The sequence below is a fragment of the Brachypodium distachyon genome, chromosome 4, assembly GCF_000005505.3.
Source record: "Brachypodium distachyon strain Bd21 chromosome 4, Brachypodium_distachyon_v3.0, whole genome shotgun sequence".
NCBI lineage: Eukaryota > Viridiplantae > Streptophyta > Magnoliopsida > Poales > Poaceae > Brachypodium > Brachypodium distachyon.
Window position 1 is genome coordinate 14,545,069 of NC_016134.3, and position 104,759 is coordinate 14,649,827.

Below are 104,759 nucleotides of genomic sequence, written 5' to 3' on the forward strand. Positions count from 1 at the left end.
CGTCGATTAGCAAATCAGCCGTTCTTGCGATTTGTAAACACGGCAGCTGCAGTTGCTAAAAATATGAGGCGGTGGTCTTTCCTTCCGGTGCTTCGATTGAGGCCTATATAAGCCTGCCAATGCTTCCATCGAGGGGAGAAGGGCAGAAGCGCTGAAGCCGCTTGGGCGTCGACCAGAGGTAAAAGGAGCACGTATACTCTCACATCCAGAATACAAACACCAAATTACATTCATGTACAAGATTAAGAACAAGCAGCAGCCGGACAGGGACTTGATCAAGGACAACAATGACGGCGTCTTTCTCCAATGGTGAGGAAGATGGTTGATCTCCCTTCTCCTCTCTTTTTTTTCTTTTTTTTTTCTTTTTGCCCGTACTGTGCATCTTCGCATGCGGCGAGTCGCTTGGTCACGGGCAGTTTGCCCAGGCTGCCGCCGTGCGCTTTGTCGGCCTACTTCCGGAGCCTCATCCAGATGGTGGCCGTTGGGCCGCTGGGACTCGCCGGCTCCGACGTTGGGAGATCGTCGACACCTGCAGCTGAAGAAGACGACGCCGTGCATCTGCTTAACGCGCGCTACGATGGCAGAGGTGCCGTTGCTGCTCTGACATCGCCATGTCATGTTCGTCGGCGCTCGGCCGATGTGCCCGCCCGACGAAGATGACGTTTTGGCGGGCTCTCCACTGAGAACATCACCGACGCCTGGCCACTTTGCCCGGCTGCGAGGACGCCTCCTCAGGCGGCCCTCCTACCTCATGAGCTACGACGCCGACGCCGGGGCTGCTAGTAGGCAGTCTTCCGGTGCGTTTTTCAGCTAGCACACCCATGGGACTTGGTAAATCCCTGGTGTGCAGCAACCTCTTTGCTATCAAGCAACTCCTGCCGGTAAGACTTTGGTGGATGCTCTACGGGGGTCCCCCTCGACCATCTCGACGATGCCACCGAGACGTCTCGACGTCAATGCCAAGCCCTGCCAGGCGACTTCGATGACATCGACATCGTTCGGCCAACAAAGCCGGACGGTAAGGGCGAGCATGGCCGAAACAAGGGTCACGCTATCGACGGCGCGTGCATGTTCAAGTGCATGGACCCTGCCGTCGTCCACACGTCACCACCATGCATGCAGAACGCGACATGAAGATGAAGACGACGATCCAGCAGCTTAATCGGAGGTGTCCGGCGGCTCGAGCCGCAGGAATAATTAACCGGAAGCCTCCCAAAGCCTCGGGAACCAGAAGACCATGATCGCAATGTCATGTTAGCCGAGCTAGTAGGCTACGGAGCGCGCACTACACCCGGAAATAAACGCTTATTTTTCGTTATGATTAATAATGTGTAATTTTCATATTATTTTTTCTTCGTGTATTTAGTACACTGGCACGTCCGTGTTTTAATTTTCCCTGGTGCGAGAAAAATACTTTTTTTTCTTTCCTTTAAGTATTTTTCGTGTCAAGCACCATGTGGCGGAGCATATGCATCTATATTAATTCTCCTTTGGATCGATAGGATTACTATGCTTAGGTGACCGGAAAATAAGGGGCGAGCTAGCCGCTAGTCGTCGGACGATGGATGCTAGAAAGTCTTTCGATCGGCCGGTTCGACCACCGTCCCGTTGTTTGATTGGCGCCGTTTGATTTATGTGCCATGATCATCTCTCCACATTGTAACGTGCATGAATTTATTGATGATGCCATCGTGCATGCAGGGCGGCAGGTACGTGAAACGTTTTTTGGAACAAAATTTTAGAATGATTTTTGTTATAAACTACCTATCCAAAACAGAATCCGGCCTCTCTTGGATGGACCAGTATATTGTTGCCAACATAAAATCCTTCTGTGAAGTGAAGACATCGGAAGCATCCGATCGTCGCAACATAATCTCTTGCCCATGCAGCTGGATTTCTACGATGCAACATTGTCTCGGTTTGCACAAGGCGTTGCAAAAATTTAAGGCCCACACGCTAGCCGTATCTGCCGGCTGATCAGATACCAGATCGGCCCCCTCTCGCGTCGTAGGATCGTGGCGTGTGGGTTACGTGGATCTTTTGGATTTAGCCGGCGCAGCGGGACTGCGCGTCACGAAAAATCACCGCTTCTGACCTGCCGCAAAGAGCCGGAACTTGATTCCGTCGAAAAAGAAAAAACGTAGGCGCAGGTCGATTTCCATTATTTGCAGCATCACCGCACCCACCTCACACGTACGTTGGAGGGACTCGCCCGCCGTGTTACGCATGTCCCAAAACTGCACCCACCTCACACGTACGTTGGCTAAATCGAACCCAAAAAATGGTGTTTTTAGAAGAAAAAATTAAAAGTTTGGTGGCCACGTTATACAAGTGGCGCAAATGTGTTTTTTTTTGTAATTTACTCAGTAAATTATCTCCTTTTTTTTACTTTGTTAATGCTAGTTTGGAGGTCATGTTATACAAGTGGCTCAAATGTGGTGTTTTTTTAATTAAAAGAGTTTTTTTTTCATAAATGTGTTTAAGTCATTAGTGGTTCCACATTTCATCTGTCGATATGTCCGTTTGTTTGGGTTATCGGCTACCTCCCTCCAACAACAGTGACACATTAGATTTACTTTGTTCAATGCTTTGGTCAAGAATGGCTCTATTAATATAAATTTATATATGACATAAAAGTAATATCGTTGTATTCGTATTCAAACCTAATTGTGTATGGTTATGATTTAGATCATATTGATCACCTATCACATATAAATGAAGTAATACTTGATCAAATCCTTGTTCAACTGAAGCCTAATGTAGTACTCCCTCCGTTTCTAAATACTTTTTGGCACGCTCAATATCATTTTCTACGAAAACAAACGCCACCGTCCACTAAACGAGTCCATTCACCCAAACCTTCTTATTTAGCCGTTCAATAAAAATAGCCAACGTATTGGCCACAATTTTAATAGGACGGCCTGTATAGGATCAACTTGATGTCTGCCATCCAAAAATCATATGGACCTTTTCGCATATGTAAATAGTGTACAATGTCGCTATTAACACGGCTACGGCGACGCTCCTGCCCGATAGAACTCTATCCATGAGGCATCGAAACTGTGGAGGTGTGAGGCTTTTCATACGAAGAGTCCAAGGGAGAAAACACTATTATTTTCCTAAATCAATTTTAAAATTGTCCCGCGCGTGAAGTAGGGCCACCTCTCCTTGGGGGTGTTAGATCTTCCTCCGGGCATCATCCAGAGTTTCTGAAAAAAGATCATCCCAAATTTGCCTTTTTGCAATTTCAATTATATTATTATTTTTCTTACTAAAGTTGCAGGTTTTCATCTAAAGAAAGTTGTAGGTTTTTTCTTTCTTTCTAGATGGTTAATTTACACCGGGCCGGTCACTGTAGGTTGACTGGACAGGGAATCCCCTTTCTGTCGGAGCATTTAATACTTGAGTGTGCTTCACTCCTTGTCCTGACGAATCCTGCGCACGGGGAGCCCGCCGAGCGGCCACGTGGCGTTGCTGTCCTGCCCACTCGGTCCCGCGCCCGGTAACGCCATTCCCGGGAAGCGCCCAGGCGGGATTTCTCTTGCTGCGCTTCAGGACAACCCCCGCAGCCCAGCTAGCTCTGCCGTGCTGGTGACTTGCCAGGCAGCTCGCGGGGTGCTGCCCGGGATGCGATCCTCCCAGGGAGCAAGCGAGGTGGCCCACGCATCATGCAGCGGTGGTAACCCGGGTGCCACTGGTGCGACAAGGAGGATACATTCATGGCTGAGAAACGGAAGAGGGGACCAGCCGTGGCTGCGCCTGGGAGATAGAGGGGACGGCCGTGGCTTCGATTCCTTGCCCGATCGGGTCTTATCTTCCGACTCCCGTAGTGTTTCGGCGAAGCGATATTTTTCTTGTCAGATTCGGAGTTGTTGCCCGACTCTCGTAATGATCACGCTAGCGATGGATTCCCTTGCGGAGTTCTAATCCAATTCGGTACAGTTAACGGGCCAGCCGGCTTAGTAGGTCTAATATACATGCAATTTTCGGGGCCCATAATTTTTTTGGAAAGTTTGACAGACGACGGTGAAAGGATCGGTCCGTATTTTTTAGATGGACCCATAATTTTTTTTTGAAAGTTTGAAGGTATCCGTATTTTTTAATAAGTATAGAAGTGTGTCGTAGTGCCCTCACCCACGTGACACGTGTACGGTCGTGGTTGTGCGCGAATCCTAGCACGCATCCGTTCCGACTTTGGAGGGCCACACGCCCGGCAGGTTGGTGGTGCTGACGGACCCATGTCGTCGTCTTCTTCCTATGAATCTCGGCCACAAGAGTTTTCCTTCACAGACGGCTGGCTCGTGTCGGAAATTAAACTCGTCTCCTTCGCTTCACACGACAATGACAAATGAACCGATTAACTGAGATCCACACATACGGCAACACAACTGACAGACAACAACGAGAACTGCTTACTGGCTTAATAGGAACTTAGGAAGTATTTTATAGCTAGACTAGATTATTTTAGATAACATAAATCGTCAGAGAATGCTGAGATACCTAGATTAGGAAACTTAACATAGCCTAGCTACTTTAACACAGATTTCATGTTTAGCAACTAGCCAGAGAGCAAGATATATAATAAGTAGGTCCGACTTGGTACAACTTTGTAGTAACTATGTGCTAAATCTGAACACTTATTATGGATTGGAGTGAGTATATCGTATTGTTTTGGCAAGGTGATAAATGGTTTATTGAACTTTGAAAATAAAACTCGAGAGTAAATTGTGTCGGGTTCGTTAAATAATAGGTTAAGACCTTAATTAAAGGTGTCAAATGGCTAGTTAAATAAAACAAACGTTTTATACCAAATTTCTATATTTTATTTTACACAGAGCTCAAAACTTGAACTTATTATCTACAACCAGGTGGATAAATGTTCTTCACTTCTTGAAAACCATTGGAAAATCCTTACAAATAACAAAGCTAGACTTTCCACAACAAAACAAAGAAAAGTAATCTGAATAACGAAAACAGGCAATAATAATAAACAATTAGAATTTGAACTTCTCCTCACCCCAAAAAATCACTCCCAAAATTTGATGCATTTCTTCCTCTCCCTTTTCCTTCCTCACCCATACACTTGCCCTCTCTCGGGTTTGTGTGGTCTCTCTCCCTCCACCCAAAACCAGAGGGAGAAGAGCAGAGGACCCCAGGAACTCTCCCCATGGCGGCCACCATGGACATCCTCTCCGCGAAGCTCCTCCGCTCCTCCCTCCACCTCCCTTCCCCCTTTCTCCCCTCCCCGTCCCTCCCCTCCCGCCGCCACCGCCGCCCCTCCCCAATCCACTGCCGCCTCACCACCTCCTCCTCACCCTCCACCACCACCACTTCCGAGGGGGACGCGGACCAGGACCTCTCCTCCCTCCTCTCCGACGACTCTTCCTACGCGGGCATCGCGGGGTCCAGGAGGAAGCGGTCCAACAGCGGCGCGTCGAGCATCCCGTCCGGGGTGCGGCTGGAGGGCATCTCCAAGTCGTACAAGGGCGTGACCGTCCTCAAGGACGTGTCCTGGGAGGTGCAGCGCGGGGAGAAGGTGGGGCTCGTCGGCGTCAACGGCGCCGGCAAGACCACGCAGCTCCGCATCATCGCCGGCCTCGAGGAGCCCGACGGCGGCAACGTCGTCAAGGCCAAGGACAACATGAAGATCGCCTTCCTCAGCCAGGAGTTCGAGGTCTGCGCCTCCCGGACCGTCAGGGAGGAGTTCCTCAGCGCCTTCCAGGAGGAGATGGGCGTCAAGAGCCGACTCGACCAGGTGCAGGCGGCGCTCGAGCGCGCCACCGAGGACATGGACCTCATGGGGAGGCTCCTCGACGAGCTCGACCTGCTGCAGCGCCAGTCGCAGGACGTCGACCTCGGCATGGTGGAGGTCAAGATTCAGAAGCTCATGCCCGAGCTCGGCTTCGTGCCGGAGGATGCTGACCGCCTTGTTGCATCGTTCAGTGGCGGCTGGAAGATGAGGATGTCATTGGGGAAGATACTTCTTCAGGTACAGACAGAACAATAGCTTTACATGCAGGGACTAGGGAGTAATGCTGACACTTGACAAATGGCATAAAGGTTCAGCTTTTTGTTTGAACCAAGAATTGAGAGGAAATGGAATGGCATTGCGGTGAAATTGGCTATGAATTTAGATAGGATTGTCGGGTTGTTTAATGGCAATTTGTTTTAGATTTAGCTTGCGAAGTGTAAACTGTAAAGTTCCATTTTGTTTATATTGACATTGTATTCCTGATTATGTGCAGGATCCTGATTTGCTGTTACTTGATGAGCCCACAAATCATGTCGATTTGGACACCATCGAGTGGCTAGAGAGCTACCTTAAGATGCAGGATGTGCCAATGGTCATCATATCTCATGACAGGGCTTTCCTTGATCAGTGCTGTACAAAGATTGTGGAGACCGAATTTGGCGTGTCCAAAACATATAAGGGTAACTATTCGGAATATATTCTAGCAAAGGCAATATGGGTGGAAACTCAGCGTGCTGCATGGGAAAAGCAGCAGAAGGAGATTGAGCACACAAGGGAACTGATAAGTAGGCTTGGGGCTGGAGCTAGCTCAGGGCGTGCTTCAAGTGAACAAAAGGTAACTACTTGAATTGCAGCTTGCCGGTTGCATCAAATCAATGCGATCAATGTCCTATTTTCAACTACTGTTTGTGTAACTAGTTGAAAGTGTTTAAAAATAAATTAATGACTTCATAAATATTCATATAGTCTAATCTATGTTTCAGGATATTTGAATAAATATAAAGTGCATATTAATAAATATATAGAAGACATCTGGTAATACCAATTAACACACCCATATATGTAATCCATTATTTTCTAGGCGCAGCGCCACAAATATTCGTTAGATCCCACCATGTCTAAAACTAAAAGGACTGTCCAGCTCATGATCACCACATTTTCAACATTTTTTTCTTATCCAACTCATGTCAATAAAACTGATTGTTCTTTCAAATTCTCTTGCATGATCACTAAAAAGAAGTTTAGAGAAATAAAACAAAAGCATGCTCACTATACACAAAAATTACTGTCTACAAATCATAAATAAACCACGATCTTGTACTGCATCACACATTCTTCACTGCTTCAGCGTTCATAGACAAACTGCACCACTAATTTTATGCATGTATATTGGTCCTCCCACTGTACAGAATTTCATAGACAATTTAAGATTTTCTTTGCCCCCTGTTTATTAGAGAGATTGACTAAATAAGTAAAGCAGTCAAAGTCTAATAAACTATCTATTACATTGACAAATATACCACACTTGGCACAAACTTACATATCTAGAAATATGAAGAAACATGTTTATTCTTCACATAACCTCTGGTGAGTAAGCTATACAGAAGAGCATAAAAATGAGGTTCATCCATCAAGTATCAATTTAATTTGGTCTCTGTTGCTTGCATGTGTACAACTGTACATCCATTTATATTGTAGTACCAGTAGTACATATTAACTGAACTCTATCTTTTCTAGAATACCTAACTGCACCATATTACAATGGTACTGCACTAAACACCAGCACCTTACCTTACAATTTCTGTACTCATACCTAATAGTTTAGCATGCTATATTGTGATGAGTAGATGAATTTTTTAAGTTACACGCTTTATTATGTCTCTAGCCCTTGCTTATTACTGAAAGCATAATATATTTCTTACCCCTCCTGTGATTTGTCTTGTTTGAAACACTAGAAATTGGAAAAGCTTGAGAAAGAAGGGTTGATTGAGAAACCTTTCCAAAGGAAGCAGTTAAAGATCAGATTTCCTGAGCGTGGGAGAAGTGGTAGAACTGTGTTAGCAATAAATAATCTCAAATTTGGATTTGGGGATAAGGTCAGCATTATTCTACGCCAAGCTCTTTCAGGACTTCTCTCTTTTCACAACAAAGTGTGGTACTCTGTACCCCAACTCTCTGTAGATACATCCTTATTGTTTTGATAATGTATTCAGGTATTGTTCAACAATGCTAATCTCATAGTTGAGAGAGGCGAAAAGATAGCCATTATTGGTCCCAATGGATGTGGGAAGAGTACACTATTGAAACTTGCTTTGGGGATGGAAAAGCCACAAGAAGGTGAAGTGCTTCTTGGGGAGCATAATGTGCTGCCAAACTATTTCGAGCAGAATCAGGTACACCAAATTTCCCAAATGGATATTTTGTTCTTCTATGATGACTGTCTAGTGTTTATATGGTCTTTATTGCGATGACTATATGGTTTCTAAGTTGATTCAAGTAAGATCTAGCTAGGTAGTTGGTCACAATCCTATCTAGTAGTAGTAAACTGCAACACCCACCAGCCCTTCATTATTTTAGAAGTAAACATTCATGGGTACGTTTTTTTACCAGGCAGAAGCTCTTGATTTGGAGAAAACTGTGCTTGACACTGTAGCTGAAGCTGCAGAGGATTGGAAAATTGATGATATTAAAGGTCTCCTCGGTCGTTGTAATTTTAGGGATGACATGCTGGATAGAAAGGTTCAATTTCTAAGTGGCGGAGAGAAGGTAATGTGCATTTTTAGTGTATTTCTGATTTGCATACAGCAGTGCTAGCGATTTTGTGTATTTACTCATTTTTTTATTTGTTGTTTCTCAGGCAAGGCTTTCCTTTTGCAAGTTCATGGTGACCCCATCTACTTTACTGATCTTGGATGAACCAACAAATCACCTTGATATTCCATCAAAAGAAATGCTTGAGGTTGGATGCAGTTTTCAATGTTTGGAAAATCAAATCATTTTTGTTTATTTTTTATGGTCATCTGTTTCTTGAATATCTGTTGGTATTCCTTGAGCATGATGTTCTAATAAATGATTTTGCATGCATGACAGGAGGCAATATCTGAATACACAGGCACCGTCATAGCAGTTTCTCACGATAGGTATTTTGTAAAACAAATAGTTAACAGAGTCATCGAAGTTAAAGACCAGACTGTCCAGGATTATCAAGGAGATTATAATGTAAGTTGCCCAATGACATTTGCTTCAATTTTCTGATTGCATTGGAATGAGATATGTTGAGCTCTTTCCTGCTTATGTAATTTCACGAAGTACAGCTGCTCATGGCACGAAGTAGTATGTCAGCAACTTAAGCAATTGTAATGGTATTAGTCAAGATATAGATCATACGCAATGTCTCATCGACAGGCACACGCATTGAAACATAATGAGTCAGAAGTTCGCTTTTTGACTATGAAATGAACTTCTTGGCAACAAAATCATATTGCCAATGATGGTTATTCCCTATTCAGTGATAAACTGATAACATTAGCGACAAGCTTAAGAGTTTTTATCCCAGGATATTTTTAAACCCAGTAGTGCTGAAATCTTCTTCTTATCCTTGCAGTATTACCTCGAAAGGAACCTTGAGGCCAGAGAGAGGGAGCTTGCACGTGCGGAAGAGCTTGAGGAGAAAGCCCCAAAAGTAAAAGCCAAATCAAAAATGTCGAAGGTGAATAATTGACATGTCTTTTCAATGCAACCTTTGTCTGAACATATATTTACTAAGGTTTAGTTTGGCAAACTAACTCAAATTTCACTTTCCTTAACCGCAACATAGGCGGAGAAAATTGCAAGGAAGAAACAGAAGGTGCAGGCCTTCCAACAAAGCAAGCAGAAATCGAAATCGATGAAAAACTCAAAGAGGTGGAACTGAGGTGTCATGGTCCCTGATTGACAGTGCCATTCACAGCACCATACGCATCTGTGCAGCGTGATGCTGGTTCCAACCAGGCAGGCCCCTGGTGTGCTGTAAAGATATATCCCGTCTATCAATGTCAGCAACGGCATGCATACGTCAGCAACCGCCAAGGCGAAAATCCTAGTATAGCATATTATAGAAGACCAAATGATGTTACTTAGGAGGAATGTGATTTGTAACCTTGTACATAACACAGGCAGTTTCTGATCAAGGAATGCTTCATTTTGTAACGATTGACAAATGGCATCATTTGTGTTCTTCCAGCTGTGCCACTCCAACTGAAAAACCACACATTGTAGTACAATGCCACTGCTATTGAGCAGTTCTATCCCCATATGAAAATCATCTGTACTACCACTAATTTGTACTTGCTGACGATCAATGATACAGAGCAGGATGGTTCATGTTTGTTTATGCTGCAGAATAAGACTAGAACCACATTTGTCAGAAGGTGATGTAGGCATCTATCTACAGAATACCGCGAAGAGCTTTACAAGACTGCCAGAAAATACAACAACCCCATGGGCATCACGTTTTACAGCTACAATTTCGCGTTATCATCCGAGAACTTCATCAGGTGACTACGCCCAGCATTGCCCATTTCCTCCCGGAGGAGGACAGGTGAAGAAGATGGCGGCTTGTACGGCCCAAGCAGCCCTGCACCACCACTTGGTCCAGCACAAGGCTTTACCGGCAGTGGCGCCACCTCGAGGGAAGATACAGGACTGAGGCCAGCAACAGCTGCCGGGCTCTGCGTTCCAGCCGTTGCCGTTGCCGTTGCCGTTGCCGGAGTCGGCACGATTCCAGCAGACGCCAATACAGAGCTCAGCGCAGCGGCGGCGAGAACCGGGTTCTGCCCCAGCAACGCCGCGGCCTGGGCGGGGTTCCGCGCGCACATCGCGAGGTCCCCTGCGCCGGTTGCGGCCACGACGGCGTCGAGAACCGGGCGAAGCGCCGCATAAGACGGTGGCGCCGGCACAGGCGGCTCATTGTTCGTGTCCTCGTTCTTCTTCTTCCACGCCGTGAGGCCGACGTCGGCGGCGAGCTGGCAGCGCAGGGTGCGGCCCTCGAAGACGCGGTACGGCTGCTCCACCGCCTTCCGGGCGCCCTCCGCCTCACGGTACACGAACAGCGAGTACCGTTGGGAGCGCGGCCTCCCCGTCTCGGCCTCGCCGTCCACGTCGAGCCCGAACGGCCCGCCCTCGAGCTCCCCGAACCCCGCGAAGAACGTGCGCAGCCTCTCCACGCTCGCGTCCGGCCCGACGTTGGCCACGTACACCCTCCTCCCAACGGCGGAGGCGCCGGAACGGTCCGGGCCGGCAGAGGCGAACTGCGCGGAGACTGGGAATCCAGCGACACATACGCACGGGGCGCGGACGGCGCGGCGAGCGGCGGCGTGGGATTTGAACGTGAGGAAGCCGTAGCCCTTGCAGCGGCCAGCCGCGACGACGTGGCAGTCGGCGAGGGGCCCGAACGCGGAGAAGGCGGCTTCGAGGGCGGGCCCGTCGGCGCGCGGGGGAAGGCCGTGGACGAAGACCCTGCGGTGGGAGAGGGACGCGTCGGCGGCGGCGCGGATGCGGGCCAGCAGCGCGGGGTCGGCGGAGGCGGCGGACGCGAGGAGCGCGGCGAGGCGGGGCTTGGGGTAGGGATCCAGAAGGCGGCGCGCGGTGGGGGACGGCGAGGATGGGGGCGAGCAGTCGGAGCCGGAGTCCGAGCCGGGGGCTGGGTCACGGGGTTTCCGGCGCTTGCGCTTGCGGGTGGGAGTGGAGGAGGGGTGGGATTTTGGCGTGTGGCGGTCCTTCTCGCGGGGCTTCTTGGATCTCTTCTTCCCCATGGCCGGTCGGGTAGGGCAATGGCGGCGACGGCGGAATTGGTGGCAACGGCAGCGTGGCACGAATCGGCGACCTCACATAAGTAGTCTCGAGTCTCAATTCTCACGACCCAATGACATGGCATGAAGAGTATAGAAGAATAATCCTTCTAATGGAGTAACTATAAGATTGTCTGGGTGGTGTAGTTGGTTATCACGTTAGTCTCACACACTAAAGGTCCCCAGTTCGAACCTGGGCTCAGACATTTCGTTTTTACTTTTATCTTTTTTTTGCATTAGGAGTTGTACTGTATTATTGCCATTGGCACGGAGACCGGGCATTCTAATTGGAAAATGTCCAAATGTATCTTTAGAATTCTTCATTCGGCCTATACTGCATACAACCTCTTCACGTATGGAGACCGGGGCATTTTCGTAGAAACAACACCATCCAATGCAACATGAGAACACGACACGCTGATCACGAGCTAAAAAGTTGACCACACCAAGTGTGGGTGCATTTTTTTTTTTCCCCAGATGGTACAAAAGTAGTCCACCCCGTCTCAGGCTTTCAGCTGCTTTTCGGTTGATGTAATGCAATACTGCAAATATGTCGAGCGACAAAGGATAGAAAAGAATAGCACGAGCATCAGGACACCTAGCCTGGCTGAAAATTAGGCACATGCATTTGGGTATTTGGCCCTCTAGAGCATAATCTGCGTCGTGGAGTGCCACAAGAAAAAGCAATAAACGGTAGAGTAATATTTATGTAAAGCGGCAGAAAATATGAGGGCTTAAATGGAAAGCGCCAACAGAAGAAACCGTTGGAAAAGGATCGTTTTGTAAGCATAGGGAAAGACTCAAGGGTGCGAGTAGAAAGCTGCAGAGCAAATACGAGAAGAAAAATGACAGGCAGGTAAAGTCTCAAAAGACCCAAGGATGCAAAAAGAAAGCACTAGGCGTACATCTGCAAAGGAAAAAGGACCGGCGCGAGAAATCTTAAAAAAATTTGGACCATTTCTCGATTTGTGCGTGTCATCCTTGCGCAGGGGCCATGCTAATCTTCTCTGTATCGTTCCAATTTTATCGGATGTCCCCGAAGGGACGAGATAGGTGGCAGCGCGAGTGGTTATAAGTCGCTTCATCTATTCATTGCTGGCCGAGGTGGGACTAAACAAAGGTTATTGCGCCCCGCGCTCCCAGCCGGAAGCCCGGAAGAGAAGAAATAGCCATCGGATTCCCGGGCCGATGGTGGGCTAGATCTTCGCTGCGGCCCAACTCGATCTTCATGGAAACGACCAGCAAGCCTCGTCGTTGCTTCCCTTTTTTTTGCCAGATCTCATCGCTACTTCTAAAAAAAAATCATCTAATCGTTGCTTCCCGTGCTGTGGATGTGAGCTGTTAAAAGAAAAAACAAAGAAATGGTCTAAAAATTGACAAAAATTCCGTACATAATCAAAGCTAATCGACTGAGTTCCATCTTTCAGCTGAATTTTTTTTCTCTTTCGAAGAGGAGAAACATCTTTGAGTTTATGACCGCCCAATTCATTCAGAAGGTAAAGAGCAACCTCTTTCTTGAACTTTGAAAAGAGCTAGCCGATGTCAAGGGGTCCATTTTTCCTTCAAAGATGCTGTGAAAACTCTGAAGCCCGGCACCTCGTTTTGAAAAATGTTTGCAGTTGGTTAGGATGGCAGAGGGTGTGAGGAAACGGTCTGTAATAACAAGTCATTGTTCAGTCATAAGGTGAACTATGCTGGATCTTACCTAAAAAAAACTATGCTGGAACTAGCAGTTTCTGGAAATGGCAACCCATGTACTACCAATATCTGGCAAAAACATGCCATGATGTTCAGATCTGAATATGTTTCTCAAGATACAGTGTATGTGAAGTACCGATGTTCTATGTCTGTAATCAGCTCGGTAGCAAATGCAGTCCTGCAGGATATTTGTGATTTGTACTATCAGGCAGCAGCTGTACCATTTTCAGTTGCTGGATTGTAATGCTATGTACCCATAATGTTTAATCAACAAATCAATCTGTTTTTCAACATAAACAGCAAGAGCTCTCACGAAAACAAAAACAAATCCATCACCTTCTATATTTCTTCGAATACTAAACAACATTTTTTCCAAATGGCTTATTTCATAGAATTTCGAGAGCATGGCAAGATTTTACAAGCAAACAAACACAGGCGTGCAGTATAGCCTTGCAGGACCGCAAGCATTATGACTTGAGTCATAATCTGGGGAAAGAGTCTTCAATTTGTAGTATATATGACCAAAGTAATTTGCAATGCAAGGTTCTGGAGACAAACATAGGCGTGCAGTATAGCGACCGCAAGCAATATGACTTGAGTCATAATCCTGAGAAAGAGTAAAAAGTACAGCTTGTTCATTTTGTGTTCAATAATGACCAGAACATCAATCATTATAAGAATGGCTGAAATCAAACCGACACAGCTTCATCTTCGAGAACCATTCTAAGTTCAGACTGTACTAATGTATTCAACAGGCTATAGTATAGCTTCACTTCAGTTCTGAGGGAAGAGCCAGGTCGCAAACCCCATGCCACGCTTCCACGAGCCCGTTGGCAGAGGGGAAGAGAACGTGCCGTCTCTAATGTTGTAGGCACTGCAAGAACTCAAACTCTTCTCACCGTATAAGGAACGATCATGATCATCAAGCTCCAAGAAGAAGATATGATTTCCTGGCATATCGTATTGAGACACAGACATAGCTCTGGAGCATCGCCGCCCTAGAAACAAGGACTGGTCATCACCTATGGTCTTCACCTCAGCCCACCGTAACTGCCTTAAGTCAGCCTCGAATACCTTGAAATCATTCCGTTCAACCACAATCCCCTTGTCTTTCAGTGCAAGAGCAGACGGCCTCCTACATCTGCAGAAAAGCGTCCTGCGAACCATCAGCAGTGTGTCACGCGATTCAACAAGGTAGAGCATCCTAATGCTGAGCCTGCCGTTTCGTGATGCTGTGAATGTAGATGACAATCCATTAGGGCCCTTGATAACCTGACCTAAATGAGATACCCATGGACTACTGGTGATGTCATCCTTGGTGATATTGACAGCAAAGAGATCTTCATTACATGTAAGGGTGTAGAGGTTTCCCTTGTGAAATGACATCTGACTGAAGTCCCAACCAAAATGTTTCTCTGTGAGTATCGACCACGATGAGCTCCCCGGACGGCATAGAGCAATGTGACTGGACCAGTGGACGTTGAAGATTGCTGCTACAAGGTGTGGTGAGAACAAAATTTGCTTCGATTCCTTGATCATCATATGTGTGATGCCCATCTGATACGCAAAGTAAGATTCCCCGAATGGCCGACGGATGCTAGCCAGAGCAGGAAATGTCACGGTGGCCTTGGAGAAAGGGTCCATCAGGAAGCAGCCGCTGTCGTCACGTGAAAACACAAGCCACTTCCCACAGGCGCTGCCGTAGCCTGCGCAGCCAGAGACGTGGAAAGACTTACTCCGGGGGAGGCTGTGCAACGTGCCATCCGGAAGCAAGAGCAGCGGGAGCGGCGGCTGCATGGGGAGCTGCCGCGCTGCACGGCACCACTGGACGCACACGGCGCTGAAGCGGACGCGGTCGACGTGGGAAGGGAGGAGGTCGAGCACCATGCCGGCCAGGTCAAGCGGGAGGTCCGACCACGACAAGGGTGAGCAAGGTGGTGGTGCCCCTGCCATCGGACAACCTTGCAAACAAGAACAAACAGCACCATTAGTGAGTCGGCCCTGCTTTGTCGTAACAAATGTACCGAGAAACCAGAGAACAGGAAGTAACGATGCGAAACAGATGCAGAGGCGATGTGTCGAACACCTCGCGTGCACGCGCGACGTGGGTAGGGGGAGGAGTGCGAGCAAGAAGAGCGTCGACGAGGGGAGAGCAGCGGAGGGAGGTAGAAGGGTGGCGTGGTGTGGCGTGGAGGGAGAGCCGCGTACCGGAGCTTGATCGCCGGCGGCTGGCCTGGCTGCAGTTGATCGCGCTAGCAGCGGCGAGGCTAGCCGGGCTCCTCGCCTCCTCGGCTCCTCCAGGTCTTCCTGATGTTGGGGCACGACCGCACGAGGGAAATGCAGGGCAGATCTCGTTCGGTGTGGCCGTGTGGGTTGGGATTTGGCGAAGGAACTCGTGCGGTGGTAATTGCTTATTTCAGTTAATCAGATAGTACTGTTCTATCTTTCCTCTTTGCGCACAAATGCACAATTAAAGCTGCAAAATTGTGACCTCAGATACCCTTTGATCCTTCTTAGTTCAACCAAATCTGTACCTGATAATAAAAGTAATAGTGTTTCCGTCATTGGTTTTCGTCCGTCGTCCTCCCGCACGCGTTTTCCTCTTCCTTGTTCCTTCGTCCGCCCGCACGCACTAGAAGCCGCTACGCTGCGCTCCACCCACACGTTGCCGCCTTCCCATGTCCTGCCCAGCGCCGCCCCCTCCTGGCCTCCTCCGGTACTCAACGCCCCTTCCGCTCCTTTCATTTTTCCAAGACCCAGCCCGCAGTCCAAATCCTCCGGGCCCCTCCTATCTCTTCCCCACGCGAGGATGGGCCGCCACCTTCTTCCTCTCTTCTCCTCTCCAACCCTCTCTTCCCCACGCACACACCGCCACCCCAACCTCCTCCTCTCCTTCACGCCGCCGCCTCTGCTTGCCAGCGCGTCGTCCTCCCTGGCGGTGACCCAATGAGTTTTTTCCTTTTTTATTTTTCTGCAAATAAATTATAAAAGCTAAAAAATTCGAAAATAAAAAGGCTGGAAAAAAAATAAAAAGTCATAAAAATTGAAAGATTGAAAAACTAAAAAGTTTGCCAATAAAGAAAAAAAAATCCAACAGCCCCTAATTCGTCCGCCAGAATCTGGGCGGAGCTTGGCCAAATAGCCCAGAACAGGCCGAGAGGCAGAGTCAAATACTCACCCCGTTTCATAATTTTTGTCTCAAATTTGCTCAAAATGGATGTATTTATTTCTAAAAAGCGTCTGGATACATGTACGACAAGAATTATGAAACGAAGAGAGTAGATAAATCGCAGAGTTATCCCCTTCCATAATCACGGGATCATCGCGCGGCCGGCCGAGCCAACATCGTATCGCATCGCGCGTTACCCCCTAATCTCATGGGATGGATTGCCGTACATACGTTGGTTTAATTGTTCCCATGAATGCATGAATATCATCTTTATCCTGATTCGGTTGTAAGTACCTACCACGCGTGATAGCAGCAGGGCAGGATTCCCCCAGAAAGCACATAGGAAAACCAAGGCGGGCGGACGCACGCACGCAGGTCATCGTCATGTGCGCCGCGCCATGGCAGAGCTCGTCGGCCATTCGGGCATGGGGCCGCTGGCCCTCGAGCAACTCGTTCGTATACAAGATCAACTGGGACACCCTCCGGACGAAAGGGCGCAGACACCTCAAAGAGTTCGTCCATGGCGGCTACCTGTGGCGCGTAAAGATCAGGATCATCCACTTCAACGGGAGGCACTCCTCCGAAGCCGCCGGCTGGGTCTCCGTCTACCTGCAGCACACCGACGACGTCGACATGGCCGACGGCGAGACGGCCATGGCAGAGTACACCTTCAGCTTGATCGACCAAGACTAAGAGCTGCTGCATCCTCCCGTCACCAGATCCACCTCCAAGATCGTGCCTTTGGCTTCCAAAGAACAGTCCGGGTTCCGCCGGTTCGTCGCCCAAGATGCCCTGGAGGCCGGGCCGTACCTGACGGACGACGGCTGTTTCAGACTCAGGTGCGACATGGAAGTACACCACGTCTACGCGAGGCCTTCCCCCGCCCTGCGTCGTCCCGTCGCCCTGCCGCCGTCCGACCTGCACCGGCACCTCCTCGACCTCCTGCAGAGCGGACAGGGATGCGACGTGGCGTTCAAGGTCGGCGGGGAGGTGCTCACGGCGCACAGGTTCATGCTCACCACCCGGTCGCCGGTGTTCATGGCGGAGCTCTTGGGCCCCATGGCTGAGATCAACAAGACCGTGCGGGTCGATGACATGGAGGCGAGAGTCTTCAAGGCAATGCTCGAGTTCATCTACACCGACTCGCCGCCGTCCGAGACCCGGTGAAGGCGAGTTGACGGAGTCGGTGGAGATGGCACAGCACCTGCTGGTGGCGGCAGACAGGTACGGCCTAGAGAGGCTAAAGCTGATGTGCGAGGACACGCTGATCGGCAGGATCGACACGGCCAACGTGGCGGCCACGCTGACACTGGCCGAGCAGCACGGCTGCCGTGGGCTCAAGAACGCGTGCCTGAGCTTCCTCACCGGGGCTCCGGGCAACCTCCAGGCGGTCATGGCCAGCGACGACTACAAGCACCTGGCGGTCAGCTGCCCCTCGCTCCACGAGGCCATCGCCAGCGACCTCTCCGCTGTCTTGTCCGGATCACACGTCCTCAGGATCGAAGGCTACACTAAAACTACCGAACTGCTCAGCAACGGAGAAGGCCTCGCGTCCGTGGCGTTCGCCGTTGGCGGCCGACGCTGGTGCCTGGAGTACTACCCTGACGGCGATGACCCGGAGAACGCCGGTTGGGTGTCTCTCATCCTCAGGCTCCATCGCACCGACGCCGCTGTCGACGTCCGAGCTAGCTTCGAGATCAGCTTGCTCGGTCTTGACGGGAACCCAGTGCCGTCCAGCAACTTGGCTAGTGGTAGCACGTGCGAGTTGTCTGGCGGAGAAGGATGGGGCGGTGGTCTCGTGGAGACCGAGGTCTTGAAGTTGGAGGGATCGGGATACCTAAAGGACGATGCTTTCAGCATCAGGTGTGATATCACCGTAGTAAAGTAGTTTCAGGACTTCTTTGAGTGGTGGCCGGACAATGGCTAGCAAATACTTTTGCACAATCTAGTTGATCTTGCCGTGCATTTTTTTACTGTTGAGTCATTAGCGAGTGGTGGCCAGAGAATGGAGAACAAACGACACCATTAGCTTGTCGGTCCTGCTTGGCGGTTCATCATAACAAATACAGAGAAACCAAGGAACAGGAGGTAATAACGACGCGAAACAAATGCAGAGGCAATGTGTCGAACACCTTGCCTGCACGCACAGCGTCGGTGGGAGAAGTAGCGTGAGCAAGAAGAGCGTCGATGAGAGGAGAGCAGCGGCAGCGGCAGCGGGGGTAGCCGTCGGTGAATGGGTAGGAGGATGGCGTGGAGAGGGAGCCGCGTACCGGAGCTTGCTCACCGGCCGCTGGCCGGAGTTGATCGCTAGCGCCTAGCAGCGGCGATAGCCGTGCTCCTCTCCTCCGGGTCCTGATGTTGGGGCAGGATAGAGTCAGAGAGATGATGCAGGGACTCCGATGTGCGCCCGCGAGGCCGCATCAATCGGTCCGTTTGTTTTGACTTTTGACTCACCGGAAAGTTAGTACCGCCTCGCTAATTTACGCAACGGCCGACTCGTTTAAAATAGCGGTCCGTGGAACAGAGTTGTCTCCGGCACGGAGACGCAGCATCCTACGAAAGTGTACATGTAAAATAATTGTAAAAATGTACATGTAAAAATACATGTACAGTTGTACATTAAAATTGTATAGACCGGAACGGAACGAGCGTGCTATTCATTAGCACCAAGCATTTTAATTTTTAATTGATATAAAACTAATCAATACAAGAAGTAGAATGTACGCCTGATCCTATAATTATTGAGGTGTGTCAATTGGTACTGCTATAAAATAAAATTTGGAGAGTAAAATTCACAAAACCACATATTCCGGGGCAATCTTCTCACGCAAGTATCACTTTTGCTAATTTAACCGAAAACCACACATTTTAAGTCGCAATGTAACAACAAGCTCGAAATAACGTGTTTAGCGAATTTGACAGTATTCCTTACAAGTCGGGCCCACCTGTCAGGTGACACGTCGGCCGAACCCGACCCAACCCGATAGCTCGCTATGCCTGAATCTTAGACCATTTCTCTTTCACGAGGCCTCCACCACCCGCCACCTCCATCCATGGCCGGCAATGGCTTCGCTTAGACCTCTAGACTACGTCACGGTAACCACCTAGACATGCCGCACCTTAGATCCACAAGCCAAACCTCCTCCCATTCCGTGTGCTTCACGGAATGTGAGCGGCGTGCCTGTATGTCCAGGGCGCGCTCGCGCCGCCGCGGCCAAGGCCCTCCCTGAGCTAGCCGCTCCACCTTGCCCCCGAGCTCCACCGTGTCTCTATTTGTCTCCTAGATGAAGGAATCGACCGGAGGGGCAAGGAATCGACGCAGGCGGGATCGTCTTTCTCAACTCTGACCATGCGCCGTCGCTGCGTCGATCTCCTTCACCAGTGAGCCGCCGACTCAAGTGCCAGCTTCCCTAGCTTCGAGACGACGTCATGAGGCCTATGGTTCTCCCCCTCGACACTCCTGGGGCTCGAGCCGCCCCCGCCTCGAAGCTTTGTTCCGGCCGCCGGCCATTGCCGACGAGCACCACGCGCCCCCGCTCCTTTGCCACCGCGCGTTCTGCTCTTGGCGCTCGGCATTGCCGCTGTTTCCCGGGACGACATGGAATTCTCGTATTTTAGCCTTGATTTCCTCGATCTTGTCGTGACCGTGGACTCGGTGCATCTTGCGGTGCACATCGTCGGCGTTGAGCCCCTGGAGCGTGTCGTCAACGTGTTGCTCGACGGGGTCGGAGGAGAGCAAAAGGTGGTGGAGCCGAGGGGGTGGTGGAGGGCCATGGAGAAGGCCATGGTCGCCGTGGCCATGGATGGAGGATTGGAGGTGACAATTCGGGCATAACGGGCTATCGGGTCGGGTCTGGTTCGTCCAACGTGTCACCTGACAAGTGGGCCCGACCTGTAAGGAATACTGTCAAATTTGCTAAACACGTCATTTCGGACTTGTTCTTACATTGCGACTGAAAATGTGTGGATTTCCGGACAAATTAGCAAAAGTGGTACCTGCGTGAGAAGACGGACCCGAAATCTGTGGTTTTGCAAAATTTACTCAAATTTAGATCTTACTCAATTTAATTAGCACCGAGCATTTTAACTTTTTATTAATATAAAACTAATTAATACAAAACGTAAAATGTACGCATGATCCCGTAATTATCGAGGTATGTCAACTTTGTACGACTTATATAATACTGCACATTTGGATCTTATTCAATTTAAATTAAAATCACTGGCCCTAAACGCGACATGGCGGTGGAAGTGACGCCGGAGTAACACCATGGGGATTAGCGAGAGAGTATAGATATGAGATGTTTATAAAAGCCTGTTTACACTTGTCCACAAAAAATGAACGGCGGGAAATCTCTAAAAGCGCACTCTGTCCGGTCAACGGCTAGTCAAAAACCTCACATTCGGCATGAATATACTTCTTAGGAAAAAAAATCATGTGACAGGTATATACGATAACAAGATTTTTTTTTCATGATCTGCTAGTTTTATATTTAGATACCTAGGGCCTAATATTACATCTGGGTATCCTCATGTACAGCCCAGGATAGATACGGGAGCTCTCCGGCCGGCGGCGACGATTAGGACGTCGGCAGTTGCAGTTGTGTAATCTTGAGAGTAGATTTGAAATGCTTGTCCATTAATTTATTTGGCTTTGCATTTGAAAGACACAAGTGAAACATTTTCTTTATGCTTCAAATTACTCATAATTTTATTCCGGAAAACTGATTACTCTCTACGTCCAACAAAACATGTCTCAAGTTTGTCAAAATTTGAATCTATGTAAACATGACTTAGTATATATGTACATTCAAATTTAGTTAAAGTTGAGACATATTTTGTTGAACGGAGAAAGTAGAAAATCTAGAGAACTTAACGAAAAACGGAGGCATCACAGAATATTCTGGAAACTAAAAATCCCGGTCACTGGGGACGCGCTCAATATTGCTAAAGCCATCTGCAGATAATTAATATGGTCCCATGTCCCATGGAACGCACAAGCTCAGGCCATTTGCAATTGCATGTCGCTCCAGCCGAAGATCAAATGGAGAAGGCGATCGCATACGGCTTGACGGACTGGTGCGGCGATAATTCACGGCACGCATGGTCAGGCCACAGCCTACGAGTACAACTTTTAATTAAAAGTTTAAGTAGACATTTTGCCTTGCCAATGAAAGTATCGAGCTCAGCTAACGCTCGGCTCCGTCGTGTACGACTTGAGCACAGTTAGTAAGCAAAGTGTATGCATCAGAATGAATGGCTAATGCTGTAATGCATTCAACCTACTGTGCAGTGTGCACACAATCAATAAGAGTGCAGTTTTTCAACCTCTCCATCGACCCATTCATGATCTGCATTCCATAACCTACAAGGTCATTGTTGTGAGAAATAAAGAGTTGTAAATTGTAACAAAAGTTCAGGTACCTATTTGTAGGAAATTAGAGAGACAAAGGGCACAGTTGCAATATCAAATAACTGGTGACACTGCCACGCTCGTGCAACTAAAAAAATACCAAGATGAGAAATGGACCAATTTTTAGATGAGAAATCGACCTTGTTGTAAGAGCAGAAAAGAGGCGATGGCAAAAAAAAGGCTTCTGGGGTATATCTGCGGCGAGTGTAGAATGTCAAATAGCGCAGAGTATAATAGCAGGAAGGTAAAAGGACATTACTGCAAAAACATGAGACATACTGTACAAGAGTAGAAAAGAAAGCAGTGTGGGCTTATCTGTGAGGAAAGAGGGCCTTTCTCTAAGAACAGAAGATGTGAAAGGTCCGAAAAGAAAGCACCAGGGATGTATTTGTAAAGGAAAAAGGACCGGCGCGCAAAATCTCAAAAAAAATTTGGACCATTTCTCGATTTGTGCGTGTCATCCTTGCGCAGGGGCCATGCTAATCTTCTCTGTATCGTTCCAATTTTATCGGATGTCCCCGAAGGGACGAGATGGAGAGCAGCAGGTCGGGTTATATGTCGGTCAGATTCTACTTCGTTAGGCGAGGTGGGACTAAGAAGAGGTCTATTGCCCCTCGTGTCTGCGGGTTCCAACCAGCACAAGGCCGTGAGGCGGGCCGTCACTGGGCTTGTTGCTGCGGCCCAACTTTGTCGATCTTTGTCGCCTGCTCTTGTGGTGCTGTTGACGTGGGCTGCTTACTTCGGAGTGGATACAGTTCCAGGTGAAGAGTTCGCTGGAAAAAAAAAACTTAGAAGGTGAAGAACAAAGGACACGATTATTCAGCGACGTGCCCAGCGTAGCTTATCGTACGGCGTCCTCTCCGCGAGCGCGAGCGATTCGGCAACCGCCCAGTGCATCCGGTTCCGCGTTCCTGCGCGTGTGATTTGCAGCTGGCTTGGGCCGGCCGGCCCATCTCCTCTTTTTTTTTTCCCTTTAACTAGTCTAATTCTTAACGCATCACAAAATCGCTAATTAGGCTGATTGACAACACAACATAAATGTATAAAAATCGATCCATTTGACTTCTGGCCCACGCTGCTTGTACCTTTTTCTTCCAAAACAACAATTATTTTGCACAGGAGTATAGAACAACCAATTATGTGCATACCTACGAGCTTGTCCATACAGCTTAACCGTGCCTATTCACCAAGTTAACCGTGTCTGCTTATCAAGTTACACATACCTACTTACCATACTTATGAGGTTAATCGTGGCTACTTATCAGGTTAATTGTGTCAACTTAACAAGTTAATGAAGCATCCTTACCAGATTAATTAAGCACCCTTACCAGGTTAATTAAGCATCATTACCAGGTCCGTGCCTACTTATCAGGTTACCCGTAATTACTTACCATACTTATTAGGTTAACCATGGCTACTTACCAGGTTAATCGTGTCAACTTAAACATCCTTATCGGACTAATTAAGCATCCTTACCAGGTTAATTAACCACCCTTACCAGGTTAATTAAGCGTCCTTACCAGGTCCGTGCCTACTTATTAGGTTACCCGTACTTACTTACCATAGTTATCAGGTTAACCATGGTTACTTACCAGGTTAATCGTGTCAACTTACCATGTTAATTAAGCATCCATACCAGGTCAGCCGTGCCTAATTATCAGGTTAATTGTGTGTATTTATCAGGCTAACTAAACATGCTTACCGGGTTAATTGTGCCTATTTACTGGGTAAACCGTGCCAATTTACCAGGTAACAACATGGCTGTGGAATAAATTGAGTAAAAATATGGCAATTGTGTGAAAAAAATAATAACATGGACATGGCAACTAGGTATTAAGGTTTAGAGTTTAGGGTTGCAGATAGAGAGCCACGGACTCGAGACATCCGACCACACGAAAAGAACGGGACAAACGACTCGACACAACAAAACAATGTCGAGTCACTCCGCGTCCTCTCTAGCACCCTTGGCAGCGAGGACCCTAGACTTGATCCTATCCATATTTCCATCACCGTCGCCGGAGAAGAAGCAACCCAAGCCGCCGCCGATCTTCCTCCATCCTTCCTCCGTCTAGTATGCCCCCGGTTGCTGCACGGGCAACGGCGACGCTGATGTCGCACCCTGCCCCGTCGCCGTGCAACCAACTCAGGTTCAAAACTACCGCGACTGCCAGCTCCATGCGTCTGCTCCTCCTCGCCGCCGCGGCCTAGTCCGACACCACCGCAGAGACCTGCTGCCGCTCTGCGGGATCAAGGTCGACAAGGGCCTCGTCCTCGGTCATGGGCTCCAACGACGAGTCGGGATGCCACGACGGGCTGGTGCCACCAGCAAGGCGCCGGGTTCTCCAAGTCGGATCTCACCGTCAAGGATGCTGCCTCGCCGCCACCCGGCACCCCTACTGGCCGCAGACATGCACGTGCCCCGCCGCCGCGGCCGCACCCCTAAGCGCCGCCGCAGCCTAGTCCGGCCGCCGCCCCCTGTCCCGTCGGGCAGCCGCGCCCTGCGTCGGGCCGTCGCCGCCGCGCCCTGTCCCGTCCGGCCGCCGCGCCCTGCTGCGTCGGGCCGCCGCCGCCGCGCGTTGCTGCTCCGACCGCCGCGCCCAGCCCCGTCGGGCCGCCGCTCCCTGCTTCGCCTCGGCCTTCTCCGGCGCTGCGGTCTGCTCCAGCGCCTGGGTGCTCGGGGTTGGGGGAGGAGAAGCAGAGAGGAACCGTTGGAGGAGAGACAGAAGCAGAAGCGTAGGTGAGAGGGGAGGAGGATCGAACGGTCAGAGAGAGGCGCCGCACGATAAGACTGGGTGGGCACGTTACCCAATCAGATTGTCCGAAGAACAAATGGTAGCCAATCTACAACCCAAGAGGCGAAGATGACGCCTTCAACCATGCCGCGAGAGTTGTGCAGCGCAGCACCACATTTTGAAAAATGTTTGCACTGTATTCAAACAAAACACCAGCCATTGTACGTAAGCCAATCATCCTCAGGATTAATATGTCGTCATGTACTTCATTAACAAATTGTCTGGGTGGTGTAGTTGGTTATCACGTTAGTCTCACACACTAAAGGTCCCCAGTTCGAACCTGGGCTTAGACATGTAATAATAATTTATTTGTTGAACAAATTTCCTTCCTTAATTTTTTTTTTGGCATACGAAATTAAGTGTACCGATACTAGTAGATTATCCAATTTTGGCATACGAGTATAAATGGATTGCCCAATCACACTGTTCAACTTAGTGTGGTCTGCAGCTAGACAACCAAAGGCAGGCAGAAATATCCCAAAATATATTTGGCAATATCAATTGTCTAGCCTACGAGACAAGTTACACACAGAGCATACGATGTTCGACGCCTACACCTTGGTCGTATGACCTACAAATAAATCATCTTAGATTTCGCCAAAGCGGTTGGGATGACAAACATTTGAGATCAACCCAACAAGTACAGGTGCACCCAACACAAGATCTGCTTTTGGGATGTGTTTGCTCTCTAAAATCAGTTCTTGCCGGTGTTTCCATAGCTTGAGAGGGAGTACAACAATATCTGACATGCCAACTAGCAAGCGACGAATGTCATCCTGACTCTAGAAAACACACGTACAGCTAATGCTCTCTTCACCTCTCAAAAAAAAACCGAAATGATTTGATACTCCTTCCGATCCTAAATTGTTGTGGTTGTTTTAGTTCAAAATTGTAATAAAACAACGACAAGAATTTAGGATCAGAGAAATAGCAATTAGAGATATGTAATTTATACGCATAGAAAAAATATTGTCAAAGAGGAGTGATGTTAATTGTTAGGCAACTAAACCCTTGCACGTGGACGATGCCGCCACCAATAACTGCCGAAGAAATCTATGTCACACCGGTTCCCGCGCCAGAGATAACCACCTTGATTTCCGTTAGAGAAGCCCCGGCATAATTAAGTATCGTCATAGATCGATCAAGCGTGCGCTCGAAATCAGGAGAGCACTTCGAGACACAAGGTAACACCACACACAAATGGATGATTCCAACGTTAGGAAAAGACATGGATAACGACCACAAGGAGCAACACGTACGAGAAGAAGGGGTCGCCATTCGCAAACAACATTTCCTTGGTACTCACCTTACATGGAATAGCATTTCATTAAATCTTGCGCAAATGATTTATTTGTTGGTATCAGAATATTGTTTGAGCCTCCCTGCAAAAAAAAAAGAATATTGTTTGAGCCCATACAAACAGTATAGTGCCGTGAAACAGCACACTACCTGCTTTTTATGGGTGCTTTCCAAAGTAATCACTCATTCAACTCAAACAATTTCAAGGTCCTCCCTCGACGTTCCGGCAAGTCAAAATAACATCTTTTTGCAAAAAAGAGAGAGTCAGAATAACATCTTATAAATGAGAACAACACAGGCAATGATCAAAATCAAACAACGGTTAACACCTCTAGTCTAGATAAAAAACACCCTCCTGCTAAACCACCAGCAGCCAATTCGGAAGCTCCCGGGTCAATTCCCACCTGCACCGCACGACCCACGGACCCCCACCGCGCAGCCCTCTTCATGAGGCCCCACGCGTCATCGACCGGCGTACCCCCGCGGTCACGTCGCAAAAGTTTTCCGGGCCCCACATATACCTCGCTTCGGCGCTTCGCTTCGCCCCGAGTTAACTCTAGTCTAGTCTATTCCCCACCCACACCTAACGACTCTCCTCCAACCTCCCTGCCCTCCTCCTCCGTCCTCGCCCCCGTCGAATCGATCGAGGCGAGGGGAACGAGGAGGGGCTGTCTGTCGCTAGGGTTCCGGCGCGCGGATGGGAAGGTTCTAGGAAGGAACCAGGAGCGTTTGGTTTGTGGGAAGGGGCGGACGGTTCGGTGAGGTGGGAGGGGGGGATGGAGGAGGAGAAGGCGAGGGGGGTGGCGTCGCCGCTGATCCCGCCGCCGTCGGAGATCGACCTCGAGGCCGGCGGCAACGGGGACCAGCTCCAGTGCCGGATCTGCCTCGAGACCGACGGTACGTGCCTGCTGGGTGGATCCGTGCGCGAGAGCTGCTGCTGTTGCTGTTGATCGTTTTGGTTTTGGCAGGAGGGTTTGATTGCTTGTGTCGGTGCTGTTGTCCGTGTGTAGGGAGGGACTTCATCGCGCCGTGCAAGTGCAAGGGGACGTCCAAGTACGTGCACCGCGACTGCCTCGACCACTGGAGGGCCGTCAAGGTAGGCGCTTTCGCCCTTTCTGTAGATGGCCGTGGAGCTGCTCCAGCCGTTGTCCGGGAGCTATGACATGATGTAATTGTGCGGTGGATCCACCGAGGGTTGCATCAGTGGCTTGATCGTGGAATTTTGTAGGTGTGATTTGGTTTGCATTGTAGTGTTAAGCCAATTCATGGATCATCTAGAGTTCTAGAGTAGTAGAATAATATATGGGAGGCTCAGTAAATTTCTCTTCCACATGTAGGGCTATTTGCAGGGGTTGAATTACCTCTTGACTTCTTGTTGGAGTCAATCTTAGTATGTTACTATCCTTGGTCACCATTGTTCATCTAGTGATGTGTCGTGTGTAGTACGTAGAAGTAGAAAATGAGAGATCCATTACGCTTCCCTTTCATAATGTAGGCCTATTTACTGCGGCTGAATCAGCAATTGACATGCTAGTGGAGTCAATCCGAAAACGTTTCTATATTTGCTCCGTGTTTGTGGAAGCTCCGAGCTTTCTTTTCATTCCTATCAGGATTGTCGGGAGGGAAATTTATGTAATTTGCTGAAAATTTATTTAACCTAGCTTGCTTTTCTTTTCTTTCTTTGTTGAAAATGTCCTTTGATCATTGATGTTTTGTGTGAAAACCTTGTTTTCTGTGTATATGCTATGCCATTTATGACCATGATTGTAGAGGCTAGAGAGCAACTTCATATTGGTTAGTTGGCTCAACTTTTTGGGAAAATTGAACAGTGGGATATTTATGAGTTGTAAAAAAATTGCAGCATTAATGCATCTTGTTGATGAACAGTTGAAAACTAGATAATTGAATTTTGTTGTAACCACGAATTCAGTAACAAAAATATAAAACAAAAACTTGCACAGTCCGATAGACCAACAATTGACATGGCATTGCTTCAGTTGGCCGAAACAGACATGTTTTTGAAGTTACATTTGTGAAGTCTCCCGTATTGCCTGTAAATACCACATGTTAGTACCCATCTTCATTTAATATAACGGAACATCCGTACATGGGAAAGTTCTGTATTGCCTGAGCAGTCTGCATGCCCACTCCCGCGTTTCCTTGAAATTTCTCCTTTTAAGATTCAGGGTTAGGTCAGATTTCTTTCCTTGGATACCAATGTACTCTTCATTTGGAAATTTTATAAAATGGGTGTTGCAGCTTGTTAGGCAGATGCTCCCAGGTCCATTTGTGTAGGCTGGTAGTTAATATTGGAAAGTCTTCTTTCTGTTAGTGTTAGGATGTTGGGATGTCTACATCAAAGAAATCGTGTTGTTTGGTAAGAGCAGACGGAGGTTGAGTTGGTGATGGAGGTTGGAGGTCTAGATTATGACAGATACCATGTTGCTTCTGTGGGATGGATCCAATAGTTTTGAGTAGACATGATAGTTAGATATGCATTTTCTCTTTCAACTCACAAATATGAGAATTTTTTATTTGAACAGAAAATAAAATGTGAACTTTTTCCTGTCGCAAATGTAAAAGCATTCAGTGGTCCGATCCTTTGCATTTTATTGTCTGAGCTATTTGAAGCTTGCCTAGTAATGAAAATGTATCTTTATTGCAAGAAACTAATAGTGCTTGATGTTTTGTCATATACAGGAGGGGTTCGCATTTTCTCATTGCACCACCTGCAAGGCCCCTTATTACCTGAGGGTTCATGTCCACACTGACAGGAAATGGCGAACACTGAAGTTCCGTTTCTTTGTTACTAGAGATATATTATTCATCTTTGCTCTTGTCCAGTTTGTAAGTTTCTTGAGAATCCGTGTCACTTTTCGTTTGTCTACATTATATTTTGTGTTAAAGAGTATTTCTTGTTTGTTCAGGTCATCTCTGCATTGGCCTATTTGGTACATTTTATTGATGGGTACCAGCAATATTGGTTGAGGACGGCCTGGGGTTTCGATAACGAAGTTAGTTTTTATTATATATGTGGTAAACTACTTCATCATTTGCATATTTTTATTATCACATGTACTTGTTTTTGCATTGCTCCTTGATGATGAATTTATAATACCCTATGCCCTTGTCTGGATGTGTGGAGTTGGGTCTAACCTTTGTATGCAAACAAACACTAACTGTGGAAATTTTCTGGATAATGGTTAACCGTTTATCCTTAGCACCCAACTACATGGGAGCTCTACATTTTACGAAGTGGAACATGCAGTTACTGTATATTCTGCCTGGCGACTCACATAAGAGTTCGGAAAGAAACACGAGGAATAAGATGTTTTTCCTTTTCTTTTTGAATGACTAGAGGAATAAGATGTTTGTGAAATAGGAAATAGCAAGCCGTCTTTCCCCATTTACATGCATATCAATGATTATAGCTCCTTTCTTCCTACCAGATGCATTCATTAAGTTGTAATGCTTTATACTTGTGTTGTGATCAATTTTATTAATTTAATTCCATTCCGGCCGGAAATGGACGGAACGTCCTGTTTTGGCATCCCAAATGGTACATAACAAATCTCATCCCGTATCGGCCAAAATTCTGGCCATTCTGGTCGTGCGGTTGCATTCCGGCCAAGAATCTCAATCTGGCCTCCTGGGTCTGCTAGTGATATGGTATTATTCCCCGTGTCGCTGTACGGCTGCAAGCTTAGTATTTTTGGCCAACATTGTTGGGGGAGGGTGAGCATGCAAAATGTGCCAGCATTATTACTATGTAGTAGGCCTTGTTTCAGTCGTGCCAAGGCTTCTAGGCCTGTTAATTATTCTGCAGAAGTGATGTCCTCCACGAGGGTTGAAATGGGTCTTCTTGGCTCCGTCGATCTGTCCATCTTTTTCTTCTTTCCTTATTTCCTTTTGGTAATGTGCTATTTAAGATATACTAAAGTCTGGAACAGAACACAGAAGTGGTCCGGTACCATAATGTTCCATTTCAAACACCAAAGGAATGATGAGCCAAATGTAATCAATAAGTATGGTTCTGAGAGACTAATACTAGGGTATTGTGTTAGGATCTCTTATGTAGTCACTAAAATGTTGCTGAGATTTATGATGCACCTTATGTTGCGCATTAGGTTTAATTCTGAACTGAATCGAGCATCTTTATTCTTGTTACAGGAGCTTTATTGTTTTTTGCTTTACTCGGGTTATCGGGATGCTTCATAACATGTTATGACCGAAGAGTACGGAGTGACTTGGCTCAACCTTGTCGAGAACTATGTCTCTGTTGCTGCCAGCCAGGGTATGCTTCAATTAATTCATTGACTATTCATTACGCCGTTATCGATACATGCTTGATTCACTTGTATGTTGTTCAACTCACTCTTTTGTTTCATTTCAGGATGTGTGCAGATTGCCATCTTCCTGGTACGCTTTGCATGTGGACTGACTGCACCACATGCTTTGAAGGCTGTGCAACTACAGCTGGGGAGTGTGGTGGTTGCCTGGGAGGTGCAGGGGAGGCAGGGTTACCACTACTCCTCATCATGGGAGTCATTGTGCTCGGGCTGTTCACGGTTGTCGGCATCTTCTACAGTGTTCTGGTGGCGACGATGGTAGGCCAGCGGATCTGGCAACGACACTATCACATCCTTGCCAAGCGAATGCTAACTAAGGTGAGTATTGCTCATTACTCATCCCTCTTTATATTTTATATCAATATAGTTTTACCTCCTGTGCTTAACTCCACTCTGGTGTTCTCCAGGAATACGTGGTGGAAGATGTCGATGGCGAGCATGCAGATTGGTCTCCACCACCTCTCCCCGCAGAGCACATCCAGCAGCTCAAGTCCCTGGGACTGCTATAGCCGATGCCATCAGGTCGATGGCCGTTGACGATGATAACCTTAAGTTTAGGACCAGCGCGGCACTACCCCCAGCTGTACAGGAGGCAAATGCAAAGCTGATGGCAGGGCGTTTCTTGTATCTGCAGCCCATTGTGGCGATACAATATCATCAGTCTTATTTTGTACATTGTAACAGGGAAATGACAACACCTTGATTTTTATACCAAATATGAGTGGTTTACCCCGCTGAAGCTCAGCTCGTTCCTGCAATGTGTTTCCTGCTTTTTGTTTGTTTACTGGTCTCCTGTTGGTGTTCTTTGTGCTGCAATTCTCAGACATTTATCCATTTGATATTTCAAGTAATCCAGTACATAAAATTATCAATTCTGCTTTCAGGATATTCTGCCTTTTCCTATATTTACAATTCATTCAACAATAATTTCATTCCTACTTCGTTTTTTCTTTGTATATGCTTTTCTGTAGCTAATTTTCAAGTCAGCCTTACTGTTTATCTTTCCCTTTTGTATTTCCCCTTTCTTCAACGTATTTGCGCATGCCTTTTCTTTGTGTATCACCCAACCGCTGCATTTTCTTCCGTTTTACATCCTGAAGGAAAAATAAATCAATGGCAATTACCTCTCAAAAAAAAATCAGTGGCAATTACTTTTGGGAAAGAAATACTAGAGAATAAAAGCAGCCAGTGAAAAGAAAGTCTCAAAGGAGCCCAAATTCTACAGGCCCAAGATTAGCAGAAGGCTTTACCGGGCCAAATTTTGCTGAGGACAGTATAATGCTGCTGCTGCCGAGGCTGCCCTGCAAGTCTGCAACAGAACACTCCAAAGGTCGCCTGCACCGAACCGGGCGTACCCGAACCGGAGCAAATCTTCGGCGAAGTCGAGCCGAAGCGGTCGCGGCGGAGGAGGGAGGCGCCAGCGATAGTAGGAAGGAAGGGGGGAGTAGAAGATGGATCCGGATGAGGTGAAGTCGAAGCTCCAGGGCCTGGCCTTCGGCAACGTCCTGGCCGCCGCCGCCCGCGACTACAAGAAGGTGACTCTCGCTCGCCCTTCCCCCTTCTCCCCTCCCCTCTAAGATTCCACGCCTTGCCGGTCGGCGCGGTCTCCGTTCCCGGTCTGATCCGGCGAGCGGATCGCGGGATCGGCTGAGGCGGAGGCTGGCGCCATGGATCTCGGAACAACTTCCTTTTTCTTGTCGTGGTTATGACTCCTCGGCTGGGTAGCTGCAGCTCTTCGCCTCTAGGATCGAATGACTGATGCTAAGATTATTTCGTGCGAATCCATTGGTTTTGGGACAGGCGAGCAGGACTGTTGTGGGATTATCGCAAAATGGTTACATTGCCTCCTACTATTCTGTAATACTAGGGGAGTTGGGAGATGTTTATTTCGAATGCATTTCTTCGGCCTAGATGGCTAGATTGCTAGTATACTTCATCCCGAATACGAGGTCTGCACATTCTGTGAATTGTGAGGCTTTGTGATACAGGAGGAGCTCACGCTGAACCAATAAACATGGCTAGATGCTTAAAAATGGCAAGTTTGGGACCGTCAGGCTATCGGCCACACAAGGACTGTGGATTGTGTAATTTTTAAGTTATGCTGTATTTATCAAGATAACTTTTTCGTAGACTCACAGCAACACACTGTTGGCATTGGAATAATTATTGCTCATTCTTGAATTTTTACTCTTTGTAATGCGACGGGTAAGCTGATGTTGTCTCTTTTTGCTTGTGCCATCCATGGTTTTCCGTTATCACAATGGTAAATGTTTACTTTTCATGAATTTCATGCTATAAGCTGGTGGCCTCTATGTTGGATGGCTGTGAATCTGTGCGTTTATTAAATCTGCCGTTGGAGCAACAATAACAACATTCTCTGTTCCACCCTTCCCGTTGCTTTTTGCGATACTGACACAGACACCATGTTAGGAAGTTATAGCTAAAGAGAAGGCTCAAGCAACACCTGCAATCCATGATGAAGTTGATCTTGACGAGTTATTGGATGTGAGTTGAACTTTGCACCATCTCTTAATGTTTTTCTTATGTTCGTAGAGCATCAAATATTTGGTATCTGTCTCACTATCATTATATTGTGGAACTGCTGTGTAGGACCCAGAGCTTGAGAAATTGCATGCAGAAAGAATTGCTGCTCTGAAGGTACTGATCTTGATCTGCATCTCACACTTATGAAGCTCGTGTAAAAATGTAAGTGCCATGTTAAGTATCTCAATTTTCTCTATGCAACAGAAAGAGGTTGAGAAGCGTGAAGTGCTAAAGAGGCAAGGTCATGGTGAATACAGGGAGATAACTGAAGGAGACTTCCTAGCAGAGGTCACTCGTGGTGACAAAGTTATCTGTCATTTCTACCATCGTGAATTTTACCGCTGCAAGTACGCCATAACCCCTTTTTACATAACCTGCTTTACTCTTGCACCTGATGATTCACTGAAGAATAGCTATGTAAATCTTTGGTAGGATCATGGATAAGCATTTGAAGGCCCTTGCACCTGTCTACTTGGGGACAAAATTCGTCAAGCTTGATGCCGAAGTTCGTATGCTATCACTGTTAGCTTTAATTTACTTTGGTTTTTAGTACAAGGACGGATTCTGATTTGTTGATAACTAATGCAGAATGCTCCCTTCTTCGTGGCAAAGCTGGCAATCAAAATGTTGCCCTGTGTTATATTGTTCAAGTAAGTGCATAAATTGTTCATGACTTCTACCTATTTCATGAGTGGGTAATGTGCCTTTTGACTGTTTTGTGTTCCTCACTGTTCCTATTTCACCATGCAAATGCTAATGTGAGGATCGAAATGCATTCTGATGTTTTGCTTTTGCGGCCCAATTGACACTTTTGTACTTCAGGAAGGGTATTGCTATTGATCGGTTAGTCGGGTTTGATGACCTTGGAAGCAAAGATGATTTTTCTACCAGGGCATTGGAAAACGTACTCAAGAGGAAAGGTAGAAATAGCACTGTAACTTATCCATACACATTCCTTCACAATTTTTAAATAGGAAATATGCTTAACATCGGCAAAATGTAGGTATTATCGAGGAAAAGAAGAAAGACGAGGACGATGAAGATGATGAGACCGACATGTCAAAAAACAGGAGGGTTAGATCTTCAACCGCTCACGATTCGGATTCAGATTGAGTATGAAGCCGAGGATCATATCTTCTGTAACATTAAGTTTGTCCGTTTTGTACTCTAGATCTCAAATGCTCTTTACGATTTATGTTGTTCTGTATTGTATCAAACAACAGAACTGGATACGCGGTGGCTGGATGTACAAGTGATTTGCTAGTAGCTCTAGTTTTGTGTGAGGTGGGATATAGTTCATCAACTAGTAACCGTGTAACGAATAATTCCAAATTAACACAATTCCAAGTAACCCCCACTGGGGACTTTACAAATTAGTCTTGGTATAATGTGCATGTCAATGGGTGAATTTGAAATGTGTTAGATTGTGCGAGTGATTGAGTTTGTCTCGATCCCGCCCCATCGTGCTTTTTACAGTAGTGGTGATGATAAATTATTTGCTAGTAATAGAGTAATTAATTATTGGTCAAAGATTGTCTTAACAAAACAAAATACTTCCTCCGTTCTGACGTGGATTTATAAAAGATTCCATGGAGGAAGTAGGTCTTTTATATGTACTACTACTACTAAAAGCTCATCGTGGATCCAAAAGATCTTAGCATCTAACCGGCTAAATCGAACGTGCCACGTCAGTTTTTATAATATAACATGCACAATGAGTTTTAGTTACACATGAATGACACGAGTATACCCTTTACCATGTCAACACAAACCCAATTGTGTACAAATCCATACGATTAATTCCACGTCCACGACTAATTCGAAAAGCTTTCTGAAACAATTATAAAACCTTCAATGAATTACCAAGTATTGTTTTCAACAAAAAAAAAATGACACGTGCGTTGCCGGTACTATAAAGTGGGATTGACCCTCGATTCTTATTTCTCCAAACAGAATGGTAGAGTTGATGGTACTAGGGGATGGGTTTTTGTGATTCAAGACTCTGATGAAGATGTGGTCAGATGTGGTGCAGGTCCTATATATGGCTCACATCCAGGATGCTCTTCGTGTCGAGGCTATTGCTTGTTTGCAAAGTATCTCATACTTTTTTCGTCTCATATCAAGTGACTTTCTATTACATTATCTAGACGCTTTTTAGTCACACACATATATATATATATATATATATATATTTATATTTAGACAAATTTGAGTCACTTAGGATGTGTTTGGTTCAGGGGGTCAGGCCGCCCCGTGCAGTGCCATCTGGCCCAAAACATTTTTAGCTCGTGTTTGGTTGAGGGACGTGGCTAGGTTGGACCAAAAAATAGGCCCAAAACACCGGTTGGGGGTCTGTTTGCTTTTAGAGCAAAATCAGTTATATAGCCTAGCTTAGCTAGGTTTGTTGTTTGGTATCTAAAATAATTTTGCTTTTGAGAGAGATTGCCGCTATGTGCAAGGAAAAGCTTGCTCCTGAGGGAGAGCCAAATTGACTCGCTCTCGACGGCAAGATTGGAAAGAAACTTCACCAAGCCATCCGCAGCCCAGGATCTCCATGAACTCTTACTGGCAAAGCACATCGAACCAAACACATAGCTAACCAGAGCATGGCCCATGCGAGCTGACCAGCCGGGCTAGCCCAGCTATAGCTTTGTTGGGAGATGGAACCAAACGCGCCCCAATTCTCCCGACCCAGTTGCCTCCCGCGTTTCCCACCTCGCTCATTTTCCCACCCGCGCAGTCTCTCGCGATTTAGCGCGAAACCTAGAGAAGCAGCGGCGGCGGCGGCGACGAGTGCGGCCACCGGCTACTCCGCGATCTGCCAAGGTATCACCTGCACCCCTGTTCTTCTTCCTCCTTCCTCCTCCTTCGTCCTTCCTCTCTGCTCCCTCCCTCTTCTTTCTCGTCCGATCGGCCATGGAAGCAACCGCCGCCGTTCTTGTCCGATCGGCCATGGCGGCGACTGCTGGTGGCGGCGACCGGCCCCTCCCTCAGTCTCTCTTCTCCCTCTGCCCCTTCCTCTTCTCCCTCTTGCTCAGTCCCTCTTCCCCCTCTGCCCCTCCCTCTTCTGTTCTCTCCCGGCTCCATCTCTCTTTTTTCTTTTTTCCTCCATCTGCTATCTCCCGGCCACTGCTCTCCTCTTTCTTCCCCATCTCTGCTCTCTCTCCCGGCCACTCTTCTTCTTTCTTTTTCTTTTTTCCCCATCTGCTCTCTCCTGCCACTTATTCCTCTTCTTGTTCTTGCCTCTGTCCCCGCCACTGCCCACTGCTTCCTCTTCGTCCTCTTCTTTCCCATCGATTGACTTATGGCATGTAAAATTTGTTGGTATGTGTATTCATATTTTCAGCTATGTTTTATGTGTGTGCAATTGATGTAATTTTGTAGATGGTAAATCGAACAAATTTGTTTATTTGGGCGGCGGCGGCTTACATGTGGATGTTCATGGCTGTGCTTGCTGTTGAGTCTAGAAAAAAAAAAAGAAGAGAAAGAGAACCAATTAGCTATGGACCCATTGATGAAAGAGATAGGATGCGCATGGAGTATCTCGAAAACAAAATTTGGAGGGATGACACAACTTGCAAAAACATGCTTAGGCTTGGTAGAGGTGCATTCTTTCGGTTTTGTAATGTGTTTCGGGAACGTGGACTACTTCAAGATACTATACATATGTCCATTGAGCAGCAAGTTGCTATGTTCCTCAACACAATTGGGCACTATCTAAGAAATATGTTAGTTGTCACAAATTTTGATAGGTCAATTGAAACCACTAGCCGATATTTCAACCTAGTATTACATGCTATTGGTGAGCTGCGAAATGAGTATATCAAGCCACCTCCCGTTGCTATTTCACCTGTAATTGAAGGCAACCATCGTTGGGATCCATTTTTTAAGGTAAGATGGGTAGGAAGTTGTTGCAATTTTTGGAACCCCTAGAATTGCATGGTGTCTAATAGTATTGTTGATATATTAGGATTGCATTGGAGCAATAGATGGTACCCATGTGAGGTGTTCTGTTGCTAAGTCCATGGTACTACACAAAATGTCTTGGCCGCGGTAGATTTTTCTGGGAGGTTCACTTATGTGCTGGCCGGTTGGGAGGGCACAGCTCATGATGCAACTGTCTTAAAAGATGCATTAGAAAGACCCAATGGCCTTATACCAACGGGTACAACTAATAATAAGTTGTAACATTTTGTTATGTGTGGATGATATTGAAATACTTATCTAATGCTATGTTCACTATAATAGGTAAATACTACTTAGTTGATGCCGGCTATGGGGCTAAGCCTGGATTCCTCCCTCCCTTCTGCAGTACAAGATACCACCTCAATGAATGGGGACACCATCCAGTTGAAAATGCAGAGGAATTATTTAATCTTGGGCACTCTTCCCTTCGCATGAAAGTAGAGTGTGCATTTGGGTCCCTCAAGAGAAGATTCAAAGTCCTAGATGATATTAAGCCTTTTTTTCCCATACCTGACTCAAGTTGATATAGTTCAAGCATGTTGCATCATACGTAATTGGATGTTGAGTGATGGGGCAGATGATTTTTTTATGGAAGCACAAACTGAGCCACCTCAAGAAACAACATTTCATGTCCATGCTACAACTACAAGAGAACAAGCTAGGGAACATCAAGCCATTGTTACTCGTAGGAATAATATAGCAAATGCAATGTGGGCAGCCCGTGCAGAATACTTGGCAAACCAGGGTGCTTAGATTGTTTCTTATGCAATATTGATGTTATATTTTCTATCGGATATTCATGTAATGAGGTGACACAATTTGTGTACCATTCGTGGGTGAAAATATGCATTTATTATGAACTTATTTACAATTTCCAGTGATATTGCTATTTGAATAAAGTATTGCATCTCCATACTGAATAAATGTTGCTTTGCATGTTGAATATAGTGTTGCAGGAATGGAGAACGATGTTGGTGTGGTTGGTGATGGTCGGGCTGTGGTGACATGGACCTCTGCCATGTCAACTTTTATGCTGAAGCACATGGCTGCACTTGTGGAAAGTGGTGCAAGGACATCTTCAGGCTTCAAGATGATGCAGTACAATGGTTGTGCAAGGGTATTGAATGAGCATTTTCACCAAGTCTTGACTGGAACACAGATGAGCAACCATTACATGACTATTAAGAAGAAATTTCAGAAAATCAAGAAGATCAAGGATGATTGTAGTGGGGCTCTGTAGGATGACAAAACTTGCACTCTAAGGATGGAGCATGGCATGGCTTTGGGGTACATTGAGGTATATTTCATATTTGAAGTTCTGGACTGCTCTAAATATATTTTATCTTTGTCTGTGTCATCATAATAATGGCCACAAAGGGAGTATGTCTGTGGCGGGGCCAGCCGGGTGGCCGGGTGGCCGTGTGGCCGTGTGGGTCATGGAATTTGGTCTAATGGAAGTTCTGTTCCAGGCTTCCAGCTACCGCAAGCCATACGGCTGTGCCGCCTGCGTCGTAATGGATGTTCTGTTCCAGGCTTCCAGCTAAAAAAATCTTTATTTCGTTGTTGGATATCTACCTACAATATTGGCAGCTGCATCCAAAAGAAACGGGACTGTTTATAATGGAAGTTCCATTTCAGGTAAAAAACAATCTTCATTTATTGGATACCTGCATAAAAAGCGGCGCATTCCAAAAGAAACAAGACTTGTTTTTCGTGTCGTGCGCCCTACGTACGTGCTTAATCATGTTTCGTGTCGAACCCAGTAATATATACTCCACGCACCGGCCATACTAATATCTCGTTTCATTACGTGACGTCGATGGAGAAGCGGATCAAGAGGGCGCGCGTGGGCGAGGCCGCCGCCGTCGTCGACTCCTCCTCCGGCGGCCTGTCGGCGTTCGCGCTCCGGTTGTCCAAGGAGCTCGCCGAGCGCGAGTCCAACGAGAACGTCGCGTTCTCGCCGCTGTCCGTCTACGCAGCGCTGGGCCTGGCCGCGGCCGGCGCCCGCGGCACCACCCTCGACGAGCTCCTCGCCCTGCTCGGCGCCGCCTCGCGCGACGAGCTCGCGGGGCTCATGCGCGCCATGGCGGACCACGCCCTTCCCGCCGCCGCCGCCGATGGCGCCGCCGACCCTGTCGTCACCTTCGCGTGCGGCGTCTGGTGCCAGAAGGACCTGGAGTTGAAACCGGCCTTCCGCCAGGCCGCCGCCCAGTCCTACAAGGCTGAGGCACGCGCCGTCGATTTCGTCTCCAAGGTCCGTCAACGCCTTCGCCAAGCCAATCGATCTTAATTCCATGGCTTTTTTTGAAATTTGAACTAATCTCTCTCTTTCTCGTCTCTCGGTCTCTTCCCATCGGTTTCTTCTTGCAGGCGGAGGATGCGAGGGAGGAGATAAACGGCTGGGTGGCGGAGGCGACGAGGAAGCTCATCCCCTCCGTGCTGCCGCCGAGATCGGTGCACGCCGACACGAGGCTAGTCCTCGCCAGCGCCGTCTACTTCAACGGCAAGTGGAAGAAGCAGGACGCCTTCCGCAAGAGCCGCACCAAGGACCGCCGGTTCCACCGCCTCGACGGCACCGCCGTCCGCGTGCCCTTCATGTCCGCCGAGCCGCAGGCGGAGCACTTCGTCGCCTGCCATGACGGCTTCAAGGTGCTCAAGCTCCCCTACATGTCGGCGGCGGCGGCGGCGAGGTACTCGATGTGCGTGTTCCTCCCGGACGCGCGCGACGGCCTGCGCGGGCTTGTCGATTCAATGGCGGCAGGTGGCGCGGGCTACCTGTTCGGCAGATTGCCCAGGTGGCGGGAGGAGGTGCGCAAGCTCCGGCTGCCCAGGTTCAAGCTCTCCTTCTCCTGCCGCATGAAGGATGCGCTCACAAGCCTGGGGCTCCGGGAGGCGTTTGGCTCGGGGGCCGATTTCGGTGACATGGTTGAGGAGAAGAAGGCAAAGGCGGCGAAGGAGGACTCCGGCGGTGCTGGGCTGTGGGTGGAGGAGGTGTTCCACAAGGCGGTGGTGGAGGTGGACGAGGAAGGCACCGTGGCGGCGGCCTCCACGGGCCTCACCATGACCTTGCAGTGCGGCAGAGATCCAGGGCCGCCCGTGGATTTCATCGCCGACCATCCCTTCGCGTTCTTCGTCGTGGAGGAGGGGTCCGGCGCCGTGCTGTTCACCGGCCACGTTCTTGACCCTTCCAACAACTCGGGGGAATAGCAGCCCTAATTTTGTTTACTCCCCCCGTTCCGAATTAACTGGCTAGCACGTCAGTTAATTTAGCAAAGATGGAGTATATAATTATAATTCACACGGGAGTTCCAGGCACAGATCATTGTTGCTACCTCACTGGCACTCATGTGCAAGGAAATTGATGCGGTTGTTTCTTCTTCTTGTAGCTTCTAGCTTGTTCTTCTTCTATTAGCTTTGCCAAATGAAACTACTGACATTACAAACTGCAAATCTGGGTTGAAATATTCAAGGTGCAAAATGTGAGAAATGAGAAAGTTGACACTTGCTCATACTTGCAGTATTCCTTCAGAGAATCCACGGTGATTCACTGAGCAGTTTCATTTCTGCAATATAACTGCCCTTCTGAGAATCCATGATAGCATGTCCCTTAAGGTTGTCTATAAGGTTATTAGCAAAAGACAAATACTACAACTGTTTCTCAGTTTAGTGTACAAAAAACATTTCTTAGTTATCATATTATCCAAAAAAATGTTCCCCACTTCAAAATAAGAGAGGAAAATACTCTTACATATCTATTTCAACTTTTTCTCTTGCAATACTCAAATATATTGTGATAGAGTAATTTAAGCCAGTCAAGAGAAGAAATTTACCGTACAGACACCACATAGGACTCCTTGAATTTCTCCTGGATGCCCCTGTAATTTTCCTAACAAGGTATATTCAAACAAGAGTCACATACTTAATAAGAACATGCCAATATCGATTAGTTCGCTAACATTTAAAGCAATCGTTTCCAATCACTTGGCAGAGATATATGGCCATGGTGATCACAAAGATCAGACACAAGATTCATCAGATGAAAAATTGAATGAAATAAATCAGATGATAAGATCAACTAATATTTAAGAACGAAGTTCTTTGGTCTTGAACTTTCCGTCCCCATTCATTTTACAATAGCTCAGGGACCGGGCGTTGCTATGGTGTGCTAGATGTTTGAAACTATCTTTGGTACTCATAGAGTCATATTAAATTTGAAGCGACCTTGCAAGAATATCCTCCAAATGGCATATGGAGAGATATGGTACTGTTGAATTTAAAAGTTAGAATATAGGCTGCTGCTAATATTTCTAGCTGTAACCAATATTCAAGCGAACTATAGTAAAATGAAGACAGAATAGTACTGATAAATGAAGAGTTTGATGAAAAGGCAGTAAACAATTCTGACATTAGCACCTTGAAAAACATAGAAACTCAAGAGAGGTCCAAACTGGAATTGACGATAAACAATTCTCCTTGAGTTTCCGAATCAGGATAAGTAACTTCTACATGATGACTTCATCCCCACCAAGGGACAAGCATAGTCATCCATTCAAAATTGATTCAAGATATATATCCTGATGAAACAACCAGAAAATTTTCATCTACTGAGTAATTCTCCAGATTCTATCGTCTCAGGTATTTGTGATGCATCATCGGTAAGTCCACCGAGGGTTGTTGACCTCCAGGAGACGGCCAAAAGTTGCTATTGCATCATAATATTTACGGATCCTGAGATACCCCCTTATTGCAGAAATATCAGACTCTCTAAAGTTTGCCTTCTCAACAATTAGTTCAATAGCTCTTATCAGGTAATCATCCATACCCAGGTTCAGTAGACCTTCAGCTAGCATACGGAATGATGAAAACTCTGGTATGAAACCATTATCTGCCATCTCTACCAAGAAATCAAAAGCTTCTTTAATAGGCCCTCCACCACGGCAGAGACCACGGAAAACAATCTTATATGTGAAAGCATCAGGAGGTCCGCCAACTTCTGTCATCTCCCTAAAAAGACTCAGCGCATCTCTGCCATTATTCCCTCTAAATAGAGACTGAATCACAGGGTTGTAAGCTTTTGGAGTTGGCTTCATCCCTTTCATTCGCATACCTCTAAGAAGCTTCAAAGCAGCTTGAGTCCGACGAGCCTTGCATAGACCATTAATGAGTGTTGCATATGTAACAACATCAACCTCAAATCCATTTGCAGTCATAGTTTGTAAAATATCAGCAGCTTTACTTATGTTTCCTTGCTTGCAGTAATGAGTAAGAATAGAATTGTAGGTGACATTATTAGGTTGCAACCCTTCACTTATCATTTGGTCAACAAGCTCTGCTGCATCATCAATCCTTTCGGCGTTGCACAAGCCATCAATTAGTGTGTTGAATGTGATCGCATTCCTTCCAATGCCTGTTACATCCATTTGATCAAAAACTTCTTCTGCTTCTTCTATTCTCCTTCTCTTGCATAAACCATCAATTATAGTGTTATATGTCACTGTACTCTGAGGACAGCCACTAACTTCCATCTCCTTCAACAAATCCAAAGCTTTTGCAAGCTTCCCCGATGAGCAAAGGTTGTCAATCAATATATTGTATGTAACTTCATCAGGGGTGCATCCACTGCTCTTCATCTCTTCAAACAATCGGACAGCAAGATGAGGATCTCCAACCTTGCAAAGGGCATTTATCAAAATATTGAAAGTATATACATTTGGAGATAGGCCCTTCACTGTTAGCTCACGTGCGAGGTCCAAGGCTTCCTCAAGTTGATTCTCTGTGCATAAGGCAACAATGAGAGTATTGAAGGTGGTAGTGTCAGGCAAACAACCGCTATCCACCATCTGATTAACAATCCCTTTAGCCTCTTCAAGTTCTCCATTATTACACAGGCAGTTTATAACAGTACTGTAGGTGTAAACATCTGGTTCACAGCCCTCCTGGAGCATCAAACCCAAGACTTTCAGGGCATGATCGACATGACCGTTTTGGCAAAGACCATTAACAAAAGTACTAAACGTGACCCGGTCAGGTTCGAAACCATCTGCAATCTCTTGCTGTATATAGCCGAGAGCATCTCCCACTCTTCCCAGCTTGCAGTACCCATTAATCAAAACATTGACAGTCACACTTGTTGGTGAACAACCCATTTCTGACATTCGTGCTTTCAGCCTCAGAGCAGCCTCAATGCTCCCCTCCTCAACAAACCCTTCCATCAACGTAGTGAATGTGGTCTCGTCAGGCGCCACATCACAGCTAGACATCTCCTCTAGCATCAAAACCGCGGTCCTAGCCTGACGAGCTCGACACAGAGCGTCGATCACTGTGTTGAAAGTGACAACGTCAGGTTCGATCCCCTGACTGCTCATCTCAGTATACGCCGACTCAAGGAGCTTTATCTTGCTCCCCTCGGCAAGAACAGTGAGAAGGTGATTGTACACCTCTGTGTTCGCCTGCACACCAAACATGTCAAGCTGGTTGGACACCAAATCGAAGGCATCATCAAACAGCTGCAGACGCGCATAGCTCCCTATGAAGGACTGCACCAGGCCCAGGCCAACCTCGTGCCCTTCCCGCCGCATCTCCCCGACGAGCACCTTCATGAGGTCGAAAGCGCCGGCCGTCCCGAGCTTCCGGATGATCTCCTCGTAGACGTCGCGGCTCGGGGTGAGACCGTCGTCCCGCGCGAGCGCCGAGTTGAGCATCCGGAGCGCCGCCTCCGGGTCCGCCTGCTCGCGCAGGGCGGTGACGAGCCGTTCCTGCTCGGAGCCGGCGGCGAACTTCAGCTGGAAACGGGCGCGTCGCTGCCACCACGGTCCCCGCGCTGCCGCTGGTAGACCGGCATTCGACGGGCAAGCAGTCACCTGCGGCAGCGGCGACGCGGCGCGGGGGTAGGAGGATGATGCTAGGTGCATCGCGAAGGCCATTGCGGCAATGTCACGAGCATTTGGTGGGCGCAACGCAAGGAAGCTAGGACGGGGCAACAGCAAGCGAGGAGGCAATTAATCGAACAGGTGGTGTGCTGGGAGCCCTTTGGGTTTGGGAGACGCAGAGGAGAAATCGAACTGAGGCGAAGAGGAGTTGCCGGCTTGCAGCGGCGCACGGAGAAAGAAACGAGGGGATAGCAGTGTGACCGCGAACAGGGGATAGGGGAGGGAGAGAAGTTAACCTCATCCTGTACTTCCTGAGCTGTAGTACCGTCTTCCCAGTAGATCTGAACCATTTGATTTGGATCCAGTGGCAAGGAATTTGAAGTGAATGTTTTTTTTTAAAAAAAAGCCCAATGTCTAACAAATGCAGCTGCACTTTTATTCTTCAGCGAGCGCACGCTTGAACTGGCCGGTCTGACCGCCAAAACAGAGGACACATGCGGTTTTCTCTGTCGTTTAACTTAATAGAGCATGCAATCCCTTGCATTTATTTCCGATTTGAAATATTCAAAAAGTCATAACTTTCTACTCGAGCATCGGAATATTAATCCGTTTTCATGGTTGCGTTTCTCGCGATGAGCTCTTCGAAACAAGATACATATGAATATGTTTTGACGAAGTTTTTTCGAAAAGCAACTTTCTATAAAAATAAAGCAACTTCTCATTCATAAGTTGACTACCTTTGTTGTTAACTTGCTTGTGATACTGTTTTTGTACTATAAGATATGAATATGCCTTAAACGTGGATAACTTTCTCACATTTGCCTACCCCGTCGACGTTAGACGGCGTTGACATGATTAGCGAGTGAGGAGACGAGTGGTCACGTGTATGTGAGTGAAAGTTCCCGGCATATATATAAGCCAAAAATGCTAGTATTAGAGTCAAAGTTGCCAGCATAAACACACTGAGGCACTCTAGATTTGTTGGTGATGGAGGTAAAGTTGCTAGAGTATAGTGAAAGTTGGTAGAGTAGAGAAAAAATGGTACCACGTGGGAGCCAAAGTTGCTAGTATGAGAATCAAAGTTGCTAATATAAGAGTCAAAACTATCATTATAAGAGCTAAAGTTGCTAATACGTGAGTCAAAGTTGTAAGTATATGAGTCAAAGTTGCTAGCGCAAGAGTGAAAGATGTCGGTATAGCAGGCACATTTGCTATTATGTGAGTGAAAGTTGTCAGTATAGCAGCCAAAGTTGCTAATATGTGAGTCAAAGATGTCGGTGTAGCACAAAAGTTGCTAGTATGTGAGTCAAAGTCACGGTATAGCAGCCAAAGTTGCTAGTATGTGAGTCCAAGTTGCCGATATAGGTTCCAAAGTTTCTAGTATGTAGTGCAAGTTGCCGACATAGCAGCCAAAGTTGCTAGTATATGTGAGTGAAAGTTGCCAATAGAACATACAAAGTTGATAACATGTCAGTGAAAGTTGCCAGCATATATAGAAGCCAAAGTTCCTAGTATGATAGTTAAATTTGCCGATATATGAGCCAAAGTTGCTATTATGTGAGTGAAAATTACCCGTATAGAAATTAAAGTTGCTACTACGTGAGTGAAAAGTTGCATGTATAGAAGCTATAGTTGATAGTACGCTAGTCAAACTTGCCGACATAGTAACCAAAGTTGCATGTATCGTTAAAATTGCTGGTGATAGCCAAAGTTACTGATATAGAAACAAAAGTCGATAGTACGCGAGTCAAACTTACCAGTATAGCAACCAAAGATTGCTAGTATGTGAAAAGTTGTCGGCACAATGTAACAGCCCTGACAAAGTTGCAAAAAAAGTACGAGAAAGTTGCATTGTTTAACAAAAAGGTTGCTTTTCGAAAAATATTTGTCAAAATATATCCAATTGGGATCTAGTTTTGAAAATCTCGTGGCGATAAAGCCAACGGTGAAAACGGATTATAATTTGGACGCTCGGTTTGGAAATTTTGGCGTTTTGAAAAAAGAACAAGCTGAATTAAATAACTACTGACGCAGGAAACTGGAACAGCGATCCGCGCGGGATTAAAAGCTTTCCTTATAGGTTTAACCTAATTAAAAATGAATTGGAAACTGCCTGATTTGGACCGTTGGCTGGCCGGCGTTAACTAACCAACGGCGTTCCCTAGTCATGTCCAAAAAAAAAAGACAAAAGCCCATATGACAAGCCTTATTCGGAATGTTGAATTTTATAGGAGCTGTTTTTTTAGTTTAACTCACCCAAAAATTGAACTAAATACTAGTCTTGCTACTACTAAAAATACAAGCTATTGAAGTGGTCGTCTATGTTTTGCCCCTCCCACGTTCATCTCAGTTTTGACTTTAATCTGGGGAAGCCCAGATGCCCCTTCCACATTCATCTCTTGAAGTACAGACAATCATGAAAGCACTTGTACATTTTTTTATTTTGATGGCTAGTTCTGCATTGTTGTAGTAAAATAATATTCTTATATGGGCCGGACCGAAAATCTTATGTGGCGACAATTAAATCAACATTTCCCAAACATGAGTCCAGACGCCCACGTGGCGCGGTCAATCCTACGTGGCAAAGGAAGACAAGTCAACAAGTCAAGTCTCTCATGCCATGGTCAAAGGGTGGAATGAGGAGTAGGGGACTATAAAGGTGTGGGATGAGGCTTTTGGTCCACAGTGGACCATGGACCAACCCTCACTTTTCTTTTCATGGTGCACACAAATGCTATGGACCAAGGAACCACTTTTACCATTTTGCCCCTACTTTTTTCTCTCACTCAAGGGTAGCCTTTTGTCATGTACTCCTAGGCTATAAATACCCCCCATGGGGCATGTATCATTCACTCTCACTTGAATAAACTCAAGGGGAGAGGGGTAGAGTGCTCCCTCTAAGGTTCGCTCTTGCGCGTCGCTCTCGACGGAAAGTCGATCGGCCTCGAGAAAGCCTTCTAGGAGACTCTAGTTTCGAGGCTCCGAGCTAACATTGGTTGGCACGAACTCAAAGGAGAAGGGGTTGGGTTAGAGTTCCGAGGGTATCCTAACCTTGATACTTGGAAAAACGCGTTCGGTCCAAGTACGAGGCGGCCCCAACGAATCTCTCGCTAAAAGGTGCCTTGAGAAGATCCGCTCGGCCCAAGCCTTTGGCTAACAACCCCCTCGAAGCCTTTCCTAACATAGGATTAAGTCGCACCAGCAGAATCGACCGAACCTATTCAAAAAATATCAACGTGTCAACTTGTCTAAGCGTACGGCGACCTTCGCTATAAGACCGGCGTACACTCCCTACCTTCATACCCGCACTTGTGCCATCGAGCATTGGCATCCCTTACTCTAATTGTTGTCTGAGAGCAACAACATGCATAATGGTTCAATCTATGGTTCGTCAGACATTGTTACTTGCAGAGTTTCTGAAGTTTGAGAACACAAGTGAGGAAGAGCTTTATTCACAGCACTCTGCCAGAACCAGAACACAATCTGACAAAAAATTATTCACAACGTGACCACTCATAAACTACCTCTCGTCTATTATTTACCTTATTATACACTTCCATTTTTTACTTACAACATTAGCTGTACGGCAGAAGTTTGTATTGCGCAACTTGCACCGACTGTCCGAACTTGGTAGTGGAATTGTATTCGTAAGTATGTGTTGGTTGACTGCCTAGAAGCCGACAAACTGTGTATACTGGGCATAGGCCTCTGATTGCATGCCGATCGGCGCGCGGATGATCTGGTCAGGAAGATCGAAGGCGTCGACAAGTTCTCGTGCCACAAGCCTCACTTGGTAACTGAGGTAGTCTACCAGTTTATGGATAGCCTACAGAAACAAAGGGGAGCATCAGGTGCTGGTTCTGGTCCGAAGCTAAGGACTGAAATTGCAGATGGAGGTGACAAGCAAAAGAACGAACCTTGGCTTTGTTTGGCGCTACGTAGTCTACATTGCGATATGTCCCGATGTCATTCCAAATCCTGTCGAGGGCGTAGAGGTCGCACACCAGCTTCAGCACTTCACGTGTTTTCTCGTCAGGGCAGCTGCATAGATGAACCATAGTCAATAAGTTGCTGTCACACTAACTGTACTGGGTACGAGTCAAGAGGGATTTCTGAATCCTCTCACGCTCGTGTTTCTGATACACAGAGGGCTCAGTGCTATCTGCTAGACAGTGATTTTGTGGCTTGGCGAAGAGAGAATTATACCTTTTCACTGCTTCTATAAACCTTGCAAGGATGATAGACTCAATGTGTGACTCTGCAAGTGTGAGCAGATGGTTTAAACATCTGTTCCACGCACCAAAACCTCCAAGTGTCTTCATATGCTTCTGGAGTCGAGCAGCAACACTATGCAGTAACCGAGATGTTCGGTACTAAGAACAGAATTTATCCAATCAGCACAGGAATTTTATCCAATTGGTACTAAGATTATTATGAAGCTAGGACTTACCCTGAATGCATCCAGCTGGAAGTTGGGATCTCGTAGATGATCTTCCCCTTCCCATCGAGCCGTAACGGGATTAGGCTGGGACAAGTAGGTGCTCATGGATTCCCTCAAGTAGCTCCAGGTGACTGAGATTGTTCCCCCCTTAAATTTTTGTTGGTATTGCTTCAGGAGATCTCCAGCAACCTACAATAGAATCATGATAAGAGGTACGCTATTTGAAGGATAAGTAACTTTACATCAAATTTAGTGACTCATCCAAACTTCATTTATACTGCCCCTTTGACTATCAGAAAACCTGCCCGTCAAATATTACATAGCAGACATTGAAAAGGATGATGATTGGTACCTGCTGCAAAAGAACTGTATTGTCTCCTTCGAATGTTTGGAATATATCATGGTCATTGCGCAGACCACCAAAACGATTAACAGCAGCATACCCATGGCCACCACACGACTCCCGGCATATGCTAATAGATTTTGCTGTGTATGAAGTTATGTAAGATTTCAACCCAGATGAAAGTACATGGACATCAGCGCTAAGATCCTCATCATTAGTTTTCTTCATTTCCGAGTACTTATCCACCAAATATCCTCTGGCAAAGTGAAATGCGTATGCCGATGCCAGCATAGGCATTAGTTTGTGCTGGTGAGATTGGTAATCCAGCACACTGATTTCAGGCTGCTTAGGTGGACCAAACTGCTGACGCAATAAAGCATATCTAACAGCAATGGTTACTGCAACTTTGAGTACCCCCACAGAGCTATATGCAAGACCAACTCGTCCCCCAACAAGCTCACCAAGAGTTGCTGCAAACCTTTTGTTAATTGTGGGGAGACTGCTTGTGTATTTTCCATCTCTTGCAACATCACCAAATCGGTTCAGAAGATTATCCCGGGGTATCCTAACTGAACGGAACCTCAGTGCACCATTATCTACACCATTTAGGCCTATCTTGTGCCCACAATCATTGATCTCAATTCCTGGAAGAACCACATGTGTTTCAAGGTCCCGTATCGGGACAATGAAAGCATGAATGCCCATGTCAGCAGGTTCCCCTCCTTTTCCCTGAAGGGGTAAAATCAACCTTGCAAAAACAGTGGCGAATTTTCCATGGAGAGCTGCATTGCCGATCCACCACTTAATGGCTCCATCATTTGGGGTATCAATAATGAACTCATCATTAACAGGATCAAATGTAGCAGTAGTCTGCAGGGCTTGAACATTGGATCCTGTCAAAAAGCAACACACAAAAACAAAGAGAATCTTTCAAATTATTGTAAACAGTGTTTTAGGTGCTCGGTACAAGTCCCTCTGCCCATTCAATGGAAACAGACAAACACTGACTGTAGACTATTAAGTTGCAAATCATCCAATGTATGAAACAACATATCAGCAATACTGATGAAATAAGTAAATGGATAATCTAACCATGATGCAGTTCTGTCATGGCAAAGCAGCCTGGATACTCCAAATTGTCGATCTTGTCGAAGAACTTCTCTTTATGCTTCTTTGTTCCTAGATTTATTATAGAACCACCCCATAGACTGCATTAATAAGCAGACAAGTTAGTGGGTTTCCAACAATGGACATACAAAGAAAAGGCAGTATGTAAAACCAGGAATAGTTACAGATATCGTGTTATTGTCCTGCTAAGGTCACCATACTACATAATATTCAAAAAATCGTTTGGCACAATCCAATGAGGACATTTACCATGAATTCAAGCATATTTGGTATAAAACCGAGAAGATATCACTGCAGTGCTTGAGGTTGTATGAACCACTAAACAAATCCCAGATGCATGTGTATCCTAAAAAATCCCCAAAGACTCAAAAAGAATTTTAAAATGACTCTGAAAATAAACGTTTTACATGTAATCATGTGTCAAGGCAATCAAATGGTTCGCTAACTAACCATCACCAACGTTGTGTTCCAACCAACAACCCCCTTAATCAACAATTAATGAGGCTTGCTTTATCACATCAATTAATTAACTAGGACCACACTGTTGCATAGAAAGGCCATCATCTATTAGAAAGACACCACAAAAGATAAACCTACGTGCAGTCGTGCTGAACCTCTATTTTCACGGTCCGTGCCGCTCATGAGTCATAAGTACTTGTCCTCAGAAGTCAGAACAGAAAGCATGCAATTCTAATTCAGCTATCAACAGGTCCAAGCCCCAGCCTCACAGTTAGCGTACCATCTTAGAATCCTCATAAATGTGATAACCTGATCCTCTGCTTTCACAGTCACAGTCATAAGTACATGTCCCCACAAAAGGAGTGCAATTCTAATTCAGCTATCAGCAGATCCAAGCCCCACCCTCACTCTTAGAATCCCCATGAATATGCTAACCAATGTGGTGAAGAACCATAGATGGCACCTACTTCTCATGCTTCATGTTACTCACATTCAGAAGAGTAAACAGTAAAAGATCTGGTTGAAAGGAAAAAACAGATTTTACAATTAGAGTGCAGACATGTAGTTAGCCATACTTATACTGGAAACTATTAATCCATTAATTAAAATTGCAGTATCTAACTAACTTAGTTAATTAATAGTAATACACTAATACTGATGTCGAGAACGATGCCCAATTCCCAATTGATCCATAGATGAAGTAGCTCGCGGTTCCCCTCGTGACATCAAACAATTACTGGTGTAAAACGCTCTCGGCTAGCCAACAAACCCCATGTGGAACATATGGAACCATCAACATCATCACGAGTGGTCTTACTCACGAGTTAGATCGCGCGGAAACTATACTCAATTCGCAGCTAAATACGAGGTGCCGTGCCGTAAAAGGCGCACCAACCGACGCACCGTACCTGTACTGGACGCCGACCTTGATGGCGAGGGAGATGTCGAGCCCGCCGACGGCCTCCATGACGGCGAAGTACTCGGCGGGGTCGGCCGCCATGAGGCTGAGCGGGCGCACCCCGGCGTCCCGCACCAGCGCGGCCATCTGGCGGAAGCAGAGCTCCCGGTGCGCCGCCGTGGGGAGCTCCACGGGGGTCTGCAGCTCCGGCCGCGCCACGTAGAACTCGTACACCCGCGCCTGCATCGCGCGGTGCCGGCCCCTCATGTACGCCGCCAGCGCCGCCGCGTCCGCCTCCAGGCGCCGCCTCGCCGCGCACGCCGCGGGGGCTAGGTGGGAGGAAGCGGGGCCCTCGGGCTGGAGGAGGTGGAGGGAGAGGCGGCGGAGTCGGCGCATGGCTGGTGTAGAGTCGTCGTCGTCGGAGCCGGGGTTGGAGTTGGAGCGGGACGACGTGGTGGCCATGGCGGCGAGGTGTTCGACGGAAACGTGTGCGGGGTGCGGCGGGAGTGGGAAAGCGAAGAAGAGGTTAGTTGGTGCCGTTACGTTAGGACGTTGCTTTTAATGGCAGCCGGACGGGCCCGTCGGGTGGGGCATCTTACAATTGGGACCCTGTAGTTCATGAGATATTTTTGCTTCTCTGCCTCTCGATCGAGTCCATATTTCACAAGTTCACAAAATCACTTTTTTTTAAAGGAAGATGGGCGTTCCGTTACCGCACCTGCACATCCACACGAGCGTGCGATATATTTCTTGATGCGATCACAAATTGGAACTGACAAGAACCGGGGACGCTGATCTTGATATATTTCTACCGAGAGGACCAATTGAACATTTGTAATTTATCCCAAGTTTAAAACATTGAGAGAGTCTTTAAAGGCAACTAAGAATCTCAAAAAAATAAATCATGAATCTTATAACTTTAAGATAAATTTTCACGTCTAAGCTTGGCCTCACACATTTGAGTAGAAGTTATATGGCCTCTCGGATGGCCTCCGTCTCTTTTGTTTGTTTCCTATAGGCATTAGCGTATAAGCAGACTCTACTTTTGCTTCATGTACCAATTTGTGTTATCGGGGGAAAAACAAAGTTGCGTGATGAAGAATCAAGCAGCTTTGACTTTGGATCCCACATGCAACAGAGTCATACAGTCCAAGCAGCTGAAAAGTTGCATTGGAATGAAAATGTATGTGCTTCCAATTTATGGAAACATAGCTACGGATAGTTGCATTGGTCAGAGGTTTCGAAGAACACATTGAAATTGTAGAAACATTTTTTTCTCCAAAGGCTATATATATGCTGTCTCCACAACTCTAATACCTCACCAAAATGCGGTTCTCGCCTGTTCGTGGTATATGGGATTTATCATCTAAATTTATATATGGGATTTATCATCTAAATTTCGCTACCGCGTGCAGTGTCCCGCGAAGAGAAATACACGATATGTTTGATGTGGTTTCCATTAAAAAACTTGATGGCTACCTTGAATTTTCATGGCATAATTCACACCGTACCGTTAACGTTAGTAGACGGACTCAGAAACTTGTGAGTGCACACCTCCTAGAGATCACGCATCAAGTAGACGGTTGATTTTTTTACGTAATTCTATTTGCGCACACAAGTAGACGGTTGATGATCTAGGAATGTAAAGAAAGGGAACACATCGTCGTCGGTTTGGTTTGATGGTTTCTACTACTTTCTAGATGTCTCATTGGCATGGTAACGACAAGGAGCGCCTTTGCTCGCGAATCAACTTATCGTTGTCCTCGAATTGAACTGTGGTACGTCGTCGCTAACAAAATTATTTCTGGAATCAGTTGATTCCCGGCAAACGATAAGGCCCCGCTTGGGAGGACTGAAAACTTACTCAGGTGTAATCAAATACTCTAGTAAAATACCGTGCACAAGAAAACTGCCTAATAATACAAGTGTTGTTTGGGTAGGTGGATGAGGGAACCAGAGAAGTTGCTGAGAGTTAACACCACGCCGGCGACCTACTCAAGAGCTGCAAGTGGCTCCTCTCCCGAAGCTCACTCTCCCATGGATTCGTGCTCCTCGCCGGCGATCTGGACTCGCTTTCAAGAAGCACCGCGGTTCCAATTCTCCTGTCGCCCCGCTGCTGCCGATTGAGTTCCCATCGTCCGCCGCCGTCTCGCCGGACTCCGCTCCAGTTGCCGAAGCCTCGCGCCGCCAAATCCGCTCCGGAAAGCGCCACGAACCCCTCTCCGGGCGGCCGCTGCTTTCTAGGGTTCTCCGTGGGCGCGGTCGCCTCTCTCCCGTAGTCCCGTTCTTTGCTCTTCCTCGTTTTTCTTTTCGGATCTCCTGAGCTCCTTAACGGTTTACGGGTGGAATGGCATCAAACGAGCGGAAAGAAAAACGGAAAACGACGAACCAATCGCCGTTCTGGGCCTTCGTCGGAAATTTTTCGGGCTCGGTATATTACACCTGTATTTGGCCCAAAAACGACGAACCAAACGGCCCTAACTATTTCTGCAACGTACAATAATGGCATGCATGTGACGAGAGAGTGATGTAACATCCACCCGTGTGCACTTCTAGCAGTATCGTGTACTCCGTAGCTTTTACATTTGGTGCTTCCACAGGGGCTGGAACGCGATTTTTCTGTATCAAGGTCGTCGTGACACGGGACCGCGCACGTCGGGCGAAGCCGGGGAGGCAAAGGAAAGCGAGGAGGAGATATACGCGGTGACGTGTAAGCGAAGGCGAAGCCACACGGTGATGTGGAGATAAGGTTTCGGTTCTCCTTGTCACTGACAGGTGTGGTCATCGACGTCGGCACAGTTCTCGGGCCCAGCTGTCGGTGAGTGTTACCAGATTGGGTTGAGAGATGGTCCTAGCTAGTGCGTCACGTCCCGTTTGGAGACTTTTCGTTGCACGCTTTCTGATGCGGAGAGAGGAGGAGATGAGGATGGTGACGCGGGAACGGGATTCCGTTCCGTTCCGTTGCATGCAGATCGCACATATATTATTGTTAAGTAGAGTTTGTGCACTGCTCCACGTAGTTCCCACGCCCGGTGTCCGCATTTCGAACGTGCAGATCGGTTTTCATACCACACTTGTTAGCTGATAAAACGTGGTTGAATATGGTTAGGTTCATTCCGATCGAATCTAAAGAACTGAGAGTGGATGCGAGCATTTTTAATGCAACCCAAAAGGTTGGTTGGCGATGCGAAATTGTGGAGCGTTTACTGTTTTCTCGGACGCCGTAGTATCAATTTTTTTATTTTTTGTGAATCCACCCGTACCTCTAGATGATCTCTTGGTTCCATATCCATCCATCTACTCGTCGTATTTGTATTTTGTACTTGTATATACTGGACATGGCCCATCACGTGCATCTTGGATGGATACGGCGAGAACAAGCCACGATTCACAAGGGAACAAAAAAAGAAGAGACGTGTTTTTTTTTTGTGAGGGGAAAAAGAAGAGACGTGCTGGACCAAATTGATACTACGTGCGAAAATGGGCCGTATTCATTCCAGGCCTCTATTTCCCCCTGTGTAGGCCAGGCTCGGCCCAGTAGCCGTGGTTAATACAGCCGCGAAACCGCCCTCTCTTTCCACGCAAAGTCCCACTCGCAGGTCGCAGCTAGGGTTTTTCGCTTGCGCCGCCACGCACGATCCAGATCCCTACCTCACAGCCACCCCCCAAACCCTACTCCCCCAGTTTGCGGCGGCGCCCAGCGGCGGAGAGAAGCAGCCGGCGGCGAGATGAGGCCGATCCTGATGAAAGGGCACGAGCGCCCGCTCACGTTCCTCAAGTACAACCGTGACGGCGACCTGCTCTTCTCCTGCGCCAAGGACCACGCCCCCAACGTCTGGTACGCCGACAACGGCGAGCGCCTCGGCACCTACAAGGGCCACAACGGCGCCGTCTGGTCCTGCGACGTCTCGCGCCACTCCACACGCCTCCTCACGGGGAGCGCCGACCAGACTGCCAAGCTCTGGGACGTCAAGACAGGGAAGGAGCTATTCACCTTCCGGTTCGACGCACCCGCCCGCTCCGTCGACTTCGCCATCGGCGACCGCCTCGCCGTCATCACCACCGACAGCTTCATGGGCAACCAACCCACCGCCCAGGTCAAGCGCATCGCCGAGGACATCGAAGACCGTACGGTTTCATTGCTCCCTACTCGTCATCTGTTCGTTTGGAAGTGTCAGGATGTCATGTGAGTTTTGATGTGTATGCGTGTGTGTGTTCTTGGTTTCCAGAGACGGAGGACTCGGCTCTCGTGATCTCCGGCATCACGGGGAGGATCAACAGGGCCGTTTGGGGGCCGGGCAACCGGACCATCATCACCGCTGGGGAGGATGCCACCATCCGCATCTGGGACTCTGAGGTTAGCACACCTATGATTGCACATTGTTCTGTCAGTTCAGCTGACCACTGTTATACTAGCCTATCAAGGTGCAATTTGCTTGTTGATATGGAACTCTAGAACAATTGTTCAATGGTGAAAAATGTTGCTGGATATGATCCAAAAATCATTACTTGTTATATTTCACACATGATCCCAATTACCTTTTGTTACGTGGTCTGATTTCCTAAGTTTCTCATTGCCAATAGTATCTTGAATTAATACAAATGATACTATCTACAAAGCTCTCCACAATATTCTTTGGAGACTGCTGGCCAGGATGTAGTTATTCATTTCAATTCAATGCTTCATGTTCTTCCACTAGAAAGAAAGAAGGAACTGAAAGGATATCCCCTGCAAACTTCAAACGAAGCTAACTATACGCAGTGTATTCAGCTTGTCGTTGTCACTTTACATCTCTGCTGTCTATGTTGGCCATTTAATTCAATGAATAAATTCATGTTCCATTCACATTTTGTTTATCACACAATGCATTTAACACCTATTTTGTTTATGCTTGTAGACTGGAAAACTGCTGAATGAGTCAGACAAGGAAGTTGGACATCAGAAGGCAATTAGTTCACTGTCAAAATCTTTAGATTGGTCTCATTTCCTTACAGGTTCCTTGGATAAGTCTGCTAAGGTGACATTCTTTTCTTATGGAATTGCTGCGGTAATAGCATGCCAAGCTCTATCTTGTGATTGTATGGAATTTTCTAACATGTGTTATGTGGCTAGCTATGGGATGCAAGAACTCTGACCCTGATCAAGACATATGTCACAGAGCGACCTGTTAATGCTGTTGACATATCTCCTACTCTTGATCATGTATGCTCCTTTACCAGTCTCTTTTCATATCTATGCCAATGTTCATAAGTTGGTGTGAGCACATGATTATCTTCTTTGTCTTTTTACGAGCTAAAAACATGTGTCCTGTGTGCAATTATGAAGTTTGGAATGACTATGATTTTATCATTTTATGTCATAGTGTACTTTGCAATCTGCCCTCTGTAATGCTTGAAGTTGGATGGGATCCTCTGCACGTATGTGCTATGGTCTCGTGTGCGACATTTTTTCTTTCCTGCCTGCCGGTTTTTTCTCAGTTCCAAACCTTTATTTCTTTCTGTCATTAGTGAGTACTTTTTTTTTAACAATGGTAAACAACAATTCTTTTGTATGTATGTAATCTTGCACATAAGTTTCTAACTAGAAGCTTTGTATCCTCTACTATGGATTTTCATTTGTCTACGGGTTAAGGCTATGGTACTTAATGATGAGGACGTGCTGTCTGCTGCATGAAACATGTACTGATACTAACACTAGGGCAAATATTTCTTACTCCGTACTACATTTTAAACACTTCTTAGTTATATGTTGTGTTTATTGCTTATCTGATGCATGAATGTTGGTGAACTAGGTAGTACAACAACCATCATTATGGTGGATATAGTTAATTGTAGTCAACTCATTTGTATTCGACTTTCTAAACTCATTTCTTTTTCTGATAGGTGGTTATTGGAGGTGGACAAGATGCTATGAACGTGACTATGACAGACCGCCGTGCCGGTAAATTTGAAGCTAAATTTTTCCACAAGGTGAAATATGCCTATGCCTCTTAAGCTTTTTTATGGGAAGTTACATTGTGCATGCATATTATATTCTGAGTTGTTGTAACAAAAATTGCTATTTCTTTTAGATCTTACAAGAGGAAATTGGTGGTGTGAAAGGACATTTTGGACCAATCAATGCATTGGCATTTAATCCTGATGGTCGGAGGTATGTTCTGATTCTAATGGTGTGTGTGTGTATTATATCATATGTTTACATATTCTTACTGTGCGCTTTTAGTCCTGGATATGCCTCTGTTTCACTGCCTGTGATCTGCTTAATGATTTAGCCATGCAGATTCATGGCAATATACGCTATTCTGAGTCACTAGGATGCCATTAAACATTATGAGAGCAGATCTTGATATTGCATTTTACTATGGTTTAAGTATACCCATTTATTTTTTTCAATATGTAGCTCAGTGATTGGAGCCAATTATTGGCAATATACGCTATACTGACCTTATTTGATGAGAAGTTGGATATGAGAGCTACATGTGAAGTAATACTAGGTCACCATTTTATTGTCTTCCTTCTTAAGTCTTGGCCCATCTTCTCTATTGAATTTTATTGAGGCATTAGGTTTTTGTAAAACATCACTGATCTTTTTCATCTCTTAACTGACTTGTTGTCTCTTTTGTGTTCTGATGCCTTATCTTTCTACCTTTTATCTTGTTAAATTGCTGTCTCTTTTGTCATGTTTGTTAATAATTAGCTCAGTGATTAGAGCCAATTATTGGCAATATACGCTATACTGACCCTGTTTGATGAAAAGTTCGATATGAGAGCTATATGTGAAGTAATACTTGGTCACCATTTTATCGTCTTCTTAAGTCTTGGCACATCCTCTGTATCTTGAATTTTATTCAGGCATGTACCTTCATAACACATGGTTGATCTTTTTCATCTCTTTACTAATATGTTGTCTCCTTTGTGTTTTGATGCCTTCTCTTTCTACATTTTATCTTGTTTAATTCTCCTCTTTTGTCACGTTTGTTGATATTTAGCTCAGTGATTAGAGCCAATTATTGGCAATATACGCTATACTGAGAACTTATTTGATGAGAAGTTGGATATGAGAGCTACATGTGAAGTAATCCTGAGTCACCATTTTATTATTTTCAATCGCAAGTCTTAGCCCATCCTCTCGATCTTGAATTCTGTTCAGACTCTGACTTTTGGATTTTTTGTAATGGATCACTCAATTTTTTCATCACCTTGCAGCATGTGTTCTCATTATTGTTTTCTTGCACCTTTTCTTTCTAACTTGTATTTTGTTTGCCGTCTCTTTGATCATGTTTGTTAAGATGTTACTCAGTGATTAGAGCCAATTACATTGGCAATATACGACACGGACCTTATTTGGTTGAAAAGTTCGATAGGAGAGTTTTATTGTATTCTTCATGTATCTGATGGCTTTGGTAGTCAGTGATTTCAACCAATTACCCATGGGTTATATATGCAATTCTGAATGTGTTGTTGAAAAATAAAATCTACCAAAGCCTCCAATCCTTGTGTTGTGATAAATTTCTAAATTTCTTTGTTGATGTCAAACTTGGGTTCTTTCCAAATGCTTGCAAGGCGTTTCAGCTCCTGAACTTCCATTCTTCATCTCATGCCTTTTATGAATACCAGTTTTGACGACCCTTGTTTTTCCATGTATTGTTCACAGCTTTTCAAGTGGAGGTGAGGATGGATATGTAAGGCTACACCATTTTGATCCTGACTACTTCAACATCAAGATGTAAGCCTGTGAATTTCTCAGAGGTAAGACTGTTTTCTGTTCTTGATCAATCGCGGTATCATCTTATGTCTTGTTACGAAATCTCTTTAGCTTCAATGCCTTCGCTTACAAGGTTGTTTCTGAACCTGTTTTCCAGTCTGCAGTTGAGAGAGACCTTCTCCCCCTTCACCTGGAGAGAAGAACATAGTTTTTTTTGTATTGTTTTTGTCTCAGTTTATGTAAGAACTTAACTTAGCTGTATGGTCTACAATGTAATTGCGCCTTTTTTACAATTGGCAATGAAGATCCCCTACTGCTTAAATTCTCTTGTGTTCCTGTTCCATTCGGTGCTGTCGTTCACATAAGAGATTTCAACCATATGTCCTTTATTCGTTGGTTTGCTTTTCACGAACAAGTTAATCCCGAGCGTAAGCATATAGCCTCTACTGTTTTACACCATTTCTTAATGGTAAACAGGAAATCTCCTTGGAGAACTTGCTGTAGCTGTTTCCACATCGCATCACCCATTTGTAACAGATACATTGGTTAAACCAAGGGGGAGGAAGCTGGAGCTGCAGGAACGGTGCAGCACCACTGCACCATGACAGATGACACCACCCGCTGGAAAGCTGCAGTGGCGGGGGGGGGGGGGGTGGGGGGGGTGGGGGGATGTGCTGAAGCACTGCTCTGCATCAAAGTATGACCTTGTGTAAGAGAACTGCTGTTAAACTAGATGCAACATTTTTTTGTTGTTGACCAATTAAACTAGAGGCAGCATAGTGCTAGCTACCTGGATTCCTTTGCGTTGTCATGGTGGCTGGACGCTAGCTGTCACTCTTCCTCTTCAATTTCGCTGTGACGACTTGTGCTGGCCCTCGCTACAACCTCTTCTTCAACTGCCTGGACATACTCCTCCTGGTCTTCGATGCCGTTAATGAAGAGGTGGATCGGCATACGATGCTCGGCGACTCCTTTCCTCACTGCGTCGACTGTCATCTTCACGCTGGGGCTGTTTGTGTAATTTGGATGGTAACGGATGGCAACATCTGACAGGAGCCTGAGGTTGCTGATACCTGAAGGCACGCTCTCTCGACTTGGTGGGCTTCCAGCAATTTTCAGTTCAAGATATGTGAGCGATGGCATAGCTCCTTTGCTAAAATTAAGCCATGGAACACGGCAGGTGAAGGACAATCTGTCAAGCTTCGCGAACCCCTCCCCGTCAATCACTATCTCTACCTCTGGAATGAAGTGCAGGCCTAGCACAAGACACTCCAATTCGGGCAAGTTGGCCAGGATACCAAGATCACCAGGCAGTAGCGTGCAGACCGTGATTTCTATGAAGGTCAGTCTGTCGAGACGATGGCACCATTGGGGTAGCCTGGTAAATCTTCCACCTGTCAGCTTAAATTTCTGGAGATTATAAGGCAGATAGTCTAAGAAGTCCATGTAACAGCCGAGTCCACAGTGAATTGTCAGAGACTCGAGCTTTTTCCATTCGTGCACGGACGAACGTAGAGCTTGCTGGAATCTCCCGTCGGTGCACTGATGAAAAGACCATCTTACTGCCAACACTTCCAGCGTGCTGATTCGACCAATATCTTCGACAAGGCTTGCAGAGCGTTTGCTTAAATCAACAGTTGCTAGTGTGCTTAGTGATTCGAGACGTCCCAATGGTCCCATCTCTTCCGGTATTACTATTGCTGCTTCGTAGTGATTTACTCCGTCGCCACCAACGAGCAGATGGTTCAGCGAATGGATCTTCCAAATTTGCTCTGGCAGCTGACTTGTGTGCTTCTTAGATCCAGCTTGCACAACTCTTTTAGCTCACAAACTTGCGACGGGAGCTCACTTATCTGTGTGTGACTTACATCCAGCGTACGAAGGTGTCGCAGCTCCTTGATCTCAGGTGGGAGTTTGGTGACCCCCGTGGTTTTCCTCAGGATCAGATGCTGGAGGAAGAACATTTTGCATATCAGCAACATGTCTTTGTCCTTGAAGCACTGCCAACCTTCAAGGTCTAGCGACAACAAATGACTAAACTTGTCAAGAGGGATTCCGTCCACTTTACCAGAGATAGCCAGTGCACGGGTGTGCGATAAATCCATTTTCCGCAGCTGCGCTGGGAGCACCGGATCAGGCTGGTGGAGGGACAGACGCCGTAATGTCTCCCTTCCTTGTGTTCCTTCCGAGGTGAGCGTGCCACTGGTAAAAGACAGTCCTTTCTCAGCTGCTTTGGAGGCAAGGAACTGTTGCATGAAATAATTGACTTGCCAATGGCAGTTCTCCTCCACGACATGATTACATTTGTTGGTTGATACTCTGGTGATGACATTCCTGTTGGTGAGCATGGAAAAACACTCCTCTGCTTTTTCCAGACGTTCATCCAAAACGGAGAGATGGTCATCAACTTTTGGAATAAATAGCCCATGATCGATCCATCTCCTTATAAGACCATCCTTGTCAAACATATAACCTACAGGAAACATATTCATGTGTAACAACAAGAATTTCGACAGACAGGGAAGATCATCATAGGTTGGAGATACACTTGGTTCGAATTGTTTCAGCAATTGAGGGATATATTCTGGACTATTGATAGAGATGTGATGCACCTCCTGTTGTCGCTCTCGCAACCAGTCAGCCATACCAGTTATGAACAACGGTATACCTCCAGATCTCCTCAAAATTTCATCACATACCTGCTTCCAATTTTCTGGTGGGCAACCATCCTCGAAGCCAAAGGCTTTTTTTGCAAAGAAGCTGTTCTGAATCTACCTCATTCAGAGGCTTAACCTCGTACACAAGACCATCTGAACAATACGAGCAACACTGCTGAGCTAGGCTTCTGATCTGTGTTGTGATCACTATCGGACTGCCCGAACTATTACGAGGAAAAGCCTCCTTGAGAATATCCTAATCCAATTCTTTCCATATGTCATCAATTACAACAAGGTACCTGTTAGCGAAGAATAAAAAAGCAGATAAGTAAACATACTCTCGAAACTGCATATGATTTTTATTTTTTTGCGGGCAATCGAAACTGCATATGATGATCACCAGATTACTCGATATGGATACAAAGTGCAGACTGGCCAGCCAAAAACCGGAGTCTGGTTTATAAAGGGCAAAAATCACATAAAACCAATGGTGTTGTCCCACCAATCTCTTACACTCTAATTCCCCCTTTGTACTCTCTCCGTCACATATTAAGTGATTTTTTAGAACATGTATCTTTGATTAATATGTGACGAGGGAGTATAAGACAGCATGAAGATTAGTTGAATAAGGAGTCAGGGAGGCAATATAACAAATCATCGGAATGGTGTACACCCTATTCTTCAGAACTAACGTCATCACACGACGTAGGCAAGGTCGGCCTACTGTGCCCTTCACTCTACTACAGAACTCGTCATTCCTGCACGAACACCACTAATGCACACAGACAAAGCGTTAGCCATAACAGTCACCGCTCACGAGCCATATGCGGCGGCAGTGGTGGAGTCGTATTTCGGCGCGGTGGAGATCTTCCGGCAGTGGCGGTGGTGGAGTCGGAGTTCGCCGCGGTGGTGGAAACCGGCCCTGGCATCCTTTACGACCATGCTTGACACGAACATGTTCTGGCGGCGATGGTGGTGGAGTCAGTGGTGAAAGACTGGCGTCGGCCTTTACGACCACGCTTCACACCAGACCGGTGCCGCGTCATCTTCCTCATCTCTGCACGAATGTACTCATCTTCCCATGACGTGGATCCCGTTCTCATTCTCTTCGAAATTGGGCTTTCTTTGTCGAGCTCCCTCTGATCCGCCTCGATGGAGGAGCACTCGTAGGAGTTACCCGACCATGTTGCCATATCTTTGGTACAGGATGCACAAGAATGATCTCATGGAATATATGGGCATAGAGTTGCGTGTGAACACGAAACAATATGGAAACCCAAATGGCGCGCGTGAACAGTGTATATTCAAACACGAAATAGAAAACCTCTCACGATTCTTACTCCTAAAACGTAAGAAGTGACAAGCACATTACTGACGTTTACTCGCAAGAACCGTCAGAGAACCGTGTCCCAGGTGTATCAAGTGGGCCCATAACTCTCTGACCCTTCATGCGGAAAAAGCGTCAGAAGGGATGCATTGGAATCTATAAGGTTTCACGGGCGCCACACAAATACGAATCGTGTTCACCGTGTTCACATTTTAATGGGGTAGAGGAGGAGGTGCAGAGCTATGGCGAAGCCTCTTTATCCGGTCCATCGCCTCCTCAGTTCCATCCCCACCCATGCCTCGGCTATAAGAGCCGCCGGATGGAGGCACATCCGCACATCTCCATGGTTTGTGAGCTGCGCTGCCGGCAACTCTTGTGCATCCGCTTTCTCCGCTGGTAAAGATGCAACCTCCACTTGCTCCAACTAGTGTGCCACCTACAACGCACCGTTGGCTTGGCCCCGAGCGTCTGCGACGCCTTTGGCCCAACAAGCTGCCGCTGTCGTCGTCATTTCGTCCGACGAAGAAATGCTGGAGAAGCTGCATCACCGGATTTGGAGTCGTCGCAAGCCTCACGAGAAGGAAGAATGACAGAATGCCGACCACTATCGATGATGCCGTCCGCCTCTGCACCGCCTCCGAAGCCACCCACCGGCAATTGAGAAGGTAGAATGCCGGCCACCGCTGCTATGTCCTCAGCGTGTCCTCCTTCTCCTCCACCGCCTTAACCAGCGTTGCCTGGACTCCATTATTGCAACGAACGACATAGCATGATGTTCACCGTGCCGTCGAGGTCTACTTTATGCTAAATAAAGTTAGTTTCATTAGATTTTGCTTGGGTGCAATGCAATGTATGCTAGATCTTGAATGGAACATGTATGGTCGATGTTAATTGGAAACATGTAATGCATGTTCGATCTTGTATTTCAATCTTTCTGTGTAATTAATCCAATTGATATTTTGAGTGAATTCCATTTTTACCCTATATTTTCTGGTTTGTGACACAAATTATTCCATTTAGTGAAATTTCCGCAATTTTAACCCATTTAGTAAAACTTGTGCCACTGTTTACCCTATTTATTTATTTTTCCATTTTTTTTGCAAGGAATAGGGGTGTTTTATTTTTCAAGAATGCAAGAAATAGGGTTGTTTTATTAGATAGGAATAATGTTCTTACAATCCAGAGGGAGGAGCTCGTCAATGATCGGAGGAGACTCCAGCTGCAAAACCGCTGCGTCTACACCTCCTTTTGTTATTCACTAATGACAAACGAGAATTAAGCACAATCTACCGGGGTGGACCGCGATGTGGAGCGGCGACTGCTTCTTTGTTGTGAACGCGTGGTCACGGCTGCCGGCTGGGCTTGGCTGCGAGCAGCTTGAGCGCCATGGTGGTCCTGCCGTGCCGCACAGTCTCATGCAAAGCACCCTCTAGCTGCACGTAATAGCCGCATGTACAAGGTCAAACAAATCAATTTCAAATTCTGGAATGGAAGCAAGGAAGCCGCTCTGTCCAGTGTCTGGCACCACTTCTCTCTTTAACCTTCTTCCGCTTGATCGATCTGTGAAGGCGCTCCTCTATTCCTCTCCATGATAAAGGTATAAGAGCCCAGCGTTGCACAAGGAGGCTACACCCCACTGCACCTGGTGGCACGTGGTGGCAAGGTGGACACAACGAAGCTCCTCATCGGCCGCGCCAGCGTCTGGTGGCGGCGTATCACCGCGCCCACTGCGCCTAAGGGCAACTCCACCAGGCCGACCCAGATGGGCCGGATCGGTCCGTTCGGACTGAAACGGACGAAACGCGCACCTAGCGGGGCGACACATTTGCGCCCCCGCCCGTTTTTCGGTCTGTTGAGACGCATTAGTGCCCAAATCTGGTCCGGTTGGTCCGCGCAGTCAAACCCCCTCGCTTCCTTGTCCACACCCGTCAGCCACGTAGCGGCCCTTGTCGCGGTCATATGAAATGGGGACCGCGTCGTCCCTATCGGTCCCCATTCCCCACTCCACGCCCCACTCGACGCCACTTCACCGAAACCCTAAGTCTCATCAATGGCGCCCAAGCCCTTCTGGAGGAAGACGAAGAATGACGCCGAGGCGTCGTCCTCTGTATTGCCGGCTGCGCCGTGCCCGAGTGCACCGCCAGCAGTGCGCTTCCACGACCTGGGCGGCGCTACATCAACGTCGCCATGGTGCAGGACTACTGGGAGCGGGCCATTGGCGCCGCTCACCGGCCACGCGGGTGGCACCTGAGCTCGGAACGGGTTCCGGTGCCACCGACGCCGCTCACCGGCCACGCTCGCGTCGCGAAAATCATGCGGCGGCGATCGATGCTGACGGCCGAGGAGCGGCACCTCGACATGTACATGCCGGAGTCGCTGTACGGGGACCAATGTTTCCGGTGCGAGCACGAGCTCCGATGTGACGGAGTCAACATCGGCGAGGCGCCTCTCGCTGCCGTCAAGCAGGAGAGGAGGTGGTGGAGGAGATGGTGCGAAAGACGTAGGAGGACCCCGTCCTCGACAAGCTAGCCCTATGTCCAGAGCTCGGGCTGGCGCTGCATTTCAGCGCCCGAGATGCCCCTCCCTCCGCTCTCGCCGGCGCTCCCGACGCCGCTCTGCACCATCGTGGGTGCATGTGAAGGAGGAGGACGAGGACGAGGACGACAACGTGTGTGAGTGGGAGGACGAGTCCTGGTCGCCGTGGCAAGGGCAGGAGCAGCCGGAGGAGGATGCCGAGATAGCGGACCAGGACTGGTCTCCTCCGCCGGAGTGCTGGACGACGTTGCCGCCCCCAGTGATTGTCCGAGACTCCGAATTGGAGTAGTGTAGATCGTAGTATAGCAGTACTACTTTAAATATTTTGTGCATTAGTTTTAGATTTGCATATATAAACTTTCATCTATGAATGCAAATCTTGTATTTTTTCTAACTAATTTTGCGTCGGCCCGTTGGGCGCACTGCCCGACCCAAGGTCGAATGCCGGACAAGGCCCATTTTCTGTCCAGTTGGTGATCCAAAAGGACCGAAACGGACACAAATTTTGGGTCGCGACGCTGGAGTTGCCCACCAGCTCTCCCAAGAGCGTCACGCAGAGCCCTTTGTTTTTTACAGTAGCAGAGGGCCTCTGTTTTGTGCCCAAAAGGCCGGGCAGTGCAGCATGGCAGGAAATTAGATGAGATAAAAAGTGGCAATAGTTTCATTAAATAGGGTAAAATTGTGAAAAATTCGTTAAATAGAGTAAGTTGCGTCACAAACCAGAAAGTTAGGGGTAAGAAAAAAAGAATTTACTCTAATATTTTTCATGTTTTACCATGATCACCACTTTGTCACAACAGTCAGCGGTGACAAATTTTTTGGACCGCAAGCTTACACCTCTGATGCGTCCTAGCGAAGAAAGAGTCAAGAGAACCGCACGTGTCGTAGCAAAAGTCACGTTTGACACTTCTTATGGCACAACGTGTAAGAAGTAACCTATGTTCTCTGGCTCGGATATCGTTCCTCTGATGCTTCGTGGCTGAGTCAGGGCATGCACAAGGTTGATAAAGGCAGTTTTTTTTACGTGTTCCACGTCTCATTTAGAGAAGACAAGAAAATATATTGTACAATAAGTCATTTTTTATTGACTTATCTTATAATTATTGGTTAGATAAATTAAATTAAATAAATAAATGTTAAGAAAAAGTGAAATCTAGTACAATAAAAAATTTGTTTTTTTTTGCCTTATCATTCTTGTGAAGAGATAATCTCTTAATTAAGAGAAGGCTTGTGTCTTTCTTAATTTCTCTCTCTTCCAAATCAGATTTTATCTTATATGACATCGGTAAGAAAAGGCTAACGTCACCCTGTTGTGCACAATTGTGCACAGTGCACGCCCTTACTACTTACACTTTACCGGCACTTTCCATATTTGTCAACAGGGAGAGTTTTAGACACGTCAGAAAATAGATGTTCACTTTGAAAAAGAAATATAGATGTTCTGTAGTGGTGATAATTATGATTTCACCATATAAACCAAATCTTAACGTAGTTATTCTTCGTCTAATACACCTTATATTAAAAAATGGGGGGACTAGCATGTTCAAAGTTTATTCCGTGTTCTTAAAGATATTTAAAATGCAAAATAAATAAATTAAGACGCGCTGCCAACGCAAACACTAGTGCTAGTACGTACAGATAAAGATACGGAATTACTGCAGTACCTCTTTTCTTGGAGGCATTGGTTGATGTCGTGAGCCAGCTTCATGTTTACGGGAAACCTTGACGGAGGAATCCCATCTTCCAGAGTGGTGATTTGGGATCCCTCAGCCACTGCCTCTGATGCTAATGCTGCTGGCTCGTCGATCTGCAAGAGGATATGCTTGAGAAGCTCTTTTATATCAGGTTTACGGGACACCTTAACCGTCGCGCAGCACTGAAAGTAGTTTCTTGCTTCATTTTGTTGGAGTTGGCGGTAGATCTCCATGGCAAGAGCTGCCTTCCCAACCCCAGCAGGACCAACCATGGAGATGACTTTCAGATCAGTCTTCATGTCGGGCTTCATGTCTGCCTTCCGGTTGGCCACCATAAACCACCGGAGTTGCTTATTTCTTAGGGCGGCTTGGATGCCAACGAGAAAGGTATCGCCTCTCTCGGCCGTGTAGGAGCTAGACGTCCTTGAGTTACCATCGCCATCATCATCCTGCAGAAGATGCTTGTACCTCAAGTGTGATTCGGCGAGCCAGTATACATATAGCATGAAGAATCCGGGACGTGGTATGGGCTTGTTGATGTTCAGACATGAGGTACGTTGCTGGATTCTATCGAGGCATCTCCCGATTAAATCAGGCGATCGATATCGCAAGGAGTATCCCGGATGTGGTTGGGGCTCGGCTCTGTCCAGGGATGAGGTACGTTGCCATCTCCTTATTAATCTAGCCAATCGATATCGCAAGGAGTATCCGGAAGTTGCCATCTCCTGATTGATCTAGCCAATCGATATCGCAAGGAGTATCCTGGTATTGGAAGTCTCATGTCGAAATGAGTTTGGGGCTCAATGGACTCGATTATGCTCTCAGGAAAGAGAAGCCTAAGCCTCCAACTCCTAGAGTTGCTGGGTACGATGAACTTTTGAAAACTTATGAAATAAAGTTGGAGAAGTGGGACAATTCAAATCATGTCGTCTTTCTTGTTATGAAAACTTCAATCTCCCCTGATGTCATCGGGGCTCTCCCCGACAAGGGCACTGCTAAAGAATTTCTTAAAGCAGTTGAAGAACAATTCAAAAGTTCGGAAAAAGGTATATTCTCGAGAGCTTCTTGGCAAGCTTCTTGAGAAGTATGTGATTGAAGGAAATGTAAAAGGCCATATCTTGAGGATGGTGAATGCAACTTCGAAGCTTAAAGCTTTGGAGTTTGTCCTTAATGAAAATATCCTAAGCCTCTTGATATTAGAGTCTCTCCCTCCAGAATTTGATCAGTTTAAGATCAATTACAATTCCCTGAAAGAAAAATGGACGCTCGCGGAGATGACTCCTCGAGTTGTTGAGGAAGAACAGAGGATCATGAAACAGACAAAGGACCAGGCTTTTCATGTTGGCTTTTTCAAGAGAAAGCATGACGGCCAGGCATCTTCCTCAAAGGTCCCAAAGAAGCAATTCATCCACAATGATACTCGGGCTGCTCCAAAGGGCAAGGGCAGGCTACCGGCACCTCTGCTGGAGATGTAAAGAATACTTGCCATTTTTGCAAGGAGATAGGCCATTTCCGGAAAAATTGCCCTGGATTTCTCAAGTGGATGATGAAAAGAGGTAATGATGAAGTTACTTTCGTTGATGAATCATTGTATGTTGGTTTTTCTCGAAATACATGGTGGATTGACTCAGGTGCAACCGTTCATGTTGCAAACTCCTTGTAGGGATTAAGTTTGATCCGCACCATAAAGGCAAGAACAAGAAGCATTAAATTCGTCAATGGGAAGGAAGCCGATGTTGAAGCCGTGGGGACTCTCACATTGGAGCTGCACACCGGCTTTCATCTACATTTGAATAATGTCCTTTACGTATCTACATTGAGTAGGAATTTAATTTCAGTTTCTTGCTTAGACGATATTTCTATTGCATGTTTGTTTGGAAATCAATGATGCGTTATCAAACATCGTAATAATGACGTTGGCCTCGGTGTCAGACGAGACAAATTATATATGTTAATGCTTAATTCTTTGGTTGATGTTTTAAATGTGAGTGATGTTAATGTTTTGAAGGATGAATGTAATGCTGAGAAGAAATGAAAAAACACAAGTACTTCTTCGAAATTGTGGCATCATCGCTTAGGCCATATTTCGAGGGGGAGAATGGAACGTCTTATTAAAATTGAAATACTTCTCCCATTAGACTTCTCAGATGCAGACAAGTGTATTGACTGCATTAAAGGAAAATATGCAAAAACGATTAAGAAGGGAGCTACAAGAGCCTCACGGGTCCTCGAATTAATTCATACTAACATATGCGGATCCTTGAATATTAAGTATGTAGATGGTTTTGATTCATTCATCACGTTCACGAACGATTTTTCCCGTTACGGATATATTTACCCCATACGCGAACGATCTGAAGCTTTGGACAAATTTAAGATATTTAAAGCCGAAGTTGAAAATCAATTGAATGAAAAGATCAAAGTTGTACGTTCTGATCGTGGAGGAGAATATTATGGAAGGCACGCTCCTTATGGGCAAATTCTATGACCTTTTGCAAATTTTTTAGCTGAAAATGGGATTGTTGCCCAATATTCAATGCCTGGTGAACCTCAGCAAAATGGTGTGGCTGAGCGTCGCAATCGCACACTCATGGATATGGTGCGAAGTATGCTCAGTCATGCAAGTTTGCCAGTTAGCCTATGGATGGAGGCCCTAAAGACAGCTGCGCACATATTAAATCTCGGTCCAACAAAGTCAGCACCGAACACACCTTATGAGACGTGGACGGGAAAGAAGCCAAGTTTAAACTATTTGCGTGTGTGGGGCTGCCCTGCAGAAGCAAGATTTTTCAATCCACAACTTAAGAAATTAGATCCAAAAACGATAAGTTGCCATTTTATTGGATACCCTCATAGGGGAAAGGGATACCGTTTTTATTGTCCGGGTCACTCCACTAAATTTGTGGAGACCCGACAAGCAGTATTTTTTTTGAGGATAATGAAGTCACGGAAATAAGGGAAATTAATCTTGAGGAGAAACGGGTATGTGTCCCGTCCCCGGCCATCCAAGAGATTTATTTCCCAATACGAATTATTAACGTGACACGGAATGTTGAACCTGAGGTTCGTCGCTCAGGCGCTCAACCAAATGGAGATCCTAAAACAGAAGACGATCCCCAGCCAACTGGAGACGAAGAAAATGAGGATCCTCAACCAGAAAATGATCCTCCACCATCACCTCTTGTGAGGAGATCACAGCGTGAAAGAAAGAAGGCCATCCCAGATGATTATGTCACTTTTATGAGTGAGGATATAAATGATGTTGGAAAGGTGAAGGACCCATCCTCATATAAGGAAGCGATCAAAAGCAAAAACTCGTCTAAGTGAGTAACTGCCATGGAGGACGAGTTGAAATCGTCGAAAGCTAAAAGGGTAGGCTGCAAGTGGGTCTACAAAACTAAATATGACTCCAAAGGGAATGTCGGAAGACATAAAGCAAGGCTTGTCGCAAAAGGGTTTACACAACGAGAGGGAATCGATTACAACGAGACTTTTTCTCCTGTGTCATCCAAGGATTCTTTTAGAATCGTTATGGCATTAGTGGATCATTATGATCTAGAGCTACATCAAATGGACGTTAAAATGGCATTCCTAAATGGCGATTTAAATGAAGATGTATACATGACTCAACCATAAGGTTTTGTAATGAAAGGGAAAGAACATTTAGCATGTCGTCTAAAGAAGTCGATTTATGGCTTGACGCAAGCTTCAAGACAATGGTACCTCAAGTTCGATGAAGTGATCCGAACTTTTGGTTTTACGGAAAATGTTGTGGACAACTGCATATACGTCAAATTTAAAGGTAGTCGCTTCACAATTTTAGTCCTATATGTGGATGACATATTGTTGGCATGTAGCGATAAGGATATGCTATATGAAACCAAGAATTTTCTGTCATCTAATTTCGATAAGAAAGATCTCGGTGAAGCCTCATATGTCCTTGGTATTGAGATTCATCGAGATAGGTCTAAATGCACATTGGGACTATCACAGAAAGCATACTTTGAGAGGGTACTAAAGAAATACAATATGCACAAGTGCTCCTCCTCACCTGCTCCTGTAGTCAAGGGCCATAAGTTTGGGACATTTCAATGCCCCAGAAACCAAATTGAAGCTGATCAAACGAAGCATGTTCCTTACGCTTCAGTTGTCGGAAGCATTATGTATGCACAAGTATGTACACGCCCTGACTTATTTTATGTTACCAAGATGCTTGGCAGATACCAATCGAATCCAGGACCAGACCACTGGAAGGCCGCAAAGAAAGTCTTGCGTTATATGCAAGGTACTAAAGATTACCGAAAATCTGATAACCTGGAAGTTGTTGGTTATTCAGATGCTGATTTTGCCGGGTGTGTGGATAGTAAAAAATTCACGTCAGGTTATATATTCACACTCGCTGGGAGCCATATCGTGGAAAAGCTCCAAGCAAACTTTGACTGCTTCATCTCCGATGCAAGCAGAATTTGTAGCATGTTATGAGACCACTGGGCAGGCTGTATGGCTAAAGAATTTTATTCCCGGAGTTAAAGTGGTAGACAACATTTCTAAACCACTGGTGTTGTACTGCGATAATGAACCCGCAGTTTTCTATACGAGTAACAACAGGTCAAGTGCTGCTGCCAAGCACATTGACATAAAGTATCATGTTGTGAAAGATAAAATCCAGGATCAAACCATTGATGTCAGGCATATCAGCACTACTCATATGCTTGCGGATCCGCTAACCAAGGGCTTACCACCCAGTATTTTTCGTGATCATGTTGCCGGCATGGGAATACTGGAAGCCGAATGATCCTGGAAATTTAAGGGACCAATAAAAAGAACCACTCCCAATAAAAAAAATGTTATCTTTTGAAACCGGCTGCTATATTATAAGTATTGAGTTTCAAAGATATTTTATTGGTCATTGTAACACCTTACTTTAGTACGACATTCTTGTGGAAAAGGACGAATGTAAATAAGTCTAACGATCAAGGGGGAGAATGTTGGTTGATCTCGGCTTTGACCGAAACAGACGCACAGGGGAAGGCCCACGAACCAACGTTCGTGAGCCTTATCCTAAACTGATCGCGCCCTGATCGGGGGCGGTAACCAACTCTTGGTTCTGGCCCCCTGTCACACAACGCCATATAAAAAGGGGATTAGCCGGCCCTCTCACTACGACCTAATTCTCGTTAGATCTCGTCTAATCCCAATAGAAACAAGTCCACCCCACCGATCTGGGAGGCGCTGGAGTGCTCGGGAAGGCCACGAACTACGACGTCCTCTCCCGTCATCGGCCAGTGCCGATACGAGTCCTTCGTCTACTTTGGCTACTTCCACGACAATGGCGTCCTCTTCCATCGCGCGTATGATTGAATCTCCTTAATCCCTCTTCTGTTAGTGCTCTAATTAATTGCCAGTGCATGTTTAGGCTTAGCCTAATGAATCTTAAGTTCTAACACGGTAAATTATTCCTGGACTCCAAGATTTCTGGCTCCCTGCCAAAGAATTTAGGAGTTGTAAACATGTTCGGTTCTGAACTCCAGATTCAGAATCATGTTCTGTTTTCTGTCCTCTGCGAGCTGGCCCATCTCCTGTACACTCTCCGTTATGCTCTGCATTTGCGGCTGATTGCATAGAACAACAATCTTATCTGTTTTTGACTCTCCACAGAATCATTCATCAGCTGTTCCAGTTTTACATAGAACAGGAGTACCTGCAAAAATCATTCCAACAATTACAGTTTCAGCTGATTGCAGTTGCAACCTACAATTATAGTTTCCCTTGATGGAACGTCCCATTGTCACACATCCCACTGCTGAATGCTGCACGATACAAGGTGCGGTGCGGCCCAACCCAATTACAACTTTCCCTAAAGTTTCCTAGCTCCTTGGTTCCCGGCATCTGACCGAAACCAGTTTGGGCCAACAATGCTTATTCGGCTAGCTAGTACATACCACCGCCATAAATGGTTTTGGTTTCTTCTTCTGAAACTAGCGGTGCCAGCCGACTGCGCGAATCAGTCCAAAGTCCAAACTCCATAGCGTGAATCTAGCATGAACAATCGGCCATTGCGTTGCGTTGCCCACCGTGGGATGGCCGGACCGCGCGCAGATCCCACGAGATTCTTTCCAACTGTTTCTTGATCCAGGCGGCCGGGAGGAAGGAATACTGCCAAGGGAGGAGATCGACCGATGGCGACGACGTCATTCAAGTCTGAGTGGGGGCCGGCCATTTGCATGGTTCTGATCGAGCTGTTCACGACGGGGCAGATGCTGCTCACCAAGGTCGTCGTCGACGCCGGCCTCTTCGTCTTCGCCCTCCTCACCTACCGCTTCTTCCTCGGCGCCGCCTTGGTCGTCCCCTTGGCCATCATCTTCGAGCCGTCAGTACACACAACAAGCTTTACTCTAGACTCTACTCAGTCAAATCTTCGAAAATCACACTAATAGGTTCGCCATTTAGCGGCGGTAATTAAGCTTTTTCTGCTTTCGATTTTATATTTTTCTCATTGAGAATGCATATGTATATATGAAACCCCGATGCATAAACCACGCACCGAGTACTAGCAGATAACCATGGTTGCAATTGCTAGTCGGCGACAAGGGTGGTGGGAATGGTTGCCCTCTGTCTGCCTTTATTTGCCACTATATCCATTTCTTTGCATGTTGTATGGCTGAAGCAGCTTCCTTTCGCTTTCCTTGTGGTGACATGGAATCATGTTTCCTTTGTGGAGAAGTGAGATTCCTAGCTATGCACGACACCGTTCTCATGAATATTGAATGCCACACACATAACTGTCAGTTAGAGAGGAGCCAGCAGCACCATAAAACTCTGCATGTTCGTTAAGTTTCTGCTTCTCTCCAGTCCAATGTCCACTGTTCCATTAGTGAGGCATGTGGAACTCCTCAAACCTCAAGGAATGGTTGCCAGTTTTATTCATGGTGATGATCCAATTTTTCAACGTTGGAGTTCTGTTGCTCGTCAAGGTGGTGGCTGATGACGGGTCATCCATGTGGAACATCCTCACATACCGCTTCTTCCTTGGAGCATTGTTGGCCGTCCCCTTGGCCATATTTTATGAGAAGTTGGCTCCTACACCCGTCACCAACTATTTCAACTACTTTTGTTCGATGGATTGTATTTTTAAAAAAATTATTATTTCGCAAAGGTGTGATAGATAGTAAAGGTTTTGAAGATTTTTTTGGAGAATTTCACAAACAAATATCATTTTTCCAGCAGCTTGATTTGGAACTTTTGGTTGCTTCACCTTCTTACTATCTGCTTTTTTTTTCTTAATTAATGCAACAAGGTTAACTAGTTAGCAGTTTTTGAGGATGCCATTTTCATTTTCGTTGATACAAGATTAGTCTAAACACTATTTGATCTGCTTATAGATGGCGGGGTTGATGTATATATGATTGCTCTAATGTAGAGGGAAGTTGAAGGAGCTCACACTGAAGGCATTCATATGGATGTTTATCAGTGCACTTGTAGGGTGAGCTCTTTTCTTTCAGTCCTCTGCTTTTCAAGTCCGTTTTTAAAGTACTCTGCTTCTCAAATCTGTTCATCAACATTTTCAAGCACTTCAGCTTATCAACTACAAAGTTTGCCCTCTCTTTACCAAATTTGACGTAGTTATGACTTGCAGGTTCACAATTCCTGGATTGTACTACATTGGCCTGGGGGACACATCTCCAGGCTACGCAATCAATTTTTTACAACATCATACCAATCGCGACATTCATCCTCGCAGTTCTCTGCAGGTAAAGAAGAGATGAGAAAGATAATCTTAATGCCGATCCCGGGAAAAAGATCCTCTAACTTTTCAAATTCTGACCAAGGATCTGTGAACTGCAACTGTTAATTTAATTTCAGGAAGGAGCCACTGAACATTTTGAGCCTGGTGGGGAACATCAAGGTGATTGGAACCCTGGTCTGTGTTGGGGGAACGCTGATCATTAGCCTGTACAAGGGCAAGGTGCTACACCTTTGGCCCGTCAACATAATCGGGTACCACCCCAAGCAAGGTAGCGGCGGCGCATTTGGGCATCACCTACCCTTCGATGTTCTGTGCTGTATCAGTCATCTTCAAAACTATCCTAGATTCTCTTCTCCTTGGCCATGACCTTTCTGTTGGAAGGTATATATGCTTAACTATTCTGCAGTTGTTTTTAAGGAACTCTGCAGTTTTCTTTGCATGAATGAGTTGAGATTGTGTTTTTTTCAAACTGAACACCATTAATAGGAGGTATATCATTTCTAAAGAAATGCCACACAGTTTTAGTTTTTTTTGCAAATAATACATTTCTCTTCTTGTATGGATTCAGCATTCTTGGCATGATTATGATCCTTGCTGGGCTCTACCTTTTCCTCTGGGGAAAAAGAAAAGAATTGATGCTTAAGGATGAAGAAAAACCCAAGGGAAACGTGCAGTCTCAGGGTGGAGATGACCAGATAAACAAAGAAGTAGCATCCAACGTGTGAATGCCCCTTCTTATCATGAAACGTAGAGGGGCATATTGTCGTTACTGCTGTGATGTTAGTGTAAATATAATAAGTTATGTGCCTCATTAAAATTCTATTTATATGGTTTCATATTTCAAAAGAAAAAAGAAGTGTAGGTAAGGTGATTGCATTTAAGTTTCCCCTCTCAGTTTAGTTTACATAAATTTCCCCTCATCCCACATTAGAGCTGGCCTTGAGATGGTCCCTATTCTTTGCACTACGAATTCCTCCAAATGAAATCATTGTATATGGACTAGCAAAACTAGTTTTTGCTACTCAAATTTACACATGCTTCATTGTTAACCATGCCTATTTTTAGGATTTCAACTCAATTGGTGGTTATATAATGGACTAGAAAAACTCATGAACATGTTTCTAAACAGAATTTACGTTATATGGCCGCGGTAATTGAAATTCATGGTTTTTTTTAACAATGGGCCTCCCCATCGATTTCTATTAGAGAAACCGCCAACCGAGTTTACACAGCAAGAGTATCAAACAGGAAACAAAACAGAAAAGTCTACCAGAGTTATTAAAATGCCTTAAACCGGAGAGCAAACTTGACAAAGCAAACATAACTCCAATAAAAGAGAGGCCAACCACCCAAGGGGTGGTATGCTTCAGCAACAAAACGTTAACCCATGATCCGCCTGCTAAGTGGCGCCCAGCCATTTCTCCCAGCGTATGCTTCTGCAACCACCTGTTTGATCTTTCTGCAGCATTGCCCAATAGGAGATGTTATTACAGAGGTTGTATATAAGCACAACAGGATCATTTGGGAAGCGCTGTCGGAAGCAAGCATCGTTTCTGGTTTTCCACACAGTCCACGGAATCGCTGTAGCGCCACAGAGCACCAGCTTCCTGTGTTGTAGGGAAGGAGGAGACCCATACTCCAAACAGATCAGCAACATCTGTTGGTGGAGAAAACAACCCAAGGGCACAAGTGACCACCCGCCAGACACATTTTGCAACAGTGCACTGGAACATAAGGTGATCGACAGTCTCCTTCTCGGCACAGAAGTGACATTGGTCATTTCCTGTCCAGCCCCTACGAAGGAGGTTGTCCTTAGTGAGAATGCTATTTCTGATGGTCAACCACTAGCTTAACAGTCACATGTTTGGTGAAAGTAATATGATATAGTCTGGAAAATCTGGCAACCAGAGAGCACTCTCCCAACCACACATCTTCCCAGAACTGAGTTTTTGCACCATTCCCAACTATCCTTCTTGTGAACTGCTGAAAGATCAAATTAACTCCCATCAGCCCCTGCCAGAAATGAGATTCTCCAGCCCTTCTCCAATTCTTAGACAAAACATGTTTCTGCAAATATTTCCTATACAACAATCTCTGCCATACTCCATCTGAGTTTTCCAATTTCCACAGCCACTTGCACAGTAGACTTTGATTCACGGAAGCTAGGTCCAGAATCCCCAGGCCACCACTATCCTTTGGTAAACACACACTAGGCCAATTTACTAGGTGATACTTCCTTTTATCTTGTGTTTCTTGCCATAACAGTCTTGCTCTGAAATAATCCAATCTTTTAAGCACACCTTTAGGTGCCTCCAAAAAGGAGAGCATATCTAGGGGGACAGTACTGAGACAGGCATTTGTGAGAACAACCCTTCCACCAATGGACAGAATGTTCCCTTTCCAGCCTGCCAGCTTCTTCTCCACCTTTTCTTCAATGGGCTTCCACCGTGCATTGCTCAGTCTTTTTACATCTACAGGGATGCCCAAATACTTGATAGGGAAGGAGCCCACACCACAGGTGAAAATCTCACTGTAAGCCACCTGCCTCTCCATAGCCCCCCCCAAACAAAACAGCTCACTCTTATGGAAATTGATTTTGAGGCCAGAAATCTGTTCAAACACACATAATATGAATTTGAGATTTCTGGCATTAACTAGGTTGTCTTCCAATAAGAATATGGTGTCATCAACATACTGTAGTATAGCTAAACCCCCATCCACCAAGTGTGGGACCAAACCAGTTCTGATCCCCTGTTGTTGTGCTTTCTTTATGAGCATGGCCAGCCCATCAGCCACCAAGTTAAACAAAAGAGGAGACAAAGGATCTCCCTGTCTAACTCCCTTAAAGGTAGAGAAATATGGGCCAATTTGGTCATTGACCTTGATTGCAACCCTCCCCCCTCTCACAGTTTTCATGATCCAATCACACCAAATATCTCCAAATCCTTTAGCCTGCATCATTTGATAAAGAAAGGGCCACTTTACTTTGTCATATGCTTTCTCAAAATCGATTTTGAGTAGCAAACCTGACATCTTTCTGTGATTGACCTCATGGACAGTTTCATGAAGAATAATTCCTTCCATTATGTATCTTTCCTTAATGAATGCGGTTTGGGATTCAGCAATCACCTTAGATACAATCTGTCCCAACCTATTTGCAAGCACTTTTGTCAGTATTTTGTAACTGACATTTAGCAAGCAAATTGGTCTAAACTTTGTATCACATTGGCATCAGGCACTTTTGGGATTAAGGAAATAATCCCATGATTAAGCCTTTCAATGTTGAGCTTACCAGCATGAAAAGCATCAAACAGCTCCTTCAAGTCTGTCTTAATTACTTCTCAAAATACCTGGTAAAACTCAGCAGGGAAGCCATCAGGCCCAGCAGCTTTATTATGTTTCATTCCAAACACAGCTGCATGTATTTCTTCCAAAGTAAACTCAGCAGTCAAGAAATCTCTATCATGTGATGAGATCTGATCACACTCAATCCGATCAATCTTTAGAGAAGTTACTTCAGGAGGGCCAAAAAGATTTTTATAGAAGCATGTCACATGCTCTATTAAGTTTTTGTCCCCCACAATCTCTTCTCCGTTATTCTGTATGAAAGAGAGATGATTTTTCTTCTTCCTTCCACTAGCTTTAATATGATAGTATTTGGTATTAGCATCTCCTTCCTTCAAATCTTTCTCTTTTGCCCTCTGCCTCCACTTGAGCTCTTCATCCCTTAAGAGTTTCTTAAGATCAGCATCAAGCACACTTCTAGTCTGCCTTTCAACCAAGGACAGAATAGTAGTCTCCTCTTTCTTATCCAAGTTATCAAGATGTACTAACACCTCTTTTTTCCTTCTCTTATACGTCCCTTCCACATTTAAATGCCAACCTTTCAGATGTCTTCTCAATCTCCTAGCTTTCTCCTGCCATTTATCCACATCATGCAAACAGTATGTAGCTGCTTGCCAACTCTGAATCACAATCTCCTTAAAACCATCTCTTTCTAACCAGCAATTCTCAAATCTGAAAGTATTGCAGAAAGGAGGCTCAACCCCAGTAGAAAGCTGCAGAGGAACATGATCAGACATGTCCCTGTTCAGAGCAGTCACAGTGGCTAAGGGGAATTGAAGTTCCCATTTTGTGCTAACAAAGAACCTGTCTAGCTTCTCAAAGGTTGGGTCCTCATGATTGTTTGCCCAGGTGTAGAGTCTACCATGAAGGGGGAGCTCTTTAAGGCCAGCAGTTTCAATAATGGAGTTGAAAATGTGGCTCCACCTTGGCAAGCTACAAGGTTTATTCTTCTCTGTGATTTTCCTAATGATATTAAAATCACCTCCAATCACAACAGGACCCTGACAACCATTGCACAGCCGTGCAAATTCAGTCAGAAAATTCTCTTTATCCTCCACTTGGGCAGGCCCATAGACCAGCACCAAATGCCAAGTTGCACCAAATCTTTTTTCTTTGAGCAGAACATCAATATAATGTCTGCCTAATTCTGAGTTAAGAATCTCAAACACATCAGAGTTTACCCCCAAAAGGAGACCACCTGATCTACCTGTGGGTGGCAACTGTTTCCACACAAAATCTCTAGATCCAGACACAGATCTGAACCAATTAGGCTGGATGTCCTGTGTCATTGTCTCTATCAGACCAATGAATTGACAACCAGCTTCCATAATCATTTCTCTCAGGAACCGTTGCTTATCAGGGCGTCCCAACCCCTGCAGTTCCAGAAGATACCAGACATAACTAGGTTTTAGATTTGGGAATCTACCCCTTCTCCTAGTTGGCTCAACCCTAAAAACAGGGGAGCACAACTTAACTATTTTCTTTCCAGCCCCCAACCTCTTGGATCTCCTAACATCCACATGATCCTTACTGAGGTCCTCAGTATCACTATCAGATAGGAGTTCCTCAATCTCTTCACTGATTAATTGGAATTGATTATCACATTTTGGTTCAGACATGGTTTTATCTAATTTACTTTCTCTAAACATGTCCATTCTAGCTTGTTCCAGGGATTTAATAACATCTATAAACCCTTCATCAGAATTACTAAAACTAATGACAAGCTTATCAGCTAACAAGAATAAATCAGCATTATCAGCATTCGACACAGTAGGAATGTAAGAATCAGCATAGACAATTTCAGATTTAACTGCTTTAAGAAAGGAAGGAGCAGAGACAGAGGCCATACCCAGTGTTGCCAGGAATAGTGTTCTTCTGTTCAGCTCTTTGCATGGCCAGCAGAGTTCTGTCAGCATCCTCCTGCCCTTTCAGCCGCTCACACTTCCTGGTTCCCTTGATCCTCCCCCCAGTTTTGTCAAGTGCCCCATTCACAGAGGAAATTGTTTCAGAGTCAGCCTTCCCTCCCTGAATAGCATCCACTTTAGCTTGGAAAGAATCTTGGGAGTCTGGCACTTCCTCATTCTGAGAGAAATGCACTCTCTCTTGGCTATTGTCAAGGACAAAAACCTCATCCTCGGCAGTCCCAGCACCAGCACCATGATCCACAGCCATTTTCTGATCTCCATCTTCTTGCATCTTACAAGCAATGAGAGCCTTCTTAACATCCACTGACACTGGGAGCTCTAGATCAGTCACACATTCATAAGTCTGTGCTGCACCTTGTTCCTTGACAGTCACATCAGTCACAGTGGCAGATGCCCCAACAGGAGCACTGCCTTGAGTTGCTGTTGCCTTCTGCGTTTTGTTGCTTCTATCTCCTTCTTGATCACCTTTAGGGTCTTGAACTGTAACTCTCTTCCCAGCCCCAGAGTCATCTCCCATCATATAGCCCCTTCACTTCAATCCTCTCCACAGAAAAGGACACATCAAACAGCATGGGAGGGATACCAAATTCTTTCACCTTGGGAATCTTTTGCACACTTTTCACATGAGCTTTAAACCTCACAATGCCCAACTCATGTAAGATCTTCATGTCCACTTCTTCCACTGCTCCAATCAGACTGCCAATCTCACAAATACCCTTGTAATGTTTCATGTCATTCGGCACTCCTTCAGCCCTTGCCCAAATAGTATGCATCCTGCCTTTAGGTTTGATCACCGATTCAGCCCTCAAAATTCTGATATAACTGTTAGAACCTCGCAGTTTGAAATCTTCAAATTCCACCAACATCCCCAAAGTCTCAGCAGAGGGGAAAGGGACCAGAAAGCCATTCCCCTGTTTAGTCACATTCCAGCGCCACTGCCATGGAAATTGAGAGGCCAGACCCTCCTGCAACATGGATGGATAGACATGTCCTTGCGTAACTTGGATTAAACCAAGCGTAGAAGTCTTGTCTTGCTGCTTCGGCACACGCGCATGTTGAGGCATGAAGAACCCAAGATCTGGGGATCCCAATCCCACAGTCTGCATCACAGGCTTTGCTTGAGTCGGCCAAACACATCTAGCTGTGACATGCATGTTCTTCTCACAAATCAGACAAAGCACTTCTACTTGACAATCCTTAGAACTGTGTCCCTCCTGATTGCACTTGAAGCAAACCAACGCCTTGGTTCCACCCCCAGAAGCCACAACAGACGATGTTACCTTCTCAGCAGGCGTCAACGTCGATTTTGCCGCCGCAGACGAGCCATCCCCAGCCTTCCGCCTCCACTCTTGATCCGAGTAGTACGAGGAGCCTCGTCCGCCCCCCGTGCCGGTCCTCATGGTAGGCGGTGGCCCGCGACCACCACCACCACCACCTCGCTCCTCAGGACGGCGAGGTCGCGCGTCCCGTCCCGACATCTTCTTCCGCCGAGTCGGTCTGTTCCTGCGTCGTCGCGGAACTGGGGTCAGCAACGCTTCCTTGTACGTCTTCCTGGCTCCGTCCTCCGCCGCCGCAAACCCAGATTTTAGACCATGAGGAGTCGCAGTCGCCGCCACCTCTTGCCCAGTATCTAGGGTTCCAAGCGATTGAATCGGGCGAGGTGAGGAGAGTGGGGAATTCCACCGATTCCCCACCCTATCAACCTGGTCGAGCCTAGAAGGAACAGTAACCGTGCGGTGCGGTGCGTGTCCACACATCAGCTCCCCAACTCGAAACTCCACCACCTCAGCAATGGAGGGATGAGCAGGGGGACGAAAGTGCGACGGACGAAAATGCATGGTTTTTTACAGAATTGGTAAAGATATGTGGAGAATTTGAATAGAATGGAACACGTCGGAGAATTAACCTAGCTGCCATGCATGCCTTCCTCGTAACACTTGAACAGTTGAACGCAGAGAATTCTGACAGCCCAAGGGCAACAATCGGTCGATATCCTGCTGCGGTAATTGAAATTCGTGGTTTTTCAAGGAACTGGTTAGAATGTGTTTATTCGAATCGAACTACTAACTCCTCAAATTGAAATCATACGGTGAGATTAATAACGTGAGGTCGGCACAAAGACGAATAAAATACACCCCAATAACAATGTGATGATTTTCAGGGAACACACGAAAAAAGGAGATAACACAATGAAATGAGAACATACAGGTTGCCAAAACAGTTAGCATCCTCAGAGCCGTCAAGGATGAGATCCTGGAAGCCGCCCGGCGCATCGTCATCAGAGTCAGAGCAATCAAAATGCGGGTCGGGGCCAAACAGCTCGAGGAAATCGGCCTTGCTCTTCTCGGCCATCCTCTGCTCGTACTCGTCGCCGTACTTGGCCGGGTCGACCCTGACGTAGCCGTAGCTAGGCCTCGTACTAGTGGCGGACCTGGGCCTGCTACTCCAGGAGCTTCAGCTCCTTCTGGAAGATGGAGTCGCAAGCTCTGTTCCACTCGTCGCTATCGAAGCCGCCCTCGTGGTCCACCTCCGGGGTCGTATCTGGGGAACCTGTCCTTCTTGCCGGTTGGAATATATGGACGGGCCGCGGGATGCGATGCGGCCCAAATGGAGCCTGGATCATCTTTTCGTGCTATGGAGATTTGGCCCGCCATGTCAGCCCCGTATGCACCGGCCCGCAACATCGAAACAATCTGCTTTGCTTTGTTTTATCTGGCCAATTCGCCACGTAAAGTTGCACGTTTTTCATCCCCGATATAGTGCGGTGCGGGACTCTAAAATTCATTTGACTTGAATGTAGCGAGCAACGCAGAGGCCTACGATTCTGAGAACCCAACAGCAGTAATGTGCGAATATCATTTCATTCCATGGGTCGGCCATGGTAATTCAAATTCATGATTTCTCATAGAATCGGTTAAGATATGTGGAGTATTTGAACAGAATGGAACAACAGAGAGTTAACATACGTGCCATGCCATCCTCTGTAACAACTGGACGCAGAGAAATCTCCCAGCCCAACAGCAATAATGGGTCGATATCCTGCCGTGGTAATTGAAATTCCCGATTTTTCAAAGAATTGGTTAGAACATGTGGTATCGAATGGAACTACTAACTCCCCAAATTGAAATCATATGGCGAGAAGGATACGTGAGAGTCTAAGACCATGACGAACAAAATACACGTAATTTTTTTTTGAGAAAATTTCACAAAACCACAATTCGTGCGGTTAGGGTTTCACAAAACCACGGTTGTTGCTAATAGTCGCAACGAATCACAATTATTCGAACAGGCTTTCTCACAAAACCCAAATCAGAGGGATTAAGACGTTTGATGATATTTCCGACAGCCCGGCCCACATGTCATATGCCACGTTGTCTGCTCAGCTTGTTTCCGTCGTCACGTCACTTTCCTACTTGAGACCAAGCTAAGTGAAACCTTAACGGGTCGGGTAGGAAAGTGACGTGGCAACGAAAACAAACCAGACAAGCCACACGGCATATGACATGTGGGTTCGGCCTGTCAGAAATACCATCAAACGTCTTAATCCCTCGATTGGATTTTGGGAGAAAGCCTGCCCGAAAAGTTGTGGTTACTTGAGACTATTAGCAACAAACGTAGTTTGTGAAACCCTAGCCGCAAGAACTGTGGTTCTGCGAAATTTACTCAAGAAAATTAGTGAATAAAATACACCCCAGTCCAGTGTGATGAATTTCAGAGTACACAAGAAAATGAGTATACACAATTTGAATGAAATGAGAACATTAACAGAATGACATAAGCATGTAGAGTAAATTACAGAAAACCACCACATTAGCGGTTAGGTTTTCACATAGGTACCAGTATACGTTTTAGTTACTAAAAACCACCGAATTACACTAATTTGTTTAGTTGCTAGAGAATAATCACGAAACTGACAAAGGGGTCCACTGATAGGGCCAACATAGCGGGCCAGCGTGGCAACTGACTTGCTGAGACGTCCGACCTGGCGTGGCGTCTTCCCCACAGTGATCTTCTTCCCATCGCCAGTACTGCAGCAGCAGCTCTCCAGATCCAGTCCGGCGACCTCGCACTGCACAGCCCCACGTGCATCCTTTTTCCTTGCCTCCGACGTGATGTGCCGCCTCCACCCGCACCAGCCCTCCGCCTGCTCTCCTGCCCTGAGCCTCTCTGCCACGACTTCCCCGAAGTTTCGATCTGTGGCGCGTCCGGCGCGCATCCACGACTCCCTTGCGGCTTGCACGGGGAGGCTCACTCCGCCGGCATCGTGGAAGACGAAGTGCGGGCGCGGCCCGGGGCAGAGGAGAAAGTGCAGTTCAACGTCTCAGTAAGGGCGGATCGAAGCGTGCGGAGCCAGGGAACTACGCGGCAGCGGCAAGGGATGCGCTGCAGCAGGTTGCAGAGGCGGCGCGCGAGGAGAAAGAGGAGTGCGGCCGAGCGGCTAGGCGTCAGCGAGGAGCTCGAAGACGGGGCCGGCGTGGCGGTCCAAGCTTTCGGGTCGACGAGGCCATGTGGAAGCGTGGGCTCCAAGCTTGACGACGCCTGGCCGGAGCTTGAGAAGACGGTCGCGGCCGTACGTGGTTCCGGCACGCGGGAGATCCATTCGAGGGCGGCGTTGCGGTGAGGGCTCGCAGAGGCTGCGCGCGGCGAGGACGCAGCAGTGCGTGTGCGCCCCCTAATCAAAGACGAATTGAGAGAGAGAGGGGTCCGGTCTGGTTGGGAGGAAGGGGAAAGCTATAGCACGCTTGCTTGGAAGGAGGAAGACGGGGAAAGAGAGGAGAGAGCTAGCTATTGATCCGTCCGCTTTGCTCTACAACGATGATATTGCTATAGCTGATGGGTGAGGGGCTTTGCCGGACTTTGAGCTGATGGGTGGGAGTTACTACGTGCGTCGATAGCTAGCTATAGTTGATGGATGGGGGCTGCCGGCCTTGGATAAGAAGGTTGCGGCTCACAGCGTCCAAGCAGAGAGGAGGAAGCTGCAGGGCCTACTTGCCATGCTGACGCCACGGTGGCAAGCCATGCTGGCCCGATAGTGAGCCATCCCTGTCAGTTTAGAGGTTATTCCTTAGCAATCGGCCACTTAGTGTAATCCGGTGGTTTTTAGTAAACAAAACGTAGACCGGTACCAATCTGCAATCCTAGCCACTAATTTACTCTAGCCACTAGAGTAAATTATAAAAAACCACCACATTATATATATATATGCTTGCAAGCAAAAGTAGATAGTAGTTCAAAAATAGACGGTTGGATAAACATTACTAGTAGTGCAAACATAGTCCGATCGACAAAATTGGGCGGATCGTCCTACCAACTATTAGTTACAAGCTCCGAAGCTCGTCTGCAACACGATTCATAGTAGTTTCTCCGAAGACAGCAGCTGCCGGTCCATGTGAGAAACCGCCGGAGTTCATATAACTTAACACTCCGTTGATAGGTCCTTTTCGAAAAGAAAAAAAACTCGGTTCATAGGTTAAAATCAGGTGCTCAAACCCAATAGGCCAATAACAAAAATACGTGTATACCCTGGGCCTGCTTGGTCCAATGGGCTTGGCTCTTGCTGGGCCCATGCAGCTAGCTTCCGGCCTCAGAATTGGTCCACACGGTGTTTCTGTTCCGAAATGCAATGCGTATAGTTTTGACTTATTCTCAAATTTTGTAAAGTATAACCAATTTTATAATAAAATATGTCAGTATCTATGGCGTCAAATAAAAATTATTAGACTCATTGAGAAATAGTATGTTTTCATAATATCTTAGTTGGACATGGTATGAGTTGATAATTTTTTTAAGAATTATTTAAAAATGTGACGGTCAACAAAAATTATACGTTTTACATTTATTGTTTTGATGCCCGTGGTCTCGAAGTTGCACGGTTGTATTTTAGCATGCCTAACTTAACTTGAATCTTCAAGAGTCGTGCAATTTGGAGACAGATTTTTTTATATTTAAGTATGAGAAACACACTACTTGATTTCTCTAAACATGTAAAAATGCCACATCATCACACCATTAATTTGTTCACACTTATTTAGTGGAAAACTCATATTTTTTGCACATGCCTGCATGCTAATTTTCATTAAAGCTATCTCAACTAACTGAAAAATCTATAATCTATCATACAATTTCATTATACATTTTCACTGGATACTCTTTCCTTGCTCTTTTTCACTCATGGATGTTAACTAAACATTTCCTCAAAGCTTCTATGTTAACTAAAAATTTCTGCAACAACGTGTGAGGCATCATCTAGTTCCTATGATGACTGGTCCACAACTACACAGTTCCTAAGAGCACACGCTGTGACTAACTATTAGCTAATAACCCACTTCTCTTCTATTTAGTAAGAAAAATATAATACTCTCTACGTCTAACAAAAGATGTCCAAAGTTTGTCAAAATTTGGATGTATCTAGACATGACTTAGTGTATAAATGCATTCAAATTTAATCAAAGTTGAGACATTTTTTGTTGGATGGACGAAGTATTTAAATCTTATAACTTTTATTGTAATTGCTTGGCTTTCCTTTCCGGCACAACCTACCAGACGGTGAGAACGGTCTAGCTAGTGGTCCAGATGGACGTGCAAATGAAAGGCAAATGCAAGAATTGGAGCAAGAATAGTTTAGTGAATGGCTACTAATTTCACCCCGTTGGCCTAAAAAAAATATCCGTCTTCAGGTCAAGCACCCCAATGTATAAGTTTGACGGATGCAATTCTTCACTCGATCGATGACCCTATACATGCCAAATCTAAAAAAAAAACAATATATAAGACATATGTCGGGTTTTTGTGACGTGTGACTTCACGATGATATGCTCCGGCCCCAAGATATTCTTCTCAGCGCCACGCCATATATCCATGTGCTGTTCGCAAGTTGGCGTCCCCAAAATATACAGGTCTAGTCTTATCACAGGCTACATCCAACGGTGAGACAGCTCCATATGCCTGTGCAATATATCATGTGTTGTGTGCTAGCTGTCCCAAGTCGTGGCCTTCAAGTCTCAGACCACCGTATATACGCGCATTTCCTCTTGTACGCATGTTAAAGCCATTTTCTCAGCTGCTTGTGCTAGCTCTGTGCTTGCTAGCTCTAGCTCGATCGATCTTCCTTCTCCAGGCCAACCATCGAGCTGAAGCTAGAATTCCATCATTCCATGGAGAAGATAATGGAGGTGAGAGCCGTGCGCGGCGTAAATGGATGGCCGGCCACCAAGAGACCATCCCCTGCATTGCTTTCGTGTGATCGAGGGACGAGGAATATCATATCAATATGTTTATGTTTCTAACGAAGATGATCGTGTTTTCAGCAGGAGGGGAAGCAGAAGCAGCAGCAGGAGCGGAGGTCGTCGGTGCCGGCGTTCGGGGAGTGGGAGGAGACGATGAAGGCCGCCGGCGGCGCGCTGCCGGACTACTCGCTCGACTTCACCAAGATCCGCGCCGCCAGGATGCAGCGCAAGGACGCGCCCCTCTCCGCCACCTGGCCCGCCGTCCACGAGCTCTCCGCCTCCGGAGACCGGCGCTCGGTCGGCAGCGACACCGATGCCGGCCGCCACCGCCGCCAGCACAGCGACGGCACCGACCTCCGCCGCCCGCTCCGGCCGGACCGCGCAGCTCCCAAGGTCAGCTAGCTATACCTAAACACGATTACTGTTGCAAGTTCTCAGAGAAAAAGAAATTGCAATTAGTGCTGCTTAATTCGTAGCATACGCGTTGATTAGCAACGGCTAATTAATCTGAAGTCAAACATATTGGCTAGCTGATATTTCGTAAATAACCCGTCCCCGGTCCGTCTCCCTCGAGGCGACCGGGGGAACCCAACCCTAGCCGACACCAAATCCCTTCCCTCCAGATCCCCTTTGCTGCCGCTGCCGCCGGCCTGGCCGCGGTGGCGGCGGCCTCCCTGCTGCTGCCGAAGGTGGTGGTCGGGGCGGGAGCTTCTCTCTCCTCCGCGGCGTGCGGCGTTCGGCGTGGCGGCCTCCATGGCGGGCGGGGAAGCTTCGTGGCGCGGCGGCGCTGTCCGGCGTGCCGTCAGCTCCTATGCTCGGCGGGAGTTCCAGGTGGTCGGGGCGGCGGTTTGGTCGTCCGGATCGGGGGCCTGGCGCCCGGATCCGGCGGTTGGCTGCGTCCCGAGTGGCGGCGAGCGTCTTGCTGGCCGGCTTGGGGTCTGGGGCGGCGCCCCCAGTGGTGGTTTGTTGCTCTTCTCTCGCCTGCGTTCGTCGTGTGGCTTCGGCTGTCGTCTCTCTTGGCGTCTCTGTTTGCTTCCGCCTGCCATGGTTTGATGGGGACGGGTGAAAGCTCAGGCCGGCGGTCGCCGGCTCCGACAATGACGACGCCTGTGGGCGCCGTAGCCCTCCTTGGAGGCATTGTTGTGGCCCCTCGCTCAGATCCGGGTGAAAACCCTAGGTCCTTTGGACCGGACAGCGGTGGCACATCTGTGTCGCATGCTCCTTGGAGACGTTGTCTTGGTTCTGTGTTTCCCTTTCGGGTCGGTTGGCTTCCAGTGGATGGCGGGCAGCGGCTTCTTTTGGCTCCCTCCTCGGTCAACGTCGATCTTATGTTTCGTGCTTTGTGATGAGCTTCGTGTTCCTAGTGTTGCCTCGGCTGCTCGGTGCTTTTCGACGGCGTGAATGGCTAGCTTCTGACCGCAATCCTCGGGGTTGTCCTGCGGTGGTCAAGGTTCGTGTGCGGGTAAGTCTCGACTTTGCAATGCCCTTCGACAATGGTCTCGGCGGAGTGAGGTCCTTCGACATTGCCGTTACACTCGTTGGCCTGTTGCTCTCTTGGCCGCGGGATGACAGCTAAGTTGGCGTGGATGTTTGTGTGTGTTGCAATGTCTCGGTATTGTGTGGCCTTTCGATGGCATTAGGAGTGTTCCTCTTGCGATGTATGTGTTCCTTGTTGTGGCGATGATCATCATGTAAGCCTTTTCAGTTGCTTTCTTTTCTCTTTATTTGTTCGATTCGCGTATTGTATTTCCCAACTCTTAATTAATTGAATCGGCGCTGCCGTTTTCGTCCAAAAAAAAAACATATTGGCTAGCTAGCTGGCGTCATGGCAATTGCTAATGCCAACCTGCGTCCGTCGTCGTGCTTCCCACTTGTCTTCGCTGCAATTGACATTTTTCACTTGTGTGTTGTGACGCCAAAAAAATCTTTTATGTGAACTATCACGCATTATTATTTAATTTGTGGAGTCATGGTGGTTTGATTTCTGGGTTTGGTAATTTGGCAGGGGAGGAGCAAGTCCAAGGGCTGCTTGTTTGGTTGCATGGGTGGATGGTGAGACCGATCAATCAAATTCAAGAAATTAAGGGAAAATGTGTTTGTTCATTTGGTGCGCCAGGACGGGCATGTAATATATATTGGTATCGAGTTGAAATATGAGCCATGTATAGAAAAAAAAAAGAGATGTGTTTTCTTTTGACTGCTTAATTTGGAAGTCGTTATTTGTTTTTGCTCTGTGTATAGTGATGTCAGGAAGAAAGAAAGGAAAAGACCGTATGACTATTTTGTACAGTGAGGCTTTGGAAAAGAAAAGAAATAAAGTTGCGACAACTAAATTTCAAGCAGGCATGCCATTGAAGTATCAAAGAATCGAAAGGCCACAAACTGTACAAGTAGTGAAGCTCCATGAATGATGATACATACTTCATAATAACTCTGTTAAGAGATAAAAGGTAAAGGATCTCATTGTCAGAACAAAAGATGTACAAGGGCGCCAAAAAGAAGGATCCAGGGGCGTATCTGCGAGGCAAAAAGATGTACAGGGGCGTGAAAAGAAAGAACCAGGGGCATATCTGCGAGGGAAAAAGATGGACAAGGGCGCAAAAAGAAGGATCCAGGGGCCTATCTGTGAGGAAAAAGGACCGGCGCAAGAAATCTCGAATTTTTTTGAACCATTTCTCGATTTGTGCGTGTCATCCTTGCGCAGGGGCCATGCTAATCTTCTCTGTATCGTTCCAATTTTATCGGATGTCCCCGAAGGGATGAGATAGTGTGCATCGCGAGCGTTTATAAGCTGGTCTGTATCCTCTTCGCTGAGCGAGGTGGTACTAAACCGTTCCGCACTGCATCGCACCAGTGCGCTGGAATAAGGAGTGTTCGGTAGGCCTCTTTCTCCGCAGGCCCATATCACGAAGCGAGCTACGCCTCTTTGTTGCCATTTAACCTATCGTCAAGATTTTTGTCCGAATAATGGATGGCTGATAAGTGTGTTATATATAGCTTTTTTTCAAGCTTTGTTGTGTGCATTTGGTTCAGATCTCTGTCGAAATCATCGCATTTAATCCATAATTTAGTAAGAAAAGCTTGTAAATCTCTCTTTGTTGTCACAGTCTTTGTTGTTATTTATAAATAAGTGGCTATGCCACATCGTTCTGCTTCTAAAGTTTCACTGAATAAGTGGCTTTTGCCACAGCTTCTCATGTTATCAATAAGTGGCTATGCCACAATTACTTTGCAAGTTCTGGAATCGGTGCTTTCATAATTTCCGCGAATAAGTGGCAGTGCCACAATCTTTGCATTCATCTTTTATACAAATATCCAGGAATCGTAGCTCAACCTTGGACTGGTTCACATACTCAATTGAAGTGCTAATTACCATGTTTTCAAGTTATGGAATCCTAAAATGCATTGAATCTTCATTGCATTCAGACCTAAGGTATCATTAACAAACAAACTACATTAGTTACAATTATAGTAAACTGAATTTACTTTAATTCCCTTGGCTTCTGCAGTTAACATTTCTGAATTTTGGAATTAAGTTTCGAACTTGTTGATCTACCTTGTGCTTGATTCCCAATGTCAATTGTTTGCCTTCTTTGAATTTAGTGCATTCAAATCTGAACCAATCCTGTTTTTACTGTTCATGTCACTCATTTTTCGGTCAAATTGATTTCAGAGTACATTGCATATTTATTTGCTTGAGGACAAGCACCAATTCAAGTGTGGTGAGGTTGATAAGTGTGTTATATGTAGCTTTTTTTCAGGCTTTGTTGTGTGCATTTGATTCAGATCTCTGTTGAAATCAGCGCATTTAATCCATAATTTAGTAAGAAAAGCTTGTAAATCTCTCTTGCACAACTTTTACAGGCTGTTGTTTTTATTTTGCAGTTAGGGTGCAAAAACGCATCTAATTCTTCAATTTGGACCTTACCTACTAGGAAGAAACTTTATCACGTGAGAGTTGTACAAAAAGGAGAAGAAAAAGCAAGTTAAGGGATCAAAGTGCAGAGAGAAAGTGACAGTTTCAGGATCTTCTTGGAGAGAAAGGAGAAAAGCCGCAGGGGCAAATGAAAAAAATGACAATGCCATGCTGCAGCCAGGCCACCATCGCAGGACTTAGGGGGGCACTTCTGTACAGAGGGGGGTTATCTTCTCTATCGAGAGGGGCTGGAAAAGAAAAAAAGGGAGGAAACAAAAGAAGAGAAGGGAGGAAAGGAAAACGATGGAGATGGAGATGGATCTACACCCTCGCTTAACCTAGCTGCGACACCGTCACCAAGATCACCGGAGCACTGAACAAGAATTCTTCCTTCGTCTCCATCCTCTGTTGTCCCTGCTCCAAGCCGAACCATCGACTTCCGTCAAGCATGCAGGAGTTCTCTGTAATGGTCTTCTAGTCTCTCCCTTTCTTGATCTTTGATGCTGCTGATCTGTACCTGCAAACAAGAGACAAACTTGTTTCTTTTCTTCTGTTTCCCTATGAGTATGCTTGCCACAGATTGAGCTTTTTTGTTGTTGAGAAATTAGTGTACTTTTCTCTATTTGTTCAGAGTTAGTTGTCCTTTTGTTCTCTGCTTAATTTTTCTTGTGATGTAAAAAACCCCCGAAAAACACAAAAATATAGTTGTTACTTAATTATTCTGTGAAATCCTTCCTTCTCTCGTATGTGCTTCTCCTTTGATCTTGAGTGTTTTGCTTGTGTTTTGTCTAGATTCAGTCCCTGTTGCTGTAAGCAAACTACAGAACAAGCTCTTGATTTGTTATCTTTAAGCTAGATCGGTCAAGTCTTTTTTATCAATTCCTCTTTAATCTGTTTGTCTAGCTGTTAGAAACTAGTTAACTGTTTGTAATTAGTTCCCTATGAGAGAACACGACAACACTACTTTCTACAATTTGGACCTTACCTATTAGCAAGAAACTTTATCTAGACTTGACTGATCTAGCTAAAAGATAACAAATCAAGAGCTTGTTCTGTAGTTTGCTTACAGCAACAGGGACTGAATCTAGACAAAACACAAGCAAAACACTCAAGATCAAAGGAGAAGCACATACGAGAGAAGGAAGGATTTCACAGAATAATTAAGTAACAACTATATTTTTGTGTTTTTCGGGTTTTTTTTACATCACAAGAAAAATCAAGCAGAGAGCAAAAGGAACAACTAACTCTGAACAAATAGAGAAAAGTACACTAATTTCTCAACAAAAAAAAAGCTCAATCTGTGACAAGCATACTCATAGGGAAACAGAGGAAAAGAAACAAGTTTGTCTCTCGTTTTGCAGGTACAGTACAGATCAGCAGCAACAAAGATCAAGAAAGGGAGAAACTAGAACACCATTACAGAGAACTCCTGCATGCTTGACGGAAGTCGATGGTTCGGCTTGGAGCAGGGACAACAGAGGATGGAGACGAAGGAAGAATTCTTGTTCAGTGCTCCGGTGATCTTGGTGACGGTGTCGTAGCTAGGTTAAGCGAGGGTGCAGATCCATCTCCATCTCCATCGTTTTCCTTTCCTCCCTTTTCTTCTTTTCTTTCCTCCCTGTTTTTCTTTTCCAGCCCCTCTCGATAGAGAAGATAACCCCCCTCTGTACATAAGTGCCCCCTTAAGTCCCGCGATGGTGGCCTGGCTGCTGCATGGCATTGCCATTTTTTTCATTTTTCTCCTGCGGCTTTTCTCCTTTCTCTCCAAGAAGATCATGAAACTGTCACTTTCTTTCTGCACTTTGATCCCTTAACTTGCTTTTTCTTTTCCTTTTTGTGCAACTCTCACGTGATAAAGTTTCTTCCTAATAGGGAAGGTTCAAATTGAAGAATTAGATCCCTTTTCGCACCCTAACTGCAAAAGAAAAACAACAGCCTATAAAAGTTGTGCAAGAGAGATTTACAAGCTTTTCTTAATAAATTATGGATTAAATGCGCTGATTTCGACAGAGATCTGAACCAAATGCACACAACAAAGCCTGATTTTTTTTTATTAACGGGCAGGAAGAGCGCTTGCGGCCCGTCGACGAGAATACAACGATTTTTTACACCTTCGTACAATGTTAGTAGAGGACTAAGAGGAGTATCAAGTTAGTAGTATATAACCTTGAAACTGCATTTTTGGATCCTGATCTTATCTAGTATTCACTTCAGGTTATCCTGAGAGCCACTTGACCGTCCAGCGTTGTTCATTGATCACGGTTAAGCTGGACAGTTAACGGTAATTTATCAGAACAATTACCTAGCGGGAAACTATGAAAAATAGAAATTCTGTGTAGATAAGGATGGCCGGTCGACAGACGTTAAAAGGTTAAATAACCGGCAACATGGTGAAAGTATGGACTAGCCTAAACAGTTTTATCTTCATATAGATATTCAGTAAGAGCATTCTTTCTTAAAGATTACCTGAGTTATACTGAAGCTTGCTACAAGTACAAGATACCCGTTCGAATAGTTACATGAAATACAAAGTAAAATTACATTAATGCATCTTAACAAGTACAAGTTTTTTCCCTTTGAAACAGATGTCTTCATGCGAAGCATTTTCGTCTCTGCAGAAAAATAGAAGCAACTTGGATTAGTTGAGCACCAAGGATATTTTTCTGAATTTAGGTTTGTGCAAGAACAATTTTCTTCAATATGTATAGTGGGGTTCTCACCCATCTCTCAATCTCTGATGCTGATTCAGAAAGTCTCCTCCTGAGAATAGATTTCTCTGCTTCACAACTATCTACTTCAATATCTGCATAGTTCAAAAAAAAATGTTGACACTGAGCTGTGAACCTTCAGATTTTAAGTGAATAAGTATATGTAACATAAAGTAAGAGACTAACAACCTTGCAACTAAACGTGGCCTATGGACAAAATACAAGCTATGCATGCGCATATACTAAGGCAAAAATAGAATTAAAAATAGACGCAACATGGAACATGTCATGAGGATCAAAACATACAGAGTTTGTTGATCTAAATCTTAATCTAGGATCTAACAGACATATTTAATTAATTATCAGAAGCAATATGGTGAGCCATCTTTACTTGATGAGATAACCTAATTCATTTAAAGCAAGGCAGAGAAATGCGCTTAGAATTCTGAATGCATGAAATGAGCATGTAATTGTAACGGTGTTGAACGACTTGGTTGCACGCAACTCATGCTTCATACACTTCACTTGGACACATGGCAGCAGGTGCACGTCAGACACTCAGAACCACAACCTCACATATTATACGAAATTAATGTTTGTTTATTAGACACGAGCCCGAGTTTTGAATGCCTACCATTTTGCTCACTCACAGGATAGTGTTGCTTCATCAGCAATCACCCCTGGCAGGAAAATGTAGATCTATAGGGGGTCTAGAATTCTAATGAATGGCGACGAAGAAGCTTTAAAAAGCCAGCTATTTACTATAGTACGTATAGAAGAAATCACATTTAAATGGTATGGATAAAGACCAGCTGAATAAGTATACACTTTCTGAAGATTTTATACAACATCATAAAGATGGTCTCGTCTCAAGGGCATGCGTTGTAGCAGGAAATAAACAATATTGTAAGCATGTGGGTACTGGGTACTGTATTACATGAATCTAAAATAACAAAACAGAAAAGTGGCAAGAAACAATAAAATTTCAGTTGTTTTATCTCTTACCATAGTAGTATGTTGACAGAATGTCGATACGTTCAATTGGCTGACAATGGCAAACATAAATTTTAGAGCTTCATTTGTCAGGCACACTTGCACAGAAATTCTACCAATACGTGAAAAGTGCCTAGAGTGTGGTAACTGGTAAAGCTCAAATACACAAGATATGCATAAGCTCTGAATTGATGAACACTGTTACCGAGCAAAATAAGGAAGTAAATGCTCTACCAGCCACAAACTTGAAATGCATAAGTAGCAAGCCTGTATGGCTGCATTGATGAAATCTGTGACCTAGACAAAATTAGGAAGTGCTCTACCAGGCACCAGCCACAAAACTGAATGCGATCAAGTCTAAATAGCATTGTTTTAAAACATCCTTTTACCACAAACTATTACCAGTTGTTAAAGGCAGAACAAAAGTTTTGCATACACAAAAAGAAAACTATGCAATTGCATAAGACGTACCATTACAAAAATGCCCTCCCTCCGAGTTGGAAGACGCTCGAGTTTTCGCAATGTATTGTCACCCTTGGTGACTCTCCCAAATACAGCATACTGAAATCCATTGAGCATCATTCCCCAAGTTATACAAGCACATGAAATTGATTACGAATCATTGAAAAATAAAGAATTGTTAAATACCTGGCCATCAAGGTGTGGAGCATCACCAAGAAGGATAGAAAAAGAAGAAGATCCACTGTCTGGATCAGAGTGCCTTGTAGAAGGAAACAATATAGCATCATAAGTTGATAACATATCAATGCAGATGCAAGATGAAGTTCTTTACGGCATTTTCTATAAATATTCTTTGCACAGATATTGCATTGCATTTATCTGGATTCACACAGTAAGACAAAAGTAACTATGGAAAATGATACAAAGCAGTGCTTACAGAAAGATGCTACATGCTCGTGTTGTCCAGTCGAGAACCAGATGAGTTGATGACATGCCAAAACATAACATTGAAAGTACCTTCCCATGGAGAGAATCCCTCTGACATGCTTGACAGTACTAAATTCACCAACAATTGATTTCTCTGCTTGTTGTTCCTGCTCCTCATTCATAGGGGCTTTTCTACCACCCACAACAGCAGCAACTTGTGCAACGAAACCCTTGTCAACCTGCGACCATGAACAATGTGGTATGTCTCTAAAAGTAGACTGTAAGAAACAAAAGCTTTGTGTCACCAAATGTAAAGAAAAGAGTATATTAAACTGAGGCATACCCGGAAGAAGTGATTTGTGTTGTAGCATCCAAGGCGCACAAGTTTGAAAATGTGTTCAGCTGTCTTTGGCGCAACATGAGGAAAAAAGCCGAACTCAATGTCACCATGATTTGTCTGCAGGTGCAATTGCATAACAAGTATGTGGTTCAACTGTCTTCGGTGCAAAACTTCAAACAAGTGCTACACCAGATACTTATCATGAAATATGTATTGCTGACATTGCTGTACTTCATTCAAGCACCGAGTAATGTAAGGATCCAGGAATCAATAAATACAAGTATAATAATAAGAAGAAAAGCACAAAGAAAAGGAAGTAGAACTTGGTATTGCAGCATGACAATGCAGATAAACTATTTGCTCCATTTTGTGCCATATATTATCAGTTGTAGAAGTTAGTTTTTCAATTCTGTATAACCTATGACACGCTGAACCTGCTCGGAACAGAATTCAGAGTCACAGCGTAATGGCCTGGCAAGAATAATTTACAAACTCAGTATTTTGAAGAGAAATGCAACACTCAAAAAATTCTAGATTCCTCACTCTTGCGCTCTTCCCAGTTCTCAATTTCTATATATTCTGATCACATCGTCCCTACCAAGCCAATCCTCCGACAATCTCACAGAGAGCAACAACGTCGAAATTCTCCCATAAATCCTCATTTACGCCTCACGATTTCTAATCCGTGTACAAACCTAGAGCCATTAACGGCCCATTTCCTCCCCAATACGGTAGGAAAGAAACGCTCCCTTATCACGAATTTCAGGCCAACCAACCAAACAACCAACCGGCCGGGGAGCAGATCTCACGACCGTAAGAGCAGGAACAGGAAGCAGTGAACGAGATGATGTTGGGGGCAGGGGAGGACCTGGAAGACGACGCGGGCGGATCCGAGGTTGGGGTCCGAGGCGTAGTAAGTGGAGGCGCCGGCGGCGGAGGCTGCCGCGACGAGGTAGAGCAGAGCGGCGGCGACGTGGCGGAGCAAACCCGCCATTTGTTATTCCTCGTCGATTTTTTTTTTGCTCTAAGGGTCTATCTGCAAAAGAAAAAGGACCGGCGCGAGAAATCTCAAAAAAATTTGGACCATTTCTCGATTTGTGCGTGTCATCCTTGCGCAGGGGCCATGCTAATCTTCTCTGTATCGTTCCAATTTTATCGGATGTCCCCGAAGGGACGAGATTGAGAGCAGCAGGTCGGGTTATAAGTGGATCGATATGAGCTTCGCTAAGCGATGTGGTACTAAACATTTCCACCCTGCCCTTCCTTCGCGTAAGCGCTCGCAGGAACCAGTGCCTCGGTGGGCTTATCTCGCAGCCAGCCCATCTAACGAAGCGAACTGGGCCTTTCTTCGGTGATGTGACGTACCGTTTCCGAACAATAATCAACGGTCCAGAATACACACAACCGAACACATGCTCACTTCTCAAAAAAAAAAACATGCTCACTTCTCTCTTTTTTTGCCGATGCCCAGAGTCTCAATTCTCAACCGTCAAGTATTACCAGAACAATTTCGTTAGATGTAAAAGATCGTCTCAGGAAAATAAAGTATTACAAGAACTAGTACCAGATATGAAGAATTAAAATTTGAAAACCGCTTAATAAGGTGGTCGATGGAAAAAAGAGGATAGATGACCAGACGACATAGTGAAAGAGACATCCGGTATATTTTTTTTTTCTCAAGACTAATCAAGGCCTGGTTATATTGAAGCTTGCTACAAGTACAGGATCCCCATGGGAACAGTTACATGAAACACAACTAAAATTACAATAAATTCATTTCAACAAGTACAATAATTTTCCTTTTCAAATGCACATGTACTCTAAACCCCGAGAGCGAGGCATATGAACACTCATTTAAAACATGCCTTGGACTCTTGGTAAGGCGACAAAAAAAATGATGCTTCTTTCTCATCCTCAATTGCTGGATCATGCAAAGCATTTTCGTCTCTGCGAAACAAGAGAAGCAACTTGAATTAGTTGATCGCCAAGGGTATTTCTCTGAATTCATGTTTGTGTAAAAATGGCTTTCTTTAACATATCGAGGGAGGTTCTCACCCATCGTTCAATTTCTGATGATGATTCGGAAAGTCTCTTCCTAAGAATAGATTTCTCTGCTTCGCAACTATCTACTTCAATATCTGCATAAGTTGAAAAAACGTTGAGACTGAACCTTCATATTTCAGTGAATAAATAAATGTAATATACAGCTAGCCAACACAGGAGACTACATAAATGTACCTTTCAGTTACGAATTATCAATTTAGTTCAGATGTATCGACATAATACTAGAGGCAGAAAGAGGAAAATCATGCAACATGAAACGCCAATCCTACTATAAGGAGCAAAATCTATTGAGTTTTTCAGCCTAACTACCTAAAGTCTTATTTAGAAAAGATCTAAAGGGCCTATATAGCAATTACCAAAGTAATCTGGTGATCCAGTCACTGGGAGAGAAGTAATACTCAGGTAGTTAGGATCTGAACAGACGAAACTACACAAGTCATAGTAAGAGTGCTGGATAGAATGCCAGCAGGGAAGTCATACAGATACTTCAGCTTTAGGTCAGAAACTCAGAATTATACAAACCCACCTATCATATAAAATTACAGGTTAGTGTTGGTTCACCAGGAATCACTCTAGCAGGAAAATGTAGATGGCTAGGGGTCCCAATTGACATCTACTCCCTCCGTCCCATATTAGGTGACTCAAATTTGTCAAAATGCGTCTAGATACATGTAATATTTGGTCACTTAATATGGGACAGAGAGGGAGTATTTGACTACTAGAGAAAAACTCAATTTAGATGATGCTGATAGGACCAACTCAGTATTTAAAGATCATATAGACTCCATGAATAAAATTTATACAGCATCATAAAAATGGTCTCATCTAAAGGGTATGCAGTGTATCACAAAAATACACAATATTGTCACACCACAATGGGTTGCAAATTTGCATACATACTAGTGTACTTTGCTTCCAGTCAAGATCTTAAGGATACAAAAATGAAATAAAAAAGGAGGGATAAATAAGGGCTGTCAGTTCTTACCATAATAGTATGTTGACATTATTTCGATACGCTCAATCGGCTGAAAATGACAAAAAAGATGGATATTGGCTTTATTTGTCAGGTGCCCTTTTGATGGAATGCCACCATACCACAGTGACAAACTAGTGCAAGATTTCAAATTTTTAAGAAGCAGCGAGCCTGTATGACTGAATGTCTTAAGTCTGAACTGACGAACACTGTTATTGAGGCAAAAAGAACAAGAGCAACTTTTCTGGCTACCAATTTGAATGCCAACTAAGCTCAAAAAAAATAAAATTGGAATGCCAACCAAGTACATTAAAAACAATAACCTTGAATGCAAAAAAATTCAAAACAACATTATGTTATTTGACTAAAAAAACATTCTACCACCAACCATTACTACCTGTTGTGCAGAAAAATGAATTAATCAAAAAAAAAACTAAGGCAGAATAAAATATCAGCCCACGTGGAGAAAATTATGCACTTGAAAGACACATACCATTACAAAAATGCCTTCTTTACGGGTTGGTAGGCGCTCTAGTTTTCTTAGTGTATCGTCACCCTTAGTGACCCTCCCAAATACAGCATACTGAAATCATTGTTTATCAATCTCCATTCATTTAATTAGCTAATACTGAAAATGAATCTTTGAGAAATTGGTAATACCTGGCCATCAAGGTGAGGAGCGTCACCAAGAAGGATAGAAAAGGAAGACGAGGCACTGTCTGGGTCAGAATACCTTCCAGATGGAAGAAGTAAATATCATAAAGTTCATAGCATATCATCATAGACACAAAAAGAACTTCATGATGACGTTTTATACAAGTGTGTTAATAAGGATATATTGCATTCATCTGGATTTGTACAGGAAGACAAAAGAATCTATGGAGACCTGTATCAAGCAGTGCATACAGAAAGATGCTACATTATTGTGTTGTTTAGACCAGAACCAGATGGTTTGGTAGGACAGATCTCTGACAAAACACAACACAGGAAATACCTTCCCATGGAGAGAATTCCCCTGATATGCTTGACAGTACTAAATTCACCAACAATTGATTTCTCTGCCTGTTGTTCCTGCTCTTTATTCATAGGGGCTTTTCTACCTCCCACAACATCAGCAACTTGTGCAACAAAACCCTTGTCAACCTGTAACCACAAACATGTTAGTACGCAATCTGATAAAAAGTTTGTGCCTGAAAAAGTAAAAATAAAAACACTACTTAAATTGATTCATACCCGGAAGAAGTGATTTGTGTTATAGCATCCAAGTCGCACAAGTTTGAAAATGTGCTCAACTGTCTTAGGTGCAACACGAGGAAAGAAGCCAAACTCAATGTCACCATGATTTGTCTGCAGATGCAATTGCAACAAACGTATGTGATATCAGTTAGACATGGAAACAGGTGACGAGACAGGAAATCACTGGCGGATCCACAGGGTGCCCAGGGTGGTCCATGGACCACCCTGGGAATTCGGCCCATATATGACTACACTTTATATCCTGAGCCCAAAGAAAAAAGAAAATCAAGCTGCTGCGACCAGGCCCAGCCCATCTCCTGGTTAGTCTCGGTCGGCTCCTCGCCTCCTCGTGTGTTAGCATCGCTGCATTGGGCCTAGTCTTATCAATCCATCAGCCGGAGCGTGATCGATCAGCCGGAACACAACATGCGGAACAGCGGAAGTCAGGAACTGCCGGCCCTAGCTAGCAATCAGCCGATCAGTACACGTAGCGCAGCCGCAATCTCTCGTGGCCGCAACATAGCAGAGACACAGGAGCCAGCGCGTGGGAGCCTGCAGCAGCACAACGGCCGGGGACTTGTTTCACTATTAACGTTTGCTTGTTGCGCGAACTGGAATTCTCTATGCATAACATACAAATGCCACTTTCATACTGAATCGAAGAAATACTTTGAATAGTGTCTGAATTAACAAATTCCAATGCTTCATTGCTTATACTGCTGTTTACTATTGGCGAGTAATATTTGGGTAAAAAAATAGCTGGTTATAATATATATTGGGATAAAAAAAATACATTAGACCACCCTGCCTCAAAATCCTGGATCCGCCGCTGCAGGAAATCATGTAAGTAAATGAGTAATATAAGGGCACATAAGTCCCAAATATAATATAAAATTAACAACTTAATTCTCGCAAAAGGAAATAAAATAAAACTAGGTGTGCTACAAAATGATGAAAATGAACTATTAGAGCCAGTCTGTGTGCCACAACAGGTAACCCACCATTTATCAGTTGGAGTACTTACTAGTCAGTTGTGTCGTGCTGAACCAATGTCATGCAACTCTTTGGAACAGAAATCAGAATATTCTGATGCCATGGGAATAACTGAGAAAATCAGAATTTTGACGAGAACTATGCCGCGGTGAGAGTCACTAAGGGATCATATCTAAGTTTATAAATCTCGCACTTCTCCAAACTCTAGTTCCAATACAGTTCCGTACACATGATACATGCAAACCAATTCCCCATCGTATCTTTCTAGAACAAGAGGAATGGCTCAGAAATTCTCGCTTAGATCCTCTGTGACAAACTCACGATTCATAAATCGATTGAGAAATCAAGACGATTTAACCTAATGATTCATGGACCGGTCTCGGCCCCCCCCCCCCCCCCCCCCGCCCCCCACCCCCCCCATCCCCAAACACTGCTTAAAATAGCTCGCTTAGGGCGAAGTTAAGGCCTGCCATCTGGGAGCAAATCTCGCGACGATAAGAGCAGGAACAGGAAGCAGTGAGCGAGATGATGGGGGCATGCGAGGACCTGGAAGACGACGCGGGCGGATCCGAGGTTGGGGTCCGAGGCGTAATACGTGGAGGCGGCGGCGACGGAGGCTGCCGCGACGATGTAGAGGAGAGCGGCGGCGACGTGGCGGAGCAAAGCCGCCATTTTTCTTCTCCTCGATTTTTTCGTTTCCTTTTTGTGTGCGCTGGTTTAGCAAATTAGCAGTAGCAGAGAGTAGCGCAGATGTCAGAATCAGAGTATAACTCCTGGTAACTGCTGCTCCGTATTAATATTCAAAAAAGTGATTAAGAAAACGCTTTTGTTATATGCAAGCTGTCTCGTTTTAGTAAGAAATAAGTTGGTTCTTTTAGGCGTTGCATAATGCTTTAAGATTCGAAACGAATGGAAAAAATGAAAGGTAAAATGAGATATAGATATTAATAAATGGCTATGGTTCATAAACTTAAATTTAAGTATTTTGCTTAAAAATGAGGCAATTTAGATATAACCAGACACGAAAACTTATACTCCAAAATGAGTTAATTCAGGTGATTCTTTTTCTGTGCATGTTATTAGTTTTGTTCTACGATTCTAGTGTCCTCTTTCACCTTTGCTCTCTTTTTGGTCGATGCAGATCTGATCGTTTCTCCTCGGTATTTTTAGAGCATCTCAATCGAATGGGATAGGAGAAAGAAGAAGTCGGTTGAACTATTGAATGCGTCACCCATATTCGCACTAATGCCTCACCTACAATCTTATCCATAGTTACTTGAACTTTGCTACTCTTGCACACATATATACCACCATCGATCTCTTGATCTTCTGCTAGAAATACCACAAACACTCAAGATAATTTTCACATCGAGAAAGCTGCCACATAAGTTTTGGTACCTTGAAAATGTAAGAGGAGAGAGCTCTCGTGGGAGTGAGAGGTATTAGTAAAAAATTAAGCACGAACACGTGCATGTCAGTGTCCAGACACTTCTCCAAAGTTATCGCAGACGCCGACAACGCGGCTAGAGGAAGACACCTATAAGAAGGAAATGGAGGGACCATCATATCTCCACAACTGAGGTAGGTATCGGTAACAACTGATGTGATGGTGGGTTGATCTTCCAACCATAGAGAGAAATAACTATTGGTTACGTGGGTTCTTACCACTCGACAATTTGGCCATACCGTACCGATCGAGGGTATGCTAAGCGAATCTCGGAAATTATATCGATCTTGCCACAAGAATGATCAACCTGAATAACAAGGACTTGAGCTTTTGTCAGCAATAAAAAAACCTGGCAAGAACCAGGATGATACAATTTGATTTATGTTTTATGTCTACAATGACAAGTAACTTGGATGTTTTTTTGAAAAGAAAGAAATGACTACGTATCTACATTAGGGTTTTGTTTTCAAGTTTTGTCCACATAGGAGTCTAAATCTCCAACGGCAACGAAACAAATAACGGCAACAGTTCTTATTATTTGCTTTCAAGTACAATAAAGTATCCTCGATGGGTGAACTGAGGTTAGCTCGGATGGTTTGATTCCTTGTGGGGTAACCAGCTCACACGTTCAAGTACTAGACTTGACACCGGTGCTCACATTTACCTTAACCAATACTTTACTTTCAGTGGTAGATGACGTACCCATGAACGGTGTGTAAGTGTGTTATGTATTTCAAGAAAAAAAAAATAGCCTCGATGAAATTATATATGCATAGATTGAATGTTTCTGCATTTACTAAGGCCTCACCTACAATCGGATCCATAACAATTCTCGGCATCCCATCTTCTGTGTAATATATACCACCATCTATATATCTCTCGATCTTCCTCGAAAAACACAAGTCCCAAAACGTATCCACGTGCTGATGCACTGATTCCTTTTTGAAAAGGGGAAAAGTCACCGTCCTATGCATCAATCGATGCTCACAACCGTTTTTATTGCATAGTATTCGGAACTTGTACAAATCGCTGATTAGAAATCATGAGTAGATAAAAAACAATGGAAAAGATCAAACATAACGAGTCTCTACATCTAATCTAATCTAATCGTCTAGGACACTGCCAGACAAGCCTGCTGAAGATATGCCGAGCGACCATATCCGAAACATCTTAATTTCAAGGGGTACTTTGATTTTTTTTAATAATCTTCTTGCGAAATTGGCACCCTGAATGATCAAACAAGCATACCAGGATTTAATCAGATAAGTTCTAAAAGGTATCAACTGGCATCTAGCCTACGACGAATAGAGACTAGCCGGTCCACTGTCCACAAGCTTTGTACTTGTGTTTTGTCCAAAAAAGAGATCAATCTAATTACTGGCAACATGAAAAATACCGCAATACCATTCTCTTACTGCTTATTATCAGATCAGATTATAATCTTAAGTAAAAATGTAGACATATTTCTCTGTAAGTACAATATTGGGTAAGGGCATGTACAATGGTTGATAAAACTGTCTTATCTTAGGTGTTCCACGTCATTTAGAAAAAACAACAAAACATGTTGTACAATGGGTTATCTCTTAATGTTATATCTTAAAATTGATGATTAGATGAATAAAATTAACTAAATAAATGCTAAGAAAAGGTAAAATCTAATACAATGAGAAAATTGCCTTATCTTTGCCTTATCATTCTTGTGAAGAGATCATCTCTATTAAGAGAAGACTTGTGCTTTTTTTCGTTTCTCTCTCTTGCACATCAGATTTTATTCTATGTGGCACTGTTAAGAAAAAACTGACGTCCCCTATTATACATGCCCTAACCTTGTGGTCATATAATGCATGGATTGAATGCTTCTGCATTTACTAAATCCTTACCTACAACTACAATAATAATGAACCCTACTTCTTGAACTTCTTCCATATATATGGGCACCGCACAAGTATCCTCTTTTCCCAAGCACGCTAATATGTAGGACAATTGGATTTAGTACCATGGAATTATAAGAGCTACGGTGAGAATGGAAGGCGTCAGGAAACAAGTTAGCACGGTGGGATGTAACGGAGCTACACACAGACTTTGCCGTGGC

The 104,759-nt window shown here is 45.5% G+C and overlaps 14 protein-coding genes, 1 long non-coding RNA gene, 11 other non-coding genes and 2 pseudogenes across 43 annotated transcripts; 16 read left to right on the forward strand and 12 right to left on the reverse strand.

Annotated features, from left to right (window-relative positions):
- Positions 1–5,092: 5,092 nt before the first annotated feature.
- On the forward strand, positions 5,093–10,119 carry LOC100840256 (ABC transporter F family member 5). Its single transcript, XM_003577327.3, has 9 exons — positions 5,093–5,989; positions 6,246–6,587; positions 7,708–7,848; positions 7,966–8,145; positions 8,363–8,518; positions 8,610–8,711; positions 8,843–8,971; positions 9,357–9,461; positions 9,570–10,119. The coding sequence occupies exons 1-9, from the start codon at positions 5,168–5,170 to the stop codon at positions 9,663–9,665; spliced, it is 2,073 nt and encodes a 690-aa protein (XP_003577375.1). The 5' UTR covers positions 5,093–5,167; the 3' UTR covers positions 9,666–10,119.
- Positions 10,120–10,251: 132 nt separating this feature from the next.
- LOC100834641 (UBP1-associated protein 2B) lies at positions 10,252–11,544 on the reverse strand. Its single transcript, XM_014902455.2, has one exon. It carries the CDS (start codon positions 11,542–11,544, stop codon positions 10,252–10,254), a length of 1,293 nt encoding a protein of 430 aa, XP_014757941.1.
- Positions 11,545–11,712: 168 nt separating this feature from the next.
- Positions 11,713–11,786, forward strand: TRNAV-CAC. The gene has a single exon. It is a non-coding gene; the product is annotated as a tRNA-Val (tRNA).
- A 737-nt stretch (positions 11,787–12,523) lies between these two features.
- Positions 12,524–12,626, reverse strand: LOC112269026. Its single transcript, XR_002960617.1, has one exon. It is a non-coding gene; the product is annotated as a U6 spliceosomal RNA (small nuclear RNA).
- Positions 12,627–13,765: 1,139 nt separating this feature from the next.
- On the reverse strand, positions 13,766–18,895 carry LOC100834945. 3 transcript variants are annotated; one of them, XM_014902456.2, is made up of 2 exons: positions 18,718–18,895; positions 13,766–15,239 (listed from the first exon to the last, which is right to left on the reverse strand). In XM_014902456.2, exon 2 carries the CDS (start codon positions 15,229–15,231, stop codon positions 14,053–14,055), a length of 1,179 nt encoding a protein of 392 aa, XP_014757942.1. In that variant the 5' UTR covers positions 15,232–15,239; positions 18,718–18,895; the 3' UTR covers positions 13,766–14,052. The 3 variants fall into 3 exon arrangements, with proteins under 3 accessions (XP_014757942.1, XP_003575881.1, XP_024318756.1); XM_003575833.4 differs by lacking the exon at positions 18,718–18,895 and adding an exon at positions 15,487–16,006; XM_024462988.1 differs by lacking the exon at positions 18,718–18,895 and adding an exon at positions 15,365–15,480.
- On the forward strand, positions 16,466–18,395 carry LOC106866745 (annotated as a pseudogene).
- A 3,390-nt stretch (positions 18,896–22,285) lies between the features above and the next one.
- LOC112269027 lies at positions 22,286–22,388 on the reverse strand. The gene has a single exon (XR_002960618.1). It is a non-coding gene; the product is annotated as a U6 spliceosomal RNA (small nuclear RNA).
- A 2,483-nt stretch (positions 22,389–24,871) lies between these two features.
- Positions 24,872–24,945, forward strand: TRNAV-CAC. Its single transcript has one exon. It is a non-coding gene; the product is annotated as a tRNA-Val (tRNA).
- Positions 24,946–26,504: 1,559 nt separating this feature from the next.
- LOC100840561 lies at positions 26,505–31,044 on the forward strand. Its single transcript, XM_003577328.4, has 7 exons — positions 26,505–26,848; positions 26,962–27,047; positions 28,652–28,798; positions 28,879–28,987; positions 30,122–30,245; positions 30,345–30,618; positions 30,708–31,044. The coding sequence occupies exons 1-7, from the start codon at positions 26,728–26,730 to the stop codon at positions 30,807–30,809; spliced, it is 963 nt and encodes a 320-aa protein (XP_003577376.1). The 5' UTR covers positions 26,505–26,727; the 3' UTR covers positions 30,810–31,044.
- A 539-nt stretch (positions 31,045–31,583) lies between these two features.
- LOC100840860 (thioredoxin domain-containing protein PLP3B) lies at positions 31,584–34,220 on the forward strand. Its single transcript, XM_003577329.4, has 8 exons — positions 31,584–31,835; positions 32,731–32,805; positions 32,911–32,958; positions 33,049–33,191; positions 33,277–33,349; positions 33,433–33,494; positions 33,667–33,764; positions 33,848–34,220. The coding sequence occupies exons 1-8, from the start codon at positions 31,752–31,754 to the stop codon at positions 33,955–33,957; spliced, it is 693 nt and encodes a 230-aa protein (XP_003577377.1). The 5' UTR covers positions 31,584–31,751; the 3' UTR covers positions 33,958–34,220.
- Positions 34,221–35,416: 1,196 nt separating this feature from the next.
- LOC100835562 lies at positions 35,417–37,681 on the forward strand. Its single transcript, XR_002966084.1, has 2 exons — positions 35,417–35,670; positions 37,093–37,681. It is a non-coding gene; the product is annotated as an uncharacterized LOC100835562 (long non-coding RNA).
- A 599-nt stretch (positions 37,682–38,280) lies between these two features.
- LOC100835871 (serpin-Z2A) lies at positions 38,281–40,274 on the forward strand. 2 transcript variants are annotated; one of them, XM_014902453.2, is made up of 3 exons: positions 38,281–38,448; positions 38,639–39,064; positions 39,181–40,274. In XM_014902453.2, the coding sequence occupies exons 1-3, from the start codon at positions 38,329–38,331 to the stop codon at positions 40,015–40,017; spliced, it is 1,383 nt and encodes a 460-aa protein (XP_014757939.1). In that variant the 5' UTR covers positions 38,281–38,328; the 3' UTR covers positions 40,018–40,274. The 2 variants fall into 2 exon arrangements, with proteins under 2 accessions (XP_014757939.1, XP_003575882.1); XM_003575834.3 differs by lacking the exon at positions 38,281–38,448 and having other exon boundaries at positions 38,452–39,064.
- Positions 40,275–41,168: 894 nt separating this feature from the next.
- LOC100836179 (pentatricopeptide repeat-containing protein At3g53700, chloroplastic) lies at positions 41,169–43,965 on the reverse strand. The gene has a single exon (XM_003575835.4). The coding sequence runs from the start codon at positions 43,731–43,733 to the stop codon at positions 41,460–41,462; it is 2,274 nt and encodes a 757-aa protein (XP_003575883.1). The 5' UTR covers positions 43,734–43,965; the 3' UTR covers positions 41,169–41,459.
- A 3,086-nt stretch (positions 43,966–47,051) lies between these two features.
- Positions 47,052–51,483, reverse strand: LOC100841774 (acyl-coenzyme A oxidase 2, peroxisomal). Of its 2 annotated transcripts, none has more exons than XM_003577332.4 (7): positions 50,959–51,483; positions 49,556–49,671; positions 48,473–49,356; positions 48,130–48,309; positions 47,886–48,052; positions 47,597–47,720; positions 47,052–47,505 (listed from the first exon to the last, which is right to left on the reverse strand). In XM_003577332.4, the coding sequence occupies exons 1-7, from the start codon at positions 51,408–51,410 to the stop codon at positions 47,350–47,352; spliced, it is 2,079 nt and encodes a 692-aa protein (XP_003577380.1). In that variant the 5' UTR covers positions 51,411–51,483; the 3' UTR covers positions 47,052–47,349. The 2 variants fall into 2 exon arrangements, with proteins under 2 accessions (XP_003577380.1, XP_024310474.1); XM_024454706.1 differs by lacking the exon at positions 50,959–51,483 and adding an exon at positions 50,331–50,404.
- Positions 51,484–54,517: 3,034 nt separating this feature from the next.
- Positions 54,518–58,983, forward strand: LOC100841470 (eukaryotic translation initiation factor 3 subunit I). The gene is made up of 8 exons (XM_003577331.4): positions 54,518–55,076; positions 55,178–55,305; positions 55,847–55,966; positions 56,062–56,151; positions 56,832–56,918; positions 57,020–57,099; positions 58,603–58,697; positions 58,811–58,983. The coding sequence occupies exons 1-7, from the start codon at positions 54,677–54,679 to the stop codon at positions 58,676–58,678; spliced, it is 981 nt and encodes a 326-aa protein (XP_003577379.1). The 5' UTR covers positions 54,518–54,676; the 3' UTR covers positions 58,679–58,697; positions 58,811–58,983.
- Positions 57,206–57,287, forward strand: LOC112269046. The gene has a single exon (XR_002960636.1). It is a non-coding gene; the product is annotated as a small nucleolar RNA U54 (small nucleolar RNA).
- Positions 57,347–57,423, forward strand: LOC112269042. Its single transcript, XR_002960632.1, has one exon. It is a non-coding gene; the product is annotated as a small nucleolar RNA U54 (small nucleolar RNA).
- Positions 57,644–57,720, forward strand: LOC112269043. The gene has a single exon (XR_002960633.1). It is a non-coding gene; the product is annotated as a small nucleolar RNA U54 (small nucleolar RNA).
- LOC112269045 lies at positions 57,936–58,014 on the forward strand. The gene has a single exon (XR_002960635.1). It is a non-coding gene; the product is annotated as a small nucleolar RNA U54 (small nucleolar RNA).
- LOC112269047 lies at positions 58,242–58,319 on the forward strand. The gene has a single exon (XR_002960637.1). It is a non-coding gene; the product is annotated as a small nucleolar RNA U54 (small nucleolar RNA).
- A 501-nt stretch (positions 58,984–59,484) lies between the features above and the next one.
- On the reverse strand, positions 59,485–61,145 carry LOC112268639. The gene is made up of 2 exons (XM_024454550.1): positions 60,522–61,145; positions 59,485–60,063 (listed from the first exon to the last, which is right to left on the reverse strand). Exons 1-2 carry the CDS (start codon positions 61,143–61,145, stop codon positions 59,485–59,487), a joined length of 1,203 nt encoding a protein of 400 aa, XP_024310318.1.
- A 56-nt stretch (positions 61,146–61,201) lies between these two features.
- Positions 61,202–81,849, reverse strand: LOC100837104. Of its 8 annotated transcripts, none has more exons than XM_024463357.1 (2): positions 79,808–81,846; positions 61,202–61,609 (listed from the first exon to the last, which is right to left on the reverse strand). In XM_024463357.1, the coding sequence occupies exons 1-2, from the start codon at positions 80,401–80,403 to the stop codon at positions 61,567–61,569; spliced, it is 639 nt and encodes a 212-aa protein (XP_024319125.1). In that variant the 5' UTR covers positions 80,404–81,846; the 3' UTR covers positions 61,202–61,566. The 8 variants fall into 8 exon arrangements, with proteins under 8 accessions (XP_024319125.1, XP_024319127.1, XP_024319124.1 ...); XM_024463359.1 differs by lacking the exon at positions 61,202–61,609 and adding an exon at positions 66,943–66,979 and having other exon boundaries at positions 79,808–81,844; XM_024463356.1 differs by lacking the exon at positions 61,202–61,609 and adding an exon at positions 67,210–67,315 and having other exon boundaries at positions 79,808–81,849.
- On the forward strand, positions 73,642–75,663 carry LOC100836794 (annotated as a pseudogene).
- Positions 81,850–86,783: 4,934 nt separating the features above from the next.
- LOC100837412 lies at positions 86,784–89,455 on the forward strand. 3 transcript variants are annotated; one of them, XM_003575837.4, is made up of 3 exons: positions 86,784–87,055; positions 87,194–87,502; positions 89,115–89,455. In XM_003575837.4, the coding sequence occupies exons 1-3, from the start codon at positions 87,038–87,040 to the stop codon at positions 89,163–89,165; spliced, it is 378 nt and encodes a 125-aa protein (XP_003575885.2). In that variant the 5' UTR covers positions 86,784–87,037; the 3' UTR covers positions 89,166–89,455. The 3 variants fall into 3 exon arrangements, 2 of the variants coding, with proteins under 2 accessions (XP_003575885.2, XP_014757980.1); XM_014902494.2 differs by having other exon boundaries at positions 86,786–87,055; positions 87,191–87,502; XR_002965873.1 differs by lacking the exons at positions 86,784–87,055; positions 87,194–87,502 and adding an exon at positions 87,558–88,571.
- A 312-nt stretch (positions 89,456–89,767) lies between these two features.
- Positions 89,768–89,870, reverse strand: LOC112269031. Its single transcript, XR_002960622.1, has one exon. It is a non-coding gene; the product is annotated as a U6 spliceosomal RNA (small nuclear RNA).
- Positions 89,871–93,415: 3,545 nt separating this feature from the next.
- On the reverse strand, positions 93,416–97,118 carry LOC100842073 (peptidyl-prolyl cis-trans isomerase CYP23). 3 transcript variants are annotated; one of them, XM_014903071.2, is made up of 8 exons: positions 96,823–97,118; positions 95,958–96,071; positions 95,705–95,881; positions 95,375–95,447; positions 95,198–95,287; positions 94,739–94,778; positions 93,746–93,828; positions 93,416–93,637 (listed from the first exon to the last, which is right to left on the reverse strand). In XM_014903071.2, exons 2-8 carry the CDS (start codon positions 96,062–96,064, stop codon positions 93,617–93,619), a joined length of 591 nt encoding a protein of 196 aa, XP_014758557.1. In that variant the 5' UTR covers positions 96,065–96,071; positions 96,823–97,118; the 3' UTR covers positions 93,416–93,616. The 3 variants fall into 3 exon arrangements, 2 of the variants coding, with proteins under 2 accessions (XP_014758557.1, XP_003577381.1); XM_003577333.4 differs by having other exon boundaries at positions 95,705–95,853; positions 96,823–97,112; XR_732215.3 differs by lacking the exon at positions 94,739–94,778 and having other exon boundaries at positions 95,705–95,853; positions 96,823–97,114.
- Positions 97,027–97,129, reverse strand: LOC112269028. Its single transcript, XR_002960619.1, has one exon. It is a non-coding gene; the product is annotated as a U6 spliceosomal RNA (small nuclear RNA).
- Positions 97,130–97,596: 467 nt separating this feature from the next.
- Positions 97,597–101,970, reverse strand: LOC100842382 (peptidyl-prolyl cis-trans isomerase CYP23). Of its 3 annotated transcripts, XR_002966433.1 has the most exons (9): positions 101,767–101,970; positions 100,225–100,338; positions 99,986–100,134; positions 99,652–99,724; positions 99,485–99,574; positions 99,004–99,043; positions 98,375–98,544; positions 98,010–98,092; positions 97,597–97,901 (listed from the first exon to the last, which is right to left on the reverse strand). XR_002966433.1 is itself a non-coding variant. In XM_003577334.4 (8 exons), the coding sequence occupies exons 1-8, from the start codon at positions 101,890–101,892 to the stop codon at positions 97,881–97,883; spliced, it is 696 nt and encodes a 231-aa protein (XP_003577382.1). In that variant the 5' UTR covers positions 101,893–101,969; the 3' UTR covers positions 97,602–97,880. The 3 variants fall into 3 exon arrangements, 1 of the variants encoding a protein (XP_003577382.1); XM_003577334.4 differs by lacking the exon at positions 98,375–98,544 and having other exon boundaries at positions 97,602–97,901; positions 101,767–101,969; XR_001407916.2 differs by lacking the exons at positions 98,375–98,544; positions 99,004–99,043.
- Positions 101,971–104,759: the final 2,789 nt, after the last annotated feature.

Bases quoted from the DNA above. Each gene is read 5' to 3' on its own strand.
- LOC100842382 (XM_003577334.4), bottom strand. From the start codon at position 101,892: ATGGCGGCTTTGCTCCGCCACGTCGCCGCCGCTCTCCTCTACATCGTC. The intron at 100,135-100,224 runs GTATGAATCAAT...TTGTGGTTACAG, and splicing joins ACACAAATCACTTCTTCCGG to GTTGACAAGGGTTTTGTTGC. The intron at 99,725-99,985 runs GTATTTCCTGTG...TCCATCTGGAAG, and splicing joins GGAATTCTCTCCATGGGAAG to GTATTCTGACCCAGACAGTG.
- LOC100837104 (XM_024463356.1), bottom strand. From the start codon at position 80,403: ATGATGGGAGATGACTCTGGGGCTGGGAAGAGAGTTACAGTTCAAGAC. The intron at 67,316-79,807 runs GTATGGCCTCTG...CATCTTCTGCAG, and splicing joins ACTATTCCTGGCAACACTGG to GATGATGATGGCGATGGTAA.
- LOC100840860 (XM_003577329.4), top strand. From the start codon at position 31,752: ATGGATCCGGATGAGGTGAAGTCGAAGCTCCAGGGCCTGGCCTTCGGC. The intron at 33,192-33,276 runs GTACGCCATAAC...AATCTTTGGTAG, and splicing joins CGTGAATTTTACCGCTGCAA to GATCATGGATAAGCATTTGA. The intron at 33,495-33,666 runs GTAAGTGCATAA...TTTGTACTTCAG, and splicing joins CCCTGTGTTATATTGTTCAA to GAAGGGTATTGCTATTGATC.
- LOC100840256 (XM_003577327.3), top strand. From the start codon at position 5,168: ATGGCGGCCACCATGGACATCCTCTCCGCGAAGCTCCTCCGCTCCTCC. The intron at 5,990-6,245 runs GTACAGACAGAA...GATTATGTGCAG, and splicing joins TGGGGAAGATACTTCTTCAG to GATCCTGATTTGCTGTTACT. The intron at 9,462-9,569 runs GTGAATAATTGA...ACCGCAACATAG, and splicing joins CCAAATCAAAAATGTCGAAG to GCGGAGAAAATTGCAAGGAA.
- LOC100842073 (XM_003577333.4), bottom strand. From the start codon at position 96,948: ATGGCGGGTTTGCTCCGCCACGTCGCCGCCGCTCTGCTCTACCTCGTC. The intron at 95,288-95,374 runs GTATTTAACAAT...AATGGATTTCAG, and splicing joins CTCCACACCTTGATGGCCAG to TATGCTGTATTTGGGAGAGT. The intron at 93,829-94,738 runs GTAAGAGATAAA...TGAACTATGCAG, and splicing joins TCTGTCAACATACTACTATG to ATATTGAAGTAGATAGTTGT.
- LOC100835871 (XM_014902453.2), top strand. From the start codon at position 38,329: ATGTTCTGTTCCAGGCTTCCAGCTAAAAAAATCTTTATTTCGTTGTTG. The intron at 38,449-38,638 runs GTAAAAAACAAT...TCGATGGAGAAG, and splicing joins TAATGGAAGTTCCATTTCAG to CGGATCAAGAGGGCGCGCGT. The intron at 39,065-39,180 runs GTCCGTCAACGC...TTCTTCTTGCAG, and splicing joins CCGTCGATTTCGTCTCCAAG to GCGGAGGATGCGAGGGAGGA.
- LOC100834945 (XM_014902456.2), bottom strand. From the start codon at position 15,231: ATGGCAGGGGCACCACCACCTTGCTCACCCTTGTCGTGGTCGGACCTC.
- LOC100840561 (XM_003577328.4), top strand. From the start codon at position 26,728: ATGGAGGAGGAGAAGGCGAGGGGGGTGGCGTCGCCGCTGATCCCGCCG. The intron at 28,988-30,121 runs GTAAACTACTTC...TTCTTGTTACAG, and splicing joins TAGTTTTTATTATATATGTG to GAGCTTTATTGTTTTTTGCT. The intron at 30,619-30,707 runs GTGAGTATTGCT...GGTGTTCTCCAG, and splicing joins CCAAGCGAATGCTAACTAAG to GAATACGTGGTGGAAGATGT.
- LOC100836179 (XM_003575835.4), bottom strand. From the start codon at position 43,733: ATGGCCTTCGCGATGCACCTAGCATCATCCTCCTACCCCCGCGCCGCG.
- LOC100841774 (XM_003577332.4), bottom strand. From the start codon at position 51,410: ATGGCCACCACGTCGTCCCGCTCCAACTCCAACCCCGGCTCCGACGAC. The intron at 48,310-48,472 runs GTACCAATCATC...ATTCTATTGTAG, and splicing joins ATACAGTTCTTTTGCAGCAG to GTTGCTGGAGATCTCCTGAA. The intron at 47,721-47,885 runs GTATAATTCTCT...TCATCTATGCAG, and splicing joins TTTATAGAAGCAGTGAAAAG to CTGCCCTGACGAGAAAACAC.
- LOC100837412 (XM_014902494.2), top strand. The intron at 87,503-89,114 runs GTCAGCTAGCTA...GTAATTTGGCAG, and splicing joins CGGACCGCGCAGCTCCCAAG to GGGAGGAGCAAGTCCAAGGG.
- LOC112268639 (XM_024454550.1), bottom strand. From the start codon at position 61,145: ATGAATATGTTTCCTGTAGGTTATATGTTTGACAAGGATGGTCTTATA. The intron at 60,064-60,521 runs GTAAGTCACACA...TATAATCTCCAG, and splicing joins GACACCTTCGTACGCTGGAT to AAATTTAAGCTGACAGGTGG.
- LOC100841470 (XM_003577331.4), top strand. From the start codon at position 54,677: ATGAGGCCGATCCTGATGAAAGGGCACGAGCGCCCGCTCACGTTCCTC. The intron at 55,967-56,061 runs GTGACATTCTTT...TTATGTGGCTAG, and splicing joins CCTTGGATAAGTCTGCTAAG to CTATGGGATGCAAGAACTCT. The intron at 56,152-56,831 runs GTATGCTCCTTT...TTTTTCTGATAG, and splicing joins TATCTCCTACTCTTGATCAT to GTGGTTATTGGAGGTGGACA.
- LOC100834641 (XM_014902455.2), bottom strand. From the start codon at position 11,544: ATGGGGAAGAAGAGATCCAAGAAGCCCCGCGAGAAGGACCGCCACACG.